Consider the following 144,179-nt stretch of genomic DNA (forward strand, 5'->3'; position numbering starts at 1 on the left):
AAAAGAGACCCACATAAACCAAGTTGCTGTTTGCTGCCAACACCAGAGGTAGCAAAAGCTCACCAGGGCACAAGCACTGAAGCTTTCAGCAGGAGAGGTGGTCAGAGGAGGACATGGAAACTGCAGGTGCAGGGATGGAGCATACAGGAGCAGCCCCTGTACAGGCACTCAGCACTATCCTGGGAAGTGCAATCATCACATTAGTCACCAGAATACTCATATGCATAGCCGTAAAAATTGAAAAAATAAACATTTTTTTATAGAAGTGGCTTTTAGCTGCTAAGGACTGGAGCATGGGACATAGTCAACAGGACAAGAGTACACATCAAATACAATACTCCGTCTATATTGCAACAGAACTTTTCACCTGTGTTCAGACTAGAATCCCTTTGCATATATAGATCTCTATATTTATAGAAGGTACTCAACATATTGAACACTATCCAGACTACTTTTCTTAAAGCTTCCCATCCTTCCTTTCTACACCTTCCCACTCTACTTTCATTTTCTGGATGAAAAACAAGCTTACCCAAAAAAAGGAATGTGTATTAACAGATTGGGTAGTACCACCTGCTGTTTTATTTAAAATGGTGTAAAGCCCTTAACTGTGTCATTCACCTGAAAGGCCCAGAAACAGCTGGCAAACACTCCACCCCCATAAAGCACCAAAACTACTTTCCACTTCTCTTACACTGAAGAGCAGAACAGGCCACAGCACCAAACCTCTACTTGATACGCACATTTTTTGGAGATGCTCAGACAGATGTGATACAGCGCTGATGTTAACGCCAGCAGGAAGGAAGGAGGAGTAACAAGAGTTACCTGAAGTAACCCAATTCAGCATCCCTGGGACTCATGGGGTGCAGAACAGCATCACCAGAAACACAGAGGCTATCCACTGAGCTATTGGTGTCTCTTTCCTAGAGGCTCAAAGGGTAACCTTAACACAAAAGGAGAACACCATGTACGTTTTGAGTAAAGTGCTGGTTTAAAGTCTAGTTTGAAAGTAGATGAGCAACAAGAATAGAAGAAACCCCAAACTACATACTTGATATACACGTTGAGCATGCGTTTTCCACTTGGGGAAAAGGCATCTCATTGCCAATTTAAACTACTTCAGGAAAAGACTCCTCAGGTTTGACTTGCATCTCATTTTGCTGGAGATGCACTGGTAACCATTAAAAATAAGGTAATGCACATTTTGGAAAGAGTTCTCTTACTTGCAGACTAAAAATGATTTAGTTCCCCAGGAAAGTACTCCTGCATCTCACTGTGACAGTTTGATCTCCCTGCACACAATCTGCACCTCCAATGCCTACACTTGTTCAAAGCTTCTGAACATAAACAGGTTTTAAGCTGCAGTTCCCTTAAAATCCCTTGATGCACAAGGAGCATCCTTTGCTCTAATGATCATGCTCAAAATTTCATGGCTTACAAGCAAAATATTTTAGCTGACCATTTCCATAACTCAAAATACTTGAATAAAACACCCACACAGTGACAAGAATGAGACTTTAATCAGTTTTAAGTGGAGTTTTAACACTAAGAGATAAAGGGTTGTTAAACACAATAACAAATGGACATCTGATTTGTATGAGGCATTATCCTGTACATGTCATACTTGGTTTTTGTGTATTCTCAGTGCATAGCATTACACACAGAGCCACTGTTGCACAGCACAATAGTATTTGAAGAGGCTGAATCAGAGTAAGGCTGCTTAACAGACTGATTTTTTTTTTCTTTTAGTATCTATATATATATATATGCTATATGAAAACAGACTGAAAATTTGAACCAGCAGAGAAAGGCAGCTCTGCCAAACACCGCAGTTGGAGCCCCTTTTAGTGCACAGTTCCACCCCATCCACCTGCATGCATGACACTTTCTAACAGTATTTAAAAGGTAAACGAGGCACTTGGTGGCAACCACAGGCATCGTTAACATATTGCACACATTTGCTATGACTAAACATGGAACTTGCACACTAGCATCTTTTTTTTTTTTTTTTGAAAGCTGAAAACATTTGATGCTGCATGTAAACTCCACTTCAGTTTACAATGTGCGCCACAGGAACAAATCCGGATGCTATTTATACAACTGCCCTTTAATAGCTGTGGCAAATATTTTGAGTGGGGCTACCAATGACTAGGGGATGCTTCAGGGCCTAACAGTAAGCTCTTACTGAAGTGATGCCTTCAAGTAGTTTCAGACATGTAAGCTGTTGCACATCCAAAAAGGCTTAAGCATACAGTCCAGAAACTCAAGGAAAGATTACCTACAGAATGCAGTTCAAGCTAATTATGAATACTGTCATAAATAAAGTTTTAATAAGGACTCAAAAACCTTTCAGTCATAGTAATTCTTGTCAACTTCTATGGGGGTGGTAACTGAAATAAAGTATAGGAGAGTATGTATAATATATATTTATATATATAATATATATATAATGCCATTTTTCCATTTCCAATGACTACACCATAAAATGTAAGCAAGGCTTCTCAAAGACATTGAAACATTCAAAAAAAAAATCAAACCCTCATTCCAACCTTCACATTCCAAAGGAAAAATAACAGTGCAAAAGCCCATCACGTCATGATTTCCAATCCAGCCCTCAGCGTTACATACCGGAACCACACCAATCCAATTTTTATTATCCAAAGTGGGGCATGCAGCAGTGTCAACATCCGAATACTTTTAAAGCATGAACATTTTTGTTTATTAGCCAACACAACTTTCAACTGTTAAAAAACAGACAAGGTGAAACATGATTTGAAGGGTAAGAGTTAAACATCACATCCCAAGGTAACCACCTCCAGCTCATCAATAACAGTGGGAATAATGAGCACTGGAACCAGCAATCTTGATCCATTAAGCTATTAAAGTCTAATTAAACCTATTAAAAAATATTTATCAGCTTTGTTAGAAGTTAGAATCATGAATCTGATGAGCAAAATTGACCAACAGATGCTGGGAAAAAAAAAAAAAGAAAAGCACTTTATACCTTTGTTTACCAATAGTAATTACTGGAAGTCCTGCCTTGTCTCATTCAAATTCTTACCATTAATGCTGTTGTACAGGGCCCTTACAGATTCCATACACAGTTGTTATCTAGGCGAGAACACAGCTAATGAACTTCAATGTCAGCACCAGTAAGTTAATTAAAATGGGGGGGTGTATTATATCCTAAAAAAAAAGTGTCAATTTGGGGACAGCTATTCATGGCATACTTTAGAGAAAACAAGTTTGTCAGCTACTTCACATTTGTATGCAACAGTAGTTGCACTCTTAAGTCATCTGCAGTCTGGGCATGTCAATTATATACCAAAAGTGAATCTCAAGCCCTACTCCTGGCTATATCCCTACGAACAAATAATACAACACTGCCAGTTTATAAATCTAATTTGTTGGGTGGTTGGGGTTTTTTTTGTTTTAATAGCAAACAATGTATTTGGGACGAGCTCTGCTCTTTAAAAGTACACATCTTCATATACACCCAAGGTTGAGAATTTACTGCAACACTGGTTTCCTCTATATTATGTGTAATGTCTGTTTTTAAAACATCGTAGGTACTGAGTATTCAAGTAAAATTCCCTAACAGTTAATGACGTTTTTTTAAAAAGTGTGCAAAACTGCAAAACTCATTGTAATAGAATGTGTAAGGTCAAAGGGGTGGAACAGCTGACAGAGGTTTGATTGAATAAATGCATCATAAATCCTCAAAACAAACACTACCTGAAGAATCTCCAATTTAAATTTCCTGTGCACCATTACAAAATATTTTTATATTAATGAGAAAAAAGCTTGCAAGGCAGCACATGAAGTATTCACAGCAGGAATATGATTGAAAAACTAGTAATACAAATGTAAGATGTTGACTGATGTATGCACTAATAGCATCTGACTTTTAGCACTGGCCTTGATTACACAGGAGATGGAGCAGCCATTACAATTCAGAAAAAAACAATTAATAAGTCATTGTCAAATTTTATAACAATTTGTTTCAAGCCCATATTTTAGTTGATAGCCTCCACATTTGTATGGTTAAGTCATTGTTGCTGTGTTTCCTTTCTGTGACCCCAATAATTTTTCTCCCTTCATTTGTGGGTCTTTAGGATGTTGTGAAGGTTCATTCCTGTACCCCTATACAGAATCACTCCCTCTAGCTGCCTTTTCTAGCACCATTACACTTAAAAAAAATAAAATGCACAAACAACAAGCAGTGACAGCGGCGACTCTTCAACTGTCCAGGATGAATTATGGTAGCATGCTAAAGAAAGGTGCATGTAAATAGCCGGATATGGTACACAGGCCAAGCTCCAGCAGACTATATTCCTTTCTGAGCATTACTTTCCATCCCCCATCCAAAATACATGCATTAGAATGTAGTAAAACCCTCTAGAAACATCTCTTAGCCAACTGCAGACTCTTCTGTTGCCACACAAGTGCAAAAAAAGGGGCAGGATGTGAACCTGTGTATTTTCAAAACTTCGTTTGGTGACAGAACACAAAAGGAAAAATTCCTACGTATACATATTAGATCTGTCTCCACTTTTATAAAACTGGAATAAAATGGGAAAGTGCCATGTTTATAGTTCCTAATTGAAGTTTTAATGTCCTTTTGACACAAAAAGGTATATACATACGAGAGCTATGTAACTTTTTTTTTCCCCCAACTGGACAAGTGTCAAACCCTGTAGATTTATAGGGCAAAACAAGATTGGTCAGGAAAGAATTCTTCCTATAATTGGTAATCTGACACTATGTCCTTTTGCCATTTAAAAAGGTCCTTTTTTCAGTTTATTCAAGTTTGTCACTCTTCATGGTTGTTTTTTGTGTGTGTGGTTTTTTTTATCTCCGATAAAAAAAATATTCAGACTTTTGTAATCTGTGTATGCTGATCTTCATCAAAAGGTTCATTCTCTGGATCAGAGTCAGTGGTGTCAGAGTATCTATAATGATCAGGTTCATTGTCACTAACATCTGGTGTTACAGAAGTTGAACTGCTAGCCTCTGGATTTGATGGCTCTTCTACTGTTTTTGTGAAAAATAGCTTCACCTGGGAAAGGAAAAAACAACATTTAAAAAGGGAACCTGGACTTTAACCGAGCACAGGTAACAATGTAATTTTTAACAGCATGGTTCCTTTCGCTACACTGAATCACAGCAGTGCTCCTCTCTCTACTCTGGAAAGAAGGAAACAAAGAAAGAGCTCTTCTGAGGTTAGCCAGCCTCTCACTACCACCCCTGACAAAATAAAGAACTGGCAAAGCAGCAGGTTTTTCAAGCCCAGCTGAAGGAGTTCTGCATATCTGCACCAACCACTGGTACTCAAGTTATAGCAGCACAACATACCACTGCGGCAGGCCATGCCACACTAAGCTTTTCAACCATCCTACCTTCTAGACCTCTGTGAGCACAAAAGAAGATTGTAGTAAGAGTGCACAGGAATGAACAAAACACCCTATAATTGGTGACGTGTGTGTGTGTGTTAAAAGTCTGATCCAAGCAATATTCCAACAAGCAACTATGACCATTACCTTCAAATGAGCACTGCTGGGGTCTAACTGGTATTTTATGGGCAAGTTAAAAAAACGCTAAAATTCTTAAAAATGCCTTTTTCATTTTTAAAAACAGTGCTGGCAATGGCTTATATTCCTCAAAGCTAAACTCATGGGTTAAGGCATTCCCATGAAGCAGGCACCTCTGCAAATCAACTCAGGAATTACTGTGTAAAGCTCAGAGCTCATGGCAATGCAGCTGGTACAGGAAAGATGCTACCAGGTCTCTGGGTCTCCCACTACTCGTCTCCAATGGCTCTGACAAATACCTGAAACAGCCCAAAGCCTTCACTCCCAGTCTCAACATCTATCGACTTCCCAAAAAGCAGATAAACTTACAAAGCTAGAAGCTTTGCTAAGTGGTGGCAATACTAATACATTAATTAAATTTCTACATAGACAGCAGTTTCAAATGGTTCCTCCATAAGGCAAGACAAACAAATCTGGTAACGTCAAGCAGCTTTTCAGCTTTGTTTACACATAATATATACTGACCTTGAAGTTTGGAGAGAAATATCTGTTGGCTTTGTCCTTATTTGCTTTGTCTAGATCGTTTTTTGTTAATGTAAGGATTAAATATTCCTTATCATTATCTGAGCGCTCTGTACTGAAAATACCATCAAGTTCCTGATCTGAAACTAGACTTCCATTTTCTACTTTGTCTGAATTTTCATCCAGTCCTATGAAGAATGTATTTACCCAAAAGTGAAACATTTTGTCCTGGGGAGGAAGAACACAAAGAACAAGCTTGCTTTAGTATTCGCTAGTGGCACATTAATTAGACTAATATCAGCTGGTCAAAAACAAATAGGTAATATCAGATGTAACTTGTTTGGACAACAGTACATCATTGGTTACACTGCATGCAAAGACATTTTCACCAATTCTCCTAGACAATACGCAAAACTCTGCATTAATCAAACTCAATTTTAACCAATTAAGCTTTCAGAAGTCACTCCTTATCGAAAGTTGTTTTTTAAACAATCTAGCATACCTACAAAAAAAGCAGATGACAATAAATTAAACAAGTGTTGAACTTGTAATCACAAGGCATAAAGAGATTTTTTTTTGCTCATACCTTGCCAAGCAGTAGCCAAACCCAACAGACCACCTGTGCAAACCAGCTTAGGTGAGTAGTATTTATCAACAGAGAACATCCTCCCCTATAGCTTCCCACATAACAAAACGCTTTTATTTTTATACAGAAATAGCTGTAATTGAGCAAAAACACCCTACAAATACAGAACTCCTATTATAGTGGATTCATTGCTGCTTTACGGAGATGGTTTCTACCACTCAGATGTTTGCTGACCAGTACTAAGAGAAAGTCAGACTCTGGAAGTGTCTGCTGTCCTTCTACTCAACAGGAAGTTTTTAATGAGAAGATGAGGCACTGACAGTTTAGGTATATTCAACTTGAGCAGAACTTGACAGATGACCATCAACAGCTGGAAAGGTAAAAGTTAGATTATCCACTATAACACTGCAACAGGTATACCTGTACAAAGAGACAAAATATAAATGTATCGGTGATTTTTAAAAGTCACTGGAGAACTACCTGGTATCAGCCAGTATATTACATGCTTATCATTATGACTAGCATTATGACTAGCTTATCATTATGACTAGTTGTGAGTGTCTATCTCCATATGTGCTACTGAACAAGCAGCAATGTTTTGCTCTTGGCTAGACAGTCTCTGAAGATGATATGCCCAGGAACTTCACCTTTAAGCTTTCAGCTAAATAGCTCCGTAGGATGCATTGAATGCTCTTGTTTTAGTTCTCCATCACTTGCCATACTTTTGTCAGTCAAGAGTCGATATTGCCAAGATCAACTACTATTAGCAGGTTGATCCTGACTAGCACATTAAGCACTTCTCCATCTGAAACTGAGCTACACTTACTTCCTCTTTACAAAGGAAACCTTCTGTTTTACTCTGATTTGAGTTTTCAGGCAAAAGATCCAAAATGCAAATGGCTAGCCTTCCCACAATAGTCAGTATTTCTGCATTTCTGTTAAAGCTGCAAGGGTGACAAAGCTAGCACTTTGTCACCAGCTAGCACTAGCACCATACCAGAATCTAACATTCCTTGATATTATACAGGATCAGAACACAAAACAACTCCTTCTGAGCGGATTTACACATTTTGGTTTACCAGAGAGATTTAATTCCAATTTCTTATGGGAAAATCCAGGTCCTGCCCCATCTTCCTAGCTATTCACTTCTGCTGGTAAGCAGAGGGGGGGAATCAAGAGGTGGAACAGAAGTGGTTCTAGTGTGTATCATATCAGCATGCCTCCCTGCTGAAAGCCATCTGGCACCAGCAAAATATCACAACATTTTCCTCGGCCAATGAGAAGGGGGCAGGGAAGAGCTGGACTACTAAACTTATGTTGTTGTTGTTCTTCACAAATTAATAAAAACATGTAAGCACACAAATACTGGGAATTCAGAAGTGTCTGATGAAACAACTTCTACCTGCCTTCTCTACCAAAGGTCAGTAGACCCATTTTCAGTATTTTAGGTAAAGCATACAAAAACACTTTCACCTTGTGTGCATTTCTGTAAGCACCTAAGAGACCCCTAAACCTGTAAGGAAGTGCAACGGCAAAGACAAAAGTTAAATAATTCAGTCAGAAACACTTCTGGTAGTTAAGAAGTTATCCACTTCAATGCATGCCTCTTCAGTACCTTTGGGAATCAAGTTAATCTACCAAATTAACATGCTGTAATTACAGTTGTCTTGGGAGACTAACAGGCATTTGCCACTGCCACCAAGTCCCTTCAAGCCATCACATCTATGAAGAAGCCTTGTTGGAGCCCATCCACGCAAGGCAGCAGTCAGTAGGTTCTTGCCAGGCCCAAACTGCTCATACACTTAGCACTCTCCTCTTCTTCACTAATGCTACCTCAGAAACAGTCTTAAAATCCTGGAGTCCACTCCAGGATTTGTAAGTAGAGGATGAACATCCTGGGCAAGAGAGTTTATTCTTCTGTAATGTTCCAATGAGTCATCAGCCCGCCTGCTGAGGTCTCATGAAGAAAGTGGCAGTAGGCAAAATCCCCTTGAAGACGTCTTCAGGGTAACCTGGTCCAGGCTCCTCCTATGCCCAGGTAAGTCCCTCAAAAGATCCTCTAAAAGTCCTCCAAGGAGATGAGATGGCTACTCCTGCTCAAATCAAAAGACCAGTTCAGGTCAAAACAGAAACAATGAATGGCATCAGCTTTCCAGCTACAGAGCAGGAGGGATATGGAGTCCAGGTGATGTCCGCAATAAACAGCAGAAAAAGGCAAGCCTGAGCTGATGTTTCCAGCACCCAACAGCTCTGTAAACAGGTGGATATACTACCTGCAGTCTCACCACTGGTGAGAGGCCATCCTTCCAGTAAGGATTTAGAGAAGAAAGTGCACTTCCACACCATGACCACAGTTAAGGGAGATCCCACCTCTTGTAGCTTGGGTGATGGTACTACTATGTTTCATCCTTCTTCAGGACCACAATGCAGAAGCAGCAATGCACTTTGGTGCTGGTCCTCAGTGCCACCTATGACACCTCCAGTAAGGTCAGCAGAGGAGAGGACAAAGCTGATGAACAAGCTGCAGCAGATAGATGGGAAATGGCTTATACCAATAGTGCTGAAACATCTTTGGAGGAAAGCAGTGCCAAAGCAAACAAGGCCACTGGATGTAAACCAATGCCAGCTGAAGCAGAATGCACAGTCTTGTCATGCCTCACCTTAAACTTCATCAGGTGGAGCAGAACCAGGAAGGATTTACTGGGCACTTAAGGGCCTGCCTGAACAAGCAACTGCGGGGACTCAGCTTTACTGATAGAGTCTGGAGAAGACAAGACAGTCTACAAACTTCTCATTAGACATCTTTTAATCTGTTTTCCTTGGGATAAATTTGCAGAGGTCTTCAGGGACTCAAACTAAACAATACAACTTGGCTGAGCTGGTCATTTATCCTTCAATCTCCCTCCAGCTTTTTAAAGCATCAAGTTATTTTCTTTCCTTTCCCACTACACTAACTTAATTAGCTTAATAAACTAAGTTCATGGGTACTGGGGCATGGCACAGCCACTCAAATTGAGGGAAGACTTGGTCATGTTTTTTGGAATTAGCTCTTAAGGCTGATAACTGTGTGTCTGCTTTCACTGAAAAACAAAACTCATTATTCAAAGTGAGGATTCAGCCAGCTTCAGCTAAAGCATCAGGCTCTAAGATATTTCATGGGAGACAACAAAGAAAGTTGATGTAACATGGGCCAAAGATGGGAATTTTAAAAATCAAGGCATGAACTGAACTTGGGCTTTACATAGTAAACCAGAACACCAGATCAAGTTCTCACAGGAACACAATTTAATGAATAGGCTTCTGAAAACAAGTATTAGCTAGAGGCTTTTTTTTTTTAATGTGTTTTGCTTCACTTCCAGTTACATCACAGGCATCTGCCTTAAAAAAAAGTCGCAGATATATTTCTTCCCATAACCAAATCTGTATCATAAAATCTACAGTGCAGTATCAGACACTTGAGACAGAAGCTGATTTAATCACACTATTTTGACATACAATACCTATCCCCACCTTGTGCAGTTTTTCAGTTCTCAGACTGACAAAAATATACCTCACTCTAGAGCCAATACCTGCCTCTAACTGCACACTGAGGTCCAAATCCAAGATCCATTTAAACCATCAGCTAGGAGTTGCCATATCATCCTGAGAGTTTAATTTTGCAAAGAGATCTACAGGCACTTATAATCACTTTGCAGCACCAGCTAAGGGTTTTGGAGATGCTGTCCAGCAATCCGAAGATGGAGATCATGTTTCAAACTGTTCCATGCTGGCCTCACAGCCTTCCTGTAGTCATGGCTGATAGAAATTCTTGTATCATTTTCAGATCAACAGTTAAAGTCTTCTGACATTTTCAGAGTTCATTCTTCAGTGTTTGCTAAATAGCAATCACCCAAAGTCCTCTTGAACTGTGTAGCAGAACTTCTCATTTATGCAGACTCAAGAGATGAAATGGCATACCCAACAGCTCAAACAATGATGTCAGCGCTGGCTACGCTAGAGTCTGGGTATAAAACAGCAGTGACTTTGAAAAAAAACCCACACCAATGTTTCCCTCTCATCTATACTGGGACGACTCCTGAAAAAGGTCTCTTTTACTCCCAAGGCTCTGCAGGCAGGAAGATTACAAGATCTTCTGTACTGTTTTTAAACAGACTTTCACTGAACCAAGTGATATAAGAATACTCTGAAATACTTAAGATTATCATGTCAACATCAATAACTGGAATAAAAAGGCTTCACAAAGATACATGGAAGCAAACCTAGAGAGACTACAGCAGCAGTCGGAGATGGAAGAATAGCCAAGCTACAAGTCAGAGAAACAAAAAAACCATGCTCAAAAAAACCCCAAATTACTAACTTCTATCCATCAGAAATTCATACATAATAACTGTACTGAAGCCTCAAGCCGTTTTGTTCTCATATGAGCATGCATTTCATTCTTGAAAGGAAGTAGCTACATCATACTGAAGAAATGGTCCAAGAATAAAGTAAACAACTTTATTAGACAAGAAAAGACCAAAAGTTGTGGACTTACTAACTGATGCCAGGTGGCACAGATTATGGAAGAACTGAAACAGGGTAACTTTTTCAAAGCAGTCACCCTCTTACCAACATCATCTCACCAGCACCAATAATCCTTTGGCTGAGGTCAGCTCTTGCTAGCCACTGAATTTGCTTAAAATAAGTTTTGCCATTAAAAAACCAGGACACTTGACTGCTTTAAATTTCACATTGACACTGCGACACTACATGCTTAAAGTCACTTGGTCATTCAAGTTTGTTTTGTTTCATGCATAATAATTTTTCCAATAAGAGCTTGATCAAAGTTTAGGAGGAACCTCCATACTAGAGAGCTCTACAGATAATACTACTGTTCTTCAGAGGATTAAGAAATTTGAAAGCAAGTACAGGTGAGTGAATCTGGAGCACTTCAGCTGAGATCAGTGGTATCAAACACCAAACCAGACACAGCAGGAAGACACAGAAGTTTCCTTTATCTACAGAGATGAGACATAGCCACTCTCCAACCTGAGGCTCAGAATGGATCACAAATTACACTTTTAATTAATGTTATTAGGGTTTTTTATTAGGTTTCTTATGGAAAGTTAAAATGCAGACTGGTAGATATGTGATGCCTTTAAGTCTGTGCAAGAAAACTTGTTTAGCAGCTACCTATAAATCTGCTAACAGAAAACCCTAGAAGAGCAAGAACCAGTGACGGGCAACAGACCTGTAATTCCAGCTTTCATAAGCACGTGTGAATAAACCAGAATCTCTGAAAGATAAGATCCTGTGACTCCTAATTATGCTGTTCCTCATTAATTAGGTGATCACTGCATAGAGGTGATCTTCTCCAAAATGTGAGAAGTATCCACAGTGGAAGGCCCTCTCTTTTGGGGTTTTGAGTAAAAAAACTGCGTAGAGTCAGTTTATCTAGAAAAGGAACAGGCACAGATGTGAAACACTTGTACAGAGAAACGTGTTCAACCTTGTGCCAAGGTAGGTTTTCTGCCACAAATATTCACCTTTGCCCTATTCCCATCTTCATCACTTTATGTAACAAGTTGTCAAAAGAACCATGTGGAAGGATCTCCTCTAGTGCCAAAGCATGTGTCAGAGATAGAATATTTCACTAATTCTCAGTATGAAGACCTCAGCAGTGGTTTCATAAAGAACAGACTAACACGCTTATAATCCCAGAGGATCCATGGACCCAGTCCCAGATGCCCTCAATTCGTGTCTACATTTACAGTAGACCTAACAGAGGTGGTCTTACCAGAGCTGTGTAACACCATATACCAACTTTCTTTTGGCCTCCATTCTTACACAGGGTTGAGGACAATTAGACACTAGATTCAACAGATCTTTGAGGCAGACTATCAAGGCAGTTTCTTTACAAAAGACTTCTGTCTGGTGAAGGGATAGTTTCTATCTCTCAGAAAAGCTTGCAGATGTGGAAAGAAGAGCTTTCACCATCTCAGCATTTTGTAGCCCTAGCAGTCCAAAAACACTGAGAAAAGGAGCACCTCTGTACTATCTGTAATCCACAGAACCTGAATAGTTAGGGTACTTGATAAGAATAGACAAAAAGAAAAAAAAATCAACAAGCTACTCAAACTACAAAGAGATCCTTAAGAAATGAAACCATGGCTGATATGACACTCTGAAATGAAACTACAGCATAGTAACACGCTTGCTGCGTTTCTGCAGACAATTTTACACACTCTTGAAGAACGAATTTATACTACAGAAATTGTATGTGATAACGAGGAGCTCTAGTTCATGCTGTCACTAGATCTCAGTGCTCTCTATAGAGGCAGAACAAATACAGGAGTTCGTTCCTGGTGCTTACAGAGCCAAGATCCAGCATCTGAGCTGCGCACTGGTATTCTGGGGGCTTACTTGGGGAGAGGCTTCCTACAAAGTCCATTAGCAATCCATGTGTTACTGAAGATGGTAAAGAAATGACAAATTCACAGTTAAGATAGGACAGAGACCAGATAAAACAGGACCTGGTCTCAGATGTTTGGGTTTTGTTTCATCTCCTCCCTGCATCCTTCATTTCTAGCCCACAGTACTAATCTGAGTGCTCCTTTAAAAGTCCATTCTCAAAATTGGCTCCTGTGCATTGCAGTTTTAAATGTCAATAATTTTAAATGTTGAGTTAAAGTAGAATTTCTGCTTTTAAAATGCTTTAGTTTACAGTTCTCTGTATTGCATATAGCCACATTGACCAACTAAAACATCTCATTAAACAGGCATAAGAATATATTCCCATTACAAAACTGTTTAAAAACTTTTGCAGACATCAGTGCATAGCAAACAACAGAACATGACATTTCCAGCTAGTGAAATTACACCATTAAACTAGTACACAATACCTTGTAACTGAACAAGCCCACAAAATAGTGTGCACGTGTATTTACACAAACATCTAGCAGGTACAACCTGAGTTCACAATTACAAGACTCTGTTATCTCACTCATGTTTGTGTCTCAATCCACTCTAGTATTTTCTTATTTTTATGCTTTGCCTGTACACAGGATTCGCTCAATGAATGCTCTTAAGTTTTATAACATCCATTAAATAGTGAACAATTATTCATAAAGAATTTAAAGTAGTAAATACAAAGGTAGCCTTTAATCAACATGGTCTCATCCTCACCTTTCACTCTGGTAGATGTAAACTAGCTCCACAAGCACCAGAATTAATGAAGCCCAGTGATGAGGCATTCATCTTTAAGAACTCGCTGACTTTGGGGTGTCAAAATAAGTTCTAGATTAATTTTTTCTGCAATTGAGACACTGATAAAATTCTCAGTTCTGAGTGAATTCTCTAAATGTCTAATGTCAAGGCATTGCAGCTGGGAACCAAGAGATGGATGAACAGATTGCAGAGATACTTTTACAAAGTGCGTAGGAACTCCATTATCTCAGAAATTCAACCAAATTTGACAGATGGGTAGAAATCAGCCAACAGCACACAGACAGGATCTTCTGTGCTGCTCAAACCTTAGGAAAACTTAGTGAAGAAAACAGCTGGAGTTAACTTGCTCAGTATGCAAGTCTATTTTTAGAAAGAGAACGTTTCTTTCTCAATTAGATTACTCACGACTACCCAATACTGCAATACATATCCAGTATAATTTTTATCCAACCTTTGTACTTAATCTCACCAACTCTCAAAATATCCAGCTTTCATTTTGTGGTAGATTCTCTCCTTGGGAAAACTAGACATCAAAGAATTAACTACTGTGAATACACATCACTGAAGAATAACCAACGTCCCAGCCCTGCATCAGGATTGGCTCGACAACATTTTCCAGAAAAGCAAGAAAACCAACCTTTTTCAACATCTTGTTCTGTTTGTGGAAAAATTCCACTTTGATATCACCGCATACCGGCAAAGGTTGAGGGAATTCAAAGTACATATACTTGTCTTCACGTCTTGAGGGTCCTGAAGGGGAGGTGAATATCTTTACCTTTAGCTGGTACACCACAAACTGAGGATCTGCATGGCAAAACAGAGTGTCACTTCGTAAGAAATGTCTTGAAGTGTCAAAAAGCACAATATTAGTATCAGAATCACAATCATGAGCTACGATATTTTGAAAGTTAAATAAATATCTATTCAGAGTTAAGCACCGCAGGGCATCAAGCTTTGCTAGATGTTACTGGAAAACCTAACTGAATTCTGTCCTTTGTAGCAATACTCTCAGGCAACCATAGGGTTCTGATAAAGTTGCTGTTTCTTTTTAATATAATAAGAAATTACTATATGAAGTGACAACTTCTTGACTTTTCCTTGCATATTACCTCTCATCTCTATATCATATGGTCGTAACTGAGGGGTTTTATTCTCATCTCTTTTTCAAATTGCAGAGTGGGCACTCACATCAGCACAAACTGATTTCTACTCTTACACAGACTGTTATACAAACAAAAACAAGGACAAAATTTAACATCAATACACAAATCAACCAGCACCAACAGACTATACAGACACAGACCATAAGTCTGTCCTGTAAATCATCATCACCAAAACAGTGCCAGCCATAGCATAACTTTGCAAATTAAATCTGCAGGGGTAACAGCGGAAATTATGAGGGTTTTTTGGTGCAGCCTAAGCAGATTTTCTTTGGAAACTGCCAGACACCAGCATGAAAGCCAGAAATATTAAACAAAACTTATTCAAAGAAGTCTTTCTGCATTTGCTCCCCGACTTCTTTGTTAGTATCAGATGTAGACTGCTCTCTAGACAATACACACTGAACCATACCCTACCATAGAGCACACAGCCACCCTGAAAGCACCCCTGCAGAGCTGTGGCAGTCCCTACCAAGCATACCCACCCTATCTTGCTGAACAGCCTAGCTATAAAACTGCTACTTATCTCCCTCAAATCCTCAAAGCCATAAAACCCTGTCACCCTTTCATTTTGCCCAAGAGGCACGACTTTGCTCGGTCAGTGACTTTAAAACAGAAGGAAGATAGCGAGGAAGTCAGATTTAAAGTTATCATGTGTTGGTAAAATTACTACCATCGCAGCAGATAACACGACTAAAGAACTAACACAGACCGTTGGTTTCACATTCTGAAAAATCACTGAAAACTCCACAGAAATGTAAAATATTGTAGGACACAAGATGCTGAAGTTGATAGTTACTCTGTCTTCTCAGGTGCTTAGCAAATCTTCTGTTTATCCCAACATCATACTGTGAAAATAGTATGCTAACAGCCTGGTACAGACAAACAAGTTAATGCTCACGTGAGCAATTCATACTTGTAGCTTGATTTTGCAAGTATAGCACAGTTTATCCAAAACATTAAATAAGTGGTAATTGGAGGAATGAATCTGTAACCTCCACACCTCTACCCTACAGACAGAGGTTTTTTGGCAGAGGCTCCTCCCTTCCTCCTCCTCCTGTAAATACAGCTAGCCTGACAAGTTGCTTGATTGTTTCTTACGTGAGTTACACGTTCGGGTACTGTCTTACAATATTAATAGTGCAATTTTAATCAAAGCCACAGGAGGCACTGGAATTAATTACACATTGCAGTAATCCCCATAGCAAAACCATTAGAAAGACTTTTTCCGCTAACAAAAAGTGAACACGCAACACTAGGCAGTTACTGCCCTATAACGCAGCCCACAGAAGGGCAGAAGTGAATTCTTCAGAGTTTCAAGGAATCTGCTGTTCCTTACACAGTGTGTTAGTATCAGCAAACCAGATTAATCTATTATAGGTGTATTAATACTTTATAAGCCTCCATATAAAGAAAAGTTTATTCCAGAGTTAATTAGATATTTACCCAGTTGAACCAATTTTTTTTTAAACATCATGGGAAAAATAATGTTGCTGCATTTGAAGCAAACACACCATTAAGCAAATGTTTTTAGCAATTCATGTTTCCCAAGAGTTGCTATATTAAAAAAAAAGCTTTCTATAAAAGTAAGGAGCAAATATCCAAATATATATATGTCACTTATCTTCAAACCATTAAATACTTCCCAGTTTAAAACTGTAGTGAAACAACCATAGAATTCCTTCACAGACTTCAACTTACTACACCCAGGAGGATGCTAGCAGACAGACCACACTAACCCAGCAGATTTTGGAACGTGAAGTGTTTAAGTATGATCTTCTCCTCCATCAAGATGTGCAGCTCTTCATGTCACATAACAGAATGGTAACCGTCACATAACCAAACCAAGTTCAAAGGCCAATGCGTTTCCTTACGAGAGCTAATGGAGGTTAATGGGGTGCTGGGTACTTACTGCAAGTTCCACCACTGAACATGGGAATTGTTTCAAACATCATCTTGTGAAACAGCAGTGCCACTGGTCTGTAATCCAGGTGATTCTTTAACAGGTAGCTATAGTAGTACACATAGCGTCTCTGACTGGGAATTGTCACTCCCTAAACAGAGGGAAAACAAACATCAAAAACCATCAAGACCATTTATTAGCATCACTAACAGAGCTCCTGCCCATTACCTCAGACTATAACTAAAGGCAAATAAACCACGAATGAGAAAGTAGCTAAGGCACCTGGAATAAACTATCATGATTTACGCCGAGTATAGCTCTGCAGCAGCTACACTGGAGACCAGTACACAGAGTAAAGCATCTAAGCTGGCTGTACCTAGAAAGCAGGGGAGTGCTGCACTGCTTTCTAAACTGCACAGAAACCCAGCCATGCGGGTTTTTGGTACAGTAACTCGTGACAACCCTCAGCGATTTCTTCATTGTGGACCACCTTGGGCACCTTAAGGACTAGTGAAGATATAATCCACCTCCAAAGGGTTCCCAAAGACAGCCTCTGTACATGTACCTGTTTTCCTTACACAGGCGTCCACACCTCTTGTACTCGTCCTGCAGAGCATTTAAGAGGAAGCTGTTTGCACACATTATCTAACACCAGGCAACTAATTACCGACCAGTTCCCAGCATGGAACAAGCAGGACACTGGTCTTCCAGTTACTTTAGTACGTATCTCCAAAGATCCACCTCAAGCAATGAGGCAAAGAATGCAGATTTTTCCGTATCTTAAAAACAAACACCTCAGAGACCCTGACGGCCATATAAAAGATGGTTTTATGCTGCTGCTTTTTTTTGGGGTGGCGAGTATTGGACGTTAAGCAGGAGATGCCTTGAACATATGAATTTTTAAGCACCTATACAGGAATTACATTTCATCAGCAGTTTAAGTCAAAAGATTCTAATTTTGTTTGCTAATATCACTGTACTCAAGACTGATGCTACCTTCTATTAACAAAATGACCTCCTGAAATGTTTTCACAAAAGTCAAAAGTGTGAAGTTTCATTAATGTAGGCCCGATAGCTCAAACTGTTAAACGAAGGAATTCTCGGTTTAATTACAACTCTGAAGTAAACACTTGCTTTGAGAACATATAACCAAAGAATGTTTTAATTACTGATTTTAAATCAACTTAAACTAAGGGAATAGTTTTAAAGCTCTTATAGCTAATATTTTCAAGCAAAAATTATAAAGATTAAAAATAATTTAATTCCATAGAAAATGCATTACATGGTTTATAACAACCGATACTATATACTTGCAACAGCATCAGTAAGTTAACTTTCATATTCAATACAACTTTCATATTATTTCATATTTAATGTGAAATTGCAATAAACTGGAGATAAAAGATTTTCATATACGAGCCTACGAGCATTTTGGTCACAAAACCTAGAACACAGTAGTCTTACAAACTGTTAGTTCTAATACCTGCTTCACCTTACAACTGCCATAAGCTAAGAGTGGCCAGAGTACTTTCAATTTAGTAAGCATCTATCACTTCCTGCCTTTATTAGAAAAAAAGTTGATAATTATGTCTCCTTACCACTTCAGCTGCTTCTAAATTACACAAGAGACTTTATCCTACAGCACTTGTACAATGACCTTCTTAAGTAGCCTTCTACACCAACAATGTTTTTGGTTCAGATGTCATCTCAGTAGTTATCAGACCCACTTTTTAAGGGAGCTTTAAAGTTTACTTTCCTGGGATCTGAGCTTCACAACTGAGAAAATCCCAGCCTCAGAGAAAACCATCAGTAATTTGCCAATGCTGCCAACCAGAAGAAAGCCATGCAGGTAAGGAAAACGCATCCTTCTCTGCTTATGGGTTCTCCATGCCATAAAGGATGTGCCCCATGGAAAAACCCCAGCACACCTTATCAGGACAACCAGAGCTGGGATCAGAACAAAGGGAACACAGTCACTTACTTTCACAGCTGTATGAAGAGATAGGCGATCGCAAAGCAAAACCAGTTCTCAGCCAAGAAGGCAGTTTTATCTCTCCAGCCAGAGAATTTTACTCCCTGGAGACATAGCCTTTACCCTGAGATCCTAGTGGAAGTGGAACAGGAAGTTCTCCATTTTCCAAGGGTCTGATTTCAAAGCAGAACACTTTCATAACAAGCTAATATTCCGAGAGGTGCAATCAATCCCCGCTTACTTTTACTCAAGAAGAATAAAGAACAGGGAACCAGTTTAAGTATTTTCTCCTCAAGAAGCTTACATTTCCCATCTATCACCATCATCATTTTTAAAATGGATATTAGATAAGCTTCTCTAGTCCCTATGCCAGAGTTTCACAGGGCACTGCCAAGCTGTGTAGACATCAGAAAAATTGTCAGATGCTGCTCCTGGTTCTCCTCTCAATGTAGCACAGGCAGTATTACGAAGAACAAACATTTTTGGAAGTAATATTTCCACATTCACTTTAATAATGTGCCCTACTGTGAGAGTAAAGCTAAAGCTGCAGTCTCAGACTAGGCTTACGGCATCAGGTTTAGCAGAGGTTGTCACCTGAGTACGTCAAACAAACAGGCATCACAACTGATCGGCTCTGACACATCAGACATTGGATATCTACCCTGCTCAAAGAGTCATTCTGAGACTTCCTCGCACAAAATAATTGGTTTCCATTTCCTGTTCAGTTACACCACTATTAGGAGCTGTTCCTAAAAATACAACAGTATGACTGTCAAAGAATGCTCCTGAATGATAATCTCCAGCTCAAGCACCTGAATAGTTGTTCCCAGCTGATTCCTATCTGTTGAGTAGACACTTGCTTCCAAGACTAACCCTCACCATAAAACCTTCAAGGCAGAAGTGGGAATAAAGACCTTCTCCAGCTGTAGGAAGGTAAGTTGTCAGTCTTCAAAATCACAGTAGTATTTCAGTGTCCATCTTAAGGAAAAAACAAGTGATAAGCTCACCATTTCAAACAATGGAAGGAGCAGCTTTTTTAGAAGACTTTTTGGAGGGTTTACTTCTCCCCCACCTCTGAAAACAGGCTAGACAATTACAGTTCTTTATCCAATTTCAGAAAACAGTTTGTCTCCCTCGGTTCAAAGAGAAAACAGAAATCAGTCCTGTTCTGCTACAGTGGTGGTGACTGATAGACACAACCATTTACCCAATACTTTCTATTCTTCATCATTCCCTTCTTTTGAAAAAGGACACTCCCACTATGATGAGTTACAGAAGTCAAGAGGCAGCTTATAGAAAAAAAATCAAACTAAAAAAACCCCCAGGTTTTGGTCAAAGACAGACCTTTAGACTCAGTTCTGCAATGTCTTATTCCCCGTTACCTTTCCCAGGACGACAGTACATTAAGAGACTATCTAGGAACTGTCAGCCTCATCTGCAACAACTCTCACTTGATGTTGCAAAGGCCTCTGTGAAGCTTCTTCTCCCAGCAGACACTTGGGAAAAGCTTGCTATAGAAGTACTCGAGGCTGTTCTCTTGACCAATTAGTCATACATCCTCCCGCAACTAGACTCACACTTCTTGCCAGCATGGACTAAACCCTCTCAAGAATCACTATGCCATGCACATTAATGGCAACAGTGGTTTTAGCTATACTATTCTGATCAGCTATATACAAACTGTGCACCTTGTGCTTGCTTTAAATGAAGAAAATTTGGTACCTAATTAAATCTGTTTCTCCTCTATCATGCCTATGTTGGTCCAGCAACAAAAAAAGAAAAATGCATTTTCTTGTCCCTAGGTGCAAACAGCTCTGTTGTTGCCTCATTTACTTTGAGTTCAGGAAGTCAGTTATATAAAGGTGTGGTGAAGTGTCAAATCAGAGAGCAGCACCTGACATATAACACTGAAATAGGGGCCACAAAAGCTCCCAGAACCTACCTGCACTGGAATACCTGTTTATAAACACTGCCTTAAGGATTATGTGATTCACATGCTGCCCACTGTCCACATAAAGATAACCACACTCAAGAGGAGATTGGGGGGGGGGGAGGGGGGGGGAAGAATCAACTCTTCCAGTAGAGACATTGAAACCAAAACAAAGTTGCTGGTTACAGACAATATTTACAGTGAAGCTAAACAAGGCTCTCACTATTCCTGTTTAGTAAGTTCTCCGTTACCTCAAACATGCCAGAAGTACCACTGGGGTACTGATGAACACCTAACTGACCTTACCCTCAACACACTAACGCACAGAAATACTACCCCCTTTTTACAAAAGGGAAACTGAGGTACAACATGCTTCACCATGTATTTAAGTTTGGTAGTTTTCATGATATTTTATCCAGCTCTTTAGATAATCTTTATCAGCAGGAGTCATCTACACTGTTTATTCATCACACAGCTCATTCCTATCCCCTATTATGCGCCCTTACCAAAAGCCACAAAGTTTTGATGGGAAACCTTGACACTGTCTTCTATTATTACACCACAACTATCTTCTCAGCAGTACATGGAATAACAGCTCCATCTTGTAAAGAGAGCAAACTAAGAAGTTATTTGCTCCTTCCAATGAATTAACAGCCAAATTCTAAAATTCCTTATGTGACACTTATGCTCTCAAGAGCCTTCAAACATGAAGCTCCTGCTTATTAGAGGTCTACACACTGTCAGATTAATACTTTATGCAAATATTACAGGAACACAGAGAGCTCTGTACTTGAGTAGGCTGAAACTAGCCTGCCAGGATGATCCCCCTGGGCTGCTGTACCAACATACACAAGGAAATCATGGAAGATGAGCAGGGAAGCTTGCTGAAGTGACCTTGCAAGGCACACCTTATTATATTTGGAGAAGATTTTAAATAAGGAGGTTAAATTCCCATTAATGAGGCACAACCATGCCAGAAAGGTCCAACATACAGTTACTGCTACGTCTGTCTGTGCCACTGACAAGGTCTTACAAGAAAGCTCTCGTAGCCATGAACATAATTTCTCCGAAATGCGATCCTCCCATTTCTCCTCAGGAGAAGCACAAGAAAGTAAATGGCGGCAGCTCTTGAAGCAGGCTCTGAGGCCACCAACGTCTGGGCTTAACTACCCTTTTATAAAAAAGGGGCATCCAACAACAGACTGATATACTCTTCCAGTAGGGATATTCAACTGTAACACACACTGTAACAACTACGCATCTCCAAACACCACCACAGAAGCCAAGAGAACCTGAGGAGCTGAACAGCTCATCCATTCAGGCAAAACAAGCTAGAATAATCCTCTTATTTGGGCTGAAAATGCTGAATGAGAAAGTTCACTTGTCAGCTGCCCATTTGATGCAACACACAGCAGAATGCTATTTAAAAGGCTATTTTAAATAAACTGTCCAGATCTTCTTGAACAGGAGACAGAAAAAACAGGCTGTTTTAGTGTTGTGACTAATTGCTACTGCTGCTTAGGAAAGCCTTTTAATTTAGAACTGCACTGATCCAATAACATTAAAGCTAAATCAAACCAGATATCACAACTAATGGAAAGTATTTCTTAAAGGGCTTGACTATTCAAATTGACCTCAAGTAGGAAAAGCATAAAGATACAGGTAGGAGAACAGAAAATAGCTCACCTTCTTGTCTCTGGTCCTTACTTCCCCATAGAAATCTAGGGCTTCTTGAGCCTTTAAAAACTTGCCTCGATGCAACAAATACGCACATATCATTACACCAGTTCGTCCCTTTCCAGCTTTACAGTGGATTGCTGCAACATGATTGTCATCTTCACTTAGCCATTGGTCAAGGTCTTCACAAAAAGGTTTGATAAGCTCTAGCTGTGGTGGGTTATGGTCTTCAAAAGGGTACTGTGCAACTGCAATGAGAAGTAGTAATTTATCAAAATCTCGAAAGGAAATTACAGCAAGCTCAACTAGACAGGTGAACTCTGTGACAAGCAGGCAAAAAATTAACTTATATCTATATGTAAATTTTTTTATTCCAGTATTATTCAGCAATGTACAGCATATTATATGCATTGCAGATATTTCTCTAGTAATACATAAGCAAGCATCCTGCTACATGAAGAGACTATTTCACACCACTACTGAAACGAGTGGCACAGACTATCTTACACCATGAATATTCTAGAATTTAAGAGTGCACTGGCACAAAGAATAACCTTGTGAAAACCCATTACTCTAGCAATAATTAGACTACCTGCTGAGAAGAAACAGGGACAGACCCCAGCCACTGATCAAACAATAGGAATTTTGCTGAAAAATTCTGAGCACAGTTGGGTGTATGTTGGGAACAAACTCAGAATTTGCTCAAAGGGGTTTTGAAACAAAGAACTGCAATTTTCATATTTAAAAAAATTGTAATCAAAAAAGATGTAAGTACCATATGTAAGGTACTTGCAATACTTACGGGTTTTAAAGTCAAACAACTGAACGAAGTTGTCCTTTTTCTTATATGGATATATACATGAACACAAACACTTTTTTCCATCTAAAGATGGAAAAAATTTCAAGCGAGCATGCAGGAAATGAAAGAAAACTCAAGAGAGCAAAAAATAAGCAATAAGCAGAGACAAGCACCCAAACCTCTAACACCTCAGATAAGATTACAAACAATGCCATGCTGACTGGCAGAATTACATAAGGCTGTACTAGTTTCGTCAGGAGAACAGCACTTTATAAAGTGCACCTCAATTCTCGATCAACAGACTTGGGGTCTTACAAATACAAATCTGGTTCATTTAAAAATTCTCAGCTAGAAACAGCATTTCCTTTTCTGGTCTAAAAATGAATTTCATTTTTTGGCAAGTGTTTGTATTTGTTTCATAAGTACTACTCTCGTCACACACGCACGGCTCCTTTTGATGAATCCCCAAGGAATTAAAGAGCAGAAGTGAGGGATGAAGTTATGGAACTGCTAAATTACTGCAGCACAAGTCTGAAGCCTTTTGGAGAGATCCACAAGGACAGTTTATTCACTCACAGAACAGACTGCCCACTTAATCTCCCAGAAGACCAAATAGGGAAGCCCAATAAAGTGAGTAATCTTTGCTAAAGAGGCAGCAAAGGTTAATTAATACGAACATACACTAATAAGTTCTTCCACATGGAAGATCCAAAGACTCCCCGAATTATAGTTTTATGTGAACTTACAAAGATGCTACTTTTTGCAGCAGATGCAAACGAAAGTATGAATTTATTTAGAAACCCCATAGAAAAGAAGCTGTTAGGAAATGCTATGAATTTGTCTGTACAACTTTGAGTCTATCTTAACTACATCCAACAAGGTTCCCTTGAAAAGGAGAGACAAACTAGTCCTGAAAGAACAGCCGGAAAAATCCCAAATAGTAACAGCATGCTGAAGGTGCTCTCCAAAATTTGGGATCACAGGCAAACCTTGCAGTTATTTTCTTCAAAGATGGAATGAGGAGCAGATTAAATGGATGCCCTGTGATGCTGCAGAGGGATTAAGAGCCAAAAGCAACCTCAGGAAACATTAAGCTGCACAATCTTGAGCTTAGAGGGTGCAGGTCCTCCATGGATTTTGGTTCCTAACACTGGAGCACACAGCATGGAGAACTGTTCCGATTACTCTCTCCAAGCTCCTAGATGTTGCAAGAAAAATCCCATAGCACATAAAGGGGTGCAAAAAATAAAAAGGAAAGTCTGTCGCAAAGCAGAAGGGAGTTTCCAGAAATGGAAGTACTACACAAACTGCAAAAACCCTAGACAGAAAGCTAGCATCCAAAGAAGAGCAGCAGCTTTCAACATTTGGTTTTGAATGTCACGCAAGAGCATCCAAGTTGAATACTGAACTACTATGGTGTATCATGCTATGTGTACAAATGAGAAGTTCCCTTTGAAATTAATTCACTTCAGAAGATTTTACTGTTGTTTCTCTGCTAAAGGAAGTCCTGAGTCACCAATTTGGTTATCTAAGGTAACTAATTCAGGGATGAAAAGAAAAAAATGCAACATGTAGCTCCCTACAACAGTGTTGTCTTATGCAGAGGAGCTGTGAAAGGTGCTGTCACAAACAATATTTTGGGCTAGGATTGACAGTGAAGGGATCTGAACACTCCTGTAACAGAAAGCATAAATTAAAGCCAGCATATGTTCTGGACACATTAGAAGCATGTCCTTTTCATTTATGCCTTTTCTCCTCTTACCCAAAGTATTGCTCAAGCAGATCTTAAAATATTTTTTTCTGGCTTGTATGTATTGAGTGAGGTTTCAGGACACTGTCATTCAACATGGTACGAGCAAATCAGAAGCGAAGACGGCTTCAAAATGAAAATGTCAGTCCTTCTATATTCAGACATTAAAGCAGCCAATTACATTTTGGTCATGATCTAAACACCCTCTTTGCAACTAGAGGGATGGTTTAAAATAATAATAATAATAAAAGTTGAGCCCTTGCTACGATGTAGTACTAGCCAGTAAGGCCAAAATCTATTCATCTCCTATAATTACATCCAGACAAGTACTCCTTATCTACCCAGCCATTCTGAAGCATTGCATGAAGAGGAACTATAAGCTCTACTACTGTGCACAAAGATGTTCCTCTGCACAAAGAATAAAGGTAAATCTGTATGTATTTATTTATTACCTGGGGAGTTAATAATGACAAAACAGGTACATCAGTTTCCACTCACCAAGGGTCTGATCAAAAGGAGCCCCTAAAAGTTTCCCCACTGGTTCTGGTAACTCTGCGAAGTGTCTAAGAACCAACTCATCTCAAAGAGGCATCACATGGGAATTAAATTTTCTATTTTTTTTTAAAGCAACTGAAGGTTTGTTCCTCCAGTTAACAGTGGCTTAAGTGTTATCCATTTTTATTCTAAGTGATGCTTCTGCATAAAAACCAGACTTCTCTAAGTTTCACATCTAAATTTTACAGTAAGTTTGCACACTGAATTGAACAGAAACTTCTATATAACCCCTTCTGCAAAAATTTTTGCAACAGTATACTTCTGATTACCATATTAGATCTTGAGCTAGTTAACTGTCAGGAACATACTTTTTTGAAAGCATCAAGCATATAGCAAGTTTCTCCAATGACTCAAAGCAATCCAACATCATTCCTTGTGCCCAAATCTCCATTACTATTCATCAGCTCCTCCTTTATACCTTCATCCAGAAATACTGAAGTTTAACGAGAAGAACACATACTAGACATTAAAAACGTACCTCTGCAGTTAAATTTGGCGGTGTCATAATGTCTTTCAGCACATCTAAAAAGGAAAAATAGACGAGAGTTCAAGACAGGTATCCGAGGCATTCCCAACAACTGTCACACCTTCAAACATACAGATCAACGTATGGAAAAATCATGTATATCCACACCTTTATGATTTAAAACTATAGCTAGAGGTTACATACAGAAAAACTGTTTTGTTGTAGATGTATAAAGTTGCTCACTAAAATAGCAGTTATTTTACTGAAAAACAGTTAGTTACCCTATGGTAATTGTGGTCCATCAGTATGTTTTAGTCAGTGTGACTCTCAATTGAGACATTCATGCAAGTGATACAACACACTATTACTTTTTAACACTGTAGTATTAACAGCTCCAGCCGCTCAAGCAGCTTTAAGCTCCCACACAAACACATAAAGAGTAGATGGCTATGACCTTTGTCCAATTGACTCTGAACTCAAAACACATGTCAAGATGCCTCAACAATAACATGGGTGCTAGGGGTCATGGGGATCACAAGGACATTTCAAAGACGCTCGGCTAGCGCAACCTAAACAAGCATTCTTCCTTCAATTACAGGAATGCAACAAGGCCACCACAGGCAACTGAAAGCACCACTGAATATTATAACGGACATCATTTGTATCAAGCAGAGATTGTGATACTGCACTCCAACTTGGCATTTCTTCTTGAAATTAGGTGAACTCAAAAAAACCAAAAGGCCAGTGAGACAGTTTTCCCCTCACAGACCCTGGAAAATGGCACTTTTCTGAAGACTTTAGAGTTGCATCAATGTTTATCTTGCCACTCTGTAAAAGACCCACTCTAGCTAGCTGGTAGCACAGCAAATCATACTGTATTAGTCTTGCAGGATGACTTGCCTAGGGACGAACATCACTAAGCAGATATGAACAATCCAATCAGTAGGGCTCTAATACAGCCAAAATGGTATGCTGTAAGGGAAAAAGCTAGATCAGATCTTGGGGGTAAGGGGAAAGAAGGCAAGAAGTGGATGCCCTCTGTAATTTTCCATGGAGTTGCTCTCTGCAGGCAAAGTAATGCTCCCCTACATGATACAAGTGAAAATGCAGTTCAGAAAGGAAAATGAGAACAATCCTGCCTCGAAACAACAGGAATCCAGGTTGAAACACAATGATTTGATGCCCTTTATCATTACAGTAGACAAAACACATCTAGATCTTCTGTTCTGATTATAACCCGTACTCTTCATAGGGTTCAAATACCCACACCAGTTTCAGGACTGGTATGAACTTATTCTTCCTTAGTAGGAATGTTACAACTGCAGCCTTTGGAGCCATATGGAACTTACTTGACACTTTCAGACATGCCAGCTTTTAGGCTCCTACTTGTATGACTGTTGCATGTAACTGGAGCCTCACATGTGCTGCATTGAGCTTTGTCCACAAGACTCATGCACCAGGGACAGAGGCAGATCTGCTGAGGTTGCACATGCACTCAGCACTTCCCTTTCTCTGTATTCCAGAGCCTTCTTGACTCTAGCCTCTGCTAGCGATAAGTCTGGCAGTTTTTACGGCTCTGATCACATCGCTGACACTTTCTCTGGGTCAGAAGTGATATGGCACAGGTTGAGCTGGCAGATGGGACTCAAAAAAACATTATCAGCACTCGAACCTTTGAGAAGAAAGGTTAGACGCAGTATGTACACCCAAGATGGAGTCACCACACCTGGAGCAGCCATCAGCTGTGCTGGGCAAAGCCTGTTGCAAGCTAGTCAGCATCTGAACTTTGGAAGTTGAGCCTGCTAGGAAGCAAAGCAGTTAACACAAAGCATCTTATCCAAGAAAGTGTCCTCCTTCCTTTTAAAGAAACACCCAGTTCAAAGGGGTAGTAAGAGATAAAAGTCTTCCAAACATTTTAAAAAATCCACATACGGGCAAAAAAGCCTTCAAATTTTGAAGTTTGAAAGAGCAGTAAGTAGAATACCATAAGGGATAAAAAATACTTCTGTTGACACTAAGGACAGAAACTGACCACAGAACATAGCCATGTCACTCTTTATGCCCTCTTATGGGAGCTGTACACAACACAGGGCAAATGCGGAGCTCCAGACACAGCTGTACAAAATATACTCCTGTTTCATTACGCAAAACATGTATTTGCAGCAGAGATCCCACTGACACACACTGTGGGGGATGCTTCCATTGCTTAGCATTTCAAATGCATTTTGTTTTAAACACTATTAGACCTGTAATACAGTCAGATCTCCAGATGAAATCTGAACATTTTTTTTTTTTTGGTGGGGAGGAGTGGGTTGTCATAGTTCTTGTAATCCTCCTTATGATTAAAGCAAGTTTAAAGCAACCCAGATCCTAAGTGCTGCCAGACAGGCACCTTTCTGATCATAACCATGATCCCATTGATGACAGGAACCCACTGATGACCAGATGGCAGCCTATGCCAAAGCCCCACCCCATGTACACAGAGATACAGAAAGTATGCACATAAAATCCACATTGTTCATTACAGCTCCTTCCTTTAACTATCTGCCTGTAGGACAGTTAAAAGAAATATACTGGAGAAGATGGAGATTATTACAATAGGGGACGTAACAATTTGGCAATATGTGAAGTTAGGAGATGAAAGTGGAAGAACATGTTAAAATAAAATATACTGAAGAAATAGCAAAGGGTTAAAGAAACAGGAGAAAAACCAACTCAAACAAGAAACAAAATAAAATTGATTGCTCAAACATTCACTGGAAAGTTAAAAGCCAAGATGTGAGGATGAGGCATAACTGATATAATTTAAGCATCAGTTCAGAAAAATCTCTCTAAATCCTTTTAAATAAAACTGCTCAATACACACATTATTATCAATTTTATGTAACAGCTACCTTAATGGAACTCAAACCCCATGACAGTGTTTGAAATAATTCTGAATATAATACACATAGCTCCTCTGAACTCCCACCTCCTTCTTTTAAACACAAACAATAGGTTGATTATTTACAAAGGATCAGCTAATATAAAGAGATGCTGTTCTCCAAAATACCTGAAGGCTGCAATTTCTTCCCATCTCATGACCAAACATTGCAACAATTCACCTAATGGCATTTATGTACTTAACATGTATAAATTTTGCCTGCCTAAAGAGATAACCTGGCCTCTCTAGCCAGGGATACACAGTTTAAAAGCTATGCTTTCCAAGCTGTGCAGTAATCACTTGAATCTTCACCTGCAACTGATCCATGTTTTGTGGAGAAAGAAAACCCACACACTTTAGAAGGACGTTTTCTCCTGCAAAGGTTTTCATCTGAGGGTGAACACAGTAATTTTAGGAAGTTTCACTTGTGATTGTTTTAAAGTTAGCAACAAGAAAAATCCATGAGGGGTTCTTGCACCAAAAACTGAAAGCTGAAGTTTTTATATCAAGAACTTGAAGACAAAAAACTTTTGGCACACCTGGACAAGTTCTTTGCACTGTTGAAAATACATGTATCCGCAATGTAAGCGTCAAAAGCATTTGCCTCATCACAGCTCTTCTCACTTAAAAACTTTAAAGTTATCCCTGTGTAGGGTTAGTGGATTGGTTTTTACCTTTTTCTGAAGTAAAATGAGGTTGCTAGCATACAGCAAAGTAGAAACTTTTCAAGCACCACCTCCCTGAGGAGCTACTTGCTAAGATGCACAGAAGTTTTACTAAACTCTTACTTTCTGACCAAGCCTAGAAGTTAACACACACCAACCTATTGTTTTACTTGTCACCTCTCAAGCCAATTCGAAACAAGCTCAGTATCAAGCGGTTCAGCAAACCCTAATCTTGTAAGTGATACCAGAGACACACCTCACAGAAGCTGACAGCTGAACTCAGACCCAAGAAGCAGGAAGAAATTAAGTTATATCTGTTCTGCTTTGCTCCCCAAACCAAGCAGAAGCTCTCAGGAGGCTTCGGGGGGGGGTGTCTAATAAAACCATGGTAGTTAGATTTTACACGATACTGCTCTCTAGCGCTGAGCTCCAGAAGACTTCAAAGGAAGATATCCAGAAAGTTACCTCTTTAGAGAGCTGCACCTACACACAGAAGGAGCTATCAGCTATTCCAGGAAGCACTGTCCTTTCCACCCCTAAGTGCCACCAAGGTAGCATTTATTAAAAGGCTAACATTCTGGAGAGCTTCTAAGCTATAGAAAATAATTCTGTTACTGAACTGTATGATATGTGTCCAGTTAGTTTATTTTAATGCATATTTTATTTACATATCTTTGTCTGTCCCATCCTACCCCAGGCTTTACAGACAACTTCAATCACCAGTATACAATTTCTCAGCTTCTAGTATCACTTAGCTCCAACATCAGGAAACACAGTTGCTTAGTTGCTTGATGCATACTCCTTCAACTAATTTAGAAGCATACTTCAATACTTATTTTTAATCACTGGCAGGTTACAATGTAATGCATTGCCTGGATTTCCATACTACTGTAATTTTTCCATTAATTGCAGATATTTAGAAACATATTCATTTTTAAAAAATAAATAAATCAATTAAAAAAATCAATAAATGTTTAACTTAGATTTCTGGGATAAAATGAGGGGTAAGAAAACCAGGACCTACTTTTCAACATCAGCTGACATCACCAAATCATTTATGCAAATGAAATTAGCCTAAGCTAACATGTAAAGATGATCAAAGAACAACAACAACAAAAATCCCTTCTATAACAAGGACAGCTTTCTGCATAACTAAATTTTCAGATGAAAACATTACACTTACAAAAGTGAGAAACCATCACATTACCAATTGCTGCAATAGCTTTTTCAAGGTAATAAACAGGGACAGTCAAGAACAGTGAGGAAGCAAACAGAACCTGGGTACCAATACAGTTTGATACAAAAAAAAAAAAAAAGAAAAACAGGAAAATATTAATTTGGCAATTTCTTTACTGCAGACATTAATACATTAACAGAAAGCCTGCTGTGAATTACTTTTCACTTTTTAATCACATGGTACAAGCTCCAGATGGGCTAGATGCCAAGTCATTTAAAAGCGTTCAAGTAATATGAATACACACCAGCATTTCATTTAACCTCACTCAGCTCTACTAAATGTAGTAACAGTGCTCTCAATCAGGCTTAATTGTTTTAAGAAATGTGCAAAACCTCTCTAGCTCTGCTTCAGTACAGCAACAAGCCACTTTCACTCATAAGCTATTTTTAGAACTCATTATTTTGGAAAATACATCTATAAGAGCATACTTACAGATTGTATATCTTGTAATGGTTTTTATGCTTTGAATCCAAAAACCTTAAATAGAAAAAAGGCATGTATTAATATACATTGCAATAATGGTGACCTTAATTTGCAGCATCATTAAAGCACCATTCAGCAGGTGCAGTTCTGCATTCCAAGTCCCAGCTGGCCCTGCGGTATTCTCAATGTCAAGGAGGCAGCATGTTGCAAACCTCACTCATACAAACAATCCAGTAGCATGAATAAGACTACTCATGCAACTGAGGAGACCAAGATCTGACCTGCAACTGAAATATTTATTGTATGGACCAATCTGCACTGATTTCTAAGACACCTGCACATCAATATATTAAGCTGAGCAAGGGTTGTTTATTTTTAAAGCAGAAAGCACCGATTACAACACAATGTATCTGTAAACACTCCCAATTTAATAATCTATGCAAAATACTTTGCCACAGTGGTATTTCCAATGAAAAAAAGCAGTTAAAATAACTTTTGTATTCCAGTTAGAACAGACAGAATAATTTGTTTTAATAGCAGGTTTTTAAAATGGCCATAATTTGCCACTGAAGTCTGAGGACAGTGCCCGATGATATTCTGGGTTCAGAAAGGAGGAGGAAGACCACTGTACTTTTTCACACTCACACTCATTTCATTTTCATGGTCACTTTGCAAGAAAAACTTCCCATACAAGCCTCAGAGAACCAAACTGCAAACATGATTCATCAAAATTGCCATGATTATATATGATGTGTCACCTGGCAATGTTCAAGAAGAAATAACATACAAATGTTTACACTTAACATCATCAACAGTGTGTATCTGCACATCAGCCAGAAGGAATTTAATTAGCCATAACAGAACATGCTGTTCAAATTGAAAAGAAACACTAGCTGCTAAAATCCTGGAAAGCTCAAGCAAAAACAAGCTCTGGTCATCAGTCATAATATTCCAGAAGAACCTAGAAGAACTCTGTGGTTAAACCGATGCATTAAAATAAGAACAGATGTGAACGCTCCTTGTGCAGCATTGAATATGAGATTCCAATTTCATCAGCAAAAATATTTCATGACTCCCGCTGGCGCCCCTGTTGGCAGACTTCGAGAGATTAAGGAAAATGGTGGACATGGCGATTTGTTTCAGATGTCCCCACTTGTTTAAAACACACTGGGGAGCAAGGAGAGCTGACTCCGCTTCTGCCAGTGATATCCAAAGCTGAGTATAAGCTTTCATGCAAGTATTTTTCTAAGCACAAAATTCCATCCAAAACCTCTCAAAGTATCAGTCACAGGAGATGGCCAGCAGTCCAGGTCATACTTCTCATACAGTATTAGCATCAAATTTGTCATTATACCAGCTATTCAGAAAAAGCCCACTGGCATATCCTGGCTCAATACCAATTGCTCCAAAGCTCAAACACATTGAACTTCTGCATTAAAAGCTCTTGGAAAAAAATTCCACAATAAAAAGATGACAGAAGCAGATGAGGACCTGCTGACTGCACATGCAGAATGCTGCATGATCACATTTTGTGCATAATTCTCGTTTAAAAATAGGGGGCAACAAACATAACACTACTTCAGCATCCAGTTCCCTACAGCCACTTAATTTACATCTCTCCATATCTTAATTTGATTGATTACACTTATAGGTGATCACTACTCCTTTTGATCAGAATGTTTATGGACAACTTTATAATTATATAGTCATTCCCTTTCAAAAGTCTTATTTACACATGTCCACATACTTAACCAATAAAATATATTTTCCTTCATACAGAAGCAACTGAAATCAATGCTGTGACTGGAAGAGGGCCTTGAAAGTCTACTGCCTGTTATTATTTATTTGGATTATTCCCATGTCATTTATTCCAAGTCCAGCCTTTGCCCTTATCCTACAATTTCCAAAGGTGGAGTCCCCATCAGGGATGACATATTTCACATAGCAGATGCAATGCCCACATCAACTTAATGAAAAGGTGGCTTTGACTGCTGGTAAAGAAAGATGGCTGGTTTGAGTTTGTGGGACAGCCCTTAAATGCCCCAAAAGGGCAGCAAAAGTTTTTCTTGTGTGCAAGCTGTGTGCAGTGATACAATTCAAAAACACAACTTCACACCTTTGTTAACTATTCTAGCAGAGACATACACACTCTGCAAGAGTATTTACAGATTGCTATGCTGAACCTCACTGATATGATGAGCTCTGGAGAAGTGACTTCTCCTCACTACTGCGTGACAGAACAAGGTCACTTCTGCAAGTCTGGTCAAATCCAGCCTCTGACATTTTCACTACTATTCACGGACAGCAAGCTTCATCACTACAGCTAAATATGTCAAAATGAAAGCCCCTCAAACTCATCTGAAGCTAACTGCAGCTGTGCAGGGAAGTTACTGCCTCCAGACGACTGATTCTCAGTTGAGGGTTACAATTCCTCCCAATGTTGGAGCCGAGGAGCCGCCTCAACTTATTTCTGTACAAACCTGGATGCAAACAATTACCAGTGAAATTCAAGCAGCACTAATTCTGCCTGCCAACAATTATGAGAAACATTCTGTGGCATCTCAAACCTGGGAGCAGCACCTTCTTTCACAGATACATCTACTTCTAACTTCACTGCATAACCAAGCTTCTTACTGCATTATCCCTCCGTCCCCAAACAGGGAGTCTCTTTGAGAGCTACTGAACTTGTGATCTCAGATGCCCAAGATCTCAAAAGCATCATGCATGACTTAAAAAAAAATCAGAACTTAGGATCCTAAAAACACTAACATCTGGCAGCTTCTGCCAAGTATTTAGTTTTTAGTGCAACCTCTCACACTACATTCTCCAGGTAGGGTGTTGACTAAACATATTACAACAATGCTCCTACAACACTAGGTACACCTTCCACAGTTGTATCCAGCAGTTCAGAGTATGTAACTTTATTTGATGTTAAAAATGACAACCTGTGGGTTTTTTCACAAAATGTGCTTTAAAGCATCACCAGCAATAATAAATTTTAGCTGATTTTTCTCCTTATCCACAATTACTTAACACAGCCAGATGTAAAAACCTTTATCTAAAGTCACCTATATTTACTACTTTAAATCAAAATTAACTTATCAAGCACTTCATTTATCGATTGAAGAAAGGATATGGGCAAACATATTCTGAAATGCCATTAGCTGAGGAAACTCTCAACACTGCGAACAGAGGCATGGACTGACATCTTTCTAAAAGCAAAGAACCACCTTTTACTCCAACACAATTTACTGAAGTCAATTTTTCATAATAAAAAGCAGATTACATGCATTTGAGATCAACCCAGAACAGCAGCCTGGCCTAAAATTCTTGATAATATCATTTTCGTTGTTTCCAACATTTTTCAGGAAAGCTAATAAAGCAACATCTAAGAGATGCAAAAATCTTGCCATTTTTACGAGTCAGAACACACATCCTTTCCTCAGCAGAACATAAATTAGTGCAGAAAAGGATACTTAAGATTTACAAGAATAAGTTAAGAAAAATAAAGCCTTACCTTACTACATCATCAATGTTGTTCCGGTATACTCCTTCAAGCCTCTCTGCAGGAAAACCCATAGCAATTATGTTTGGATAAATATCTGAGTATGCAAGTTATGGAAACATTTGTAAAGCATGTGAAATATCTATAATAGCATTAAATGGACATTAATCAAATGTTTAACTGTATCAAAGTCAGAGCAACAACTCTGACCAACTCCCATAGGTGAACAATTCAGCTTTATATATGCAGTAATATGGGATCTTTTCCCAAAAAAGTGGGGGGGGGGGAGGGAGGCAGGGAAATCAGGAGGGAAACTTTTGAAAACACAGTACTTTCACCACAGCCACTATAACAGAAATTTCCTTACATCTCAAACAGATAATTTACTAGAAGTGTATGTTATTGGGCAGCTAATGGTTAACATCCATTAGGAAGGCAATTCACTAGAAAAGCAGAGTCAAGTAATCCACTTTATCATACATCATCTCACTAGAATCACATAGATGCTACATACTGGTCTTTCTCTACAGTTTGAGTGGCATATTAAATCCAATGGGAAACTATTAAAATAGTCTTGTGTGACTAAATTGCAAGATGTTCCAAATTAAAACCCATGTTCAAGTCCCCAGTGATCCCAAAATAGGTATACCACACAAAACAGCAAAACAAAAAAAAGTGCATTTCAGGCACGCAAGCCCTGGCAAGGCTAAATAAACACTAATGTTTTTATCACTTTCCATTATTTCTACATAACAGATCACTATAGTAGCTGCTAAGGTAGCTCTGAATGTCTAAATGCAAGATATTGCAATAGATGGGAATGTATAGATCTGAAAAGGATTATATATCTTGTTTATTAAAAAAACAATTCCCTGCTTCTGGAAAAAAATTCCAGTTTCTTATTCTGAACTACCTGTAATTCACCTGCCAAAAGCAACCTGAGATAAAGAACTTAGGAAAAGTACCTCTTAGCAAAAACAAATTAGTGCTAAGGAAAAAGGCCAAATTCGAAAATTTTAAGTTTACATCTAGAGCCAATGAAGTAAAAAAATTCACAACAAATTGTTAGAAAATTACTGGTATTTCTTTTCTTGGTGGTATAATGATATATGGGGGTTTTTTGTTGTTTGGGTTGTTGTTTTTTTTTTTTTAAACAGAACTCAAGAAAAGAAAGTACTCCCAAGTTTTAAACGTTATTAGAAATGATAATGTAGTGAAGAAGCTTCACTGAAAAGCAGAACAGAAATGAAACTAGCAGCTAGAAAACAGACCATACCCTACAGCATTAATATACTCCTCCTCAAACTAATCTTAGAAGGAGTAAGAACAAAGATATGTTTGAAGTTGGCCCTGCTTTAAACAAGGGGGCTGAAACAGGTGATTCCAGAGGTCCCTTTCAACCTAAATTATTCCACAATTGTAAGAATCGTTTTTATTTTTATGGTTAAAATATAACAAAGCTCCAAAGAGTAATCATCAGAATGGAAGACATTGCAGCAGCTTCCAAGATATTAATATTACAGTTACTTGTACACAAAGAAAAGCCTGAAGTAGGATACAAACCACTTTACTCCATCCTTGCAGAATTCCCCCAAGCCTAAGTACTCACAGGGAAGCAGCATGGACCAAGTTCTGCATTTACACAGTTAACTAGAACACTTAAGTAAAACATTAAGAACTGAATACACAAAAAATAATGTTTTCTACTCTCAAAAAAAGAATTAGCATTTACAGTGTAATTGAAGTATTAATAGACATTGGTATGCTTGGACTATTCAAAAGATGATTTATGCAGACAATAAGAAAAATATGAAAGCTTTTGAGAAATCCAAATAAATATCTGTAGCTGCTTTAAATACAGACACTGAAAGGGCTTCACGTCTGGTTTCCAATTTATTCTGTACTTGCCCAAACCCTAAAAAAAGCTTATCTTGGGGAAAAAAACAACAACAAAAAACCATTAAGTTGCTTAACTTTCAGAGCTTGTGGTAACTTCCGATACTATGAAATCACATAAATCTTAAACTTGAACTTCACTCTGAATGTATTTTACTGTGCAAGCAGTTCACACTTTGTTAAATTAACAAAAGGCACTACATAATTAGCAATGTATTTACTATTTTATCAGTTACTACTTGCCATAAACAGCAGAAACTGGTTATAAATCATGTGCACCTGCTCTATACCTATTAACAGTGAATTACCTGACTTTCAGCTAGCACACCCCATCACTCCCTCCTTGTTCCCGATTTCAACACAATTTCTACCTGCTGCCAGTTCTAGCATTTATACTCAAAAGCATCTCCTTTTGCATCCTGCTCTGAGCAACAGGGCTATATAAATTACCACAGCAAAACAATCCAGTATATTAGCCTGTTTTCCACAGCACTTCTCCGTAGAAGACAAGCATTCATGCTAGCAACAGGGGTAAAATAAATTCATTTTGACATACCACATCAAAACAAAACTCAGTTTCAACTATAGTATCACCCATGAGACAGATGCCCAAACTTCACCAAATTACCATGTAACTTACTCAAATTTCTATTCACAATCATGAGCTTTACTACACAATTTTTTCACGCGTTTCAGCCTGCAGTTTATGTTCAGATGCTTTTCTTCTGCTGTTGGCTTTTCCTCTCAGAGAGGCTAAGAAACAAGATACTTTCCAGGATTCCCAGCTGGTGCAAGATGGAAGCAAAGCAGATAGACACCCCAAGCAAAAGGAACAGAACATCTTAACAGCAGCGTCTCCACTTTGCAGGCTCATAGACTTGTCCAAACACTAAAGCCTCAAAACACGCAGGCAAAGAGACATTAAAAGTTCCAAAATAACCGGGGCGGTCTCACACTTTTGGAAAGCGCGATCCCCTTTTGGCTCCCACATCTCATGTAACCCCTCTCCCCGCCTCGCTCCTCAAGGGCGATGCACGAGCAGTACATGCACAGATTGCATGCATTTCTTCTTTTAAACAGGAGCAAGTCAGCAGAATTGAATGCTTAAGCTTCACTGTGCATTATTACAGGTGCATTTTTAAACCCAGAGCTGGTATTGCAAAAGGTGTTCCACAACATGCCAGCAAGAAAATGGAAAAAGACTTCAAATGGAGGGCGGGAGAGTATGAATCAATTTACTGATGCTGATTCAATAGAAGTGTTGTACGCTCTGAGGTTTTGCAACCTGACAGCACAAAAACTGAAGTGCTGCTGAAAAACAAATATCCAACAGTGAGCCGGGGGCAGGGGGGGGGCCTGTTTTTAGAAAAACATGATTGGTTTTTAAACAGGCAAGCCAATTTCTCCCCCAACTAAATACAAGCATCCTGAAGTACCTTACTTACTATCTCCAAGTATTAGACTGGAATGCAATTCACACACCACTGCTGACTCACTCTTCTGTCTGCAACAGATCTGGTGTTAAAGGACACCCGCTGCAGCGAGCAAATGACACCCTTCCACAGCACGCATGCGAGGCTGCAGGCTTCATCTGCCCCAAACGAAAGCAAGTGACAACTATGACAAGTGCATTCGTATTGCTGGTGAAGATCATTTTATGTCTTTTTAATATATGCTTCCAACAAGCATGCTGAAGAAGCACATTGCTTTGAAACTCTTTTGTTGGTTCAAGCAACTGAAGAATGCCTTTTGCTTTAAGGAGCAACATAAGATGGAAGAACAGAGTGGAAGTGCTGTTGCTGTTTGCACAGACGATATAAATCTCTGAGCAGAAATAGCTGTTTCATCACTTAACTGAAAAAGCTGCCATAAAAACCAAGCTCTTCCACCCTTTCCTCTCCTGTGAAAAGATGCCCCAAAATCTGCAGCAAGTGAAGGGGATGGTTGTTACTGCATTGGTACTAGCTTGCTCTTTTTCCTGATGCTGAGGAACAAAATAGCCCTCCTCAGGGACAGCCTGTGATCAGTGCATGGAAGGGTACGGAGCCAAGCCAGTTATGGTAGCAACCGTCCACTGAGCATCATCTTCAGCAAGTTCTTCTACCACCAGCCATGCTCAATGGTTCAGAGACACTGCTTTTCACACCTCAGTTAATTTAGTATTGATTTCCAAAGCTGAAATTAATATATTCACTACCAAGACAAGATTTCTTACAAAGGAGCTTGGTAGTTGGGCTTACATTCAAAGCAAGAATTCTGAGTCATCATGAAATTGGTAATGATACTGATAATTTTAGAAATCTGGAAGAACTGATGATTTAAAACATGCAAAAAGTTCATTATGAATTCCAAGCTTTTTTTTGACAGACAAATGAAAACGGAAAAAGCCTCAGCCATTTATTGAGGCAGTTCTACAATGCATGCAAAACAAAGTTAACCAAACTGTTGTAACTACCAAAACGTGAAATGGGCTTTCTAAAGAACATAAACCCTGCCACATTTTGCCACAGTAGCTCTTTCCTAAGAAACCCATTCCCAGAAATGGTTTTCAACAGTTTTTAAAGCACTCATTCCTTTCTCAATCTTGTAAACACAGAGGCTGGGATTTTAGTTAGCGATCATAATAAAAAAATACATGAGACAGACTCATTATACACAACAGCAAACACTAAAATGCCATCTTCTACTCAAGTTCATACTTCTTACTAACTATAAAACTTAAGCTTTCAAATGAAGATGACACTACGCTATACCCAAGGAACCTTAAAATGAAAGCACCCAAGAATTTGCTAAGTTACCAAATGCCACAACAAAAAAGCGATGCTTCATCAATATTGAAGACATACCAAAGCAAACTTATATGCCACTTCAGAAACACCTTTGCTCTAATGCTGTTCGTAGATTTAACAGAACACTGTTCTTAAAGCCTGAAATCATTCCCACATGCTAAAGATGATAGTCTTTCCAGTTGCTATGAGAAAAATCCTGTATCATTATGCAAATCAGCAGTTATAATAACTTTCAAAAATAGCTGTCTATATATTCACATTATGCCAAGATCAAATTAAAGAATATGAAATATACGCTTTAAATTTTACATACATATACATATAGGTATAAAAGCAAATTACTCGTGTTGATCCTATAACTGATTCTGCTCACAAATTCAACTTTTTTCCTAATAATGGAAGGTGGCCAAAAAAGCATACCAAAATATTTACAATTCTTAAGTTCTTAAATAGCCACAAGAAAGTTGCAAAAAAATAGACAGCTATAGCCTTTCCTGCAATGATCAACATTCTCAATATCTAGAACGTGAGTCATTAGAATTTTTAAGTAATTTTATGAAGTCCTATTTCAAACTAAGTATTTAATCCCTTATCCTCACTCCACTCATCCAGGCAGCTATAACAGAAAAACAGAAAGCAAATGACCTAATCTTCCTATTTCATAAGCATGCTAGAGCACGCAGTACTTAAGAATTTACATATAGCTTTACTTTTCAAACTCAACACTAATGATAGATTTTAAATCAAAATGCAAATAAAAAACAACTTAAAAACTATTAGCCCTTTACAATCAAAGGCTTCAGGAAGACCTACCAGGCATTAGACTTCATCTTTCTTTAAAAAGGAAATTTAAAACAAGCTGAGCATTCCTGAAGCTGTGAATGATGGTCACTGTTCAAGTCATGCTTTGGAGCTAAAAACTTACTGCAAAACCTGAACCTGACACCTGCAAAAAAAAGGACAACAGTCCATTTTTCCCAACCCTCAGTTTCCAGCTTCCAAAGATGAATCTTATTTAACAAAGAACAGCTTTAAATTGGTGAATCTATGGCCTGAAAAAAGCTTCACAACTGCCAGGAATGCAAATTTTCACTTCCAGTTCAGGCAAGCAAGGCATGTACTTGCTTTGATCCACTCCTAAACAGCCCACTCCTCATTTGGGTGCAAGCTGCTGTCAGTTTTGCTCCACTATGCATCACCCATCACCCTCCTGGCTGTGGAGAGCCACAGTGCAAAGGAAACCAGTCTCTAGCATGATGTGGCCAAGCTGTCAACTGGTAAGTCCCATTTGATAACGACACCGAAGAGCAGAGGAACAACATGACTTTGAAGTCTCCAAAAGTTGCTTTGTTGTCTCAATGTGCCTGCAATTTTCAGGAACTCTGACTTCAGTAACCATGCAATACAGTCTAGCAGTGCGTCTGGCCTTACCAGCTATGAAACGTTAGTGTGCTAACCTCAAGCCCTTTAACTCCAGCTAAAGCAAGTCCATATAGCAACAGCAAGAGAAAAAGAATTGTTCTTGCTGTTCAACAGCTTGACAGCCTGAAGCTACAGGGGGAGTTTTAGGAGAAGTGTCCACACTCTATCCTCAAACAGATTTAAGAGTCCTGACAAATGGCCAAGCTCTTATTAGTGCCATTTTCTTGACAGCATCCCTAAAAAAAAAAAAAAAAGAAGACGACATAGGAAAATATACCCAGCCAAATCTAGAAAAGTTTCCTAGCATACATACTATTTAGCCTGTACACATGCATACCTTTTGGGTTGTTTTTTTTTTTTTTTAAATAGACAGCATTTCCATTAGCCAGCATGAAATGCAAAATAAGTTTACTATTTTTCTGAGAGTCTGGATAATCAGGAAGTATAGAGGAAATGAACAGGAAGAAAGTTCTTCAGAGCAAAGGAGGATTCCTTGTAGCCAGCCAGCTGCACTTGCCAACTGTACCATCTGTGCCTTAAAGAACAAGAAAGGAGACCAACTCAGATGTGGCTGAGAGAAACATTTGATGATTTGGAAGAAATGCATTTAACCCCTTAATGCTCAATATTTCAACTACAACCCTTTTTTTTCTTCTTTCTTTTTTTTTTTTAAATTTCTTAATCTTTCAGCTTGTAATTTACATGCAGCAACCTAGACAAGGAACAATAAAACTGCAGCTCCTTTGTATCCAGGAGGCAAACCTGTCCAGATGAGGTCATGGCGCTGACAACAGATCTGGATGGGAACTCAAATTCCCACAGCACGAAGAAGTAAATCATAAGATGCTTGAAAATGATACTGCCAGGTTGTCTCAGGAACCAGCTACATCCTCAACTCACTTCCACCCCATAGCAGGGCTTTTGGACCTGCTTACTATATTGCATTTGGGAAGTAGTCCCAGAGCAAGAGTCTCTCCCTTCATCTGTGAGGTGTATGAAATGTATCCTGGAGCTCTCAGCCATATGGAGGCTTTGCTGAACAGCTAATAGGATCAAGAAGATTGGAAAAACCTGCACAATCTACATAATAAGCAGGCACCTTTTTTTTTTTGCAAAAGACAGTATCAACTTCATAAACCTCACAGCATACATACAAAAAATGGTAACAGAGATGCATGAAAGAAGGCGATGTCTACTCTACAGAAGAGCTTGCTCTGACAAAGACTAAGAAAAAGATGCCTTGAACTCTCATTTCAACATGGTTTGGAATCACAAATAAAAATACAAAAGCATGCAGATAGTGAAGGAAACATGAGCTTGTTGAAGAGCTGCAAATTCCTCTAAAATAGCTGACGATATTAGAGGACAGAAAAAAGCTACCCTTCCCATTAAGAAAAAGCCAAGAGCAAACAGGAGCATACCAAATGGTGCAACAGCACGCTCTATTATTCTTATGAAATTTGACAGAAAGAACTTTCCAGCTGGGGAGTCAAAGACTGGGCCTCAATTCCTTACTCAACTTCAAGTCAAGGTCTACAGCACTGAACAAACCCTACGATCCCAACAAGTTTCTAGAGGTGAAAACATGCAGACGTCCAGTTAAGAAGGCTTTTTGTCTCTGCTGACACTTTACAAGAAGCCACATCCCATCTTATCATACCTACCCTGGCATCCCAACTAGCTGCAGCAACACGCAGCAGCTGGAGGCCAAGAGCTGCGCCAGTGGCAAAGGACAGCTATACGTGCAAGGCTGAGCAGCTGTCCTCAAGGTAACACATCTGCTGAGTGGATCTTCTCAGCAGAAGACAATGCATATGAGAAGCTTGACTGTTGCATCTCAGTTTGAGATTTCCAAAGTGACAAATTTACCTATTTTAACCCAGGAACCAGCTTCAACATGAACTCTTTCAAGGCAGAGTACGGGACCTCCCTGGTACATGTTCTCAGCATACCACCACACTTTGCAGGATCTCCTTTAAAGAAGCACCGATGTGTACTTAAGCATTTCCTAACCTCAAACACCCAAAGAAAAACACAAGAATTTTATTCAGTAAAAAGAAGTCAGCAAAAGAGTCACTACTTTGATATTTACTGACAGGAAGTGGAAAATGGTTCAGTCTCAACTTTTTGCAAGTCTGAAAGGACATCCAAAACTTTCAGAGACAAGGGAATTTAAAACAGTTATCAGGCTGGAGGACAAATATGTCACACTAAAAAGCTTTATAAAACATAAGCTACAAAAACTAGGATTTGCATGAATTTATCAAACCTTAATTTGGGGGGGGGGGGGGGGGGGTGTGGGGGGGTGTGGTATTCCAAGAGAAAATAAAGGCAAGCAGCAAAACAAGACATAAGGCCATCCTAATAAACCCTCTCAACCAACAAGGCTCAAATAGATAATATTAATTTTATTCTAATGAGATCTAGTGTTTTCCTCCTCTAAATGTTAGTACAAAAAAGGACATTTATTCTCTAACTTACCCACACAAGAAATTAAAGAATACAAAATACACAACTACTTCAATTCTAGCCCAATATACACCCAGACAATGCAATGAATTAAGCAGAGGCCTCTAAGAAAATTAATCATGCAATTAAAAGCTATTATTCTACAGCTTCACAAAGGCAGAATTAAGTTTATAAAGACATTTCTTAAGCACTTCACTACAAAAAAATTGGATATTAAGCAGTTTTAATGCACTGCTGCACGTTGGGGCTGTGAAGCTGGGACTTCATCTGTAAAGGGAACAATGTCAGCTTTTGCAATAGTCATCATCCCAAACACAGAGCAGTTGAGTTTAATTTTTTAGCTGCACAGTCAATTACCATTTGAATCACAGAGCCCACTACTTTAGCTATGTTGCCTAAAAATCGTTATTAAGATAACCTAGATTTACGCAGCATGATACATAGCCTAATAGCACGATTATTTACTTACATTCTACAAAATTTGTTTTTTTCAGGGCTGTATAGGCAAGACAGTAAATGAGGCAGATGATGACAGGAACAAAGAGGATGCTAGCTTGAATTAGAAACTGGAACAAGGATTTCTTTACATCTGAAATATCAATCTAGGATTAAGATACATTAAAAAACTAACAGCAATCTCTGAACCCAAAGTAGAGTCAAACACCCACAAAGCATATGAATGTTCCTATATTTTCGATTAAATTCCCTTCTTACAGTCTGGAAATCACCATCGCAATAACACACAAGAATGCACAAACATGCACAGGTTTAATCCCAAAAACCTTCACAGAAGTGCCAAATCAAAGGAGCCCACAACTACTCTAGTACGTAAGATGAAGCATCAGGCATATCCAGCAATCACTACTCACAACTCCAGGCTATATCCCATTTACCCCCCTGAAAAAGCTATGCAATAATTAACCTTCAATATCGACCCTACATTAGGCACAGTAAATGAATACAAATCACATGGAGCTCCAAGTTCCCAATTACTCACCGGGTACTCACACTAGAAAGGAGGTGGGCTTTAAAAGGGAGTTAGTTATGACTAATGACAGCAACTTTGGTCTGTAACGTACTTAAGGGATTTGACAGCTCAAACTGCCTATTCCCTCCCTTTACTTCCAGTTTGTCCGAACACAACTATTGTCCCTTAAATCATTATACCAGAACCATTTTCTTGTTTAAACATGTTGTAAGGGAAGACTCTAGGCTAAGGTACCAGGGGTATAATTTGTCAGCTTATGCACTATTAAGTGTGGCAACAACATTAATCCATTAAAAATATAATTTCATATAAGAAACTATTCAGAGATTCACAACTGGCAAAAGCAACTCGGTAGACAGAAACCTCATATAGAAAATTTCAACTTCACAGTTACTACATTCTGAAGTTTAGTTTGGGCATGGCTTTACGTTTTTTAGCACAGGAGGTTTTAACATAATGTGTTAATAAAACACATTATTTCAGTCATATTATTACTGTACAAATTATATCAATTGCTTCCACAACAAAGAGGATTTAGGTGTCCAAATCATCCAAGGAAGAAGACAGAAAATACAGTCACTTCTCTTAGGGAAGAAAATTAGAAAATTCTCTACTCCTCTACACAGTGTTTTAACACATCATTTAGCAAATACTAGCTTCCTCTACAGCAGTCACTGTACTTTAAAACCTTTTGGTAATAAAAAAAAGTTCTTAAATGAGATGTATTAAGTGTAGCACTGGAAAGCACAGGAAAAACACATTTTTGTCCCCAAGAAATCTGCTGATCACCAGCCTAGCAGTCATCAAGAGCCAACTAATCTTTCCGCATGTATTATACTGTGGCAATAATAGCCATTTCAAGTGTTGCATAAGCTCCACGCTCAAGGCTATATCCTTTCCCTAAATACACCATAACCATCTCATGAAGTCAGTGGAAGTCACGTGTAATTATCTTGAGGGCAGAAAGGCCTTCCTGACTAGCACAAGTTCCTAGAAAGATGCACTTTCAAAATTCATCAACCTTCTTCAAGACTCAAGTTGGACCCACTGTTGACACATGGCAAATCAATTACACCAAGCGCTAAACCAAGAGCTTAACTGGTGGGATTTTCAGAAGTCCTCAACACTGACCTAAGCATCCTCACCAAAATCACTGACCAGCCTCAACAAAGATAATTTCTCAAGGGCCTCAAGTGCCAACACCTCATCAGTCTTATTGTAAGAGATAATGAAGATGAACTTAGATTTTTCCTTAAAAAAAAAAAAAATGCTCAAAACAAGTACCAGTCCTAGTAAAGCTTGCACTTTATTCAGTATTACCCTCTTAATGTTTAATGTCAAAGTTTTGGATGTTCTGAAAATTACACACACTTAACTAAGCTTACAAACAGATTTCAATGAAGATTAGCTTCAGTTGTGGTTTTTTTCTAAAAGGTCGCCGTATAAGAAAATTTTATGAAGTGTCCACATTAGCCATACTCGTTTCTTCCCCCACCTTGAAAAGAACCTATAGCCATCACTTCAACAACAGAGCTACGCGAAACCAAGAATCAGTTTGCAGCTTTTGTCAATTTAAAAGTATGCACAGGCAGTTATTTTTTAACTTCATGTTTAGCTTGTGCAAACAGTCTCCAGCAATGCTGCATATTGATTAAAAATTTCTGATGATGCAACATCAAGTAGTTCATTAGGAAGCCTGCACTACATCTAAGCAAGTGCAAAGAGATGAGCTGTAACTTGTCAAGCATCTTTTAAGTCCCTTTCTGAGCAACTGCAGTCAAAAAAGCAGGGCAGAAAGGGGTTGGGGTTACTTTGAATGGATGCAGGGAGGGTTACAAAACCAAGTGCTTGCTCGAGTGGTCGGGGTTTTGCGCATAGGCTTCAGCTGTCAAACAACGCTATCCACAAATATGCACATACTATGGCAATTATGGCAGTATGTCAAAGGGGGTTTTTTTAGGTTGTGAGGAAAAGTAAGTGATCTAGCACATCTCTAACCCCAGAAGAGAGAATGTATGAACACACTTGCACCTATCACCACCTTGCTTTCTCCATCTGGACAATTCAAAAATCTTTATCCCCAGTAAGTGCCGAAAGACCAATATTTCCAGGATCAAATACATCCTACAGCAAACAGGTAACTGAATCAAACTCTGAGAAGTCCCCAGCCAGCAGCATTTTACTGCTGACTATTCAAACAGACTTAGATTAATTCAGAGAAAAACTGGCACTAATCTTCTTGTCCAAAACCCAAGATTGTCCCAGGCTCCAGAAGCAAAATGAGTCTGTTGGGCTCTTAACACTGCTAAGTAACATGGTTTACTCCAGAAAAAAGAAATACTTTTCCACCAATAAAATGCATTGCCAGTTAGTTTCTTCTAGTTTCTTCTAAACCCTTACCAGCCCTTACTGTGCTTGTGTGCAAGAAAAACTTGTTACAAAACATCTAACAAACTTCAATTTTAAAATGAAGCCAAATATTTTAAATGAATGGCATTTCCAACTTGGGCTCTCTTTTTAAACGCAGTATGTACCTCATGCCACTAATTCATTTTTTTCCTGGAAGCTGAGCCATTTTGAGTGAAGTCACATAATTTAAAATTTCATTAAAAAAGCAAAGAGCTTCAGGACTGCAAATAGCATAAAGCAGTGTGATATTCTAAGAAGCTTCCACTCACAACTTTAGCATTCTCTACCTTTCATTATATGAGACAAACTACACGAGACTTGTAAATAAACTGCACCCAACATTTAATCTTTACTGAATATTGCTGCAGTTTATATGACTATGTAGGACACGAGCTACACATGCTTCAATTAAGCATCAGGGTAGGCATGCTCTACCCTATGCTCAGGCTAGATGGCCATTTTCATGCATAACAGAAGGCATGGAAATACGAGAAAGTTTTACCAAAGCTATAATGGGCACAAGAAGCAGTTACACAATTTTTTCCACTTTAGTCTCAAATAGTTTCCCTCAAAACACTTGCTAAACTCGGTTATGCATGGACCTCTTAAGACACAGGCAATCAATGCACGTGCAAGACTTGCACACGAGCATTCTCTCTTCATTGTTCCCTGCAGTAAAACGGTCAACAACCAAGCTGCACAATTTCAGAAAAAACAAAGATTACAGTGCCTCAGAAAATATGCTGGTCATTGCGTCAAAGAAATGCAGCCATCTTAGAAGAAAGCCATTAATCCAAATTTTCCTTCTCACCCATTTGCACCAAAAGGTATCCAGTATTACAGAAATGAAATAGAAACCCAAAGAAATCAGGAATAAATACAATATCTCAAATAAATTATTAAAAAGCTGATTTAATATCTCCACCTTTAAAACCCTTTCCTCTTCTAATTTCAAAATATTTTTTTCCAAGAGGTCCACAAAAAGGCTGTTCAGAGAGAAAAGAACATTTGACCAGATGAAAAGTAATGTCAATGTGTTTTTTAAATATGCTTGTTTTGTAATTAGCACATAGGACTATTTTCATATTGTGTATGTAAAGCTACTGATTTTGAGAAGTCACTATTTCCCTTTCCTAAAATCCTACATCATCCACACAAGAAGAATTCCTAACCAACTCATCAGGAACTGAGAGTCCCAAGCATGATGTACTGTATCACACATACATCAGCGCCAGTTTTAAAAGGATTTGACACAGCCCACCAGAGGGAAAAAAGAGGTCCTCAAAGGAGACTTTGGCACTCTAGCGCCTAACCCATCCTGCCTTTTGGCACTCCGGTGTTCCCTGCAATGCCTCGGGAGAATCAGCCATGACCGAAATATAAAGACTGCAAGTCTTTGTCCACCTGGGACACCAAGACATAAACCCTCTCTCAAAGAGGGGTAGAAGAAAAGACAGACCACAAAATATAGGCTGGAGATCAGGCACCTCACCTGGATTCGCTGTAGATTCATTTTATTCTCCACCTCCCAAAGCCCAGGTAGTAATCACCAGCTACTGAGTATTTTGGAGCCACCACTACTGAACTACTCGTACAGAAATATTTATTGCAGGAGGAATTCACACCTCCATTTCCCATATTCCAGCTAAATTCCCAAATCACTGGGCTATCCAACTCGTGTCTTTCTCTTTTAGCTTGACAGAAGCAGCTGCCCTGAAACAACCAGTAAGCTGTAACAGAGGACACTCCTACAGATATGGGCGCATGGGGAAGCAAAGCTAACCAACAGCAGAAATGCAGGTGGTAGCTTGGTTTGGTGTCAAAATTTTAAGCTCCAGCACGCAGTGAGAAGTACCTTTAAGAACTTAAACCCCAGTCCTCCTACCACGCACTACACGCCTTTCCAAACAGCTCACTTAGGTTTCAAGTTTTCTCTTTCTTCATCTAATATCACATGGTTGGAGAGCTAACTCCCAGCCCAGTCCTCTGTCTACGAGTATAAGAAATAAATAGGTTATTTTCCAGCTACCAGGTATGATGAGCAACAATGCCATCAAAGCCCTGCAAAAAGAACATTGCCAAGAAGCCTGTACAAAGTGATAAAAAATTAAACTTTCACTTCTGCAACAATGTCAGCCTTCAAGCAAAGCCATTATACTGTACAGGCAACAGTCTTCACTTCTACCAAAAAAAAAAAAAAAGGATTGCGAGTATAAGCTTCTTCCAAAGATATTTTTGCAATCATGAAAAAGAAAACCAACATTTTTTCTATAAATTTCATTACAGAATTGCAGCCAGCTACCTCTTTCAGAAAAATTAGCCTAAGCCCAGTGTTCAGTGGTCTACCTCTAATGCGAAATTCTAATAATAAAATTAACTAGACAAAAAAGTAAAAAATAAGCAATAAACTCTACTTCGTATATCATTAGCAACCTTGAGCAGAAAATCCAGGTTCAGCATTGATCAACTTTCTTGCTGGGAGCAGATCACTAGTTAAAGAGATCTGTTTAGGTCAAAAAAGTCTCTCCCTACCAATGGCACATCTGGGCAAAGATACCTGAAACACCAAACTCTCCAACTGTGAAGCCAAAACCTCACCATTTTGCCACCACTTAATTATTTTCATAACCCCGAAGTTCCCAGCAAACTCATCACTCAGAGAATCAAAAACTCTCAGACTTCTGCTGTTAAGTCAGCAGCCAAGTGCTGCGCTGGCCTACGTCAGCATTACAGCTGCCCTAGTCATAGGCCAACAAAACAACCAAAGGTTTAAAAATGCAAGCCTAGAATTATATTTTATCAGTACCACGAACAGAACGCAGGAATTACATACTAGAGCTGCTGCTTTTTAACTAAAAGCTCTGCAGCCACCTGCTAAAGTCAAGAACCTTTCAGGCTGTTTTAAAGCCACCAAAATTTTATGCCAAGGCTCAATGCAACAGCATGAGCTCTGCACTACTTAACAGCTGTTACCAGTTTTGATCCTGCCCAAGAACTGGATGTGTTTGTAGCACTTGCTATCACAAGAGTGTAACTGCTCCAAAACCCAATAAATTTCACCCTGATCCTGTTGCAGAACAGGAAGTGCTCTCTCTATAGGTATCAGTCTAGCTCTGAATACCACTGTTAATATTCTTTTTTCCGAGAACAGTTCAAACTTTTAAGTCACGTTCTTGCTCCAAAACCTCTCAAACACAGTAATGATCTTTCTTTACCATGGAGAAAGACCATGCCCACAGCACAGCCCCTACATACCATTAACTCTGCAAGGCATTCAAAGCTAAACATCTGCCTGCCACGGCTACAGCACATCTGTTTGAAAGGCCACCAAAACTATACACTAGCAATGCTTCTCTTGGTTTGACTTACTAGTCATAACTGCATACTAATTACATATTCCAGAATTACACTCCTTACAATCCTCCTCGAGGAGACCCAATGTGCTCTCATTTGTAACACATCCTCATGTTACTGTATCTGAGATTATGCCAAAGCGCAGTTCACGCATCGCGTTAGGAGAAGAGGTGTTTTTTTAATCTGGAAGAAGCGATTGCCACCTCTTGTCATCGAGAACCCTGCTGCACCATACTGCAACCAAGCACAAGCTCTGCCTTACTGAATGTATGAAAATCAGGGCAGAGTACACAGGCTTCACCTCTCCTGCCGTGCAGACTGAAGCAACCCCAGTAAAGCGACAGGCCTGCCACGATTATATTTGCAATTCAAGACGAGTTACTAGATCAAAAATAAAAAGTGCTCTGGACGTGAGTCACGGCAGGACAGGCGTATTTGCTACGTGAGCCGAAAAATCAACACAGCCAGAGATAAGCTGCAGACCCGCGCTGCTCCGGAGCCGGCAGGGGCTCCCCGGGCCTGGGGTGGAACAGCACCTCCGCGACACGGGGGTGGCAGCAGGCAGGCCGGCTGCAATCGCCAAGGAGAGCTAACGTTAATCCTCGCCATCACTGAGCTCCCGTTAATCTGCCCGGCTGCCGGGCCCCGGCTCGGCGGCCGTCCGGACAAAAGGAGGCCGAGACGGCGGCGGGAGAAGGCGCGGCGGCCCGGGCGAGCCCCGGCGGAGCGGCACCGGGAAGCGCGTTAGGTAACCGCCGCGCAGGTCTGATGCAATAGCTGTACGTGCAGCGCCCGGTGCCGGGCCCCGTCCCCGCCGGGAGGATACAGGTCAGATCCAGGTCGAAGCCATCCTCCTGGTATCGCCTTTTGTTCCTGCTGACGATCTCTTTGATGATGGCGGTCATGTCTGGCAGCCGAGGGCCGCTCCGGGACAACGCGCAGGGGCCGGGCGGCGGGGCGCGGGGCCGGGAGGCGGCGGCGGGCCGACGGCCGCCGGGCGGCCCCGGGCGCGGGGCCTGCTGCGCCGGCGGCTCAGCCCCAGGCGGGCCCGCCTCCCCCCGCGGCAGCGGCGGCGGCTCCCGGCGGCGGCGGCTGCCCCCTCCTCCTCCTGCCGCCGCTGCGCCGAGCGGGGCGGGAGCAGCGGCGGCGGCGGCCGAGCAGGGAGGGGCCGGAGCCGGGCCGAGTCCCTGAGGGTGCCGCCGCCGCCGCCGTCTTTGAGGAGAGCGAGGCGGAGGCGGAGAGAACAGCTCTCCGGCGCTCCGGGCCCCAGCAATGGTGACAGCGGCGCGGGGCGCCCCCCCGGCCCGGCCCCGCTCCGCCCCGCTCCGCTCCCCGCCGGGACGGCGGCGGTAGCGGCAGCGGGCCCGGAGCCGCGCGGTGGGGCCGCGCCGCCGGGCGGGCGGGCGGGCGTTCCGCGACGGGGCGACAGCAGCGGCGGCGGCGGATCCTCAGGGCGTGCGGGCCGGCGGCGCGGCCTGGCTCATCCCCCCCGGCCTGCTCCGCGCCCAACAGCGCCGCGCCAGCGTTAGACTCCCATCATGGCTGCAGCTTCCGAGAGGGGAGGCAGCCCCGCCCCCTCCGCCGCCTCCGCCGCCCCGAGAAAGTAGTCCCTCACGAACCTGCGAGCCGCTTACCCGCCCCGCCGCCGCGCCGCCCCCCTCGCCCCATCCCGCCGTCCCGCCCGCCCCTCGCCGCCCCGCAGCCCGGGTCCCGCTGCCACGAGGGGCGAGGAGGCAGCGGGCGGAGGGATACGGGCGGCGCGGTGACACGCCACCGTGCCGAGCGGCGGTGCTGCCTATGGTCACGTGGGCATCCCGCTGTGCTCGCGGCGGCCCCTTCCCCCGCGGGCGGAAGTGGTCGGGTCGGGGTGGGCCGGGCCGGGCCGGGCCGGGCTGGGCTGGGCTGAGAGGTGAGGTGAGGAGAGGAGCAGAGCAGAGCAGAGCAGAGCAGAGCAGAGCAGAGCAGGGCTGGGCCGGGCCGGGCTGGGCTGGGCTGAGAGGTGAGGTGAGGAGAGGAGCAGAGCAGAGCAGGGCTGGGCCGGGCCGGGCCGGGCCCGCTGGTGAGTGGGAAAGGCAGGGCCCGGCCCGCGAGAGCCAGCCCGCACCGCTCGAGCTGTGAGGGGAGCGGGAGGCGGGCCCCTTCCTGCCCTTTGCGCTCCCGCGGCCTGCCGGCGCTTGGGGCCTGAGGCGGGCGAGAGGACGGGGCTCTCTCCCCCGCCCCCCCCTTCCCAGTCAGGTCGTCCCGTGGCGCTGGTAGGTGCCACAGCGGCTGCGTCCGCCCCGGCGAGGTGCCCGGGCCGGGTGGGGGGCCTGCGCTTATGTAACCGGCGCGGGGGGCGTAACGGACATGGTGCGGCCACGAGCCCCGCGGGCGGGGGGTCACAGTCGCCAGGGGCCTCGACCTCCCCCCTGCCCCCGGGCCTCTGTTCTGCGGTTTAGCGTAAGGCTGAGCGACCCGGACTGGCTCGGAGCCGCTGCCCTCCCTCCGCTCGCTGCTGTACGTGAGCACCTACTGCCCCCTGCAGCCGCCCAGGCCTCGGGGGAGGTGGTGGGGGGGTGACCCCCCTGCTGCCCTCGGTGCCTGCCGGAGCCGCCGGCAGCCGAGCACGGGGGTAGGGTAGTAGGGGCGTGAAAGTGCCCCCTGGGTCACGCCAGCTGGCTCACCGGTTGTGGCCATGCTGTTTTCGTGGAGCTTTCTGTCCCCCTCCTCCGCCCTTCCCGCATTGATCACAATTATCCTGACAGGGAGAAAAGCACTGTCTCTAAATCTCCAAATCAGCCTTTAAATTCCTTTAAAACTTCAGCAAATAAATCCCATTGTACAAGGCTCTTCACACTCTATGCTGAAAACTCCTGTAAGTCTTTGGGAATTGCCGGTGTTAATGATTTGTGGGAAAATTACCATCAGGTAGCCTCTTGCAGCCTGAGCTTCTGAATATGAATGCTGGCTGCAGTCTCCGTTATCAGTTCCCATCTTTGTCATAGTTTGGTAGGGCATGTTTTGGAGGAGAGGTTTGTGTGATTTTTTTCCTTTTGTGTGCAGACAGGTGAAATACTAGCCCATTGAGGTAATACAAACCAAAATTTTAAGGCAGCTTGGAATGTATGACTTCTGTAAAGTGTCAGGAATGGAATCTGCTGGAGATCAGCATCTGCCCCAACTGCTAAGGGATCAGGAGAGCACTTACCAGATAATACATTTGAAGAAACAGGGTTACTAGGCAAATAAATTTGTATATTTGCCTTCCTCAGAAATACTATCTTCATGTCATTCTCTTGTTGGGCAGTAAGTAATGTGAGGGATATCCCATGGAGGTCAAAGATAACATACCTTCGAATGAAGCCTATTTAAAGGGAGCAAGAAGGCACTTGTTTGTTTTATAAAGAGGTGATGGACATCTCCAAGCATCGTCAAGGAACAGAAACAAAAGGAAAATGAAACCGCTGCCTATACAACTAGAAAAGAGACACCATGGAAAGGACCAGCCTGATGGGAAGAGGAGAACCCATGCACCCTTTTTCCCTTCTCTCCATGAAAAGCAGATTACATAAACCAGGCAGGTATCTCCCTAAAGAACAGATCCTGGGTTTAATTCATAAGTCCACCTCAAATGTTTTTGAGGCTGGCAGGGAAAGACACCTTGCTGAAGAGACTTTGTATCTTGCTAGACCCATCAGACCACAGCGAAAACAGCCCTCGCAGGAACACGAGCGGGAAATCCCTCCATGTTTTGCTTAGTAATTGCATTATCTGGGGAATGGCTATCCAACACATTTGAGCAGGGCAGCTTGGAGGAAAATAGCACTCACTTGCATATTGGTTGGATGCTATGGGAAATTGGTTAATAAGCAGGTCTGGCAAGCAGGAAAAATTGGCTAAAATGTAGTACTCCATGTGTAGGAGAAGATTTATTAAATATCAATTTTTTGCATATATAAATTAGGCAGTACTTTACAAAACTTTCCTTTTCCTTTCTGAGGAACAGCAAAAAGGAATTCAAAAGTGCAAGATAAATTCAGTGTCTTGTTTGATCTTTAAACAGATTTTAAGAGAGGTGCTGAAGTCCAGCTGCAGATGGCTGGAGCAGGGAGAGGAATGGGAGAGTAAAAAGCTACGCTTTGCTTTTAAGGGCTCAAAATAAACTGGAGCATAAGGTGGAGGGTTTTCCTGGATTGCTGCAGCCTTCAGCCTTTGCAAATGCTATATTATATAATTCCTTTCATAAATGTATCAAGTTTCATCTTAAGATCTTTTGCCACCATTATTCCCACTGGGAAGCTGTTCCAAGAACCTTCTTCTGATTTTCATACTAAATATATTTGTGACTGGTTTGTATCCATTTATTCCTGTGCCGGCATTGGCCTTAAATAGCTCCTACTCCATAGCATTTACCCTTTTTACCCTTTGTGCACTTACAGGCAGAAATGTCCCTGTTAGCTGTCATCTGACTACACTAAGCTAGCTGAGCTCCCCTAACTTTCCACTCTCCCTCATCTCAGCAGCGACTTTCTGCTCCAGTTTCATTATGATTTATTTCTCTTCAATATAGATGAACAGAATGGCATGCAGAGTTCCCGAGAGTATCTTGCCAGCGCCAAGGACAATGGTATTAATCCTTTCCAAACTCTGCTAGGAACATTGCTCCTAAGACCTCTCAGGGCCTTGTTTTCATGATCATATTGGCAGCTCATAGTTATTTTGGGATCAACTTGTGTGTGTGCAGTGAGATCATACTGTTCCTTTCCCAAACTTCAAATGTATGAAATGAACCCATGAAACCTACTTTTAGGTCTGGACTTGGAGGTTATCCTAGACAAATACAGATGTGGCTAGCAAATCAAGACCATCTTTGAAAACATTTCTGAAAGTCCTTCAAGTCCTAAGACTGCCCCTCTCTTTCTAACATCTGAAAGTCCTTTTGCTAGATTCCCGATTCCAAGTCAGACCAAGACTAAAGAGCAGTCTGAGCAGTAGATGTCTGTCAGTGACCATTGTGTCAGCAAGGCCTGCAACAGATTTTCATCACACCATGCAGCGATGATCTTTGTAACAACAACCACTGCTGAAATCTCATGATCCAACTTGTGGGACTATGCCAGCAATTGGAAGGATAGGGAAAGAGAACATAATTATGCCATCTTTAATATTCATGCTCTGCCTCCATCTTCAACTCTGCATACAGTTGAGGTCCCACTGTAAAAAGTTAGCTAGAGGTCTATAAAATCTTAAGTTACTGGACAAGGATGGCTTGCTTTGCCCTTTCTTCAATATAAAATGTAGGGGTTCCAGATGAAAATAGCTGGTGACAGGTTCAAAACAATACAGGTAGTTAGTTTCGTGGCGTGAAGTTAAATTGTGGGACTTGGCTACAAAATGCTGCAGATGCCCGAAGTTTTTGAGGAAAAAGTAGATAAATTCATGAAAAAAATTGGCAATAAAATACAACACATCCTCTGACTCAGAAAGTCTTTGATCTGCTAGTTGGTGAAGCACAGAAGAGTCTTCTGGGGAAAAACAACTACATGCTTTTGCCCAATTATGAAGCTGTTCCTAGACATCCCCTTTTCACCGGCTTGTTCTTTACCTTCCGATCTCTCATTTTGTTCTTTCCATACACTTTGCCTTGCTTTCTATTTATCTCATTTCATCCCTATTCCATCTCTGTGTTTTGTTGTTCCCTGTGTCTTGCAAACCCCCTTCCTACCTCCAACCACCACAGATCCTTCTGATTTTAATATACCACTCCTTTCCCATCTTGTTCCTGTTCAGGTCACTGGCAAACCTCGGGTCAGCCTGCACTGACTGGAGAACGAAGTTCACCAAAAATAACATGTTTCATAGCAAAGCAGCCAGCAGTCAAAAGCAAAACGGTATGTACACCGGTGTGGCCTTTGTCTTACCCTTCTCCAAGGAGTTTTCCAACTACACTAGGTCCTTCCGGTGACCTTCTAGTCCTGTGTTCAAGAGCTACAATCTCCTAGAGTCCAGCCAAGTCATCCGTACATTTGATTTGAAATTTTTCAATTTTGGGGGAAATTTGCAATCTCATTTTTCAATATCAATCAAAACCCCCAAATGTTTTCTTCTGCCACAGCTGCAAAACCAAAATTGATAAAAAAGTATGTTGAATGAGTTTCAACTTACATTACCGCTTTCTAGATCTGTCCTTACGTAGGAAGCATACTCCATGACCCAAAGTAGCCAAGGCATGCCAAGCTTGGGGACAGCAGCTGCCACAAAGACCTTTTTTTCTCCAGTATAAACCCATGATTTCCAGTACATTTCTCTTTCAGACAGATACTTTTACTAGAAGATATAAATTGAAAACTAAGGCCCAATTCACGTTAACACCAGAAAGGAACAGTCAGTCAGCAGTAGGCTGGTGGTCTCTCCTGGCTTCTGCAGCTCCTAATCAACCTGGTGCATGGACAGCACAAGCGATGGCAAAGTAACACCTTGTCATGGCCAGGTCTGTGCAAACAGGGGAAGCTCCAGCAGTACCAGAGGGACGGAGACTTCATGGAGACCTCTGTAGGATCAGCTTCTAGAATGAGTTAAGTCCTACATCAAGCCTTCAGCAATGTTTTAAGGCTCTGTATTTAGGAAAGTGGGATGAATTTGGTGTTTCTCACCTTTTTAAAGAAATATTTGTTCAAGAAATTATAATCTCCCAGTATTTTGAGAAATTAGGACCCAATCTAATTTACGCATTCTGCATCAGCCTCACTTTCAGCCTGACCCTGGTCAGCTTCTGAAAAATTGCATCTCTCAATTTTTTTCAGTATTTTTCAGCAGAGGATTTATTTCAAAGCTTACCACCACAGCTGTCAAGAGCAGTGACAAAATGTAGGTTTCGAGCTTTTATTACTTGTGTGTGTGTTTGCATTTCTCCTTAACTGCAGCAAAACAGATGTCACTTTTTTAAGAGTGGGAGAAAAACCAGAAGGGTCCTAACTATTTTCCTATGGTAATAGGAAATGGTAATGGTAATTAGAATGCAATAGCGTTTTCCTAGTGCATGAAACGCAGGCAGTGAAATGATTGATTATCCTTTTTCTATTCAAAAGGGGTGATTACAAGAACAAGTATAGGCCTCCAATTAATAGCAAAAGCTGTCAGCATCACTGATTATATCTAGTTCATTTTTAAAACATCAAAGGGAAACTGTTCACGTATTCCACATAGATTGAAAAAAAAATTCTCTAGAAGATTATAATCTTATTTACCATCAAAGACTGGAGGAGCAGCAGGAAAGGAAGGCCTTCTGTAAATCAATAGGTGCATTTAGACATTGATACATTTATTTTCTCATTAAATACACTTTTTATTTGGAAGAGCTATAGCACACAATGAAAGGGAAATATGGATTTGTCAATACGGATGAAGAAGCAAAAGTTGTTTCAAAACTTTTTTAATTTTGGGGGAGTTTTGGTGTATATTAATCCAATAAATGGAACCAAACCAAAACTGCTGGAACAGTACTTTGGTAAAATCACAATCACTTTGAGAACATGAGTATTTTTTTGCATGTGGATTTAATGATGGAAACACCACGCACCGCTGATGCAGTGACAGATGGATACTGGTGGGGTGGATGACATCCCACTCGGGTCACTGAAGAGTGTGCCTGGATTTCGGCACGAGCCAGACCCGCTATGGGAAGGAAATTTGGTGTCACAGTCTCTACCTGAGGTGGTGGTGGTGGAGCAGGTACAGTGGAGAAATCACAGAGCAGAAGCAGCGGGTCTGCTCCACAGGTCCTGGTGTGTGACAGCCACCGGGAGCTTCAGTAGACTTGTCGGTGGGTGAAGCATCTCCTGCGTGCGTGTACAAGGGATGACTTCTAAAAATGGCCTATAATAAAATCAGTGTTGTATAAAAAGCTAACTGCTCTTGACAAACAAATTACAATCCCCAGTGAGCAGGTTGAAGTTTTTTAGGAAGCCCCTGGACAATATATGAATTACAGGTAAGAAAACAAAGTGATAAGGCTTTCTCTCGGGAGCAAAGCTGGGTCTGAAAGACTTCAAAACTTCAGCAGCATTGACACAAGAGCAGAAGAGTTGAAGACAAGTTGCCAAAACTTTGGATTAATTACACTTATTACAGAGATCCCCTTATTTTAACCTTTTTCTGGACATTTTTCTCTTACTATATATAGTTTGAAGTTACTGTTTTTATTACATGTTGAAATTGGGAAACTATTATCTCAATATCTCTTAGTAAACTACTGATGAATTGTTAAATTTCGATGATTTTCATTCTGGCAGATCCCTGTAGCATCCCAAATCTGCCAAATACATCTGAAATGTCGCCGCTCCCGAAGGGGGAGGGAGTGTGTTTATTAGGAGGCGGGTGTCAGGGCAGGCTCGACCCCAGGCAGGCCTACGCCCTCTGCTGGCGGGGAGCGGCCCGCGGAGCCCAGGCAGCGGGGGCTCCGTTCCGGACGGGCTGAGGGCCGGACCGGCAGGCGGGCGGAACCTTCGTGCGGGGCGGCGGGAGCCGGCCGGAGGGGGGAAGCACGGGACGTGCCACCGCCGAGCCAGGGCCCACGCTGCCGCCTCCGCCAGTGCGGCCGCCGCCGCACCGCGACCCGCCAGCCGCGTGTCCGAGAGACTGGCCCCGAAGGGTGAGTGACTCGGCGAGGGAGAGAGAGAGCGGTCGCCCGCCACCGCTTACCCGCCGCGCCGGCACTTGCCGGGCGGCGGGAAGGTCACGGGCGGCCGGTCCGTCCGGCCCTCACCGGTGCCGCCTTCGCCTCACCCCGCCCCCATGGCCGGATCCCGGGCGGCCGCTGCCGCGTCCTCGGCGGGGCCGGGGGCTCTCCGAGGCCTGCTGCTGCCCTCGCTGGGGCCTAGCGGGCGGCCCGGGAGGCCAAGCGGGGCGGCCCCGCCCTGCTGCCGGCACGGCTCGGCTCGGCAGAGCGGCACTGCCCCTTCCCTCCTGTCAGCTCCGGCCCCACCAGACCGCCGGTGAGGCGGTCGGTCTCCGGTGCCTGGCCAGGAACCGGCCCCCTCCTCTGCGCCGCTCCGCGATCGGGGGGGCGTGGGGGTAAAGCCGAGTCCTTGAAGGGGAAGCGGTTGCTTTTGCCTGGGGGTTCGGGGAGAGGCGAGAGATTCCTGCCAGTGACTGAGCTTTCCCTCTAGCCGCGCTGTGGGAGCAGAACAGGAACCAGCGCCGCTTGTCCTTTTGGTTTCTTTTTAGTATTTGAAGTGTTGGCATGCAGACAGGCAGAACTAAAATAAAATGCGTAGCCTTACTGACCTAGAGTTTGCTGTTCAATTAACTGTCCTTCTCATTATCTCAGCTATCTGCCTAGAAAATAAATGCTAACATTCATGCAGGGTAAGCAGAACTTCGTTTAGAAAGGTTACACTTAAAATTCTCTTCTATTAAAGCTTTTTCTTACAATTGCTGTTCAGGGCAAGGATTGCATAAGAAGTGGCTTTTCTCATTGGTTTTTGGGGCTTCCTTTCCTAAAAAAGAAAGATTTTTTTCCTTTTTCAGTGAGTATGTAGCCCTTTTATTTTAGTAAATCAAGCTTAAGAGAACATGCAGAATCTTGTAGCTCTGTATTACTTGCTTAGATGCCTAAGCAGGCAAATTTTATTTGATTTCGAATCAGGTATGCATAGCAACAGCCTTGATTTTTACATTTCTAAACAGCGAATGAAGAGTTAAAAAAACCAAAACTGTTTTAGTGAGCCACACTGGAATATAGTAGAAAGCTGTTGATATCTTTTGGTAGACATAACGCAGTTGTTCTCCTAATTCCAGTTTGCCGAATCCTTGTAAATTGAATCTATGGTATGGCATCGCTTTGAGTTGAATACAGGGTCGACATAATGTGCTAGCTAGGCAAGGGGGAATTCAAGGATATCTTGGCTGTAGGTAGTTCGGCTTTTCCCTGGCTGAAGCTCAGTCTGGAGACCAGCCAGGGAGCGTTGGAAGCTGCCAAAGGAATTGCCACTGATTTTGCCCTTGCAGTGGGAAAATTGGGCAGTGAACAAGGAGAGTGTTGGGGATTCTCAAGCAGAAACCCCACCAGTTGAAGAGAAAGTAGATTGGGGAAAGAGTACCCCGATTTAATAAGTCATTTTTTGGTGTTTTAGGAAGAGATTTTTCCTCTCTGCAGCACGCTCCCTTAACTTGAAGGTGCTGTACTTTCTGGGTTTGGCTTGTACAGCAGCCAGCCTTTTCCCTTGATAGCTGTGTGCCACATCCAGCATTTTCAGTTTTCCAGGGATATTAATAACTCAAAATATATTCTGCTAGGTGCAGGCTCCAGCTCTTAACCTCATTTTATTCAAATACAAGTTGTCGATCACTCCTTAATGTGGCAGTTGGGTGCCTTTCCTTTAAACTTCCTCTTAGGCCAAAGAACTCCCTGCTTAAATAATGTAGTTATCTCTCTCTCCATGACTTAGCATTCTTGGGTCAATAACAGTCACAAAATGTCAATCTTAATGGGAGTGTAAACTTGGCACTGGAATAAAGTAATCTTTATTACTTTATTAGGGTATTGTATAGCTGAAAGGAATGCAGATTTCTTGAGGAAAGAGTGAAATCAGGACCTTTTTGCATGTAGTCAATCAAGTAAAGCCTCAAATTGTTGCTGCCATTTCTTCTCTGCTTACTGAAAGTGGAACTGAAACCATAGTTAGCGCTGTGTGTTTTAATCTTATGCAGTTTTATATGTTGGGGTTGTGCTGTTGTTGAGATATTTCATTATAACTTCATGGTAAGCTTTATGCCCACTGTGTGCATGGGATATAGTTTATATGAAATGGTGTTTAAATATAAGGCAGATGTTTTCTCAGCTTTAATTTTCTTTCTTTCTGTCCCTCCCTGCGCTTTTTTACATTTAGTGTTGAGAGACAAAATGGTCCATGCCGAAGCATTTTCACGTCCCCTGAGCCGGAATGAAGTGGTTGGATTAATTTTTCGTTTAACTATATTTGGTGCTGTAACATATTTTACCATTAAATGGATGGTCGATGCCATTGATCCGACCAGAAAGCAGAAAGTAGAAGCTCAGAAACAGGTAGGATTTTATTCATAAATATTTCTGTGAAATGCTCTCTCGTTCATTACTGTTCATACAGAGAAATCTGCTAACTGAAAAGGATATGCAATAACCAACAAAGTGATTGACAAAAGTATGTGGAATAATCCAAAAAAATAGAATTATTTTTTAGTACATCTCAGGATCTAGGCTGTTAGCGTTTTCAGTGCTTACATTTTATAACAAGTTAAAATTTCTAGCTTGAAGTGGTGGAAAAACTGTTGAACTGTAGCATAATGTTGTCTCTAATTATCTGCAAGTGTGTGGTCTCAGTGCAGTTTCTGCTTCTGACAATTTTGCTAAGCAGCAGTCGCATTAAATAATGCTCTCATCAGTTTCTTGGTTGCTTTTTAAAACCTTGAGCAGAAATAACTTAATTCTGTGCTGCTTTTTGGCAACTTAATGGCAGAGGCAGGGACTGTAGTTACTCATGACAAAGAGGAACACTGCTGTCCAAATGCCTTCTTACGAATAGCTTGCACTTTGTCCCTCTCTCTCCCCCCACCTCCAGTAGCAGTCAAAATGCCCTGGAAAGGGGAGGAAAAAATGTGAAAAGCCTCATTCCTTATGTTGAACTACAATGATTCATGGGAGTTAATGCTCTGGGAAAAGATTTAGGAGCATTTCAGAACCAAAGTTAAATGTTTCATTTGGAAAGTATTGAAGGAAACGTTGCAACTTTCTTTTGTTTTGTGGCTGACACAAATTTCACAGATTCAAACAGCAGTTTTGAGCAACCTAATTCTGTTTTGGGTGGTTTTTCTTTTTTAATGAAATCTTTAGTTAAAAAATTGGCTCCACTTTAAAAATCAGCTTTCACAATCTGTGCTAGTGCCAGCTATTATATAAGAGGTTGCAATATCCCAAAAGCATGTCAGACTTAACCGCAAGTTTGAGTATAAAGAGAAACTGAATTATGAAAGCATGTTGACACAACAAATACTTTTCCTTTTAAACTGGGAAAAAGAAAACATTTAATACATAGAAAAAATTGACTGGCTTCTGCGAATTATCTTTTTTTTTCTTAAAAATATATTAATCTCCCCTTGATACAGTGCTGTGGAAGTTTGGGGAGTGGGCATGCTTTTTATAACACAATTATATCTCACATTAAAGTGCGTGTGTATTATTTGCAGGGTTGTGAATGAAGATAATTAATCACATGAAAGAACTCTAGAGTTCTATTTAATAACAAGTTTCAGGGTTTTCATCTGAATCCTGTACAAAGTTTGTAAGGAATAATGGGCTTTTTTTAAGTGTAACATACCTGTGTCAGCTTTGGAAACTCCTGTAGAGATTATGGAAATGATTTTGTACTGAGATTACCTGTGTGTCTGCAAACCTGTTCTGAACAGCAAACTCTGTGTTTCAATGTTTATTTTGGTTGCTTTTCAGGTCACAATGTATGACTTGTGGATTTGGAGGTGGGAGGGCTGGTATGACACTTACTTGATGGGAACTGAGACATATGACTTAGTTTCACTCAAATGACAACAAGTCATTAGGAAATAGCAGAACCTTCTACTTCAGAAAGATTTAACCTCTTTTCAGATGTGACTTATGGGGAAGCTTTTCAGACTCCAAATAGCAGTTCTTTAAAAACTAATTTTTGAATCAAGCATTTGATTTCTTTCTCACATTTTCTTGGTGTTTTATTTCCCCCAGGCTGAAAAACTAATGAAGCAAATTGGAGTTAAAAATGTCAAGCTTACTGAATACGAAATGAGTATTGCTGCACATCTCGTAGACCCACTTAGCATGCATGTAAGAAACCGTTTTCCGTGTTACTCCGATGAAAGCACTTCAGACATGGAAGATCTTGATTTTGACGTTGGATTACATTATTTGTCGTATATATGTATCTATGGAAATACATAGAAAATATTTCTGTAATTTAAAAGTAAAATTGCATCATTGAGAGCGGAGTTTTTTTAATCACGTGTCTTTTTATTTTTGAGGCTTTGCACTACTTTTAAGCTTGTGGACATTTTTTGTTGGCAGGGACTATGATGATCATTTCTAATACTGTTTTTCTGTATTAGGTAACCTGGAATGATATTGCAGGCTTAGATGATGTTATTACAGATTTGAAAGACACTGTCATTTTGCCCATCAAGAAGAAATATTTGTTTGAGAATTCCAGGCTTTTACAGCCACCAAAAGGTAGGAAGGAAATGTTATGGATTTATATGTTGATATTAAAAAAAAAAAAAAAGTTACAATTACTCAGAAAGGAAAGAGGAAGCAGGTTGCCAGTCCAAAGTGCAACTATTAGGACTGATGCCAGGGAAAAGCCTCGGGTTTTTCCTCTTCTCTTGTCGTGAAATCAAGTTCTACTGAATAAGTTTCATCTTAGTAATGAAGGGATAATTGCTTTTCAGTTATTGATGTGTTACATTTTGGTGCACTAATCTATGTAGCCTGCATTTTTAACTGCCTAAATTGTCGGATTTTGTTTTTTCTTCTTATACCCCATCTTGTCCTTTGGGAGAGGTGAGCTATAACTCTGCTGTACAGCTTTGTACACTTGGTTAATATTTCTACGGTGTCATAGAAATGTAAGCCATAAACATGAGACGTCAATGTAAGCTAATCTTGCAGACATCTCTCTCTTCTAGTCCTAGAAATTCCAGTCATTCAAAGAGACAGAGATCCCATTTTTATTCTGAAGATCACTTGATTTTCTTTGGAGTTGAGTTGCACAGTATTGAGGCAGTAAGGAAACCGTCGAGTGACAAATTAACAGTAAAACAGAAGTTGGACACTCTCTGCTGGAATGCTTACAGCCATATTTGCTTTACGTTACTGCAAACAAGCAGAATTTAAACTTTGGCATTTTGTCCAATATTTCAGGTTCATCTTTACTGCTCTGATCCCTGGAATATTGTCTTCTGAAAATTCTCTGAAAACTATTAATTACCACCTATATCTGTGACTGTCTCAGTTTTGTGTCCTAAGTGATGGAAAATTAAGCACTTTTGTAACTGGTTTAGTTTTTCCATGCCACTTTCTGTTTAAGTCACAAATTAAAGTTGTCTGGAAAATTACTTTAATGTCATGATCTAATAAGCTGAAGGAAAAAAATGTTTTTTATTTATCTTTTTAAAGCAGACTTTCCATATAGGGCAAGCTCCGCAGTTTTATTAGTGGCTTGCACTGTGTGTTAATGGGAAGTCATTGCTTCAGAGTAATTATGTTTGTGGTCATCAGTCACATAAACAGAAAAAAACTCCTAATGGTTCTCTGTGTTTCAGGCGTGTTTAATTTAATTTTTTTTTCTTTAAATTGTTTTCTTTGCAACTATGTTAGAAAAACACTACTGTGAATTCTTTCACTATGACAAGTTTAAAAATAATATGAGATGTCATATTTAATTGTGGGTAATTTGTTTAAAATGTTTGTGGGGTCTTTTTTTTCTTTTCCTCCCTCCTCTGCTAAGTTTTATTAGCAAGGCTGAAACTGGCTATAAACAAGGCCTGTCAAATGCTTACAGGAAATAAATAGGCTTTTAGTTTTACATAACCTTTATAGTCACAGTAATAAACCAGTCGTCTTTCAGGCATATGTCTCCCTTCAGTTTCACCATACCTGTTTTTAGATGTTCTTAGCTTTAATTTTATAATAAGGATATCTTAAATAACTCTGTATTTGATTTGATGGAACACGACGTAACTTGGTTTCTTACCTTTTAAAACCTGAATAAAATACAAGCCTGGACACTATCAGGTCTGTCATGCCAAAGCATGTTTTCTGTACAGCGACCAGAGAGCATTAACACCGTTACTTTTTCAGGAGTACTTCTCTATGGCCCTCCTGGTTGTGGCAAAACGCTGATTGCCAAAGCTACAGCAAAGGAAGCAGGTTGTCGATTTATTAATCTCCAGCCTTCAACACTGACGGACAAATGGTATGGAGAGTCTCAAAAACTAGCTGCTGCTGTCTTCTCCCTTGCTATAAAGCTCCAACCATCCATCATCTTTATTGACGAAATAGGTAAAAATTTATCTTTTTTTGTAAGTAACTATAGCAGAGTGACATTAAACTGTAGGTTCAAGTTGATGGGTATATTGATCTACTGTCATCTTTTCCTTAAGAGTGATAATGGAACGAGGTTTAGTAATATAAATAGTATTGTAAAGTAATGGTGACAAATTAGGAAAAACAGTGTATTTCTTCCTTGTGTTAGTGGAGGAAATTACAAGTAGAACAAGTTGCTGCTTATTTTTGGTTGGGCTCAGGTGGTTCATGAGGAAAGCTTTTATTCTGTCAAGGGAACTACTTATTCAGGAAACCCATCACCAAATACACTTCAATGCTTCTGCTGTGAGGGCACATAATGTAAGATAAAATACAGGTTTAGGAGAGCTCAGGAATAATAGTTTAATAAAGCTGAAGAAGTAGGAGGGGAAGTTCAGCTAAGTGCCAGTTGTTCAGTGCATTTGGACTTGTCACATTAGTGTTTTAAGTTCTTGTGAACTTGAGCAGTTCGGTTAAAATTGCTCGTTGTCTTGTAGCACTGGCAATTCTTAGAGCAAGTTGTACTGTTTGCAGAAGCAGAGCCTGACAAAGCTTTTACCCTTTCCATAGTTTAGGTTTATGAAGGGGCTACATTCTTAAGATGTGTTTTATCCTTTTGTAGAGGTGTGAAAAATGTGTTTTTCTAACTGTTGGAAATTCTTTAGGCAACCACTAGCAGAGTTAGAGCTCTGCATAACAAAGTGTATAGCTGACTTTACGTCAGTCTTGCAGCTTGCTGTTCTTCTGTGCTTTAGTGCCTTCTAGCTTGCCAGACTCTGAATGCTTCCATCTCTGCATGAGAAATTAATGTGAAAGTTACACTTTCCGTGAATTCAGAAATTCAGGAAAATTTGGAGCACAAGATTTGGGACAGTCTCATGTGATAGATACGTACTCGTGTAAAGTAATTTAAAAGACGTGCTTAAAAATATGGTGAGATTCCACTTTCCTATTCTTCATCGTAAGAAATATTTTTCATTTGTTGACAATGTTTATTAAAAAAAGTATTTATAAGATAGAGAATAGCACAAGTCTGCACATGAGAAATCAAACAGCATACTTTCTATGGCAGGATTGAAAGTAAACTGCTTTACTGAATCCTTCAATACAGATTCCTTCTTACGAAGTCGATCGAGTTCTGACCATGAAGCTACAGCTATGATGAAAGCTCAGTTCATGAGTCTGTGGGATGGACTGGACACTGATTATAACTGCCAAGTAAGTACAAAGGATGATGAGAAAAGTAATGTGATTTTTCCCTCTCAGTTATTGTGATTGAGCCATTTGAGAAGAGTAGCAGATTGCATGTAGTAATAATTGCCAAAACAGTTTCTTTACTTGTCAGTAGTAGTGATTGCCAGAGTATTATGGGAATGAGATTAGTTATATTGATAGATCATTTTTCTTCTTGAGAAGGCTGTGTTTGTAGGTATTTTGGTTTTAATTAAGAGGTGTTATTTTCAGAAGTGTCTTAAGTCTCAATAATATAGCTGTATAGTTTGAGCTGCCAAAATTGGGAATTTTTAAACTGTTTTGAAAAACATTTTGTCAACAATATTTTCTTCAGGCAAAGTGAATCTTTGATTTCAGGAAAGGTATTGAAAGATCTGAGTATTCATCCCAGTTGCAGATTGGTTGGTTTGTTTCCAGAAAAGTGTTAGACTGACATTAGGCAAGCACTAGACTCTGGAGTTAATCTGAAAGGGTAGAGAAGTTGTTATCAAAAGACAAATTCTATTAAATGGAGCCATGCTTCCATCCCATTATTCCTGTATGCTTCCATCCCCTTCCCATAATCTCAACAGAAGTATTGTATTTTGGAGAGAAAAAAAAATACAAAAGCTGCTGGTGCTGTAAAAACAAACAAACAAAAAAGCATTTATGAAACAGAGGATTTGAATGTAGCATAGAGGAAAGCCTGCTTGGTATGTTTCTGAACTGTCACCTGGAGCAATCTTTTTAAGGCCTTTAAAAAGGATGTTTATTCTCCGATTTTAAAATTTTCAGCCTTTTCAATCTGTATCTTTCTGTGAATAGGTTCCAATGCTTTGACCTCCATTAGTTCTTTCTTTGTAAAATCTGCTTTTCCTTCTCTCTCAAGCTTGTGCTAAAGATTTTTTTTCAGTTGATTTTTTTAAAAACTGATTAGAACACAGTGAATATATATACTTAGGAGCTTTAAAGCAGAGTGTTTAGTTACCATTAGTAAGACACCAATGGTATGAACACTTAACTGGAAGCTAATATGATCTTGGAAGCACACATTTCTTCTGGTGTTTGAATGTATTATCTTTTTTCCCAATATACTGACAACTTCCTGGAGCAAGTCAAATTGTTTGTTTGCTGCAGTAAGACAATATGTGGTCTTACCCATCTCTCAAGTTCAGCATGCAGACCCTGAACAAGTCACTCTTGTCCTTTACTCGTATGCCTCTGCAGGTTAGGGGGCCACCAAAGTAAAATGCAGTGCAAACAATCGGCTGGAGACACTGCAGGGGTTGGTTAAGGTTTCTGGGGAGTTCTTCAGCAGGAGTGTTTTGTTTCAATACTGTATTTCTGGCTCTTCCCCAAGACGTCATTGCAATTCAGGAAGTGTTCTTTAAGTGATGGTTTTGACACTTGCATTGTCTGTTTTTGACAGCCAGTTCGCTGGGCTCTTTCGTTAATTACAAATGTTTACTTGGGAGCTTTGGGTTGCTTGTCTGATTCTCGCCAAACGAATTTGCTTTGAATAAGGATTAAATTTGTCTTTTGTTATGGTAACAAAAATTCCAAATGCTAGGAGGAAATTGTAAATAAGTGTTGTGATGAATGTTATTTGTTCCTGTGTTGATTGCACCTGAAAAGCATGTTCGGCTTTGGGCTAAACCTGCCAAGGATATAGTCTTGAGCAGGGCAGGAACTTGGGGCACAGTGCCTGGAAAAAAGCTGTGCTGCTTGAAGTGACAGTTAAAGTCTGGAAGCCCCGTACAGCTGCATTTGTGCCCTGGGTGGGTCCCATGTTCGCAGATAAAGCTGATTTTGGGAAGGCTCCTCAGCTCCGGTAGCACAGAGGGAGTAACACTTTGGGTCCAACAATGGACCTTGATGCAGACCCTGGGGAAGCATAGCATGGGTACAGTGATGCCTCTTTGCAAGAGGCAGCTCAGCCAAACATTAGCATGTGTTCAGCACGCCAGCAAGCGCCAAGTGCTTGCTTGAATAATGCTTTCTAGAAGGTGAAGACTGCCGGAGCCCTGGCGAAAAATGTGTCTTTTGGCTTTGTGCATAGCAATTTACCACCGTATAATTAAGCCTCTAGGTGGCAGGGTGACTCTGCTCCGGGACAAGTAACCTAGCCTAGCCAGGGGCTGCTAGAGCTGCCAGGCATGGCTGCGGAACAGTGACCCCAGACAAAAGACGAGGAGCATGACAGGAAACTGTATTGATAAGAGATTAATTTCCCTGACATTTTTCACTTTCATGACTGGGTATTTACAATGTACATAACTTACAATAACAAATGAGAAAATAAGGCTGATGTGAACGGGAAGTAAACTTGTTCTTAAACTAATAACCGGAACGTGGTCAAATGAGGTAAATACTCTCCTTGTATTGAACTTGGCTTGTACACATCTAATGCGCTGCTGTTACAGTATACTAGTGCATATAGGTTCTTACTGACTTTTAATGCATTTTTTTTTTAATGCTTAAAAAAAAGAAACAACATTTTAGTGCATGTGAAAGCTGCCAGTTTGGTCATCCTGGTGAACTGATTGCCTTTCTTTTTTTCAACACAGCACAAAAATGCCACATTTCTTAATACCTTATCAAAACGTCTCAAGTTGCTTCCAGACCACCAGGAGCTACAGAGACATCACCAAGACTTATAAGCAGAAGTTTTGGGTTACTGCTTAGAGTTTGAACTTTCAAATTGGGCTCGGAAGGCTTCAGACCAATGTAAAAATCTCCACCCAGATGATACTCTGTGGTACCAATGCTCTCTTAAGCTGCCTGTTTAAATCCAGTTGCTGAAATCGGTACCAAGAAACCTTATGTACCTTCTTTAAATGTCGATGTTCTTGATAAAGTGTGGAAGAGTCACACGTTTGGTTTTGAAACTCCAATATGGCGATATTTTCAAAAGCTGGTTTCAGGCTGACTGTTTTTTTCTCTTGGTGTATACAGGTAATAGTGATGGGAGCCACCAACCGTCCTCAGGATCTTGACTCTGCAATCATGAGAAGAATGCCGACCCGATTTCACATCAACCAACCTGTAAGTCATGGCAGGTTTGCCTGAACAGTGTGCCTAGTGGCTGAGCTACAGGCAAGTGCCTTATCAGCCAGGAAATGCATGTCTCTGGTTGTTTTTTTTGTTGGTTCCGCCCCCCCCCCCCCCCCAATAAATACTGCATTATTTTGATCTGGTTTTAGTTTTTTAGAAGCACATATATATCTTTGCTTTTTAAGGTGAAGTTTCTCACAGAAATCTTGATTCCTTGGGTCTTTTATCTGAAACAACTCCATGTGCTCCAAGAGCTTCCCACCCATTTTCTTCACCTGTAAGAATGGAGTGGCTTAGATGCTGCACTCTGGAAAGAGCTTAGTTTTAACTTGAAAACAATCACAAAAAGCACAAAAGTGACTGCACACAGTTGCCTGCGGGGAGAGTGGCACCCAGGTCAGATAGCGTCAAGAAGAAAGTACATACTGACTACCATTTATACCTTCTTGATGCACAGTATTTCGTTTTCAAGGAGAGAAGAAGGCATGAAATCTGCATACCAAAGCCTACATTCTTCTCAAGCCTTTTCACAGTCAGGCACAGTAAGCAATCTGGAAAACTTTTTATTCCACTTATGATTTATGCCAAGCAGGCAGCAATTAAGGTCTTTATCAATTATGCCAGCCATCACAAGGTTACCCTTACTATAAATTTTGCTATTGCCATCCTTTTCAAGGTATTTTAGTTGCCTTCAAACACTTAGCAATATCACAAGACATTTTTGTATCAATATTATAAAGAGTTCAGTCGTGGTTGTCAGTATTCCCTTCTGGCTACAGAAATACCCTTCATCATTCATTTTTTTTTTGAAACTTGGAGACAAGACTAGAGGAGTAAAAACTCTTATTGATTGTCCAAGGGAGTAGTCACGTTCCCAGACCCATCCTGTTTGAACTGGCTTTCACTCCTTGTGGACGGGTACTTTTCAAAACAAAGCATTTATAACCTAGTAACTGCTTTTCTGTGATGCCTGCTCATAGGGTTTCATACACCTTATTCATGCTCAAGTTTTCCTTGAATTAGTAAGGGGCAAGGATGTGTATTTTAGTACTTTATCATGCCTTTCTATCAAGGACCGCTGTTAGAAGGGTGAATAATCTGCAGGTAGCAGTGCCTCAGGATATTACAGGGGCTGGCTCCCTCTCCCAGGATCAGAATTACAACAGGAGGTGTCACTTAGGGCATAGGCACGTAACTTTCCTTACCCTGCTACAGCCATCTCATGAACTTACCACTTGTCTCTCGTTCTTGTCTGTGGTGCTTTGTGATACAACCAAGACTGGTTACAACTCTTATTGAGGGCCAAGATAATTTATGTGCTGTGGATTGGAAGTGTGCACAGGTAGTATCGCTGTAGAGTAGCTAAAGCCTTGCAGATTTTATAACTGAGTTTGAGATGAAAATTCCCAAAATTACTCATAAGAAATTACCTGCAAGGCAGAGGGAAATGGAAGTATTTTTTGGGACAGAGTATCAGCTGTTCAGCTGCCAGCGTATCTATAGGGTAGTTTTTTCCCTTTTTAACAATGAAGGTGAATTTGGGACAAGTTTGGTTTTGGGAGGCACAAAAAAGAGTCTCTTTGCTGCCTGTGTTTTACCTTGCTGTTAAGGATATGCTCAATACCTAACTGTTTATTTCGGTAACCTCATCACAGTATGTGCTTTATATTGCTTAAAATTTCCCAAGCATCATCTGTAGAATTGAATTTATTATTATTGTTTTTTTAAGCAGAACAGTTTATCCTCTTCATCTGATTTAGCAAAGTATTGAAAGCATCCCCTAGATCTAGAGAGTCTGCCCTCTGTTAAAGATGATGGGAAATCTTTGGAGATGGGTGCTTTCACTTAGGGCAAAGTAAGACTAAATGTCAGTGCATTTTCCCTTTCTCTGTAGTTAGTGTAAATGTATATGCTCAAATGCTTAGTTTCATGTGCTCCTGGAGTTAGAGTACCCTAGATCTCATTTTGCTGAGTGATTTGCCATCAGATAAGTTTCCTTAGTGTGTGTATCACATCTCCTGTTTGAGGGATCAGCTTGTGTCACTGAATTGTGACTGAAAGCCCACGCCATGTAAATTGAGATAGATGTTACATATATTTATTTTTGTACTCTAGTAACTTTAATCTCTTTTGTTTAAGGCTCTGAAACAAAGAGAAGCAATCTTGAAGCTAATTTTGAAAAATGAAAATGTAAGTAGACTTAATGGTTAATTTGCTGTATTACTGTTTTCATGAGTGCAAGGTCTGGAGTTGTAGAAAACATGTTTTATAATTGACTGTCTTGGAGTAAGGTAGAGATTATCTACCAGGGTATTTCTGATTATAACTTAGGAATCTTTTTTGGTTTTAGTTGTGGCGTTAAATTAAAGCAGTAGGGTTGCCTACTGGTTTAAGCATGAGCCTCAGTCAGAGCAGCAGTCTTGGATTTTGTGGTGAATCACCATCTCCAAGGAAAATTACTCTGTCTTCATTTTATTGTTATATAACAAGATAATATATTTATATCTCTAAAGATGCTGAAGGTGAATAATGTTTGGAAATCACTTTGATCAGTGAAAGAAATTTCAAGACGAAGCAGGGAGAAGAGATACTGAATTTTTTTTAACTCTGTACAGTGTATTGGCTCAAGTCAAGAAAGGAGGAATGACATTTTTTGACAGTGCTGCTTTTTGCACTTTGATCCATAGTTCATATTTCCTTTAGAGGAAAACTACTATAGATGTTGTTGCATGGTGTTCATGTTGCCATCTGCATCCCAAGGTGAGGGGAAGGGGTAGGTGTGAGCACATCTGGTAATGTCTGTTGGCAGGATATGGGACCTATGTTATTGGAGGTTCCTGCCAAATTTAGCCTGCAGCACTAATTGTCTTGAAGTTAATGTTGCAAAGTGTCTCTTGGTTGAGGTCTATCCTAAAAAATATAAGTTGGTTTTACTAATGAATGATATTTATTAAGAGGCCTAAAAATCACAGCTCATCATTGCGAATGGCTGAGATATTGGGGAGGTTGCTTTGCAAATGGTCATTTTGGATTGTTTGTATTCACAAAATACTAGACATGGATTTGACAACAGAACTGCTACAAAATGCCAAAGGAGTTGTGGAGGAAGAGCTGACCTATTTGCAGAAAGCCTCAAACAAAGATGTCTTTTGCAAATGGTGATTTCAGACTCAAATTTCTCTTCAAGAGCTGTTAGGGAGGTATGCCAAATAATGGACTTTATACAGGCTCCCTGAATATCTGCAGCCACCCAGCCCTTGCACGCAAGTGGACTCTGTGGCTCCTTTGCCTCGGCAGCTGGGCCTGGGAGTTGCAGCACTTCAGCAAAGGCCTTCAGCAAAAAACCTATAGGCCTTCAGCAAAAAACCTATATCGGCTCCTGAATATGAACCTGAAAGAATGCAAGGTGTATCAAGCATCTGGCAGTGAATCACAGCCACACAAATAACTTTTTTGTGGGGGGTGGTGGAAATCAGCCTGTATTGGTTATCCCATAGGAGGAAGAATCGGATCTCTCAAGCCCAGCTTATTTTCAGCCAGGGCGACAAACTTCCTGGCAGTCCTTCACATGACAGATGACAGGTGTAGTCATGCCCTCCATTTTCCCTGCCTGTCTTAAAATCTTGTTTCTTCTTTCTCACTCAAAGGGAAATCCTTGTTAACGCCTGCTACACAACATGCCCATTGTCTATTTATTCTTAGCCAGCTGCACTGCTCCATTCAATTCTTGGTGGCCTTCAGCCCCACATTGAGCAAATACATTGCAGATCCACAGATGACTATTACTGGCTTTGGTATTCATATGCAGGATCATGCTTTAAAGCAAAGCACTTCAAGACAGCCAGGCTATAATGTCTGTAGGAGGCACTTCAGGATAAGCCAGCTGCCACTTTTGCCTTAATTTCCATGCCTGGGGAGCCAGATGGCTCACTCCAGACCCAAACCAGAGCCCTGCATGCTGAGTTGTAGGTCAGGGAGCTGGGCCTCAAGTACAAGCTCAAGATATGAGACAACAGGACAGTATCAGTGTAACCCTTGTCCTTCAAGAAAAGCGGGAGGAATGGTGGGGAATTGGAAGGGTGCTCAGTGGATGTTGGCAGGTTCTCGGGTTATCCTGGGGAGTGTATGGGTTGAAGGGGTAGCTGGAAGTAGCGAAGAGTACACCTGGGGCTTTGCCTTCATCACCACAGAATAGTTTCCGTCTTAGAAGAAGTCACCCCTTAACTTCAGCCTTTTATTAGACTAGTTTGGCTTTAACTTTTTGAAAATAAAATACTGATGCATTGGAAAATGTGCCAGAAGGGGCTGTTATCAGAGGTTCTGTAAATGGACTGAATAAATATGAGGTCCTGGCTGGAATGAGTTTCAGCCTCTGATCCAGTGCATGGAGTTAGACACATTATTTTGCCTCAGAGTTCCCCATTTCATGGTTGTATAAAGTAGGAGCAGTTGTTCAGTAACTTGGCAAACAACTGAGTTGCTGAGATAACGAACAACTGCTTTTGAAGTTCTTATTCTGCAGTGAAAGGTGGCAACAACAAAATGTAAATGTGACAGGAACTTTTTCCAGCCTTGCTGTGTTACTGGTCAAAAGAAGTGTTTATGAAAACAAAATGCACTTTTCCAAATAATGTATTAAAAAAGGGCAGTGGCTGTGAAAGGAGACCCGTTGGGTAGTGTTCATTGTCTACAGATAAAAAGATGCATGTAGGATCTGATCAAGTCCTTTACCAAAATAAGCAGTGCTGTTGCAGGAAACTTGTGTGGGCATTTGGGAAAATGGGTCATTATTTCTGTGATCCAGTTTTTGCCATCCAGTAGCCTTCCAAAACCACACAGGAGCTGTGTCAGTAACAGAATATACTAATACGGTGGTTCACTTTTGATTGCCTGTTTTTTCTTTTTTATCAGCTACAGAGTTTTATGAGATGAAGCATCAGTTTAATTTAATGAGATTAACTACTTGGAGGGTTCAAACTGTAAATTAATAAAATAATTTGCTTTTAACTCTCAAAAAAAGTCAAGACTGAAAAAATCTTCTTAGGGCAGGTAACAATACTTGGAGGTGACTGTTTCTTGTCCTTGGTGAACAAAGTAAATGACTTCAGAGTTTTCATGCTCTGACCTTTTGTTTTCTGACAGGTGGACAAGCATGTAGATCTCCTAGAAGTTGCTAAAGAGACTGATGGCTTCTCAGGCAGTGATCTGAAAGAAATGTGCCGGGATGCAGCACTCCTCTGTGTCAGGGAATATGTTAATTCTGCCTGTGAAGAAGAGAAGTATGTGTCTTTATTCCGTCTATTATGATAGCCAAACACCAATTGTGAATGCTCCTGGTGCTACACACTGTCCAATTATTAGTTTGTATTTTCTGATTTGAATTGCAAATTCATAGAGATCTAAAAAGCCTTGCTATGTTTCACAGAAAGCAGGAGGTTCTCTTTTTCTTGACAAATTGCCATTATACAACAAAAAAACCCAACAAGTACGTTACCTTTATTCATTTTGACTATGAAAATAAGACTGTTTGTCAAGCTTGAGGTGGCATGAACCAACAAGTGATGTTACTGCACTATATCACCAGGCTTAAATGCTGGTAACACTCTTGCACGCACGTAACTCCACTTGCTGTGATGTTCCTCTAATTATCTCCCATACTTGCAGGTAATACGTGCATGGACAGGGGCATGTTTCCAGTATAATGCTGGATCCATGTCAGAGCTGCTGTTTTCAATGATTACTTCTCATTGTTTGAATAACTGTTACACAGCACCTGAATCATTATCTTGCTTTTTGTCTTTCTTTTAAAGCCATGATGAAGATGAAATTCGGCCTGTGCAGCAGCAGGATCTCCACAGGGCAATTGAGAAGATGAGAAAATCGAAGGATGCCACACTGCAGAATGTTTTGATGCACGTTAGTTTAGATTAGGACAAAAGAGTGTGTTTGCAGTTTCTGATGTAATTTAGTTTGACTTCTGTAATCAGCAAAAACAATGTCAGGGGGTGGGAGTGGGGTTGTTCCTTGAATAAGGGAGTTCTGTTTCTGGAATTGTTTTTATACAACAAATTCTAAGTTATTGAAATTTCATCAAGCACAACTAGAAGTGTAACAATAGACCATGAAGTGGAACAATTATAGCCCAGACCAAGAGCAACCACCTGTGTCTTGTCCCATAATCAATACACTGTGTAGCCTTAAAGCAGGTTCTAACATCGTGCATGGGTTCAGCGGGTCACCGGTGTGAAGGGGAGACAATCCATTACCAGTTTGTGTATATATGTATGAGCATGTGTGTATGTATTAAATGTATATATTCACACATTTTTTTATATATAGACATAATCTGTAGATAACTTGAGTATGGAAAATCTTTTCTACTTACTGAATCAAACCAAATCAGAAGATGTATAGATTAAAGATTCATCGATACTCAATTCACATTTACTTCTTCCTTTTAGCAGCAAATATGAAGATATAAATTCTGCTTCTAGAATAACTTTCAGGCAAAATTTGAAATGTTACTGATTTTTCTTTCACATGACCACTTGAAATCTGGTGCCATTTAAAGAGAGTAAACTACTGTAAAAATGTTTGAATACTTTTCATTTTGTATGAATTCTGCTTTTTTGAGGCTTTTTAAATGAATGCTGGTTTTATTTTTCCCTTGATGTGAGTAATTAGAGTAGAATCTTAACTGGTCTTTCATAAAGCCCCACATATTATAAGCTCTCTGAAAGTGTGGCTTTCTGATCTATTATGCATTGTAATGAGGGCTTGCTGCTATTCTAATCTCCTCTGGAAGACCCACTGCTGCACTGTGGCATTGTACCATGACATGTCATATGCATAGCTCTGAGGTGCGGGGGGATGTTTTGCTCTGTCACATGCTCTGATCTGCAAAATTGAAGAGAAGAGAATGGGTTTTAGGTTTATAAATGTGATTTAGCAATGTTCTGCTGTACTTGCTGTTAACAGTTTTAGTAAGTTCATGTAACGTTATGTAGTGATAAAGGCAAAGGGCTAAAAATATAAGTGGTAAAAGTGTTTTGGTAAAGTTATTGTCAGTAGGCTTTCAATAACTTGTTTTTTCTTCTTATAATATTACGAATTGTGCAGTAATTGAACAAAAATATGTAATTGGAATTGTTCAAACCCCTGGGGTGGTATGCTGTGTCACAGCTCTGCTACCTATCAAGGGAAGATAAGCATTGAAAGCAAGATAATGATGTAAACTGAAATGCACTTGCAAAGTAAAATAAAGACAGCTGGAGCCACCCATCGTACAGTATCAGGTGCTGATGACAATTTTCATTAAGCACAGCTTTCTCACTGGTGTCCTTTTGTCTGGCACACTGGTTGTGTGATGCACCAGCTGCCCTAGGTCTTAGTTTGACCCTATCTAATCTCCTTGGGTACTGAACATGGGGGGGGGGGGGGGGGGGTGTTTAATAATTTAATAATTACTTTGCTTTTTGATACGGGGGAAAAAGGTCTATGGTAAATGCAGATTGCTCTAACACAAGGACATAGGAAATCAGGCACACCAGAAAATACTGGACTATGGAAATGTAAAAGTCTGGGATATGGAATGCTAATCCCGCAAGTCACATTAGTGACAGGGCAGAAAGCAGTGACGTAAGTCAGTGCCAGCTCTGGGAGAGCCCCAGTTCAAGGGCTAGCCTTAAAATTAAACATGCAAGTAGTGCTACTTACTGGAAACCTCTCAGGAGGTTTAAATTATGCATGTGCCAGATGAAGTTCTCCAGCTATTCAGTTTTTCAGTTCCTACTCTGACTCTGACCCCTCTCAGTAGTTGTTAACACCTGAGAACTGTGAGGCTGGTGCGGTAATGCAGCTCGGCCTGTGTCTCCTTCCTTTTTTCAGGGTGCTTCCTACTTGGTAAGGATCTAGTGCAGGCAGCTGAAGAATACAGTCTTAATTGGTTTTAATAGAGTGAGTGTAAAGTGTGTCCTCAAGCGAGTTTAAATGTCAAACTGAGCGCATGAGAATAGGAACAAACCCTTGACTGTTTGCAGATGCTGAGGGCATCCTCTAGTCACCAGCTGAGCTCTGATCTCCTTTGTGCACGTTTCCCCCAAAACCTGGCTGTTTGCATGCTGGCTGGATCTTGCCTTCACCTTACGCCTATAATGCATCGCTGCAGGCTTAAGGGACTGATTTGAAGAGGTGCAAGGAGTTATTTGTAATTGCCCCTGAGGACAGTTCCTGCAGCTGGACATTCCCAGCAGGCAAATTTGTTTAGGCCCTGTTCAGCCATAGCAGTCATGGGTAGACAGTGTGTACAGTACAGACCGTACCTAAATTGTCCCCAGGCTGTAAAGCAGCTAATCTTGCCAGTCTGATACTGCAGTGCAAACAGAAACCATTGGAGTAGAGTTATGGAACAGGTAAATAAATGTGGTGTTTGTTTACTCTGTTTTTGTTGATCTGTGTTCTGTAACCTCCACCAGTGTGCATGTGTTTGAATTCTGTAAATAAAGCGCTTTTTTTTTTTTTTTTTTTTTTTTTTGAGACTGGCTTGGGCATAGGCATCTTTTCCCTGGCTGGTGCTTGGGAACCCTGGAATGCAGCAGTCAGGCAGCCAAGGGTGAAGCCTGGGATGCTGCAGGGGATGGCTCTGGATGAGTGGGGTGCTGGGAAGCCTGGCAGGGTGAGCCAAGGGCACAGCCTGCACTCCCACAGCCTGGGGCAGGCACAGGCCAGCAGTGAAGGGCCTGCATCCCCATCAAACAGAAGTTGGCAGGGCTCACAAGCTCTCCCTTTGTCTCTCCCTAAGCTGGGAAGCACAGGCTGCGGTGCTCTGAGCCCCACAGCATATTTACAGCAGGTCCATTGGGAAGAGACCAAGCAATGCAGTACCATCCCCTATTTCTGCAGGGTTTTAACAGCTAGAAAGTGCTTAAGTGCTGGTTGAACAGCACAGAAATGCAGGACAGCAGAAGACAGTGCAGTTAGTTACTATACTTGTTAAATGTGACTTGTTCAACACTACACAGCCCAGACAGCAAAAAGGCAAATTAATTGAAGTTTCCAAAAGGAAACAGGCTCCATGGTCAGCCTCGCTGCTGGCTGGTCCAGCCATCACCCTACCCAAGGCACTGAGCACGCAATGGCATGGAGGCGGTCCTACTGCTACAGCCCTGTCACAGCCCCAGATGAACCATGTGGTTGTATTTTCCCTGAAAAAATTACAAAGTGAGAGTTAGTTACACATATAAATATTTATTTGTACTAAAAGTGAGTGTTTTGTAGCAGAGTATCAAGTTCAGAATATATTAAATCATGAGATGCATCAGTTGAGGTACAAATTCCAGTCTCATGTCTTTAATAAATACACTATTAAAAAAAACAAACCTAGTCCACATACTCTATTTTAATCAGAGGTAATCAGTACACTACACTATTTTAAAAGGGCAATACAACATTTGTGTTTTGCTGTAACCATTTGGGTTTACTGCGGGGTTTTTTTGGTTTTTTTTTGTTGTTTGTTTGGTTTTTTTAAGATGAGTGGCAACAGCACTATTTCGCTACTTTAAAATGACAAATATTGCAATCATAAATGGGAGTATTGCTTTTGTCTTCCAGGTCCCTGCCAGAGGGCCTGAGTGTAAAAGGCACTGGTGCTAGCGTACTTTCAGCTGCTAACATGGGTGTTGCAGCATTTTTCTTGAGGTATAATACAGCTTTGGGCTCTTTGCTTGGAATACTTAAAAAAAATTACAGGAAAAAAAAAAGCAGTTGACAGAAAAAACCTTTTTGCAAAAATATTCCCAGTTGCATACGTAGTCTCAGACCCTGTACCATGGCCACAGCAAAACAGATTTTAGCTTGCAATGTAGCTCACTATCCTAAGTTACAAGCAGAAGCGTGATTGTTTTTATGGAGCGTAGATCAATTTATAACTAAGACTGAAGAACAAGAAGAGCAGAATGCTATTTCCATTTCATTTGAAATACATTCTGACTGGTCCTGGGGCATCTACTAAAAAAGGATGACTACAAGAAAACATAAATCCAGGTGGTTGTTGCAATAACTACCAAGTGCATAGCTGTCTTCCCCCCTTAAAAGCCTCACACCTGAGCATGGCGGCCAAGGAGGCGGCAGGCTGCTCGCCGCCAGCACAGCGGGGCTGCAGGATCAGCCCTTTCCCCGGGAAAGCCTCCATTGACTGCAGGCAGGACACCGAGGCACAGGCAGGGGCAGGCAGGCAGCTGAGGGGCTCCCAGCCGTGCAGGACGTTGCATTCAAACCTCAACCACCACTGAGCCACACGCTGGTCCCAGTGGGATGTGCTCGGGGTGAGACGCAGACAGGGCCAGGTAAAGCTTCAGCATTGAGTCATGCTGCTCAGCAGCACCACCAGCACCATCACCCCTCACACAGCAGCACCCCACGCAGCTCAGGGAGACCCAAGGACTCTTCTGCTGTCCTCTGGCTGTCCCCCATCCCGCAGATACAATCAGGTCACCTGTACCCACATGGGGCTACAGGTACGGATGAGGGCAAGCACTCTCACCTGGTTTACCAGGTACAGCCACTCGGACCCACCTTGCACTGTGATTTTGCTGTTTTGCCTTTAATTCGCCTTTCGGATGGGAGGAGTGCAGGCAGAGGAAAGCGGGATCTGGTCCTGCCAGGTGGGAGGATACCCATGAAAGCATGTGAGCAGCATCCCCAATTTTTGCTTGCTGCCCTGAGCTTTCTCAGAGATCTCCCGGGCTTCACGGTGCCTCCCAGGACAGCTTCCCTGCCCATGGGCCCACCAGACTGTGAGCACAGGGATGGCCAGGGCAGAGTCCCCACGGTAAGCTGAACTTGGAGCACCCAGTAACACTCAGTCCAGGCTTTGTTTTGACCGGAGAGGTTAAGCAGAAGGAAGCAAGGAAGAACAGTGAGCAATCAGCTTGGCCACAAGGAACAGGTGATGGTCAAGGCTGATTTTAAAAAATCCTTTTAAAAAAAGGGCATTAAAAAAATCCCAGTTTGTTAGCAAAAATTGTCTAACGCACAACCTGGAGGGCAGCAACTGGATCCGAGCATCAAGTGCTTGTTTCCCTCCCACCCTGGCAGCAGCAACCGCTCCTCACTTCAGCGGCTGCTCCTGCCTCTTTGGGCAGCACTGAGCGAGGGGTAGCAGAAAGGCACTTCTTCATTTCTGCTCCACACAGGGGACAGACACATTTTTATCCCAGTGCTGAGGTCCCAGCTCTGCACCAGGGGCCAGTGCACAGCTCTGGCGGCACCAAAACAATCTGGATGGCCCTCTGGACAGAGGCCATGCTGGGCTTCCTGCAGCCACACTCAGCTGGGAACAAAGGGCCTGCTGCCCTCGCCTTCCAGCTCCATGGGGACACTCCCAGCAGCTTCAAGGGGAGAAGGACCAGGCTCAAAGTATTTCTGATTAGTAAAAAACACTCTGACCCAGGTAGGAAAATCCTACAGTCAGAGCACTGGAAATGCCAAGTAACTGATCTGTGTCATAGGGAATCAATCAATCATTGCTCACTCTTAATACAAGTATTTCTAGGGAGGAGGAGTAATGTTAATTCTTTTTTTCCAGTGACTGGTAGTACTCAGTTAGGACTTTCCAAGCTTTGGGGGCCATGAAGCCGTCCGGTGGGTTTTCACCTTCGCGAGCAAGCTTCCTCATTCGTGTTCCCGAGATGAAGTCAAAATCGTCATGCCTGCAGCAAAACAGAGACAGGTGAAATCAGCACAACCAGCCTGAGTCATCCCCAACACAGCAATTCCACCGTGCCAAGCGTGCAGTCGGAAACCTCCCAGCACTGGCAGCACCCGTCTGCTGCTTCACACCTGGGTTTACAATCGGCATCAATAGGGTTGCTCTTTTGAGAGGAGCTGGAGTTGTATGTAACACACTCCTCCAGCTGTGAGAGGCTGTATTTCTTCTGCCACTTAGTCCCCAAAATGTGTTTCTTATCCTCCCTGGTGGCTACAAAGGCGCATCTTTAGTTTCATGCAACCCATCCTTGACCTGGTGTCAACTCTTGGAGGGGAAAGTGGGTGGCTTTCACAGGTTCTTCCCCCATTCCTCTCCTTAAGAGGAACAACGACTGCTTTTGCCTCTCCCCTGGCAAACTGCAAGCCAGACGCAATTGCAACCTGCACACACTGTGCAGGCTGAAGAAACAGTGACGCTGAGGCCTGCATTACCTTTTTGGGTCATAAAAATCCATGGCCCTTTTCAATTTATTGTAAGCAGCCACCCGGAAGGGGATGATTTCCACCGAGGTCAGGCCCGGCGCCATGCTGAGGACCTTCCCTCCCTGCGTGGGCTCGTAGAGGTCCTTCTTGGTCTCGGGGTGAGGCATGCCTGCAGGGTCGCGTCCCACTATGTAGAAATTGGCCCCGGCAATCATACGAGCTCGGCAGTGCCACTGCACCTGCAAAGGAGAGACACAAGGAGCACTGGCTGAGGGCTGAGCAGCAACTGAGCCACCTGCCCTGTGCTGCAACAGAGATCCTGCTGATCCACACCCAGGAAGGAAGGAAGGAAGGAAGGAGACGCATCAGCAGCCTTGCTGCAGTTTCTCATAGCGATCAGCTGCTAAGACTTGTCTTCCACTGCTTGGACCTGTTGCAACATCACAGTTCTCCTAAGGACATGTATTTCAAGGGAAACACCAGGGATGGGCACTGGTCTTGTTCCGATTTGGCAGCAAATGGAGGTAGCAGTTTGCTTTTTGAACTTGCAAAGACAGTGCCCACCAGCCCTTGAGCCCCACACAGGCAAAGGCTGCCCACGCATCCCTCTTCTTCCTCCTTCAGGGGAGGTTCAGTGTCTACCGCTTTCATCCCACTGATTTAGCAACAGAAGGGAAACCACTGGGAGAAAACAAATGAGCGTCCCTGCCTGACAGAGAGAAAGGTCACAGTGGTAAAGTCTGTTTTTAGCCTCCTTCTCCCGAGCTCTCCACACAGCTTGTGAAAGTGCAGGAGCCCACAGAGCCGAACCCTGCTAGGAGATGGCTGCTGCAGCAAGCTGCAGGTGAACCATCGAGGGAGCTAATAGCAAGGCAACGGCTACCGGCTCCCTGCCCTGTGGCTTTCTGGAGCTGTGTGGGCGGCCTGGCAGCTGGCATCTCCATGGACAGGCTTCACGCCTTGTCGCAGTGAGTAGCCAACGGCTACGTTACCTCCGTGGGGCCAGCGTAGAGCATGGGAGAGGGGAAGATGGCAACGATGGTCGACTTGGGGTCCAGGACTTGCTCCTCCAGCACTGCTGCATGCTGCTTCATCCGCCACTCCAGCGGGACATCATCATCTTTGGTCCATCCTCCCAGGGGGTGCAGGAGAAGCACGGGGTTTTTGTAACCCCTCTCCAAAAGCTGGCGCCGCGTGTCCTGCATGAGCAGGGCATGCCCATTGTGGACAGGGTTGCGCAGCTGAAATGCAAAGACAGCATCTAAAAGGGAAAGATTCAGAGGGTAACACACTTGCACTGACCATCAGACCCTGCAGCTTCATTTACACACTATACGACACAGTCATAAGATATGTACGTCATAAGATGTACGTGTCCTATCTTCACGAGTGAGACCTTAAATACCTTAGATGAGTATTTCATACAAGTACAGTGCCTCTTCATTGCTCCACCAAGTTTATTTTCATTGCACATCCTTCCTTTGGGACTGATTTCAGACCGATCAGCTCTCCTACAATGTTTTTAGACGCTATTGGACACCTCCACTGAGTTCCCTGACTTCTTAAGTGACCTGCCACGTCTCCAAGCTCAATGGCACTTTCAGGAAGGCCAACGCCCTCTCCCCAAAGTGAGGGTAGGTGTCTGACGCCTGCCAGCCTGCTGGGATAGACACCTGGGAGAAGACACCTGAGCTGTCCCCCATGCGTGAAGGCCAAGCAGGGCTTTAAATGCCCAGCGTGCAGAAAGAGAGGCTCTGACCTGCCAGGAAGGACATGAGCAGGATGATTGATGCTTTCCAGTCCCGTGCTCGGAGAGGCCCACTGAGGACGCAGCCCATCACAAGCACCATCCTTAACAAAGGAGACCCCACGCCACTTTTTCTGCCGTGCCTTGCATCCCTCTTACCGCTCACCCCACCCGAATAATCCTATTTGGGGAGCATACAGAAGCAATTTGGCAAGTGCTGTGAGCTTGAGAGCAAGTAATCACAGATCACACAAATCTCCTGGTGTCAGGTAGGGCAAGAAGAGTCGTGTCGCTGGTGCTAACCCAGGGCACTCACCAGCATTCATTTCTCTGAACTTCTGCTTGAGAGTGAGTGGGGTCAGGCGGTACTGGTCCAGCCCATCATTCCATTTGATCTTCTCCAGCACAAGGAGGTCTCCACCAACCAGCCAGTCTCCACTCTCCAGCACCATCTGTAAATTACGCATACATGCATTATGGAAGGAACAGCAAAATATCTCCTTTTCCCTTTCCCAGTCTCCTTTGAAAAGTGTTAGGCTTGACTCCACTTGTAGGGTGATCTTTCCTTCTCGTTCAGCACATTGTAGGCAGAAAACATTTGTACAGTGACCACGTGAACTGAACGTCATGAGCAGCGCAACCCCGTAAAGCAAGGCATCAGCCACCGAGTCCCTACCGCTGCACCCAGCTGGGTGTTGGACTCCTCTTTGGCAGCCAGGGGTCTACAAGGTATGGCACAAGACCTCCCTCCACCTCACTCTTTGCTCTTTCCTTCTGGGAATATGCAGGAGGAATAAGCCTGTTGCAAGGTGAGCAACTGCTGCTGAATAATTAAAAGAGTTATTTTAAGGTAGGAGAAAAGAATTAACATGGCTTCAGTCTTGTTAAGCGGGCAGCTCAAGTCACTCAATGTAACCTGGAGCTCCCCCTTTCTAAGGGATTATGTTCTTTTTACTGCCAGAGAGTAAGTGGGAAGAAATAAGCTGTAAAAATATAACACCGTTGTTGGCTGCCTGTATGAAAAACAGCCAAATTGAGGAGTAAAATGTAGCTAAAAGGAGCATGAGTCTGAAATCTCCAGCATTAATGTTTGGCAGCATCACTGAGATCGTCACACCCCAAGCACAGGAAAACTTTGGGGGCTAAGATGGTGGTTGTGCTAAAAACATTTGGATGTAGGCACACCGGTGAACATGAGTGAATGAAAGGAGCAGCTCCTCAGCAGCATGCTCGTTTTCCCTTTCACCTTGCGCTTGTTATCTGATGCTCTTGTTAAGCAGCAAGCACAGCGTTGACTTGCGAGCCTAAAAATTCAGTCCTGCCTGCTTGGGACACGATGGTTCCCAGTGAGGAGCTGGACTTGGAGAAAAGGCAGGATACCCACGGCCCTCAAAACCTTGGAAAGGTTTGGTTCCCCAGCCCCTGCCCACATTTTCCATCCTGGCCAGGTCTCCCTGAGCAGCAAGGAGACAAACCTACTTTGACGTGCGGGTGCTTCGCGCAAGTAGTGCCCCAGACGCGGGCGCAGCGCTCCTCCTTCCTGTGCTCGAAGTACTCGGGGCTCTTCAGGACTGCCACCCTCTGCCCCGCATAGCTGAGTGCCAGCGCCTCGCAGCCCTCCAGCCGCTCCTTGTCCTCCGTGGAGATCGGCAGCACAATGGGGATGCTCAGGTTGACAACACCGTCTGGCAAGAGAGGGGGAGGATTTTAACGTCCTCCAGCCTCAGGCACTGGTCTTGGGCACCAAGTAAACAGAGGTTTTCAGAGGCACACATTCTCCCTTTGGACAGCCAAATTTTCCAGGATTAGCTCGGGGATTCACCACCAGTCATGTAAATTTATTCACTGCCCCATTTTTTTCTGCACCACTAACAAATAGTGAAGTTAGTGGAATATGAAAGCTCCATATCTTTGGGCCAGAGATGTCTTAAAGACACCTGGAGCATTTAATTACCTTCTGCACTCTCTCTCTCCCTGGAAAGATTGGTTCTTCTCCAGATAGCTTGTTGTAAAGTCTCTTTGAAAAATTTAAATGTACTTGGAAAATGCAATCTTGGATATAACCTCTACCTCCTCTGCCAGGACAACAATCTCTATTAAGATGGCTCTGGCTTGGTGTTACCCAGGGCATCTCATTCCCTGCACACCTCCTGAACTGCCTCTTCCAAGAGGGAAAACACGGTCACGCTTTGCTTTGTTTTTTTCTGGATATCTCTGTACTGTTACTCCTCTTCCTTTCTGTATCTCTGTAGAGTCCATTTTTAATCTATTTTCTGTGTGTATACAGCGAATCTACATTTGCATGTGTAGTTTCTAATTTCAGTGTTGTCCCTAAATACCTCAAAGTCATGTTGGTTTTATCCCCACTCCCCCAATTTCCCAGTTCTCCACTAAGGTCCTCCCATTTCTCCTTAGATATCCCAGTATTAACATAGAAGAATCAGCCTCTCCCATGGGTTTCCATTCACAAACAAGAACGAACAAATCACTGATTCAATTTGTTCTGATCTGACTGAAATCATTTGGGACCCTTGAGAGTCTTAATTTGAGGATTTTGACTATGATGCAGCTGTTTAAAAAATCTTTATTAAAATGTTTGCATTTACTTTTAATTCACAACTAGGTATCATTCGTTTGCCAGAGAGCAATTTTCAAGCACCTTCATGAATAATCATAACTATAGTCACACGGGAGCCAATCAATATCCACTTCATACATTTCAATTATATTAACCAGTGATCAGTCAATAAAGTCAGCATGGAAAAAGCTGAATTATGAAACCAACAAATGATGCTGACGCTGAGGATCTCCACGCTCCATTTCCAAATGCAAGATGCAGAGTTAAAAAAAAAAAATAAATCACTCCAGCGAAGGTAATTACAAAATTTCACGACTGGGATTTTTGTGAAGACCGGTCAGTAGGACACGGGGTGTTGTCATGCCACTTCGTAACCGGCTGAATCATAAACAGGCCATGGTTGTGTCTAGTCTTAATTATTTTCTTTTTTTTTTTGTAAATCTCAAAAAATTACTTTATAGCCAAAAAATCTAAATCAAAGTAATTTCTGTACAATCTAAGAACAGTGATATACATACCAGCTACAGAGCGATTCCTTCCTGGGAGAATACAAACACAATTAAGATAATTAACACTCATGGGCACCAGTTACAGTAGCCGTTTCAAGAACCAAAGCCGCTCACTCAAAACCTCCAGCAAGCACCGCCTAACTGCAGGCAGGGTGTCTGCTGGGGCAGCCGCAGTCCTCCATGGTGCTGTCCCAGCCGTCTCCGGCGCTCACCCATCCAACAAAGGTCACACTGGCCAGGAGCGATGTACACCACCTACGCTTTTGCTGTCACCCAGTCCCAATAGAGGCACGCGTCACTGGTGTGGAGGGCAGAGAGAGCACTGGAGACTCTGCGGCACTCCTGCTGCCCTATGACGTGTAGATCCACCTTTCTTCCTGGTGGCCATCATGCCCCTACACAGAACACCTCATCCACGCTACTGTTGGTAGTATCAAGGTGGGATTTACTGCTCAAAGTCTGAGCAAGAGGAGCACTAACTTACACAAGTCCACCAAAACGATCGCAGCCCTTCCAGGCACAGCTGGAGCTGCCAAAAACATCACCCACGCCCCAGGGCAAAAGGGCTGGACCAATGACTCCGAAAGACCAGCTTCAAACCCCTCTTTGGCAATGCCGCACCCCAGCCTCAGCATCATGAGATGGAAACCCTCCCCTGTTTCCTAAAGCTCATCCAAGCAAACCAGGGATGTTCTCCTTCCTGCCCAGATGTCAGCCTGTGGGGCCTGACCATGCAGATGTTGAGTATGGAGACCTCTGTGGAGACAAGGTGGGCTGAGGACTGATGTTGATACACTCTACTACAAAGAACTTGCCCTGGAGAGTTCATCCCCTCCAAAAGCAGGTGTCCTGGGCTTTGTCTCTGACCCCGCGGAGCTCTACAAGTCCTGACCATATGCCTGCGGACCCCGGAGGAGCTGTGCTCAGTGATGCCGACAGGTCTGGGGGAGTGCCCAAAACCAGATGCTCGCTGAGACGAGCATCTGGTGCAAAGTGCGGAGCTCCGGAGCAACATGGTCATTATGGGGTGCCTCTGTGACCTCATCAGGCACAACAGGCAGCTCAAAGACCACAGATTGGGGTCTAATAACAAGGACATGTGCTTTTGAACACTGTTTGCACACTAGGCGGGAGGTAAAAGGCTACGACATGTCTGAAAGCAGAAGCCCCTACACAGGCACTCCTCCAGTCCAGTCCTGAGCTTTGCATCTGCTGCATGGTGCCCAAATCCTAATAACAGCAGCAAATCACTGCCCCACACAACCATGGGATCCTCTAGAAGGAGGGCAAGACTCAAAGGGACTCGTTCACCAAGATCCCAAATCCCCAAGGCCAGAGATCGCTATCAGGTCTACAAAACCCAAAGTGAGTGCCCTGCGTGCATGTGCAATCACAGTGACAGCATCTACAGCTGAGAAATGGGACAGAAATATCTACTGCCCCAGTCTCAGCTGTTGATGATCACTGCCTGAATACCCTGCCTTTTCCAGGGATGAAGCACCTCTAATATGTTGCTAATGGATAGGTAAATCTGATTTATTTCAAGTTACAGTAATGGATAAGAAGGAAAACAGGGCAAAAAAAAGTGATATCAGGCTCTGCTCCTGTTTCTAAGGAGCAGCTGCCTTCTCCTCCCACCTCAAATTCAGCCTGGCCCCCTCCTTGCTTACTTGGATTTGGGTTTGCATCTTTATTTACCCAGGTATGATCAAGCATGGAAAGAGCTACACAATGGCTGCTGAAATGTTTGATCAGCACCATGCAAGATGTCAAAGCCATGAGCTGGGGTCCTGGCCACAGTAGGGTGAACTTTGTCACCTTTCGTACCCTTTGGTGCATTTTGGAGCACGGCTTCCTGGCCCCTGCAGTCATGCCCTCGCATTTAACATGCGAGAAGAAAGAAGGAGGACAACATGGCCGAGCATTGAGCTTTTCCATATGGCTGCCTGCCGAGACACTGCGGGGTAAGCATCACGTCCCGCAGCAGCTTGCTGGCCAGCGTTAATGCAAAGCGTGGGGATTCGTACCATTCAGCAGGGTGCCAAAATGGATCACTTGCAAGTACTCCGCCTCGCGCATGAAGCCGGTCAGCGGAGTGGCCCAGCCTTCACTCAGCACCTGCACCCACTGCAGATCCAGCTGCAAAACAAACCCAAATGGCACTCGTGTCACCAAGTCACACTCAGAGGTTGCTTTTCCTCCCCTTCTGCTGCAACAGAGCTCTCAATTGTTTTGCTTCAAATATAGGACATTCATAAAGGGGGAGAAAGCCATGGGGGGGTTGGTTGGGGGCTTCTTTAAGCTAGACTCATGTACTTTCATAGCACAACTGCTTGCGGGGCTGTACTAACACAACGAAGGAGCCTAACAGCCCTGGCTTGCTACAGCACAGGGTGGAGACACAGCAGAAAATGGCTGAGGATCAGGACCACACTTCAGTTTGCCATAAACCACAGCCACAAAAGGACACAGTTAGAGGAACAGAGCCCCCTCTAGCAACATCCCCGTCAAAGCTTCTACCCTTTGAACAGCTACAGAGTCAGTGAATCACAGCACAGCATCCACACATGACGATACCTTAGTGATCTCTACAGATGGCAGCATCTCTGCTTCAGCTCGGACACTGTTGAGTTTATTTTCAGGTACAAACAGCTCAAGAACATCCTTAATTGAGCCATGGGGCACGATGTTCTGAAAGAGAGCGACAGATAGCAATTGTGAGTAACATGCTGTTTTCTAAATGCACACCAAAAAGTCAGTATCCAACAGCAGGTTTACAAGCTGCCAGCAGCAGTGGCATAAAAATGACCTACTTGTGCTTGCAGGAGCTCCACAACCTGCTGAATACATTCAGACACTGATGCAACATTTGTTTTCAACACTAGTTCAGGAAATTCGGGCTTCTCATACTCTGAGTCAATCCCTGTGAATCCTGCGGACAATTAAACCCAAACTAAATTCATGTAATGTAATACTCGGTGCCCTAGAGCCAACACCACTTTACAAACAACCAGCGAGCATTCAACCATACTGGGTACTACAAGTGACACTTGTGACAGCAAGATTAGGGAAACAGGATACTCTTGTGCACTACAAATAGCATTTAGTAACCCACCTCTATGTGCAGAGCCACAACGACATGCTATCCAATGCTTTGGAAAGCAAAAGGCAAAATAAGAGCTCGCTCTTCCATACCTTTGATCTCTCCAGCTCTTGCCTTTTTGTACAGGCCCTTGACATCTCTGCTTTCACAAATATTTAGAGGAGCATCTACAAAGATTTCAAAGAAAGGAAGTCCAGCTGCCTCATGAATTTTCCGTGCATTTTGACGATCCTATTAGAAGAAAGATGGGAAAATCATATGTGTCTGAACTGCAGCAAGCGCTTTCCTACTACATGACATGTCCTGGAATTCGACATAGGTAAATTTGTCTCTGGTATAGATTTATTAAATTTACACTAATTCTAATAAGAGTTTTTCATCTCCCTTCCTCCCTTTTCTTTAAAGATACTTAAAAAAAAAAAATCTACAACTTTGATCTGTTTTCAGCTTTTTCCATCTGAAACATCAAGATGATCTCTTCGTTAAGCAGGACAGCAGAACTTTAGAATGTGGATAATTATCTGCCCTGTGTCAAAAAAAGGAACTGCTTGCATTGGCTTGATAATGGCAGCTACTTGGTATTCTCAAGAAGCATAAAATCACAGTCAGTACTTCTTCAAACAGAGTAGTGATAGCACTATGACAGGCTATTGTTTCTATGCCTCTTTTTTGCTTCCTAATGAGTTAATAGTAGGAGCCTCTGTAGGGAGATTTTAAACTTCTCTTAGCTTTTAATCAGTTTGTAACATTGAATATATTCAAAGAGATTATGTCAAACTGCCCTCCAGAAGTTTTTACTGATTGTGTGTAGTTCTGTGTATCGGTGGTGTTTTACGAAATAGAAAAGAAGTTAAAAGGAGCATCTGACGGCATATATAGGAAGTCCTCTATGTAAATCTCTCTTCCCTAAGAACAATCATGAGATCAAGGCTGCCCGGAAAAGAGCAGAATATGATGCAGCGAGTTTACCTTTGCAAAAGGAGAAATGAAACTTGTTATGCAGACGAGCCCAGCATCAGCAAACAGCCTGGCCACCTCTGCGATGCGACGGATGTTCTCCTCGCGGTCCCCAGCTGAGAAGCCCAGGTTTTTATTCAAGCCATGACGAACATTATCACCATCCAGGGAATAGCAAGGGATGCCATGAGAGACCAAGTACTCTTCCAGAGCAAAGCTAATGGTTGTCTTGCCAGCTCCAGAAAGGCCTGTTGGAGACAGAAAAGTGAGGTCAGGTTTGAGGTCAAAAGAGTGAAAAAGACAGTGTAACGCAGTATCTCCTGGGACAATGGCAACAAAACTCCTTCTGTCTGAAGTTGCTTTAAGGAAGGAATGAGGTAGGGAAGTTGGACTCATCTTTTTAGCACACAGTTACCACCACAGAGCCCTGGCCAACCCATCTTATTGAAGGGATGGCATTACTGCCATGAGAAAAGCTGCTATATCCCAACTTCTGGAGGGGTCCAACCCAGCAGTGTTGCAAAAGTACCTCTTGCTGGGCCATGGTGGGACAAATAGGTACCAGTAAGTAGGGGAAGCTTGAAAGGATGCTGTTGCCTGTAAGTCTCTCAGCATCTTCCTCTTCCTCCTCCTGTTCCCCCTATGAACAGTCAACTGCTCTCCCAGACTGAACCCAAGGAGAGGTTCTTGCCACAACTGCATGGGGTGGAACAGGCTCCAGCAGCAATTGCCCCTCTGCATCCACGGACTTCTCCTTCTGCAGGAGCAACACCCACAGATCTGTGCAAGCAGGAGCAGGATGGCTGTGTAGACAAGCAGCACATCTTCAGCTGCCTACATCTCCTGGAGTCATCAGCCAGAAAGACAACAATTCTAAACGAGGTGGCTGCTTCCCATCCCAGCTCCATCCACTTGCACAAAAAGCACTTGCTACCAGCTGTGTCAGAAAGAGGCAAGTGCACCTGGAGCACCAAACTCCTCCTTTCCCTTGGGTGGCAATCCATGTGTTGAAAACTCCTTGAGATGGAAGAGGACCTTGACTTAGGAGAGATAACACCTCCAAACACCACACCTGTCTCAGGAAACACTTAGCCTTGGAGAATCTCCTCTGGAGACAGCATCATCTGCTCACCTGTTTTTATACCCTTTGCATGACACCTACGACTGACCAATCATGGAGACAAGACCCTGGGCGAGGTGGACTTTTGGTCTGATTCAGAACAGCCATGTTTGTGCTGGAGAGGAAACCTGGCTGGGCAGAGATGAATGCTGCTGGCTGTGCCTCTGGTTTTTCTAGTACAACAGACTAACTGATAGCTCTCCTAAGCTGCCAATGTAGGGCATTCAAATGCCCTTCCATTTAATCCATATAGTCCATGCAATGAAATGTCTTTCCATATAGTCTCTTAAAATTAAATTGATAGAAAGTTAGGAGACCACTGTCTATTTCAAAGAATAATCACCAGCCACAGAAGCTCAAACCTTTCAGATGCAAGATTTTTGAGTGATATTTGAAAAAGAAGGAAATTGCCTTGGATAGGTTTTTTGGCTTCAGAAATTACATTAAAGCAGGTTAGGTGTTGGCCTTCTTTTCAAAATTAAAGAGGAGAACAACACAGAAATGTGTTTTAATCCAACATCTAGCATGTAAGCTGATATGAAGGCAAATCAGAATGGCTTAACAAACCCTTCCAAGTATGTCTTTCAACATGTTCCAGCAGTCAAAGAAAATACCAATATTTAACAAGCAAAGAAACAACTGGACAAGCAGCAAAAGACAGAGTTGTGTAAATATTAGCAGAGCAAAATAAATGCAGTTGTCATTTCTAGCAGCCCCTAATCCCCAAACAATGAGTTTATCTTTCAAAGCAGAAGAGAAGGGCAACACATCAGAAGGCGTACAAAATGAGAAATAATGTAAGACACCCGCAATGGCTGCGCAAGGAATCGCTTCCAGTGCGACTTGCTGTCTGGGAGTATTTATTCTTCAGGCAACACGACTGCCTTGTTGTGCTGCTCATGAGGTCACTTTAAACACAGTAAACCTAGGTGTCCCAATAAACTTCCCACCAACCCAGAATGAAAACATCCGCATGCTGTTTTGGACAACCCTGGGCACATTTCACTGCCAAGGACTGGCTGGATTTGAGCCAAGGCTTCCTCAGCCACACACTTGGGAACAAGTGTGACCCTTAGGGCTTCTGATGTGTTCAAAGGAGCCTGATAACAGGTGTGAAATTCATAAAAACATTAGTTATGGGCAGCAGCTGCCAGCGAGAATATCTTGCTGTGCCAGCACTGTGTCAGTGTTTCCCACGTGTAAATGTTTTGCAATTCCCAGTTCACAAGGAATGCTGATGTTTCCTGAGAATCCCAAATCCCACCTCCAAGCCATACTCATGTATGCAAGTGGGTTTCACACGTGAAGCCAAGCTTTCACGCCCAGAAGAAAATACCTGTTAGCCAAACAGTGCAGCCTCGAAATCCACCCCTGGTACCGACGACTTGTCCTCTCTTATTCCTGCTGACGTGATGGGCTTGGTAAACCACATTGGTTGATCCCTGATGAAAACAAAGCAAAACAAATTTTGTTACCTCATTGCCCTCCGTACAAAAGAAAATCTCAGCTGGGACTAATATAAGAGAGAGAAACACAAATTCATTAAAAATCTGCATGAGCCATTGCAGTGAACTCCAGCAATTTCCTACAAAAGGGAAAACGGCAAAGAAAATAGTTGCCTTTGGTGTAAGTTGGATTTCTGTATGAACAGTGCAGACTAATTTTTTTTAAGACAATATTTGCCTCTGCTCAGAGCACCTCTGGTGGCAATGCCTTCGCGTCCGTCGCTGCCGGCAGCGGTACAAGGAGACTTGCTTTGCTGCAGGAGTGCTGCCAGGTGACTGATACACCCACAGGAAGGCAGGAGAGGACACAGAGTCCACGCACAGATACAGGCAGCACACTCCCTGCCTCTTCAGCATTTTAAAATACAGGCAGACTCATCTATTATTTTAATTATGCTTGCAAAACAAAAGCAACTTAAGGTGCTAATTTACTTGCCATGTTTAACATAACATGGCTGCTAATAATTGCAGCTGGGGCAAGAAACGGCAACATAGCAGGGCTGAGCTGAGCAAGACTGGGACCCAGCCAGGGAAGACAGTGGGATGGGAGGGAGAGAAAACAACACCTAATGCGTATGTGTGCACTTCCCAGTGCAAACAAGGGACTGGCACAATGCTGAGCCAGAGGCCTGAATTTTGGTGCTTCTTAACATTGATCTGCTGCAGGCAGAGCAGCCCCAGCCTCTCCACTGGGATGCAGACTAAACAGCCTGTCTGTGCTGTGCAGCTCCGGCAACAGTACTTTGACAAATACTTCTTGCACATAAAATATCTACAAGACCTTATTAATTGTGAGGATTACGTTTCCAACCAAGGCAGCCAAACGAAAAGTCTCAAGAGGGAGAGAGAATATAAATATTTTCTCCACAGCCAGATTCTTCACGAATGCAGATTTATCCATTTCATATCATCAGTACAAGAGCAGGCCTGGGCTTTCCCATGATTTATATCTCGCTATATAAATATTTCTTTGTCTGAAGTCACAGCAGGGAAAGTGATCATCTTTCATTTGTCCGAGAAAAAAATTTTGGCAAGAATTAAAAATGGAGGAATGGGAGAGACAATAAAGTTAAAGGTCACTTTTAAATGTGTTAGCAAAATAGCTTGATTTCTTTTTTTTCCTCTGCTTGCTGGGCCATTAACACTTTAACATGATTCAGCAAATGCATAAGTATTCATTGGAGACTTGGTATTTTGTATGCAACAGAGGGCTCTGCCTGCACAGAAATCTGGGTGAAAATTATTCCGTAACAGAAGAGAAAAAATACCCTCCTCTCCTCACCTGTTTTTATTATTATCTTTGAGAGGCCAGCATTCCAGCAGAGACCAACCTCCCACCACAGCGATTTACAACTATACTCAGAATTTCATGCCCACTTGCAATTCAATTTTAGTGAAAGGCTCCAAAATTAGCCTCTTTACGCCTGCAAATTTGCCATCTGCAATTGCTTGCGGGCACACTGAACAGCTATCCCACTCCAGAACACCTTAATGTACTGGTAAGAATAGCTGTGCCCAAAATAATCACAATAATGGTCATAAATCTTGCCTCCAAGGTTAACTGAGCAAGCCTCAACTGCGGCGCCATGATTGTGAGATTGCATTGGAAGAAGCTCTGGGAGGGAGAAGCAATTCCTCCAAAGCTGGCCCAAGGTGACCAATTCCCACCCCGTGCCACCACCGTACGACTTGATGGGAAGTCCAGGGCTAAAAAGGTTTTCAGGGCTGTTGTCTCAATCACCTCCAGCGATGCATCTTCTCGCTCCAAGACTCTCACTTCCCATTTTTGCTGCCGCAGCCACCAGAACAGGTCTCTGACATCACTTCCGCCTTCCGCAGTTATTTCAAAGGATAAAATAAATTATTTGGGGGTTGGAGTGTAAGGGATGGATGAGTTGCTGTCTGAAACGCAGAGCCCAGGTAACACAGCAAAACAAAAAACAAAACCCAAAACCTCTCTAGACCTGACCCTGAAAAAGTGACTGAGCCCAACACATCCCAGTGACTCAGAAAATAAAAGGTCAGTAGCTCAAGATTTGGTTTTTGTGTTTTGTTCTGTTTTGTTTTTTTTGCAGGGGGTTGTCAAAGTCTGTTTGAACATTTTGAGCTTACAAAGGTGAGACAGCACTACTGTGGTTTAATTTTCACCTGTCCCCAGGGGTTCAGGCTTCATCAGCGAGACTAAATGAGCGCATGCAGAAGACCCAGCAGCCAAAAATAATCCCTTCTCCCAAGACGCGCGGGTGTGTTTCTGCTGTGTTTACTCCTGGTTGAGCTCTGGCACTGCTCTGAAATTATGTGTCGCCTGGCCAAGGACCCTCAGCAAAGCACAAGTGCCCAAACTCGCCTTCCCAACAGCTTGCCACCACTCAGCCCTGCAGTGAAACCTCCCCTGCTGCAGCGTAACGCCTACCCAGTGATTACACACTCCTCAAGCGCAGCACTCCAAAAAACATAAAGCAGGTATTTTGCAATTTGTTTGCAAACCACAACAGAGGATACTGATATTTCTGTGTGGAGAAATGAACCTGCACGCTTCAAATCTCTCTTTCACACCCCCTGCACCAGAAGGAACTCCAGTTACACACTTGCTTTTGCAAAATGTTGATCTGCTGGATCTGTCCTGCAAGAGATGAACTACGATAAGATCTGTGCCTTGGGAAGATGGAGGAACTAACACATTCCTACGTGGCTGACGTAATGAGATTCTTATGTTAAAAGTACACATTGCTGTGCCATAAATCTGCACTGTGCGTGCATCTCAGAGCTTTTATTTTGCATGCTGGCATCTTTTGGAGCTTGGGAAAGCATCACTGAGAGCATTTTTGCAATTCAGCAACACTGTCAGACCTCTCCTACCTGCTGGGAGCTCCAAACAGTACCAAATCCCTCTGATTTTTCTGCTATGTCAATAATCTTGCAGGTAAACTCTTCCTAACCCTGCAAAACCACCTGCCACACGCCAACTCAAATTCTTGTCGCCAGCTACACTGAAAGTAAAAAAAGGCAGAGAGAAATGTGAGCGCATGGCGGATGGCTGAGCTGGCAGCTCGCTTGGCTGGGAACGGACTGTTCAGCAGGAAACACCAACTTCCCAACTAATCATCCACCAGTTGGGACATGGCTTGGGAAGCCAGAGCTGAAGCACGATCAAATGGAGCAAAGGCACCACCAAATATAAGCATCAGTGGCCCGAGAGCAAACCCTGGAGAGATTTCATCTAGAAAGAGCATATACTACGAGACCATTGGGAGGCAGAGATAAGTGGTGGACTGGGTTTAATCAGATGCGGGGCTGTCCTACTGATTTTATTCTCATGGTTTTAACCTTGTCATTGTAAACCAAACATATTTAAAAGAGGCAATCCAATCATCATCGCAACACCCTCATGCCTGAATGTTGGGCCCCACAGCGGGGACAATTTAGGGACACTAGTAAGCATTTCTTGCAATAGTCTAGATCAAAGAAGTGAGGTTTGGGAGAGGAACTTCTTACCTACAATTCAGCCCCAAACAAGGCTCCAAGCAAGGCAATAAATGAGCTGGCACCATCTCCAAAGAAGAGCCGTGCAGCCTCTGCCAGCCAGATGGTTAAGAAGGATGCTGCCAGGCTCTCTACTTTCCTTGGAAATCTGCTGTTTGGCCTCATCTGCATGATCTCAGTGCTCAACCTACCCTGGCTTACCTCATCCAGGAAATGAGAAAAAAATAAAGACATGGCTCCAAACCTTGTGCCAAGGCTGCAGCGGACCAAGAAGCCAAATCCTAGCTCTGCTTTTGGCCTTCCCTCCTACTGAACCTTTCCATGAGGCTGACAAACTGGGAGACACCAAGATCTCAGGTGTCTTTAAGATCAGGCTTGACTGAGCCACCTGCCAAGTGTCTCCTGGCCCGGCTTCCGAAATAAGTTTTTTCAGCCACTGCCCTGGTGGGACAAGATGCTCCCCTGCTTTGTGAAAGCAGGCTGCAGGCAGAGGCAGGAGGCTTTTCTTTAGTGTTCCTCCTGAATGAAGAGATGGGACCTCTGAGATAAGAGTTCACCGTAGCACAAACCTGTTGGAAATCAGGAACCATCAGTGTCCTCTGCTCTGAGTGCTACTGCTTTGAGAAGCATAGCATCTGAAAAAGTAGCCTCAGCTCTTTCTTAAGTATTTGGCCCTGAAAGGGAGCAGCTGTGCTTGCCCACATAAATTGAACACCCCCAGGAGAGGCGTTATCAGGGAGCATCTTCTCCTCTTACCTGAGAGCTAAATGCACCATATCTGGGGGGACTCTCCCAACCATGGCTGACATTTGTTAGGAGCAGAACCACTGCACGATTAATAGAAAATGCACTAGATAAACAACAGTTAGGGTTGTTGCAACGAATTACACGGATGATTTGCCATCTTCCACTAGAAATTCAAGTATGTGTAAACTCTGGACGTTAGGACACAAGGCAGCATCTCCTCCTGCCCCCACCTACCCATTTCTTTAGCCAACACCTGCACGGCTGCATAACAAACAGGACCAGGGCAAGAACCAAATGCAAGTGCCACGTGCCACAGCCAACAGGTGGAAATGAAGGACAAGAGACGGGAGCTGAGCAGGACATTCAAGAGATGCCCTAAGCGCATGCGACATCGTCAGACCAACCCTTGCTCAGCCATCCACAGAAGGCAGAGCTCTCCGATGTTGCAGGAGGAAAGATTTGTCATTAGAAAGCGGTGCTGGTCATCGTGAAGGCTGATAAGGTCTAAACCAATGTCCTTATCATGCCCTTAATTCCCCTCTGCTGCTGCAGGAGTACCTCTGCCTGCTGTAGCTGGCACAGGCAGGGTGCTGGAAGCAGTCCAAGAGCCACAGCTCGTGGCAGGCTGCAGCAACATCCCGCTCCGGAGGGGGACTCCCTCCTGAAAACACAGCACAGATCAGCCCAAGAACAACGCCAGCAGAGAAATGCTCTTGTAGTGCAGTGCACGTTAGTCACATGTCTGGCTCACTAGCAGAAGGGCCAGCCTCATACAAACATGGTTAGCATTCAACTGGCAGCTGGCAGCTCTTGCAGCCCCAGGGAAACCCTGACCCAACAGTGAGGGTAGGGTCAGGACTCCCCCAGCTCCATTTTTATTTATAGGGCTATCTCACATCATTAGGAATACGATTCCTTTTTTTCCAGTCAAGCACTTAATACACACCCTATTTTGGTACTACAGCCTGGACATCTCTCCAGGAGAAAAACAAAAAAAAGAAAAAAAGAAGAAAAAAAAGAAAATGAGAGGCTTTCAAAATGTTTTCAGCTGATCATATTGGCAAATGGTAAAACAGACTTTTAAAATGATAAAATGATAAAGCAAGCTTTCAAGTTTGAAGTCAAACATTTGTTTAAGCCTCTGGAGACTTATCTAACTCATTGTTTAAAATCACCTCCCAAATCCTGCCATCTTACTAAAAAAAGTCTTTTGTCCTATCAGTTGAATTTGATGCATAAAAATTAAGTTTATGGGACATTTCCTTAAGAAATTATTTTCTTCTACCAGGGCAATTCCCACAGCTGCTCTTGCAAATTGGGCGAGCTGACATCATCGAGAAGATAGTGTCCATCACCAAAACGGGGGAAAAACCTTCTGTAAAAGAGTCATTTGCTGCAGAAAAGCAAAACTATGATACTCAAAAGAAAGGAGGAAGAGAGGGAAGAGGGGGGTTTTGCTTGTGGCAGCAAAGATTTGCTTACGATCGTATTGAAGAACAATGGAGAAACCTCAGAGTCTCTGAAGTCCAGACTTAGCTCTTGTAACCCTAAACCTATAGACTTTTCCCAAACTTGAGTTTGATTCATTGAATGGACTAAGGTGGTAAATGCTTCAAAATCAGTTCCACTCTTTCCCAGGGAAAAACCCCACCAAGATGGAGTCACCCTGGAAATTTTGCCCATTTCACCTCCCAGGATCCCACCATCATGATGCAGAGCCTAGCTCGCAGGTCCAGAGCGGGAAGTGGGACTTCTTTAGCACCCGACGTGTTACCGTATCACCCACCTTCCTGCTTCCCGTGCTGTTGTCCCCCCTCTTTCCTGCATGCAGGACTCGTCTCCTCTCCCACCACCCGTATGTGTGCAGAAATAATGTTGTGTTTTCTTTTTAGACTTAGCTGAGTAATACAGTGATGTTGTCACCAAATACCCTGCAGAGGTTTTGGGGCTGGGGTTGCCAGCATTCCCTCACACCAGGCAGGATGCTGAACTGCACTCCCTTTCTTCCTTCAGTGCTCTGAATAAACCACAGCAGACCTCTTGCTCCTTGGCACCCTCTGCCTTTGACGCTTGTTCCTTTTGGCATTGCTACCTCGGCCCCTGTCCCCTGCCAGGAATGTAACACAGAAGATCTTAAGGAGAGCAGCAGAGACATCCCAGTTACCCAAAACAAGCAGTCTTTCAGCTTGGAGACAGATGGTTGGAGATGCCAAACATCACTAACACACAAGGTTTTCAAGGTGGTGTTAGCTAAAGTATTTTTTCTTAACCCACAGGAATTTTAATAAAATAGCAAGACCTTATTTCTGATCACAGCTAAAATATTTTTCTCTTGGTATAAATTTGCATGTTTTGGGTTGCCACAATCAAGTTTTATACAACCCCGGCAAAAAAAATCCCAACAAAACCAGGCTCATGTTCCAGTCACCTTGCAAATCAGATGCTGATTTCTAGACTGTGTGACTTCAAACCAGCAGGTTGGACGTTAAAATCTGCCCCTCTGAAGGCACCCAGATCAGGCATTTCTTTATCTCTGAATTAGATGTCACTACTCTAATTTCCTTGGCACAGGAAAACTACTGAGTCATCCTGCGCTCCTACATTTTTGGGATTAATTTGCAAGGCCAGGACAGGTGTTATAAAAAAATCTTCCCGTCTTCATTCCAGGAATCAAAAGGGACAGCTGCACAGACAACAAGTACTTGACAAACAAAGCATCTTGTCGGCTGCTGACAAAAATAACAATTTAAACAATAAATCCTTGCATGGTTGCCCTATTTTTTATATTCAGAGCAGTTCTGCTAAATTACCTCCTCTAAATGAACCCGTTTCAGCAGTTTGGCTTATGCTCATTTTGCAAGCAATAGGTTTGACATTGCAAAAGGAGAACTGCTTTGCTTTGATGCCTGGGGTCTGTTACAAGGCTGCTTGGATCATGCCAAGACGCGGGACCACCAACAATCCAAAAACCAGTTATCTTGCAAAAAGAGGGAACATAAAGGATGTTCTCACTGCAGTACTGATAAGTTTGGGGATTGAACACCCATAGAAAGTGATCAAGCACCTCTATTTAACCTCCGAGAAAACCAAAAAGAAGGGAAATACGCGACCAGAAGGTACGTGACTAGTTAAAAAACACAGAGATGGTGTAGCCCGGTGACCTCTGCCGGCAAATCCAGTGCCTGGCGGTGCACAGAGCCATGACTGACAGCCAGCTGAGCTGCTTTGCACTGTGCAATAGCATCTGCGTGAGAAATGCTGCATGAAAACAGAGCAGCACAACACCACTCCCCTACCAGGAAAAACTAGCCTGCATCTTCTTTTGGAGAAAAGTATCAGGTTACGGAAATAGTAAACTGAGTATCAGTCCCTCAGATTTCAGGGACAAGAGGAAAGGAGAACAAGGGTACATATTTTGACTACACATTAACTTCAGTATCAAAAAAATTTCCAGGGAGGAATTGTATTTACATGTAATCATATCTTTTCTTGAATATGAGATTTAGGAATTTAATTAATGGGTTGTGGCGCTCTATGATAAATAAGCCACTGTACATATCCTGTCTCTTACCGTGGCAAGGCAGGCACCCTATCCCTTAAAACAAGCAAGACAGACAGACAGGACTCCTGCATCAAATACCATGCAAAGAAAAACTTGCAGTACAGTGTCAGGAGATTGTCAGCTGAGCTAAATTTTGTTCAGTTATAAGATGCAATCAAAAACACAAGCTCTGCTGTTCAGAGATACCACGTGGGACCGGCTTACCCAGAGGGTCCTCCAGCAAACGCCAGGAAAGCGATATCCCGTTTCATCAAAACCATTCCCTTTGAGCTCCAAAAATTAGTTCAACAAACGAGGACTGTCGTTAACTTACCTTTAAAAGCTGAACTGGCGTGGTGGCACTGCTCTACCACAAAACACAGCAAGCCACATTCAGCAGTTTTGTGTTCCTATTAACTCAGTTTGCAATAGATTTTCAAACTTGGAGGCCAACATCTAACCATGGCTATGAGCAGGCAGGTGGGAGACCAGCTCCATCTTCTGCTAAGTAAGAAAGCAGAATCTCCTTCCACCCTCCAAGCTAGCACAGGCTGGACTGAGCCCATCTCGGCTCTAAACGATATGGGGACAAGATACCTGTTTTTAACGTGCCCTTCACATCCCTCTCAGGAAAGAAATCCTGTACCTTTTGAGAAGCTCTAGCAATTTCATAAGCAGTGAGAGCTACAAAGGATCTGCATTTCAAGCAGCTTCATCAGGTTCTAAAATATATATATTTCTGTCAAAGAACGAATCCTCTTGCGTCACTTCTCCTCTACAGAATATCGTGGCAGCCTGCTGAAAGAATAAAGCTGGACACAAGCCCAGGCTGGTGGGCGCTTGGCATCACAGCCACACGCTGCCTTTCGCTGCCTCATTCAGTGTCCATGATGGACACGCAGTCTTGAACCCCATGCGCTTGACTTTGCAATGGTCAATGGTCGCCAGCAGGCAACAGGAGATCTCTCTCCACCTCAGTGATTTTTTTACAGTTTGCAAAGTGCAAAAGCACAGCAGGAAAGACTGCAGAGAAACTCAGCCAGAACCACCACACAGAACATGGTTAAATGGGGGAACTCCACTGGGCAGACCAAAAGTTCACTTGGCCGGAGAAAATCATTAAGATGAATTCATGGAAGGAAAGTTCATCAAGGACTATCAGGAAGAAAAGCACGGACTCTGGTATCTCAAGTCGTAAATCAATGGAAGCTGGAACTATGCACTGTGGCATCCCAGCCATAAACTCTTCCCTAGGCCCCACTCTCTGCTGCTGCTGGAAACTACAGACGGGGCCAAACAGACCTCAGTTACCTCCTCAGTCCCCTCAGTATTTCTGTTGGCTGAAGGTGGGCTTATTTTCACTGTAATACCATTGAATGTGCCACTCTACACAACAAGCTGCATGAGCCAAGTCCAAGTTGAGGACTCAAGTTCGGAGACACCAGGATGAAGGTTTCCTGCCCCATCTACCTGTGCATCTGACCCATACAAGCTGCAAGACAGACTTTTAATTACATGAGCACACATGGGATTACCTAGACCCTTACCTAAGTCAGCACCAAGAACGTTGTACTCTTCTTGAACAAGTGGCTATTCAGCATTTCCCTCACCCCTCCCTAAACCAGGTGTAGGCACAGGTCTTAGTCATTACACACTGCTCAAAGGCTGGTTGAAGAACAGTTACACATTTTCCTTGGCGATTATTGTTACTTGGTCCCTCAAAAGTTCATGCAAACTCCCAGTGTCTCTCTGAGGGCGGCATCATCCCCAATTTTACAGCCACAGAAGAGTAGCAGAGAGTGAGGCAAACAGCAGATGAAGACTTGAGCTCCTGCTATTAAGCCCTATAAAAATGGCACGTTTGAAGAGCAGCTCCCCCGGACTTCAAGCTGCACCTCCACGAGCTCGACGCTCCTCACATCCATCCCCATGGTCTCAGACCAGCTTTGCCAAGACGGGAGCAGATGCAATGAGCTGCCCCAGCCACGGCTGAGGTGACTCCGTCCAGCATCATGCCCAGGGTCCCTGGCAGAGGCAAACACACAACTCAGCTCCCTGCAGCAGCAGTCACCTCCTCTAAAATGAGGGATTTTTTTCCCTCTTCCCACACCTGCTGGCAACACAAACAAATGACCTTCCAATCAGAAGGGCTGGGCAGGCCTAAAAAAATGACCTCCTGCCCGACACACTTTTTTGCACCACAATGGAAAGCTGAAAAACGGTTTGGTATCGAAGAACACATTTTGTTCTGCCAGAGAGGCTGCGAAGACCTCAAGGTCAGAAAGCCTTGGAAATGTAGGTACAAATGGTCGTTTTCCAAAGATGCACAAAAAAGCTCACCTCAACAAACCCAAAGTGCTGCATTTAAAGAGAAGCCACGTTAAAAAAAATAATAAAATGTATGCAAACCAGCACCTTTCTCAAGCTCTGCTCTCCAAACAGGCCAACACATTTTAGCACCCATTCAGTAGATAAAACTTTTGACACACATAGTTGTAACTGAGCCAAGCTGTAAGTAAACGAAAAAGGACTGCTCTGTGAGGGACACGAGGCAGCACTAGCAATGAGCTACGAGTCCTACAGGCAAAATCCTAACTTCTCAGCATCCCATTTCGTGACATACATCCATGCCGAATGCCTTGACCAGGCTTTTTTGCATCCCTCCTTTTGTTAATGATATACTCCAAGTAAATTTTCACTTAGAAATGATTAAGCTGTGAGACCATTAAGGAACTATTTCTCACTTCCCACAGCTGTGATTCAGAGCTAAATCAGAAATAATCATTAGTCACCCCGCTCAAGATAATAGTAAAATAATAAACAGTAACCTGAATTACATGGCGTTTCTCTTCATGGACTTTTAAGATACCAAAGTGTATAAGCACTGTGACCAAAGTACAAGTTCAAGGCAGGGCATACCATTAGAAGCATTAATACAGGCCCCACATGCCACTTATCTTTTGTGGGCATGTACAGCTGCAAGTTTATCTAAAACACCTGGTTTCAGATAGATGAGGTATTTTCATTTTTAAAGACTAATTAAAGACACCCTCCAGGATCAACAGCCCAGTAAAAAAAAAAAATGCAAGTATGCCAGCACTTCTCTTGAAAACCCTCCAGAAAAACAAAACCCCCGTGGCCTAAATCTAAGCTGCAGCTGCAGTGCACATGTCTGGGTAGCGTGGGGTCTTCAAAACCATTTGCTGTCTTGCCTAAAACCACTTGTAGGGGCTGCCCAAGGAGAGCATGGATGGAAACCTATGCCTGAGTTACACGGTTTGGTAGAGAATTGTAACTGGCCGTGACTTAATTGGTGCAACCTGAAAACCAGACAAGGCTGGAGTCTGTTTATCCAGGAGTCCAGCAGCAGGACAGGAAACAACATGCTGACTCAAAGTGCTTCAACTCAGAGCTGGAGAAATTACCATAGGGTTTAGGTGCCCCAGCCACCACCCCAGATGGCACCCACCATACTGACCACCACCAGCAGCAGTGGTGCTCAGCTGTGCTCCTCCAAACGAGGCCCCTGGGAGATGAGGAGATATCCTGCAAAGCCACTAGTCCTGTTGGGAAAGCAAAAGACTAACCTCTGAGCACACCCATAGGGATCAGGCCTGACCTACCTGCCCCCCCGCCTTGGAGGGAAGGGGTGTTCAGGCAGGAACCACCCACCCCAGCAGAAAAACCTTTCCACTTTTCCGCGTGCATGCCCTACTACAGCTCCAGGAGATGGTCTGTCCGTGCAGCCTCCTGGAAAACATACCCTGCTGCTCCTGCTGCCATGGCACTACCAGGGAACACCAGACAAGCCTTCCTGCACTTGGAGAAGGTCCACCAAGGTCCCCAGCTTGCAGCTTCTGAGGCTGGACCACACCAAGCTGATTATTTTGTTTCCCATGCCCTGGAGGGCTCAGCCTCCCTGAACCATGGAAAGAAACAGGCATTCATATTTAGGAGCCTGCAACTTTTTCTGGCTTTTCTTCCCTGAAGTTCCCCAAATTGAACATCCATGTTCTTACAGAGCATGGTTAATAAACACGGGTCTGGCACACTGGCAGCCCTGCAAAACAGCAAGTGAATGAAACAGCAAGGTGGGGGCAACAGACTAGAAAGGTAACTTCTTAATAGGAAAGGACTTCAAAAGAAATAGGGAGAAAAGGGGAAAGAGCTATAGGAAACAACAGAAGTCAAAATAACAGCATATTGAGATAGCTAATCTGCTGACCTTTCTGTGATCTCTGAAGAAAAGAGATGTAAAGCAAAAAAAGTGATAGAAAATAAAACAAGAAATGCTAAGCATGCGACGAGCAACTAGAAAACAATCACCTTTTACTGTCACGGTGCAATGAGTTAGGCACCGTGTTTCACAAAATAAATCATGGCTGTAAACCCAAGACTTTTGAATCGCTAGATAAAACATCAGAAACACTGTCTTGAGTAATTCAACCCAGACCAAGCCACGCTAATTCCCTTAAATCAGGGCTCTGCTGCCTGCTGCACTGTTGCCTGTGCAAGTGTCACTGTAATAAGCTACCCAGAACTGCTTTGAACATAAACAACCTTAAAGATGTTTTGGTCTTTATGTTCAAGGCAATAGTAAAGAATAAGCATGCGAGGAGACGAATGCATGGTTTGGGTTTTTTTAATAAACTTTTTATTTTACATTGCATTGCAATTAAACTGATGAAGCTGTACATACGTTACTGCACAGCCTGTGATATCACTCAGTCCATCTGAACTCTGCCCTGTGGCTGCAGTTTTTTCAACATGAGAATAGTTTTTAAGCAAAGAAACTAAGCCTCTTCATATTTCCTCAGGGTTGTCATCTGATCTTGTGGGCTTTTTCCTTCTCTTTAAACAAATCTAAAGAAAACAATCTAAATTATTTTTACATGTTAATTTATCTTTAAATAAGACCACATAATTTGCAGCTGTGCATGTAAGCCCTACACAAGCAAAACTCAACTATCATAAGTTACAGCTTTGTGATCCACTGGGCTACGGAAACAGCATCCCGGTGAATGCAAGGGTTGTCTCATGCCATGCCATTCAGCTTCCTGGAGACACTGTTAGAAGACCAGACAGATGACAAAGCTGTAACACCCTGAAAAAGGCAGTTTCAGTACTGGGCTTTCATTCTCCCCTAAGCACTTGTAAGGACATCCAAAGAGAAACTCACTGAAAGCAGCCAGCAAGGATGACACCTGCCTGCTGCCAGGGGCAGGACTCTGGCAGACAGCTCTGAGCACCTTTATCTTATGACCTATGTTGAGCTGCATTTTTCATGCACCCACAGGGACATGCAAGCCACACAGCCACTCACCCCGGCGAGGGGCCAGCCTTTCCAGGGCAGGGCCATGCCCATGCCCATGAGCGCGGGCTCTGTGGCAAGCTCTTTCCCTGGAGCACACTGCACCATCTGTATCCTCCTGCTTGTTACGAAAATGCTGCTCAGTGGGGAGAGGTAACAAGCTGCGGAAATACCAGCGACACCGCAGGTGTAGGGAGAACAAGCTGCTATTTCGACGGGGCTAAAAGAACTGCTCAGCCCTGAATGCCACGCTGTGCAAGAGCCCACACAATAAACAAGGGCAGTCCCACAGCTCCATGCTACTCACTTACTGCTGAGAGCAGGATTTCACCACTGGGGCACACAGGAGGCCTGTGAAAGGAACATTAAGTCTTTAAGGTCATCATTAAAGACTGTTCTTCTCCCCCAAAAGTCAGTCCTGAAACTGGCCACAAATAAATGCTTTATTTTAATGAGGTCTGTGAACGGAAGGACACTGCCCGGCATGTAGAGGACTTCATGCCTCTTGCAATGTCATAAATAGAAATGAAGAGAGCATTTCCATACCAAGCAAAGAGAGATTCCTGCACACCGAGCCTTGGGTCTTCAGCAGAATTAAGATGCCTTGTTCATTTTTAAGGACAACACGTACAGAAGTAAAAAATTTTAAGTTTTCTTCTTTGTACCTTACCATAAGCTTCTATTAATAAATGGGTGTGCAATTAAAACATCCTCAAACTAGCCTCAAACTCCAGAGAGCACTCAGGCTGAATTTAGGTTTTAAATCCTGGGCTTATAATTATTCAATTTCCAAAACAAGGAGCACAGTCAAGGAACACAGCGAGTCCGTCTTGCAACATCTAGCACTACTGCACCTTTCAAAAGCTCACAGCTAATCAACATCACCTGTGAAACCCATTTTTGACATATTCTTGGACAGTGAATAATGCTGGAAACGTCCAACCTCACAAAACCTTGTCTGTGAGAGAAAGATTAACACATCACCCACACTATGAAGAAGTGGTAAAAGCTGAGATTTTGTTAGCAATAAGGATTTTTATGAGTCATAATGATTCATGGTACTGGGAGAATGAAAAACGAGGATTAAGTAAGGGGCAACAGAAGGACGAGCTGCCATACTAATAGAGATCTCAGTAGGGCAAATTATTCTGTGCATCCCATCTTCATTTTCTAATGGAACCGTCTTGGCTGTTGCAGCTACAAAAGGTGTCATGAAAAATTCACCACCATATTAAAACTCCTCTGAGCTACAACATTTAGGCTGCTAGTTGTGGGAGCACATTGTGCTGTTGCCTGCTCCTTCATCAGGCAAAATCTCTGATCCATTGCCAATGCCTCAACCTTCCTGAACCACACTATGTAATTGCACTGAGACTGAACGCAATCGTCCATGTGCATATGCCAATAATTGTGCTGATCAAGGGACCCCTATCAAAGTGAAATGCCTTATCCCGTACCTCTGATATCAACTTGAGATTGTTGAAACTGAGAAGCCGCTGAGACCGTGTCAGGAGTGAGAACTTCCTCTACTGCAACGCATCTCCCTGGCGACAGACCAGGAAGATCGCTAATGGGGTATCATCGCTGTTTCACCATCATTACCAAAAACCTCTTGTAATTAGTGAAATCATGCCTTTTCTCATTCTATCACATACCTAGCAGATAAGTACATGAAAATACGCCTACAACTGTTAACCAGATAGTATCTGTTTTGACAGTCACCGTACGAAGGTCAGCCACAATCCTGCTTGTAAAGATCATTTTTCCAGCCCAGGGTGGAGGCAAAGGAGAGAGATTATTCTGGAAGTTCAGTAATGCCTCTCTCCTGTCACAGCAATAAACAAAACTCCCATACACGGCTCATGTCTTGGACCTCCCCTCCCTGAAGTAATCCCTAAACCACAGGTTTTTGCATTTCCAAGAACACCTTGCCACACAGGCGCGCTTTGTTACGCGTGGTTTTGGTTGCATTCCTATCTGGACAGATTACCAGTGTGTTCAAAATGCATTAAATCCATCTGAAAAATTTATGATGAGGTAAAAAAAAGAAAAATCAACCGGCAAAAGCAGCCCAAAAGACTTAACATCAAGATTTCTTACGGTTCTGATTTAAAACCTGGAAAACGTATGCACAGCCAGAGGGACCCAGACCTCACATCCCAAATCCAAGAAGTAAGGGAGGGCAGCTGGCAAGTGGAAAACGATTTCTGGCCGTGACTGCGATTTGCAATTTTAATTTCTAACTGAATCATGCTCCAGCTATTGTTATTTTTCTTTGCTGTGTGTTTTATTTTTTTTAAAAACTGGCTCTGCAGCAAAGCCGATCGGTGGTGGTGGCGGCTGTCTCGCCAGCTTCTCCCCCCGGGGGGGGGGACCCGGGCAGAGAAAACCCGAAAAGCCGTGAGTGAGGCAGTCGCTCAGCCTTCTCGCTGACTCAACCTTCGGCCTCGCCTGGGAGGCTGCCGGGGTGGCCGTTCTCTGTGAGGATCGGCGCGGAGAGCAGCCAAGTCGGCAGCCCTCGGAACGGCTGCGCGGGGCACGTGCGGGATAGCGTATTTGCCGAATGCCGGCGGAGGGATGTGTGACCAACCTGCGGGACAGCCGGGCCCTCGCCCAGGTGCTTGCAGGAAACGCACCTCGCCCACGCATTTGCACCAACGTGGACCAACTCGCGGCGAGAGCACTCATCCTCAGCACCCAGCACCGTAACGTTTTAATGTCCTTCTGCGAGGTGACGGGTGTTTTTCCAAAAGAAAAACTCTGGGTCTGGTCCCGGCGTTGAGCAGAAGGCGCCCACCAGCCGCCGATGTAACCCGCGGGGCTCGATCCCAAGCCAACGGAGCCCGGGGAGCCCACGTCTTCCCAGCGCTGCCAGCCTTGGTACGAGCCCCCACACCCGTGAGGAAAGCGGCGACGCCAGGGATTTAGGAAGACGGTTTCCTCAGCGAGCTGGACGCCCCTCACAGCCCCCTTAGCCTCAGGCAGCGCCGGCCCCCGCCCCGCCCGCCGGCCCCGCGGCGCGGCCCTACCGTCTGCTGTCGGCTCGACATGGTGACCGGCGACGGGGCCGGGCCGGGCCGTGCCGGGGCTATAAGGGCTCCCGCGACACGTAGCGCGTCCCTGGGCCGGCCCCTCTCGCCCTGCGCCCGCCCCCGCCTCCTCCTCCTCCGCCCCAGCTCGCGGCGAAGGGAGGCCGGCAACCCCGGGCGGGGAAGCGGGACCGGGGAGGGAGCAACGTCCCGCCCCAGCCCGGCAGGGGGGCTCTGAGGTAAGGGGCGCAGCGCCGGGGGAGCGTCATGGCGGTGCGGGGTCCGGCACCCCAAAGGACGAGTCACCACTCGCGACCGAGGGGACAACACGCAACGACCTCCCAGCATGCTGGCCTAACGATGCCAGTGTAGAATTCCCTTGAAATTAACTGACGAGTTTGGGCTCAGCTATGGCATCCTGCCTGCAGACATACAGCTGACAGGCAAGCTGGCTTCCCGCTGTCAGGGCATGGAGGGGAGAAAGGCCTGTTTCACCGCTGAAATAGGGGCATTTGGCCCAGCTGTACCTCTAGGGTAAAAGGCATCATCCAGGTAAGGATGAGTCCTGCTCCCGACTCAGACCACACATGCGTTCAAGGAGAAAGAGGAGGAACAGGATCCCACACAAAAGAAGTCAAAAAATCACCTCTAGAGGAAGATGATAATGTTTAAAACCAAGCAACACTGTAGGCTGGTCCCTGACCATTTGGCCAAAGTGCCAAGAAGGTTAGAAAGAAACACACAGGAGTCCCCTGACATATAAAGCAGGTGAGGGGAACAGAAGTCCATGCCTGACAGCTTTGTCAAAAATCCTTTGGAAAAGCTCAAATCCCAGAACATTGCTGAACTGAAGGACAGGCAACATCCTGGTGGAAGAAACCACACTACATCCTTGGGATGGCCCATGAGCCAGTGATGAAGGAAGAAACATTCCCTGTGGGTGTGTAATTCTGCACATCGTGTTATTTGTGTCCGTCTGGGGATACACAGCCTGATCCAGCATGGCACTTCCCCTCTGACCACTTCCTCTTGATCCCTACCCATCCATCCATGAATCCAGCCCAGGGCTATGAGGACAGCTATGCAAATAGCGCTGCCTCTCCTCTAGGAGGAGGTAACTCACTTCTCATCATGCCCAGAACAGCAAGCGCTCTCTCTAGGTCCAACATGAAGAGCCTGCTTTGGGCATGGGAGTTGTGAGCATCTCCTGGTACCTGTTCATCACACAACCACCAGGAGCCATGAATGTCCTTCACCATAAAAATACTCCCGTTTCATCTCTGCCCTTCATTCCAGTAGAGTTTAAAATGCTGGTGCCCTGCATGAAGACCCTCAATGGAAAAGGAAAAAGATGGGATTTTGCAAATCTCCCTGAGAAGTGTGAGAAGGACCCTTAAAACAGAAAATGGGAAACCCCAAGGGAAAGATGAAAGGAAAGATAGTGGAATAAATGGGGTTCCTCATTTATTAATAAATGAGGTTCCTCAAATGAGGGCTCACTGGAGGAAGAACAAGGCCCAGTGTGTGGAAGGAGGAGCAGGGATGATGTGGAGATGAAGGAATGGGACTGGGAGGCAGCAAGCAGCAGCTCTTCAACCAACTCCTGAAGCCAGGCAACTATTACAGTGCAATCAACTATCAGCTGAACTAATGCCCAGTGTAATTCCAGTTAAACCCATGGTATTACATTTGGGATTAACTCAGCTAAATAATACCGGGGTCACTTTCTAACATCTCTCATTTTGTGCCTTTCCTTACACTGGTTTTTCCATTGTCCAGCTGCAGATTAAGTTCCTGCCATAAAAACAATATAGCATGGTTGGAGGAACAGGCGAACAAGCTCGAACACATTAGCCATTGGAAAAGCACATCATGGTACAAGGAACCCTCCAGCAACCACTGCCTAGCCAGGACACAGGCTACATCTTGTCCCCTGGACGACATCAGGAGAAGGACACATTAAATGACTGAAAGTCTGGGGGTGCACAGCAAAATGGCATGAGCTGCTAAGCTTTCCCACAAGCATGGTGGCATCCAGCATTATCCAAGGCTGCTTAGTCTGTTTAGCTGCTGCTCAGAAGCAACTGTATGCCATGCCCAAATCAAAGCACCCAGAGTCAGCATCTCATCTTTTATTTGCACACGGATTTGAGCAAATTTGTTAACATGAGAGCTTCAGAACTGATCAAATCAATGTTGACCTGGCAGGAAAAGTATGTAAAATCTCAGGGAAAATACAGGTGATTACAGATTAACCATAGTTGTCATTGTATTTGTGGCTCTGCTCTACAGGAGCATAGAAGAGCCAGTTATTATCTCTGGTGAGTTAATTATGCATCTTAATTTCTGTAAGTATTATTTTTAGGTGGGGTTTTTTTTGTTTAGTCGGATAAAAACATTTAATATTCTCCTCTTGCAGGATGAATTTTAAATTCACATCTTTACACCCTTACCATGTTACCTTTCCTTTGTGTATCCTCTTGGAAAATGGGTTCAAAATGTGCCCAACAGACCAAAGCAAGTGGGGAAATACATTTACTGAATAAAGAGGTGCAGCAAGAAGGGGTCTGTGTAAAAGAAAAGGCAGAAAGAGGGGCTTCTGTAACCATAGACCACTATAAAACATTCTGGCCTGATATACAACTAGTTTCAGTGAGGACATTTTTGAAGGAAAAACAATTCTTTCTCATTAAAAATGAACAGTAGAAAGGTCAGTGGAAAGACAGAAAACTTGTGTTACCATGTAACAGAAAAAATAGCATTGAGAGCATGTAACACCTCCACGTTTCCCCTAGATATCTATCAGTGAGACAGAAAACAAGTCAACGTTATCTCCATTTGTTGCATCATTCTTCCTTTCTTTCTTCGTCAAAGCTATCTCCCTTCTAGGAATTAAACTGACTGCTCATAACCTGCCTGAGAATTTGTGCAAATAAGAAACATTTTGTGTATAAAAGATCAAGGCTTTTTTCTCCTCTATTTTCCCAAGCACAATGCAGAAAATGGTATGAACTTCTGTAACATTAACTTCTAATAATGAAATATATGTGGCTATTGCCTCAAGTTTTAATTTGTGTGTGCTTTTCAAGGAAGTAATTGATGAAACAGAATCAGAAATTAAGCAAAAAAAATCTAGTTGCTTACCTTGAGACATGCAAATTAGTGACAATTAATTTTCATTAAAGAACTTCTTGGGCTATTTAACAAGCTGTAAGAGCTTCAGCCTACTGTAGCTGGGGAAAGAAGCAGCACCACAGCAAAGCAGGCAGGGGGTCAAAATCTCTTCAGATGGGGAAAAAAAAGGGCACTTGAGCAGCCTCCCTGCTTGGTAAAAAGCAGCTTCAGGAATGATTTGGCAACTTTCGGGCCCTATTACATATGCTGAAGCATTACAGGGAATATTTTTATTTGTGGGTATTCTCACTCTGCTTACAGGATCAGAGGCTTTTGTTCCTCTCCTTACTGGGAGGGACAGAAGAAAGTTATGCCCCAGGTAACTGCCCTTCTGCACGCAGAACAGGGATTATTAAGCACTCCCTTCGAAATTCTGTATTGCCCTGATACCCAGATCTCAAAGAGACAAAAAATCTCCAGACAAAACGCTTTCTTAAGAGCCCATTGTGCAACCTACTGTTCCACTAACAGGACCCACAGAGAGCAAAATATATAACTCCACCAAATGGGCTTGTGAGGCATTTGCTACAGCCATCTTGCCAGTTCAAAATCCACTGCAGCATCCTCCTAATCAAAAATCCCACCCAAGCATAACCCAAGAAATTACCCCAAAGTGCCAAGACTCATGTGAACACTTGCAAGCCAGGCACAACCACTAGTTTCCTCAATATCCACCTCGACATGCCTAGTGTAACAAGTTCACCAACAACGAAATGTCACTCGCAGCCCCCTGCCCACATGCAAGGTGGCAGAGGTGGAAATTAAAACAGGCCACATCCTTTTTGCTGATAGGATAGTATCAACCCCAGAAGTACTGCAGCCTTTGGGCAAGTGTCATGGAAGAAGAGGGGTGTCCCTTGAAGTGTTCCCCCACATGAAAGATATAAAGGGGGAGGTCACCGTCCCTGATTTTGCACAACTATGTACTCTTAAATCCTTGCACAAATTCCCTTACCTTGCTGACATCTAGCTAGAAAAACATCACCCAAATTAACATTACAGCCTCAGGAGGAGCCCAAAGATCAGCTGCAATGTTATTAGTGACACCATTCCCTCCACAGCTCCCACCCGCTCTGCAGTGTAAGTTTGGCAAAGCAGGAACAAAGGGTGGAGGAAGCAGGAAGAATGGCCGAGCTTGAATCTGTGTGCCATGGAAGCCAAGCTCTCAGGTATGCCAGGGCTATGCTAGCCAGATAAGTGAGCCTCCCTGCACTCAAATTACTCCACTACTAGACTGTCTCTGCTCTGTTTTATTTCCTTTCCTAGCATCGGGGAACCTGCAGATGAAGGCTTCAGCTTCAGTGCCTTGCTTAGTTTTTCAAGTGATGGAGACAAAGTTGTCGTCTTCAGCACTATTTCTTCTCAGCTTCTCCAGCTTTGTTCAGATGATGTTTTCCTACATGATCAGCAAAGCGCTTGCACTTCCACGCTCCCCCAGTCCACAGCTGCCACAGCAGTACTCTGCCACCTGCAGACAGTGAGGAAGAGATCCTACAGAGGACAAAGCCTAAAGACAGCTCTCAGGAGGGAGCCCATGGGGGAAATAAGTGGAGAAACACCTAAGAAAGGCAGACCAGGGCTCAGCAGCTTTTGGTCCTATGCAGACAACAAAGTCCCAGGGGAGGCTGTCACCCCAGTTAACGGAGCATCCTTCAGTCACCAAGAGTCTAACAAATTCTACTCATCAAATACCGAATGCATTAAGATCAGTACCTTTGAAAATTAAATATTCCACAAATTAACATACATAATACCTTTGGTATCGGCCCGCAAAGATACTAACTCCGCTACTGAACTGCCCCAACAAGCAGTTCCAGCTTATCTACCTCACCTTTCACTCATGGCTTTTCACAAATAGTTTTGAATCCCGTGTATAAATCAAGTCTGGATCTGCAGCCCTAAAACCTCACTCATGAAACGTCAAATCAGGAAGTTTTACAAACTACAAAAGCAAAGCAAAGCACAGTATGTTGGAAGCATCAGAGATACAGGCTGGTAGGGCACTAGCTGCTGGCATAAGCAATTAGGCCTTTTAACGAGAGCAGGAAACATTATTTTTTCTCTCCTTGTTCTATAATTCAGACATGTGGGATCATCCACAACTTTTGGAATGCTGTTGGAGATAAACAAAAGCTCCAGAAGTGACAACAAATCAGCCACAGAAACCTCCAGCATTGGCAACACCCGCTGCTGTTGGGGACTGCTACAGCCAGCCAGAAAATGTAACTTCAAAACCAGTTTGCCAAGATTTCACAATGGGAGAATAGAGCCCAAGCCAGGAACAGGCTTTGCATGGACCCAGGTCTTTGCATCTTTAAAGCATCATCCAGAAGTCAGGAAAACAAAACACTGCTCTCATTTTAGAATAAAGAGAATTAGAGAAGACAAGAAGAATATCATAGTAATCAGTGCATTCCGATCACCGAGGCAGGAGATATATTAAAATTCAGCTTAAGCTCTCAAACATCTTTGAATCCTTCTGTAGAACTGCACCCTTGTGAAATCCTTCACAAGGGTGAAGAGAGAGCTTTTAACAAGCTGCTATCTTTGCAACTATCTCTGCCTCTAAGGACAATTTAACAGCCACCTTCATGCTCCACACAATTCCCATTGATGGGCACACGCGCTGCCCCCTATCCGCCCACCCACTTCTCATATTACTTCAGAGTTCATTTTAAACAACCCAGAATTGGGAATTCCAGGTGTTTTGTTTTTTAAATCACTGTGTCTCAGTGACACAACCACTAATGCTCACCATCAGGCTCTTACTTTCCTACACACCCTCTGGTCTGTAACTGACAGCTCTGAAGGTTCCCAGTGCAACTGGTCCAGCCATTGGGATGGCATGCCCACACAGCAAGCCCATATGTAGCAAATCCCCATAATCATTAGGGAAATGGTAATAATGAAAAATGTACAATCACACAGCCGCTTCTTTCACTCTCCTTTTTAGAGCAGGTACAAACATTTGCCCTATCCTTTGAGCACGACTCAACACCCAGATCTCTAAGTTCTGACAGGGGTCCTTGATTTTTCTCACTCACCTCTTTATTCTTATTTATCTTTTTTTCCTTATTCATCTCTCTCTTCTTTCCTCTGCCTGTCTTTAAAAACCTACAGTGCCTTAGAGATTTCTCTGCCAGCCCTGCAGAGGCCAGAGCAATCTCAGCTCCGTTTTGCAGACAGACCGCACGCTCTCCTTGCATTTGTATGCCACAGCTAAAGAGCAACAACCGGTAATGCAACCAGGACAGCAAAGGATTTCACTCCAAGGCGCAGGCAATTCAAAGTGCATTACAAACTCAAGCCATGACCCACAGCTGGGGCAGATGTGAGGCTCTAAACTACGATCTGAATGGCTCAATGTCTCAGTGCGGATGCTGGGCTGTACATGCAGCTTCACCTAGTGAGCTAGCACGGAGATGATCAAGCAATGGCTGCTTTCACAGCAGAGGAGCTGGTGTTCATCTCAGGACAGACATGCAGGTTGAGATTTTGAAGACACAATGCAGAGACAGGGCAGGTGATAGAGCAAAAAGCCATTGGGCAAATGCAGAATGAGAACTGAAAGGGCTTTTATTTGCCCGAAGGCTGCTGGCACTGCCTCATGTTGGATCTCAACAAGTATAAAAAATATCCCTACCGGGGCTTGGATGACATTCTACAAGCAAAGGAGTATTCGTCAGGAAAATGGCAGCAGAAATAGCCAGCAATTTCTGTCTGACTGACTTTCCACAGCTGGTCAGGGCAGCTTGTAGATCCAAACACAGAAGAGCTCAGCCAAGGCAGGTCTTTGACGCTGCAGTTTGCTCTACTGATAAAAGTGCACTGTTTTCTTTGCACTCACCTTGAATGATGAATTAGTAACATCAACTTTACAAATCTCTTTGGAAGCAAGGTAAGGGTTCATATCTTTTTGTGGTGTGTCATATTGCAGTAAAGATATTTCAGTAAAGATATTTATTTATTGTGTGTAATTTTCTGCTATAGATCCATTGCCTTTGCCCTATGTGATTTCTTGTCCCTATCACAGACTTTGGCCCGTATCCCTACCTTGTCCCCTTTACAACACTGGAATAAAGATCTCAGTTTCCAAAATTACCCCAAAGGCTCATTTTTACAGACCCACTTTTGCTACAGACTGCTGCAATCTGGCAACTCAGGTGAGAAGATTAAAAGCCACATATGTCTTCTTCCAAAAGCAGGTTAGCACAGAAAAAGGCATAAGATAGCCAGCCTGGTAGATAAAACTGTCACCAAAGCAGTCACGATCAAAGGAGAGTCAACAGAGGTTAAGGAAGGGACAAGAAAACCCAACCTTTCTACAGCCAGGTAGCATTACAGCTGGACAGGCACGGGCAGGTAGCAAAGTTGGCTCCTATCACAACATTTTGAAGTCTAAGTTCATCCTAATCCTCTTGCAAAGAAACCAGCACTGCATGAGAGCAGCTCCTACCAGTCACTCCCCTCTGTGTCCAGACTCCAGGCAGTTATGAAGACAAGCTCTCTCAAGCACCAAGCACTTTTTCAGCCAGCACAGTGAAGAACCCCACGGTGTTCACTGGCTTTGTTGTTCACCTGTTTTCATCTGTCTTTACACCTGTGCAAGGACAGATGATTTAGGATCTGCAATACACTACTGAATTTTAGCACTTTTTCTCCATGCCGTTTCCTAGTGTAATCAGTTATAGAGGCTACCAGGCAGGCTATCTAACCAAGACAGACGTATGCTGCCACCGACTAAGATAAATGACCATTCCTTCAGGAAACCACGTTAAGGAAAACTTTTGTGAGACTTCAGGTTTGGTGAACTTTGTCAAGTTTGCAATTTTTAGAATAATGTAGAGAAGTCTTTTTAACATTCTCCTAGAAAAGCCATCCTTAATTATAGGCAATAAGCTTTAAAAAAATCCGGGTGTCATTATTTACTAGTTGTGAAACGTGTTGGGTGCTTTATCCAATCACACCAATTTTCTCCTTATGTAGTGTCTTTGAAAATGCATATTGCATACAAGGAAATACCAGAAAATAATAATGTTTCTTTTCTTCTTAGCTGTTTCCTTCAAGTCACTAAAAGTGCCCAAGCCCACGCTGACAGTGTGCCAGGAGTCAGTTACAGCAAGTGACAGCAGTCAGTAACAGCAAGTGATACCTCCTCCCATGAACCTCAAACATCAACTGAATCCCTGGAACAAAGGGGGAACAGGCAAAGAACGATGAGAACAAGCATATCTTCGGCACTTGCAACCCAATGAAGTTCACCAAACAACCGTGTTGCTCCTGGCAGCTGTCATGAGGGAGAAGAGACATACTGAACATCTTATTTTGTAGTGGCTGGGCCCAGCAGAACCAACATTCTACCAGGACATTTCATAAAGGGCTGTAGCTATGTCTTGACACACAATTGTCAGTTAGCTCACCTCACATCCAGCCGGAAGGCAGATGAGACTAGCAGTTCGGTGGTTCACATCAGCTCAATTCCCTAAACAGAGCATACTTGGGTGGTGGAGGGCCCTGCATTTATAAGTCTTGGATGGCATTAGATTGAGCATGTACCTCCTCAAGGCATGCTTCAGCGATCTGCTCTCCCTCCCTCACAGTCCACCTTTAAAAAGCCATTAAAAGAATACAGTGCACTGAACCAAAGCAACAACTATGAGGCATGTTCTGCTTGCTGAAAAGAAACCAAGAGACTTGATTGAACAGCAGCTTTCCCACTCAGAGTTCAGTTCTATTCAGGCTTCAGCAGAGCACCTCACCTGGTGTTACACTGCTGACCCAGCCACTCAATCCCTGTTGTCACTATAAAAAAGGGAGATGGAGAAAGATGATAATTTTGTTTATTTGTTCACCCTGCTTTGTTGCAATAGTGTGATCTATACCGCTTCCCTTGTCTTTCCAGCGGGGTTTCCACAGGCATCTGTGCACATGTTGGCTCAGACCTCAGCCCATCTCCATCCGAGGCAACGCGAAGTAGTGCAGACCACAGTGGACACTTCCATTCTCCTCCTACGCAAAGGCCACCCTCCGCTCAGTTTTTATGAAGCATCTACATCCATTTAGCCATCCACCCATTATGCTTCCCTGACTTGAAGGAAAACCTTCTTTCCCAGCCCCCCCAGTAACCTTCTCTCACCCCAAGTCCAACATCACACACAGCCACTGGACTTCCACAGCAAGCCAGCTGAGGTCTTTTTGTGCAAGCCTTGAGCTACTGTTTTATGTCATCGTCAGAGAAAACTGAGTTTGGGGAACTGGGAGCACCTGGCAGCAAACAGGTAACCTGGTCGGTCAGACTGAACTGCTTGGGAAGAACTTCAGGATGTAAAGAAAAGCCTCTCAAAATGGGTTAACAGCCCTTTAACTTTCAGCAGGATCAAATGTCAGTTGACATTCATGCTACAGCAAACTAAGTAGCCCCAATAACATGATACAGTTAAAAACAACCTGAAAGCTCTCCATTCTCATAGAATCATAGAATGCTTTGGATTGGAAGGGACCTTTACAGGTCATCTAGTCCAACCCCCCTGCAAGAGCAGGGACATCTTTAACTAGATCAGGTTGCTCAGAGCCCCATCCAGCCTGACCTTGAATGTTTCCAGGGATGGGGCCTCCACTACCTCTCTGGGCAACCTGTCCAGTGCCTCACCACCCTCATTGTAAAAAATGTCTTTCTTAAATCCAGTCTAAATCTGCCTTCCCTTAGTTTAAAACCATTGCTCCTTGTCCTGTCACAACAGGCCTTGCTAAAAAGTCTCTCCCCATCTTTCCTATAGGCCCCCTTTAAGTACTGGAAGGCTGCTATAAGGTCTCCCCACAGCCTTCTCTTCTCCAGGCTGAACAACCCCAACTCTCTCAGCCTGTCCTCGCAGGAGAGGTGCTCCAGCCCTCAGGTCATTTTCATGTCCCTCCTCTGGACCCGCTCCAACAGCTCCATGTCCTTCTTGTGCTGAGGGCTCCAGAGCTGGACATAGTACTCCAGGTGAGGCCTCACCAGAGCAGAGTAGAGGGGCAGAATCACTTCCCTCGACCTGTTGGCCATGCTTCTTTTGATGCAGCCCAGGATATGGTTGGCCTTCTGGGCTGCGAGCGCACATTGTTGGCTCGTGTCCAGCTTTTCGTCCATCAGTACCCTCAAGTCCTTTTCCGCAGGGCTGCTCTCGATCACATCATCCTCCAGCCTGTATTGAAACCGAGGATTGCCCCGACCCAGGTGTAGGACCCTGCACTTGGCCTTGTTGAACCTCATGAGGTTCACACAGGCCCACTTCTCCAGCTTGTCCAGGTCCCTCTGGATGACATCCCGTCCTTCTGGCGTGTCAACTGCACCGCTCAGCTTGGTGTCATCCGCAAACTTGCTGAGGGTGCACTTGATCTCGCTGTCAATGTCATTGATGAAAATATTGAACAGCACTGGTCCCAGTACGGACCCCTGAGGGACACCACTTGTCACTGATCTCCACCTGGACATTGAGCCATTGACTGCTACCCTCTGGATGCGACCATCCAACCAATTCCTTATCCACTGAACAGTCCACCCATCGAGTCTGTATCTCTCCAGTTTAGAGAGAAGGACGGAATGGGATGGAAACAATTTCTCATTTATCGTGAAAGCTGTCTCCTCCTGTTTAGTTTTCCGATCTGAAGGCTGCACATGAGAGCTTAAGAAGTAGGTCACATAAGCCTCTGCAGTTAATTTTGTCTTGCCTCATTCAGCTGGAAGCCTGCAACTCAAAGCACCACCTCCAGATTTGGCTTTTACACCTATCTCAAGCCCCATGCCGAAAGCTGGTTTGAGTCAGCAAATGCAGCACCTTCTGGAAAAAAACAAAAAAGGACTTTAACTTATCAAGAACCCATTTGATTTACCACCCCACCTCTTTCCTGTCTGACCAGGGACATAGGGCACATGGGTGCAGGACAGTCAGGCCATGTCACACTGGGAGCAGCATTCACTACCAATTTTGCACGGCAAGGTTTTACAAGCAGGAAGCACAGAAACAGAGAAAGGGGAGATCTGCTGCAGGGCAACACAGGAGTATCCATCTCACCTGACCTCAGCCCTAAAAGAAGAAAGGCAAAGGGGGAACCTTCTGATATTAGCTGTTGAGGTGCTGGATAATCAATCCCTCCAGGGAGCTTAGCTATAAACCTAAACATCTAGGCTGGTGGATTCAGGGCAGAGCCTGCATTCCCTACAGAGGGAAGACACGCCATTCTTTGCCACACAAAGGCCTATGAGGGCTGAAGAACAGCCCTATAATTCTGGGTTATGTGAAATGAAATCTGAACCCCAAAGGCTTTCCTGCAAAGCCAAGCCACAGCAGGACTTTGCATATGGTTCATGCTTGAGAGGGCTGGAAGCACAAGGCCCCAGGCACTGGGTTTTATACAGCAGTACTGGATCTTAAGAGCAGCGGACGTGCAGGCAAATAGAGAAATGCAGAATATAATTTGTAACACTTTATATTATAAACAAATTTGTTATACACCAATCCATGCACAAGAAATGACCTGTGACACCTGGTGAAAATGTTCTGTAGCAGAACATGGGAGCCAGAGCACAAAACCTCCTCCACAGTGCCACAGAAAACAGCCCTCCACCAGCCAAATAAATAAAAACCTCACTTGCATAATGATTAACCTTCCCAAGAGGGAAGGTAGGGGAAATCTCACTGCCAGCAAGTGAGACATTTTGTAAGACCTCATCTGGAAAACCGAGTACAATTGTGGTAATTTATGGTCAAAAGAACTGAAGTGAAACAAGAGCCAGTACACAGAAGAAATAAGTCAGGTGAGGAGGAGAGTCAGGAGGAGAGATTAAGAGGGATCAACTTATCAGATCTGTCAAAGCAAAGACTGAAATGAGATGCAAGTGGCGTCTCCAAAGGTACCAGGCAGGTCAATAAGCATACGTTGGAAGACAGAATTGGGACACAAAGGCCAAGTATAAAGTTACAGGCTGGAAATCCAAAGAGAAAGGTTTTCAAATCTCTCTTTTGGCAGATATACCAGGAAATGGCAGCTTAGGGTGGGTTTTTTTTGTTGTGGTTTTTTTTTTTTTAATCAATAGATGGATATGGTTGCGAAAGACATTCTGCAAAACGATGGCTGCAGAAGACACGTGACAGCCTACGGTATCTCCTCTCCTGCAACACCAGGACAATTGCAGGGTGTCCCTTAGAACAGTGCGTTGTCCATTTAAGAGCCATCATTCGTTTCTGTAAGCTGAGCAGTAATGCTTCACATGCATTAAATGAAATGCACCTAATTAAAAGCATTAAAATAAATAAGCACAAGAGAATGGTCAGAGAGGATTAGCAGCCATTTCCCTGTGCTTTGGCCAGAACTATCTGGCCAAACTATACTATCTCCTCTGTAAGAGGAGACAGTGATTACAGATACACTGCTTGACTTCAATTTCCAGCAAAATACCAGAACAATGATCAAACTCTTTGTATGCATGAAGCCAGCACTGAGATGAGCAATAGCTTGCAACGGCTGCCCAATGCCAATCACACTGCAAACAAGCCAGTTTTGCCCTATAGCAGAAAAGAAACCTGGGGATGCCAGACTACAACAAGGGCTAGAAAAGCCTTGGGTTGCTGTTTCAGATGACATGGCCAGTGATGCCTACACCCATAAAAGGCAAAGAAAGCACAGATAGAGAACTTGGAAAATTAGACTTAAGAGGATAGTTCACTCTCCAGCTGGAAAACAGTATCCAGCAGAGTCCTACCAGGGTCAGATCTGAGTCCAGCACTGTTCAATATACAGGGAAAAGGGGGGGGGGGAGGAGGGAGAAGAAAGAAAAAAAAGTTGGTGCTTACTGAATTTGCAGCTGGCACTACGTAGCAGATGCGCTAAATGATAGATGAGAATAACAAATGCCCTTGACAAATTACCAGCAGGATAGAGGATGCCATAGAGGGCAGGGGGATGAAGTAGAGGACCTCTCAAAAACTTCTTTCTACCTTATTTTCCTATAATGCCATGCTTTGAAGGTGTGCAACTGATTGTTTAAAAATATTCCCTTTACCATTCACCTCTTGTAAATTTATTCTAATGAACCAGTTATTCATGAAAAGTTACAACAGTTAAAAATATAGGATATTGTAAATTCATAAACATTTGAATATAAAATTGTTCCAATTTTTACAGGTATTTTTACATAACCAAAATACTCAGAGAACAGTAAATAGCCTCTAATAGCAAGAAGAAAGAATACATTACACATGGAGGACAGCGTCTTCTTTGAGAAACAACCATAGAACATTGGTTGCTGATACTCTTAAATACTGCCCGGAGTGAGACAGAGGTACCAGTGAAGAGCTCCACACACATTGGCCTGATGCTCACTACCCACAAAGGAAAGAAATGGGATACTATTTGGTGTGGTGGTGGTGGGGGGTGTGAAATAAAAATCTAGAAAACTTAACAAGAATAATAATTTCACCCCTTTTCAAGTCAATGGTGCACCCTCATCTTGAATATTGTGTGCAAGTCTGGTCCAGTAAATATATTTATATGCACAGGGTAAAACCAAGCCAAAAATAGAAGTAGCAATGATAACAATTAGAAGAACAGAATTATTTCAGCACAAGGAACAAATAAGCAAGATAGGCCTCTCCCATCTGAAAAGAAAATAGAAGCCGTTAGTAGCATAGGCAGGACGAAAAGAGATCAAGTGTTTAACTCCTCTCCCAATAAAAATGCTCCAAGGAATCAGATGAACTGCTGGTGTTCAGGAAGACATAACACCGAAACACGATCTGTATCTTGAACTGCTCTAGAATACATGCCAAGCTTTAGCATTTGCATATGGTAAACTAACTCTGCTAATGGAGTATGTCAGAAAGCTATTACTGTTTTTAAAATCACAGCTCCTAGAAACGTGACTGAATTTCCAGTGTAGCAGGTGGCAGGCTCAAATGAAATGAAAGAAGCTGGACCTCCACAAAGCCTACAGCTGAGCTCTAGCATCCACCACATCCCATCACAAGGCAAATCTAAGTCTTTGGGTTCGGAAAGCAACAGGAGAGCTGTGTAGAAGAGAAATTGATTAAGAGCTATATATAAAGCTAAACGCAAACCCACTTGCCTTAACTCAAGAAAACCCGGTAGCCACAAATGGCCAGTAATTGGGAGTGTATGGGGAAATACTTGCTCTATCTGTACGTTTGCTTAGGCATCACGTCCTAACAAAAGCCAGAGGTCACCAGGCTAAAGGAACCCTCAGCCTGATCCAACCTGGCTCCTCTTTCTGGGGTGCATACTTTGCTTCCAAGGATCAGCTGGGCACCTTCTGTTTCTGAAAGGGGTTCAGGATTTGTTATCACACCCAGTGAAGCATTTGAGAGCTACATGTCACTAGCCTGGAAAAGTCTGCAGAGCTTTTCTGACCCCTAAATAATAATAATAATAATAATAGTAATCAGTAATTCAGCTAGCTCCTTCCATCCTAGTCTTTCAACAATAATCCCTTCCCTGAACACCAATTACTTGTTTTTGTTAATTAAACACAGTAAGAGGTTTGCTCAAACCTTTCAACAGAATGTCAGAAAAACAATGCTTGCTTTAAACCCTTTTTCAAAGGAATTGTTTAAAAAAAAAATCCACCACCATAAAGACCACATGCTGCCAGCCTGAACCTCCCTACCTCCTCTGTCTTGATTTTAAATAAAAATATCTCTTTAAAGTATTGAACTAAGTTGGAAAAAAAAGCCGTAAATGCAGGTTAATCTATATATAATCTTAATTTTCCACTTCTGGAAGCAAACAAGGGAGGGCAAAAAGGCTGTACGGCCTTTACAAACATCTACCTGTATCAGATCTGGAAGCAGAACCTAGCTCTGGCCTGGCATATATTTCACAGTCAATGAAAAGCCTCTTCAAAAACTTTATCAACATCAGAAACAAAGCAATTTAGAAATAGTTTTCTACTTACTGGACCACAAATCCTGAGAAATCAGGCAGAAAAACAGCACTCAAAAGCTGAACTGGATACACAGGAGTTGCTGAGTCTTCAAGATGGAGATGAATTTGAAGGTGGCAGCATATCAAAGACAAAGCACACCCACATACCCATCAGTCAAAGCAACACAAAAAACAGATGGGACTTTTAAAACAAAGAAACCCACTATACCATGCACAAAAGCAAAGCATGGCCTCACCATCACATGATGACACAGGTAAAGAAAGTGCAGCTAGCCTCAAGACAACAAATTCATAGGAGAAGGAAGGGTGGGGAAAAAAAATCTCCCCAGAAATCTTAAAGTTATGAGCTCTCCCTGGCTCACCCACTCCTGGCACCACACTTTCGTGGGCTTACCAATGTATACTGTTTGCATTTATATATAATAATTCTTCAGATGGTCCATAACTGACTACCCTTCGAACACTGTGGAGGACACAAGACACATTCGCTCCAGTCCAGTAAGATCAGTCCTTAGGATGGCCAGGTTTGAAATTACTCTGACAATCAGGAGAAATAGTCTATAACTTAAAGCCCAAGAAAGCAAGAATTTAACAATTCAAAGATAAACCATTATTTCTGCCATAGGAGCAACTGCAAACTAACATTTGATAATAGTAACTTCATTTTCAAAATTTAGACAACAAAATTACTATTTAATATATCATACATCTTAAAAAAAGGGGGGAGGGGGATGGTGGTGATTGTGTTTTTCCCCTAGAAGGTTATACGTGGTTTTGGTATCTTAATTTTAGACATATTTCACTCCTTTTCCTATGACTATACAGTTTGGGGTTTTTTTTGTTTGTTTTAAACAAAACAGCATCAATTGTTTTCTATTTCAAACTGTGTTACAGACTAATAGTTCTGAAAATGAAGAAACAGCCCTTGATCAAAGATTATGCCTTTCTAGTCACAGCACACTTAAACAAGCACTGCATCCTCAACACATGAACGCGCTGCAGGCAAAGCTTAGTTCTTACGTACCAGTAATCAGAGAATTAACAAACTAAGTAGCTAATGGATACTCAATACAAGGATCTATTGCTAATACCTAGAAGAAATGACAGGTTAGAAAGTATTGCATGATGTATGTTTCTAATTCTTTATCAAATCAACAGTGTCAATCTCTTATTGAGAGAGTGATCATGTTAGAAAAATAATACTGCAGCAGATTCTGGACTGCACAAAAACATGTGTGTAACCCTCACTCCACTGCAAAATGCAGGGCATTTCCAGACATTTTATATACTGTAGCAGTATCTGCAAAAACCTTGTCAGGAAACTATGGCTGTTTTTAAAACCAGGGCTCCTGGAAACATGAGTAAATTTTCACTCGCCTCAAAATATGAGAGTAAGAACCTAATTAAGGCATTTTATATTAATCATGAAGCAATTTGATGATTTAGAATAATCAGACACACCAATGCAAGTAATAGCAGCCTACCAAATGTATTTTGAAGCAGAACACAGCCATGATACTAAAGATCGTGTCATTATTAGTTTTATTTCACAGCACTAAAAATCCAAAGCAAGTTCTCAAAATTCATCGAGTTCGTACCATATTATTACAAATTCACATTGCGTCCAGCAGTTTGACAGCTCAATGCTAACCAGACTTACAGCAGCAGTACTTACTAGGAAGAAAAAATAAATTTGCCAGAAAGATTAGTTAAGCTTTAGACATTTAACAAAACACATTTCAAATGTATTTAAGGCCAACATCCAAGAACACTGTCAGTATTTTTCATCAATGAAAGCTTCCAGTTTGAGAAAGGTTGCAAACAAAGTCCTCACCGGATGACTGAGATGAGGTGTTTTGCCCAGAGCCACATGAAGGAAGAGAAACCATTATTTTTCTTGCAGGACTTTTTCAGGATGTGGTAATCTGCAATGCCATGAGATATGGCAGCCTGTTCAAACACTGCTCATTGAGCTAGTGCCCAACTTTATGGAAACATTTTGATCCATTTTCATTTTCCTTTTTAGTAAATAAAAAAAATTATATATTTACTAAATAAAAGGATCATACTGAAGTCACCTCCCTAATGGTAAGAATCAGTCACATGAACAAGTACCTAGAACATTTACACGTCCAAACACTTCTATTGCTACAACTGTGCAAAGTTTCCACGTTCAGCCTCTAATTCTGCCAAACGAGTGAGTCAGCGCATCCTTTAAATACAGATCAGAAACCAAATAGCACATTTTCCTTTTCAGTTAATTGCTGACAGCCACTGAAGACATATCTGTCATGCTGGAGGTATCATGGACCTGTACTCCAAGGAAAAATAGGAAACGGCCTCTGAAGGGTCATCCTTGAAGCCTTTTGCACAGAATTTAAGCATACAATCAACCTGGTAATGCAGAAGCAAATGGCACTTCACTGTAGAATGAATTTTTTAGTTCCTCCACCTTGTCTGGCACATGGTCAAAGAGGTAGTCAAGTGCAACTTATTCCTCCTCCATAAGGAAGAAGGACATATCTTTTAACAAACACGACGTCTTAAAATCAGTCTCACTGAACTGACAAACAGAAATCCTCAATTTATCTCCAATAGTCAGGCTCTCATCCCTTCTGTTCAAATCATGAATCATCACAGGATGACTGACTCACAGAAAAAATATTTGTTCAAAGGTGGATTTTCTCATCCTTGTATCTGCTGCTTACCAAACTTAACTGCCTTTAAACAAAGGTTCATTTCTTTGTAGCTTGCCTCAAATGTTGCAGTAAAGTTCATAACAGGCATCTCTCAGTAATTATGATCAGTTGACTTAGTCTCAAGGTTGGATCATGTAAAAAAGGAGACATGCAAAACTGATATAGCAGTAAGTGTCTTATGCTGGGGCTGACAGTTATCCTGACCTATATTCCTACATTTGTTTCAGCATCGATACTCCTCCCTAACCATTTCAACGGTTTCAGAAAAAGAGCTGAAGGCCTAACACAGGCAAGTATTTCACCAGGATGTTAATGCTGAAATATCCACCAGTTTTAATCAGTATCTTCAGTGATCGGAACCTTGGTCTCCACAGAAATTGCTTATACCAACCTTTCACCCCCTCCCCAGTAAACACAGCAAACTATGCCTTAGTTTAAAGGATGAGCTCTGGAACACTCATTATAGGGCTTGAGTATGCACTTCAAGAGCTACCAGCACCATAAATCCACACCCTCATTTGCTTTGGGGCAACTTGTTCACACAGCCATTCCCTTCTGAGCGATGAAGGAATTTTTATCTGACACTGCATTTCCAACATTTCTGGACAATTAGCTTCATTTTTCCTTTTTCTGCCACACTGCAGAGCTCTAAAATACTTTCCAACTTTCAGTAGCAAGTGAACCTACTTTAAGTGCAGCTGCTTTAAAAGATCACCAGTACTTGTATGCAAGTAGTTTCTTTAAAACCAGCTTCATTTCAAGAACAAGGTGGCACATCAAATGTATATGGCCTACATAAGTGACACCACGGTCGGTGCCTTAAAGCTAGCAGAAGTCAAGTCTCAGGCAGATACTTTTTACAGTCCAGAATCTGCCTGGATTTAGGGTTAGCAACAATCCCATTTCAAGCAGGAGGCAGGACTGGAGACCTCCAGAGGTCCCTTCCAATCAGACATGCTAGGAAAACTATCAGCACCTGGACAGGACCAAGACATTCATAGCCATAGCAGAGTCTAACCTGAATGCCCTAGCCCAAACATTTAATACAAGAAATTGATGGTGTCAAGTGAAAGGACACACCAGATTACTTAGAAAACAACTGCTGCATCTCCCAGAGAACCTTAAAGGAAGAGTGGCTACTTCCCACTCCCTCACTTTTGGTTTTTTTGGGGGTTTTGTTTTGTTTTCTGTTTGTTTGGTTGGGGTTTTTTTGCTTGTTTGGTTTTTGTTTGTTTGGGGTTTTTTTTTGTTTTTTTTACTTCCTCTTTTTAAAGATAATTTACTTACCCTAGAGGCTAACTTGCTATGTGGGATGGGTCAATGATGACTAAGACTTAACTCCTGGACCCTTTTCAGGCAGATAATGCATGCAGGAACACTGCAACTCCTCCTGCTTTAAATGCCCAAAAAAGATGTTCCCATGGTGCTGAACAGGCAGAAGTTGGGCAGCTGTGGAGAAGGATTATGTACCCTGTCCCTCCTAGAAGCTCAGGAAAAGGAGCAAAAAAGCTCACAGGTTTGAATTATTTCATGCCTGCCACAGGAAAACAGCAGGTAGCAAAACAAGCAGCGCAAAGCAATACTGAATCAGTCCAACTACCTTCAGCTCTGATAAAATGGAAGTTGCCGTAGCTCTTAAATTTATCTATGGCACATTCATAAGAGGAATGACCAATGAAATTACTTATGCGTACATATAAACATACTGATACGCTTCATCTTGCATCACGTATTTGTTACAAATGCTCAGCAACATCCCTGTTATAGCATTTGTTTTTATAATTCTGCTTATGTAATAAATAAACAGCGCATTGAGCTGAGACAAATTTGCAAGTTTAGAAAGTCAACACAGCAGCAGCAAATCATCAAAAATGCTTCTTCACAATGTCTGTTGAACAGAACTGAGATCAATTTACAGAACACCTGCTCCATTTCATTCCCTCAAAGTTCGTCAATAGCAGTAATATTAACTTTTGGTAATTCACACTCTTCTTTGAAGTGGCAGTTTTCCAGGATGTCCTTGTAATAGTCCTTGAGGTCCTCATAAGTAGAGATGGTTTCATTCGAGTGATGAAACAACATCAGTTTTTCATTCAACAGCATCTGCACTTGATACTCTTCTTTAGAGGTTTTCACTTGATCACAGTGGTAAAGCACAAATACCAGGTTGGCTGCATAAGGCACAATCTGGCCACTGCGAAATTTCCGACCTGTTTGTCTGATGTAATTGTTTGCCTTGAGAGGCTCATCATCTTTGAAGAAACCCATAAGGGCAAGCAGTGGCTGAAGTGTCTCTGCATGTCCAACTTGTACAATCAAAGGTGAAGAAATGGGTTTTGAACTAAAAGAGAAAAAAGCGCAAAGGATGAGCAAGAGCCTGTGCTTTAAAACAAACATACCAACATATTAGACAGCTGTCAGCAGCGAAGGCTTAAAGAAGCAGACTTTGAACTTGTGTTACTCCAATGCAGATAAAAACCTGTTTGGGAATTTCAGTATATTACAGACTTTTTTTAAAGCATACAAATTCCTAAATTTTGTCCCAATTTAAGGTATTGGCTCTTACATAAAAATGTAAGAATTTGTACTAAATGTAGTTAGGCTACAGCTAGAGCCTATTATAAATATGGTAAACAAAAGCAAGAAACAGATTAATGGTGTGCATCCATATACTCAGTAGATCTCTCCAACTCCCTATGTGAACCTAGTCACTTGTGCTCCTCCCAGGTATGGGAAGATCCAGTGACCATCCTACAGTTAATATACTGGTTTTGCATTAAATATAAGATTTTAAATAGCATTGCCTCTTCCCATCAGGAATTTGAGAGAAGGGCAGGAAATCACCAAGCCAGCTGCAAGGCTTTGTTAACACACAAAGCAAGACAAGCCTTTCATCAGATGTGACAGAGTCCCCTTCCACTGTCAGCATGTGGGAAGGCTCAAGGACATGGCAGTAACTCATTATTTATAAGACAAATCCATTGCAAATACATATAGCCAGTCCCCCATCATAGGCTGTGTTTGGAAGAACTCCCCAAGACTTTTTTTTTAAATCCAAATAAGATTTTTACTACAAGTTTCACAGATTTGCTTTAGTACAAACCTACGGCTAAAACATAACAGCTTTTCCCAGGATACTGAGCTATGTTTAATAGGATTGATTAGAGTAAGTAATTTTTGTTGTTGTTGTTCCCTGGCAGACACAAAAAGTACCTGAATGACAAAGCATAATGAACTATTAAGCGAGATCATCCAGGACACAATCCACTTCTCAAAGACCAATGATTTATTATTAAAACATACCCTTTTTCTTTAGCTATTCTACATACTTCAAGTGACACAGAATTTTTAATAAGCTTCTGCCTAAATTAATACAAGGTGCAGTAAAGAGAAGCCCCCACATTATCATCATTTTAGACCTGGAAAGTTTTAAAGTTTTCAGCATTAATTTTGCTAGATTTTTGGATCAAAAACTTTTCCAACTGCCGTAATAAAGGATCAGTGACAATTCAGTTTCAAGATGAAAATTAAGTCTAAGTACAAACTTATTGTCCCATTAAGAAACTACAGTAACCCCTTACTACCCTCTGACCTAACTAAAACTGTATGATTGCCTGCACAAGCAAACAAATTACTGATTTAACACAAACTGCTTCCCTCCCTGGCACACCACCACCAGTGCATGATTTTTAAGGAGTGTTTCTTGCCTACCTCTATGACCACCAATGCACTTAACTGCCTATCATGCTAGAACAAGAATCGTAATTTGACAGCAAAATACTGCCTTTTTTTTTTCTCCAGTTACAGTTCCAGCTAGGTATCTCCAGCTATATCTCCAAATACAGTTCAGCTGTTTGGAAGGTACATCAGCATTTACCAAAGTTTAGTCTGAAGACGGCAATCCAGGCATTGGAGGAAAACAGTTGTCTCTGCAATTTATCAGTCCAACTTATAACCACATATTACTTATAACTTATATACTGCTATTACTAATTCTTGAGAATACCAACTAGTCAAAAAGATTATACTCCCTCTGCACACAGGCTAGCAAATTAAGCCACTGATTCATACCACGAACAAAGACTAAAATGAAGACAGTTTTGTGCAACAAAAGGTTTACACATTGTTCAACCAAAGGAAAGATAAGAGCTGGCTTGCTGCATGAGGAAGCATCAGACAAGATGAAAATCTGCCCCTTGCTCCAGAGAAGGATGATGGCTTTTTGAGACCATCTCAAAGGGGCACTCAGAAGCCCACATCATTTGTTCTAGCACATGTAAATAGACATTTAGCTTTCATGAGACAGGAGGTGATGTTTGGCAACACTCCACCTGCCAGTAAAGTCCACCCACAGATAAGACACATCTTGATTGGCCTGAAAAGGAGGCATTTCCTTCGCTCCAACGTAAAGTCTGAAGCAACTGAAAAATGGTTAACTGGGGGACTTGTGCCTGTAGATTCGAACTTTCATCAGATAAGCAGGAATTCAGTACGGGCACAGGATGGGCTCTGTACTACCAGCTCGATATAGCCATGGTGTTTGTGCAGTCTGAAACACACCTTGCACAGTTCTGCTCACTGGTGAGCCTGCAACTCTTCTGACTATACTCCTTAGACATGTATACACATACATGTGCATACTCTGCCCTTAGGCAAAACATCACTTAAAAAAAATCAGAAACCTGCCTCTGTTTCCTGTTTAAAAGAAGCATTAAAACCACAGACAGGTTCTGTATGCAGTGTGTTACTTTTTTTTCCACCCATGCCTTTGCTGCACCAAAAGGTGTACATTTACTATAGCCCCTCTTGCAGCTCCTCCAAAATCAGTGGTTCTGCCTATGTTTCTCCCCTTGTTATTTATGACCCCTTCCCTCATTTTAAAACTGTAAAGCTTTTGGATCCTTCGACCCCTTTCTCCTCCCTTCCCCCTCCAGTCTTTGTTCCCTCCTCTTACTCGTTTGACTAGTTCATTTACATCCTCCTCCTCCACACACACCTTCAGGAAGTATTTTTAGGTTTTAGGACACATTCACATCCCTCCTGTCAGTAAACAAATCGGAACAGCACCAAAACACACATGCCTACCGAAGAAGACAGAAGGCTATTCCTTTGACCTCCTGCAATTTCCAGAGATCTCCTGGGCCAGATGTGGCTTCTATGTAATGCAGGACCTCTCAATGAATCTTTTCTTTGTCAAATCTCTCCTTAAATCCATGTACATTTCTAGCATGCACAACATCCTGCGACAAGGAGTTGCACAGCTTCACACACTGCTCTTAGTTTTTTCTATTTGTAGATTCTACATACCATTTAATCCTTTCTACTTACAATTTTGCAGTAATATTCTTTCCAAGTTGAGAAATTCTACCTTAGTCATTCCACAACTTTTCCAAATGAGCTATATTCTTTTATATCACAGTATTAGAAATGCACAATACTCAAGACAGTAAGCTACATCCAAGTCCATGCCGCACCCATGATGCTCTCTATTTTCTTAATTCACAACATCTAACACCTTTTCTAGTTAGATTACAGAAGTTCAAGATACTTCCAGACAACTATAACGACCTCAAAACTCAACTCCTGAGCAGTAAGTTATCCCAGATTCTCCCTGAAAGATGATAATAAGATCATTTTTACCATGTGGCTTACTTCACAAATTTGCAATTTTCAAGCCCAGTTAGTCTCATAAGGTTCTTTTACAATCCTACTAGTAGAAACAATTTATCTCATCTTGAATGAAAGTGCTGTGTTTGCAATGCCACTTAACTTCTCACCTCTTTTTCCCGGTTATTTACAACATGCTGAGCAGCCCAGATCCTTGCAGATCTATCTCCACTAGCAACCCGCCTCTGGGAGGAAGAGTCAATCAACTATCCCTACCCTCCATTTCTTGTATTTTTATTCATTTTTTAACCCATGTAAGGACCTTCCCCTTTAACTCTGGCTGCTTGATTTATTTTGATAAGGAAACCTATTGAAAGATGTTTGGAAATCATGACTGTCTCTCCCAGATCACCCTATTTGTATGCTTGCTGACCCTTCCCAAGAGCTCCAAGAGGTATGTTTTCCTTTCAAAGAGCCATACTGACACTACTCTGGTATACCATATTCATCAAGGTGCTTATCAATGCTAGTTTCAATCGTTATTTCTACTAGACTGGCTTGTAATTCTGATTCTCTCCTGGAGCTGCTTTTTCCATTTTACCTTTATTTAATTATTTGTTTTTAAATCATCACACCTGCCAGCCCCCACAAGCTTCTTGGCTGAAACCAACACACACTGGCTGTTATTTCAGCTATTTCATTCAAGTTCTTTTAGCACTCTTGGGGGAGTATCACCCAGCTGTAGCAACTTGGCACATTTTCATTTCGTCCCATCTGTACACCCTTATATACATGCCTGCTTCCAAACGTGGTGGTCTGTATTTTATAGTTTACTAAGCAAGCAAGCTAGTAATGTAAATATGCTGCTAAAGTCTCCAAAACAAGTGTTACATAGGTATTATTCACTCCACAGGGAGTGGATTTCACACACCCACCCCACCTCCGAAAAAAAGGTTTCAGAGCTGTGAAGAAAAAAAAAATTAACATTCTGATTATCAGCACTGGCTTTAAGCAAGGTTTGGCTTTACTTTCCAGCTGATGTTAGCAGGAATTTTGAAATGGAAGTAAATCACAAAAAATATGGTTAACTTCTTAGTTAAAAATAAACAGCAAGACATACAGTTCCAAAACAGGAAACAAATTATAGCATATACACATACACACAGAGAGAAGTTTTAAAGAACAGGGAAAGAAGATCTCATTAAGACAAGAGAAGGAATAAACAAGGCGCTCATTCTCACTGTAACTTGAGTTTTTATTTCACCTGCTTTAGTTTCATGAAATCCTCATGCTGACAGGCCAAACCACCTTGGGAGACAAAACAAACCTTTCCCACTCACAGCTATCCTACCGTATTATTTTAATGATTAGAACTGTTTCTTTATATGATACAATCCTGGGTTTTCAATAGCCTCTTTAACACAGTATACTTGGTTTCTCACTAGTGCTGGATACCTGATTTCTAGGACTACTCAAGCACTCCCTGTTCAGTTTCTGGGGTCATGACTCCAGTTCAGATGTGGTTTCATATCATCTAATAACAACAATAAAAATCACCATCAAGGTTAAAACAGCAACAGCAATATTTTTAATTATGGGGAAATCACGAAAGATTGCCTCTTCAGAGCATGTACACAGGCAAAGGTTACTGCTGCCTCTGCATTTCTGATAAGAGTAAAGACAGGAGCACAAAGCATAATCAACAAAACTGATAAATTCAAAACAGTAGCACAGGCTAATAAAATATTAAACAGAAGGCCTGAGATTTCCACACTTAATCTTCTTTATGATCAATTAATGACTCAGCATCACATGGAAGCATCAGACAAAATTATCAACATCATACTCTGGCAACTGCTAATAATATTTCAATTCACTTTTTTTCCTCCCTTTTATTTACTACTAAATGACTTGGGAAAGCACATTGATCAGTAGAAAAAAAAAATTAAATCTCATTTCCAACTTTAAAGGGAGATGAAGAGCCTGTGCATAAAACTTTGCAATAAAACATTAAGAGCTTGTCTGAAAGTGATTGCTGGTGATTAGTTTCATATTCATTTTATGAGGCACTTCCAAATGAGCAGAAGTGGCTGTCACTAGGCAGAACATGAGCAGGGTTCACTGAAGAGAAGTGTCAACTTCAGCTATTGAACTGCCCATGCCTTCTAAGTAAACCTGACTACAACTGAAAATTAAGAAGTTGCTGAACAATTCATCAGCACAACCCTAAAAGCTAAGTCTCATCATGGAAAAAAAGGCACCGTGGAGAAGCATGGACATGGGATTTATCATTCAGGCAAATTCTAGTTCTCCTTAATCTCAGCAGATTCGGGTTTAACCCTGAATCTTCTGCCTCAGCTTACCCATCCTCAACAGTAGATCATTCCTACTTTTCCTAGGACTACTGACACATCACTTCAGATATTGAAGTGAACTTTCTTTAATGATTATTTCCTAAGCACCAATGTGATTTTCAGCTAAAGATAACCCAAACCGCAGGAGATAGTGGTATAAGAAGAAATATTTCCTACAGCAAACCTTAACTGGCCAACCTTCAAACCTCATGTAAAAATCCCTCCAACAACTTCAAAGAAGGTAAGTTTTAACAACTGTTAAACAAGCAAGCTTAGACTACATTCTGTCCTTTTTCTCCCCAATACAAAAGCCAGGACAAAGGACACAAAAACCTCTATTTTCAGCTATAGGATGAATTCTCCATCTCTCCCACCTCCCCCTGTGATTTATTTCTGGAAAACACAGCTGGAGGAACCCTAAATCCACAAGGAAACAGCAGAGATCAGGGAATGCAGTGGCAGTGGTGGGACTCAGAGGGCAACAGAAATACTTAACAGTGGTATTGCTCAGAGTGTTATCACCAGTGGGAAGAAGGAAAGAAAAAAAAAATCTGTCAAACAGTATTAAGTCCTCATGTGTCAAGACTTCCACCTTAAATAGTGGAACAGAAGGCAGCTATGCTCATTCATTTCCAGAATCAGTACCAACACAACAAAATGCCACCACAAATACTGACAAGATAAAAATTCCCTTCTGTTCCAAAAAAGACATACATGAGTACACTCGTGGCAAAGGCAAACTTTAAAAGCTGACAAGACTATGCAAGACTCCTTTAAAACCCTGATTAAAAGGCAACAGCTCTTATCTAGTCCCGCAAGAGTTAATCACCCAAAGCTAACCAGGCTTCACTGCATTTCACTTCAGAGCTTCTGCAGTTTCAAAGGCTCTTTTCTGAATGATTCCACCTCTCACGTTCTTCTCTCACGTACCTCAGAGATTAAATGCATTATTGCAGCAGCATCGTGCTGATGCTAAATGCTGAATCATCATGATGAGCCAAAACCAAATCAAGAGGGTCATGCCTCTTGTCAAACCCTTCTTGCCCAAGGTGAACTCTGGTTAGATCAGTTAATTTGTGTGTTAGTTGCCTAGGTATTGTTTTGCTTCGTTTTTTAATTCCTTATATAAAAGGATATGACTCTATAACTGAAATCTTTGCAGAACAATCCTGAGCAAGCAAGTATTAGGTAATTAATGTGAGATTAAGTACATTCTGGGAGGTTTGAAAGGCACAACCGACACTTTAAATATCTAGTTCTAGGCAGATAGATGAAAAGACACATTCCCGGGGAGGTGCCCTGGACTGCCCAGGTATCTGAGACAAGTCAGCAGACAACACACACACACTTTCAGAAATGCAGACACAGTGATGCTGCTGAATGTGCTACAAGGACCTGTGGAGAATTTCATGTGTCTACCTGGTTCCCCCAAAAGCACACTTTAATCATGTCAGAAGCCCCACGTTTGAAAGATGGAGATATCAAAACCAACCATACAATATGATACAAAGCTGCTGTTTGAGATATTGGCATTTTATTAGCAAAAGTCATCCCATTTCTCTGATTTCCTGGAAATGAAGTCAAGACCTGAATATTTTTCAGGTGTACTAATGTAAACCATGTGGTCTATTGAACTGTACAGCTGGCACGTTGTTCTGTGAATATATGAACATCTTATTACAGGGCTCAGTTTACCACACACAACATCTGTTCTCCTCTCTGACAGATGTACTGAAGTCAAGCAATTTTTTTTTTTGTAAGTTATATATCACTATGTAATTCGCAGATGAGGTGACGAGCACCTAGTCCAGAAGCTTTCATTGCAGGCTCTCCCAGTACCCCAAAGAGCCAGGGGACACAGTGGGGACACCCCTGAAGTGGCCCCATACAAAGCCACATGGAGCCACCCATACCTCCACACCCTCTGAGAAAGGGACCCTCTGGGAAGCACAGTACCAATGCCTCTGACCTGGCTCTGCAAGAGCCACTTCATATCTCGAAGTAAGCCCATGTAGTATGCATCTGGCTACAGACTGCCCTGCACATAATGTAAACTACATGTCTATGTGACATAGCCCCAGTTCTCCTTTGGAGCTGCTCTGCTACTGGGTGGGTGATCACACACACTGGTTTACAACTCCCACCAAGGGACGCAGGACATCCTGAACCTTCTGATGCACCCAGAGTGCCAAGAACCTGCACTGTGCAAACATGGGATTGCAGCGGCAACCAGGAAGTTTTAATAAAATAAATGACTGAACCATTTGGATCTGAGCAAAAGGGTTTTTTTAACTCCAGTTATATAATTTCTACTGCATACGTGGAAGCTTTTTGCTCTGTTCCCTTTGCATGTACTATTAAAAGATAGTTTTCAACAGTTAATTGTTTTTAGATCATATATTGAGTTCTTTTGTACTGAGTCATAGTTTTGAAAGGAGCGATTAGGGCAGTTAAATGACTGCAGAAAGGTTATCAATTATGTTGCGAACTGACCTGCAAAGAGGAAGGCAAATTACATCGAACAATAAAAGCTACCAATAAATTGGCAAAATTAAGCTGTTTACCTTATGGCTTAGCCTGGTATAACTACAAAGATCACCTTCACTTGATCTTGAACTACGTCCAAATTCAAGTAAGTCTTTTTTTTTTTAAATACCTTGAACCTGCTTACTCTCAGAGGAAACCACCAAATGTTTTGCAATGTGTATGTGCAGCTAGGTTAGTATTTTCAATCATTAGCCACATACTTTAAATATTGAGATGGCTGCACAAAGCATACCTCCCAATTTCCAGAGCCTTATGTACTGTCCATTTGGACAGTACAAGTAATAACAGGTATTTCATACTCTCTTTCATGAGCAAGACAGACAGACTTGTTAAATATTTGAAGCTAGAAGAAAAAAGTATAAAACAGCTATAATGAATAGTTGATATCCTTGAAGTGTGCCACAACCAGTTTTCAAATTCACCCCTGCCCAAGTCTGTAGCTGTTAAGGCACTTTTTTTTTAAAAAAAAGATTAGCAGCTTCATATTGCATTAACTACCAAAATACACAGATTTCTCATCAACACACACAGTTCCTGTTGGCAAAACAGCACTCCCATATCACAGATGTAAGGCTCGCCTGGGCATCTCACAGAAACATGAAGCTGAAAAGGAATGCACATCTTTATCCCTTCTATGTACAGTTTTCCTACAGATCCATACCCTACACTGCAGCAACAGGGGCTACCTCCTGCAACCGTAGTGTTTCCCCTTTCTCCTCCCAAGCTCAGTGTGCCAAGTCTCCCAACAAGGCAAGAAGCCAGTGAGCAATGGGGTTGAGCTGGCAGTCCCAGCAGTCCCATGCAACACACAGACCAGATATGCCTCTTGAGGAGGCATGGGGGCCCATCAACTCTGAGGTTATTCCTACCATCAGCACTATGTTGCAGGGGGAGGGGGCAGAATCATAATAGGTTTTGGTCACTAGCTGTAGCACACATATGAGCCACAAAGAACTCAATGCTTCTTCTGAGGTAAGGTGATACTCATTGATTGCTCCTCTACATCCCAATGTTGAAGCATCTCTAAATACCACAGCTTTGGGAAATTGGACACTTTCTAACTGTTTAAACAAATGCTGACTGGTAAGAGCAGCCTTCCAAGGATTCTTCCATAGTAGCACAACTGCAAGTGAACACGAACGCACATATCACTACCTCGCAGTTTTTCCAATACGATGAAGTGCAGGGACACTTCCAGTAAGGCCTAAGCTCCAGTGGGGGGAAAACCCAACAGTTTAGTGAAGAGTATTTCCCCATTAGCTTCTTTGCCACATAGTTGCGTAGCCTGACTCTGTATTTTCTATCCATAGCAAGAAGACTTGGGAAAAACACAATGCTTATGTCTTCACAAAAATAAAGTGCTTTATGGACTAAGACAACTGCCCAAGTATGCCATTTCAGTACAACAAGTCACCTGGTTTAATTTTACATTCAATTCTTGTGATACAAGTTTTTTTGGGTAATTAAGAAAATTTGTATGGAAGAGAGAGTCATGGCCCCCAACCTCTCCCTAGAAATGTGACCATGACATTTCCTTACAGACTGGTAAGAAGGTATGGAGGAATGTGGTCCTGAAAGGCCCCCTGCAACTGTGGTAAGGTCTCAAGGAGCAGATGCTTTCTACTGAAGAATTAACCTTTACTTGACATTTATACTTTAATGCTACTGAGGGTGCAGAAGAATAGGGTCCATGCATGGGTGTGCTAACAGTAAATGGTCACTAATACAACTATTGATAAATTCAACATCAGACTCAAGTTCCTGAATAGATATTCCAACATCTTTCCACTGGCTGTCTGGATGGGGACAGTTGACAAGAGCAATTGTGTAGTGAAAATCCCTTTCACAGCCTTCAAAACCATCTTGCTGTACAGCAAGACCTACACAGAAGAGACTATTGCTAGTTTAAACCAAGAATTCTATTGGAATTCATATGATGAAAGATCCTAAAAATGTCTGAAACTTTTGCATTGCAAATTGAAGGTGGGACTAATTAGCAACAGGTATTTACTACCACCTTCATCATTTTCTTAAGGATAGAATCAGCAGAAGGTATTTTCCCCAGAAGAAAGAAGAGGTGAGCTTTAACAAAGCAACTAATAAGGCAACTAAGTCCACTGAGCAATCAGACTGCAAGGTCAAGAATCACTTCATGGAAGAAACAGAGATACAATAAAAGCAAGGTTTCTCTTTTTAATTCAGCTGTAACTGGGAATGAGAACAGGACAAAGCTATTGAATAGAAATACTTAAAAGTATGTTACAAAAATGCAGCATTACCAAGACTGTTCTCCACTGACAAGCCTAGAGCAGAACAGATAATCTAGATCCCTCAGCTTCTTGCTGGAACAAAAATGCTCCCCTTTCTACTTTTGGATAGCCCAGTCTAAGCTTTCCAGAAAGAAAGGAGAACTTGGAGCAAAGATAATGCTCTGGAAGTAAATTTGTTGTTCTTAAATTTTTAAAGCAAACAGCCAGTTACAAATAAACGTTAAACATCACTAAATTGAAACAACATTCTACTAAAAGATATTTCATCATCTCAAAGTTTCATTTTCTGAGTAATGAACTGCTGCAAAAGTATTTAACCTGTTGCCCTGAAGTTGCACAATACCATAAAAAAAAAAGAGGCACTCGTGCACACACATATGCACAACCAAACATTTTCTACTGCTGTTAACACAGGCATATTTTTTTATTTGTATGGTTTCTTGTTTTCATTTGTACTCTCATATTGCCACGGGATCCGGGATAAGTCTCTCTCCCTAGATGAAAAAGCATTAGCTGCACCACTGCTCTCTAGATCACAAGAGACACAAGCTGTTCCAATACATCGGCAGTGGCAGATTTCCACATATTCTTAAGTGCACTGGGTTACCTGATTCAGATTATACTAAAGTCTCCAGTGCATTAAGACTGCCACCTCACGTTGTGGGATGGAGTGACACGCTCGTTTTGTACAAGGCAATGCACTTCGGAAGCTTTCAGTTCCCATTTAGGATGATGCAGACTAAACAGACTGCTCACCCAGCTTTGAATTTTGCAACATTTTTAGGGTCCCGATCCTTTACACACACACATAAACATGCTATCTGCTTCCCTCTGTGGTGGCAGTGCAACACGAGAGCCCCAGAGATTGCAACCAAAAACTTCTGCAGCCAAAGCTGAAAGACAGGATGAAGTTTCTCGGTCCTTTAGTGCTCTGCCTCAGACACCTGCTCTTTGCCAAGGAGCCTGCTCCACCTTGTAATTTAGTGACTGTTGATCTAGTTCTCAATAAATCAGAAGTATACATATAGATTTTGTCAACTATGGCTTTTTTATTGTTATTATTACTACTATTAAACTTACATGGTTATCTTATACACAGTTGAGACACACAGCTACAACTAGTGCATATAATTTAAGGATTGAAAGGCTGTCACTGTTCAAAGAGTAAATTACATTGAAAGGAAACAAAATTGAGGACACTCCTTACATGAGTCAAGCTGCATTTAGAAGTTATATTTCAGAAGGACAGAGGGGTGTTCAGGCTCTTGCTTGTCTGTTTTTCTTTTAACCTGCACTTCTTTCTGATCTTCTCATTCCCAGTTCTTGCTTTCTCTGTTCGTAGGGACAGACAGGGCCCATAACAGAGGCAATCACAGCAGCGTGCTTGTCAGTCTGTTCACAGTTGGGTGTTAATGACCTGTGCCCTAATGTATTTTTCATTTAGCTCTGTAGTAGGCTGAAGAAAGGATGTAGTGAAGAAGTTTATTTAAAGGGTGATCTAGCATAACCACTGCTTTGGCTCCACCACTACCAAAATGAGAGGTATCACTGACTCCCACACAAGCCTTAAATTTCCAGATACCAGAGTGATCATTTGACAGCACAATTTCTTAAGCCAGCTTGGCTGGAAAGGGGTCACTATTACCAGCCACCTGCCTTTCATTCACAGCAACTCCTCCCCAAAGCCAAACCTATTTCACATTTACAACTGCCAAGTTTTAACCCATGGCAAAATGAACAGAGGTGTCTCCTTTGTGCTGGCTGGTGCACAGCACAGGTAAGATTCAGAAAGGCCCCTGACTGCCACTGCCATGCAATGCAGCAGAGTCCTGTACACTCCCATCCTCAGCTCTCATTTCCAACCCTGTATGGCCCCCCTTCCTGGGCTCACATAATCATTAGAGCAGGATCAAGCCACTAATCTGGATGCAAGTCTACATGTACATCTCAAAGGCAAATTTTCAATGCATTTACCTTCTTGCATACTAAGCCGATACTCTGTTAAAAACAGACACATAGGTCTGATTTTCCAGGTTAATCCCAAAAATAATTAAGATAAACAGTACCTGTACTGTTTACCTAATGATAACTCCACTTTAGATGAAAGAAACCATGTCATGTATTATATTAAACAAACTCAACATTCCTGTGTCACTCAGAGCTCCAGTGATGAATATAGGGTATCTCTCTGCATCCCACACTAAAGGACAGCAAAAAGCCAACTGACTCTTTGAGAATTATGCTTCAACTGACTTAACGCACAGTTTTTCTACCACTGTTAATATCCAACTTCGATACTCAGTCAGCAAACTTTTAAAGGAACAAAACTTCTTTGCTGTCTTCTCTGCTATAAAATGGTTATAATCAACTTTATGGATTGTTCCTCCAACCCAAAATGTGAATGCTACTTCTAATTTCAGTCTACCAACTAAAAGGCAAAAAACCCATGTCTTCGAACAGGTTATCATGTAAAAAATACATACAGCCAACTTCAAATATCCATGACTCATGCTTTTCTTTCTGAAATATCAAAGCCATTAATATCATTCTGCTGGGTGTTACATAGATCTATTTTAATATATTGACTATAGAAATAAAGTCCCAAGGATGCTAGGAATGCAAGAACATTCACCACGTGTAACTAACACCACCAAAGCTGAATTTGCTGGTTATAAGTTACAGTTATTTTCTAATTGGTTTCTATCAAGTACTTAACAGCACAATATTTATACAATCTTACAATCACATCCTTGATACTGTGTACTTTTGTAAGCATTTCCACACTTATCTGCTAAGGTATTAATTCATGTGACTGATCACCGAACGATGAATTTATAATTCCTCATTTTGCATGAGGAGCATGCACACAGATTGTAAATTAATTCTCATATGAATGCATTGCATTTAAGCCTAAAGTAGCTCTCAAAAAAATAGATGACCAGCACATGAAAGCAAATGCAGGCAATTCTGTGACACAAACATTCCAACCTGTAAGTGAAGCCTTTGTTTTCTCCATGCCACAACAGATGCCAGCTTCATTCCTATTTTACTTCTCCCCATCATACCAATTCACATTAGACAAGATCAACACCAAACAGATACTGAATCACAACTGCTGACTGATACCAGCTCATAGGAGTAAACAACTCTTGTGAGCACAGGCATCTCATCTCTAATTTTTAAGGAAGTACAGGGATGGTTATATCCTGACACTATAAAGGCAGTTTTGAGGATTGCACAACTCAGCGGATGGAGTACCACCGCTATTGTTCTTCCACTGACACAAAATTACTGTTGTCAAATCATGGCAACAGATGAAGACAAACCACTTTACTAGACCACCATCTTTTGAAGACACCTGGTTATTGTATCTTCAAGTCTACTAACAGTTACTTTTAAGGCCTAATATCTTCCTACAGCTACAGTGTTGTTCCCAAACTACAGCTTTGCTGTAAAAGAATAAGGATGGGAAACTAAATATCCTAGACAAAAGTTTTCGGACTGGCTGGCTGAACTACTGCTTTTGGATTCATGCAACAAATCAAGGCATTTACAATGACTTCAGGACAGAAGTGTCTTCCTCCTGCTCTTACAGGGCACCAGGTATACTGCCTAAAGTCTGCCCTTTCCTAGTTACAACGAAGTAGGTTTGTTACAACAAGGCTGGTTTGCTGTTACAGCTCTGGCCGCTTGGATCCTGCAACAGGTCGTTCTGGCCTACAGTCACCAAGCGTTTGGACTGATCTCTAATAATTATTTTTCCGTAATTACATTTCAACACCTTTAATCTGAAAAGAAAGCTTTAATAATGCAAGAGACTCAAATCAAACACACACAGAAAGATTTCCATGCTGAAGTGCTCAAGTAACCAGATAACAGAATGTATCATGGGGATGCTTTCAACCCACAATCTTCCATTTTCACCACAAATGATTTTTAGCAAGGGCATTTTAAACAAAAAGCTCATTGTTTTAACTCAATAAGCTCATCTCAAACTGTGCAGGAAGAGAACACCATTATCAGACACAGCAGCTGGCTGTCCCTTGAAGGCCTGTGTGGATCAGTAAGTTAAAAGATGGAAATGCGTTAGCTGGGCACAACAGCAGCAGTGGAAGAAAAAAAAAAAATACTCTTTACAGTAATACCATTCTATTAGAAATTTTATTCCCTTCATTAAAATTCTCCTAGCTCAAACTCTCCTAACAGTGTTATGTTTGGAAGCAAAGTACTTAACTTCTATTCACATTAAATCCAACTCAGGATTGGCCACAGAAAGCTTGTAGCCAAAGC

General features: G+C 42.3%; 4 protein-coding genes across 7 annotated transcripts in view; 1 reads left to right on the forward strand and 3 right to left on the reverse strand.

The window, feature by feature from the left end:
• Window positions 1–1,493: 1,493 nt before the first annotated feature.
• On the reverse strand, window positions 1,494–51,573 carry PTEN (phosphatase and tensin homolog). Its single transcript, XM_072870839.1, has 9 exons — window positions 50,961–51,573; window positions 34,820–34,904; window positions 31,312–31,356; window positions 26,067–26,110; window positions 22,494–22,732; window positions 16,915–17,056; window positions 14,480–14,646; window positions 6,054–6,278; window positions 1,494–5,056 (listed from the first exon to the last, which is right to left on the reverse strand). The coding sequence occupies exons 1-9, from the start codon at window positions 51,037–51,039 to the stop codon at window positions 4,871–4,873; spliced, it is 1,212 nt and encodes a 403-aa protein (XP_072726940.1). The 5' UTR covers window positions 51,040–51,573; the 3' UTR covers window positions 1,494–4,870.
• Window positions 50,648–76,773, forward strand: ATAD1 (ATPase family AAA domain containing 1). Of its 4 annotated transcripts, none has more exons than XM_072870842.1 (11): window positions 50,648–50,882; window positions 55,904–56,004; window positions 61,003–61,178; window positions 62,865–62,963; window positions 63,242–63,362; window positions 64,992–65,192; window positions 66,328–66,434; window positions 69,384–69,473; window positions 71,622–71,672; window positions 74,625–74,761; window positions 75,293–76,773. In XM_072870842.1, exons 2-11 carry the CDS (start codon window positions 55,965–55,967, stop codon window positions 75,411–75,413), a joined length of 1,143 nt encoding a protein of 380 aa, XP_072726943.1. In that variant the 5' UTR covers window positions 50,648–50,882; window positions 55,904–55,964; the 3' UTR covers window positions 75,414–76,773. The 4 variants fall into 4 exon arrangements, with proteins under 4 accessions (XP_072726943.1, XP_072726941.1, XP_072726942.1 ...); XM_072870840.1 differs by lacking the exon at window positions 50,648–50,882 and adding an exon at window positions 54,684–54,740; XM_072870841.1 differs by lacking the exon at window positions 50,648–50,882 and having other exon boundaries at window positions 54,894–56,004.
• A 1,940-nt stretch (window positions 76,774–78,713) lies between these two features.
• Window positions 78,714–109,391, reverse strand: PAPSS2 (3'-phosphoadenosine 5'-phosphosulfate synthase 2). Its single transcript, XM_072870357.1, has 12 exons — window positions 109,302–109,391; window positions 93,022–93,127; window positions 90,578–90,813; window positions 89,701–89,839; window positions 89,319–89,437; window positions 89,083–89,196; window positions 88,533–88,644; window positions 84,898–85,103; window positions 83,735–83,870; window positions 82,664–82,932; window positions 81,681–81,910; window positions 78,714–81,190 (listed from the first exon to the last, which is right to left on the reverse strand). Exons 1-12 carry the CDS (start codon window positions 109,320–109,322, stop codon window positions 81,049–81,051), a joined length of 1,830 nt encoding a protein of 609 aa, XP_072726458.1. The 5' UTR covers window positions 109,323–109,391; the 3' UTR covers window positions 78,714–81,048.
• Window positions 109,392–125,937: 16,546 nt separating this feature from the next.
• MINPP1 (multiple inositol-polyphosphate phosphatase 1) overlaps window positions 125,938–144,179 on the reverse strand; it is a 22,275-nt gene continuing 4,033 nt past the window's right edge. The window contains exon 5 of the mRNA XM_072870856.1: window positions 125,938–129,452. Within this exon, the coding sequence (XP_072726957.1) occupies window positions 129,053–129,452 (400 nt within the window). The 3' untranslated portion in view covers window positions 125,938–129,052. The remainder of the gene's footprint in view (window positions 129,453–144,179) is intronic.

This window comes from Ciconia boyciana, chromosome 8, assembly GCF_034638445.1.
Source record: "Ciconia boyciana chromosome 8, ASM3463844v1, whole genome shotgun sequence".
Classification (NCBI taxonomy): Eukaryota; Metazoa; Chordata; class Aves; order Ciconiiformes; family Ciconiidae; genus Ciconia; species Ciconia boyciana.

Bases quoted from the DNA above. Each gene is read 5' to 3' on its own strand.
- PAPSS2 (XM_072870357.1), bottom strand. From the start codon at position 109,322: ATGTCGAGCCGACAGCAGACG. The intron at 89,840-90,577 runs GTAAACTCGCTG...TTCTTCTAATAG, and splicing joins TCATTTCTCCTTTTGCAAAG to GATCGTCAAAATGCACGGAA. The intron at 88,645-89,082 runs GTATCGTCATGT...TTTGTTTTGCAG, and splicing joins CATCTGTAGAGATCACTAAG to CTGGATCTGCAGTGGGTGCA.
- ATAD1 (XM_072870842.1), top strand. From the start codon at position 55,965: ATGTTTCATAGCAAAGCAGCCAGCAGTCAAAAGCAAAACG. The intron at 56,005-61,002 runs GTATGTACACCG...TTTTACATTTAG, and splicing joins CAGCAGTCAAAAGCAAAACG to TGTTGAGAGACAAAATGGTC. The intron at 63,363-64,991 runs GTAGGAAGGAAA...TTACTTTTTCAG, and splicing joins GCTTTTACAGCCACCAAAAG to GAGTACTTCTCTATGGCCCT.
- PTEN (XM_072870839.1), bottom strand. From the start codon at position 51,039: ATGACCGCCATCATCAAAGAGATCGTCAGCAGGAACAAAAGGCGATAC. The intron at 34,905-50,960 runs GTATCCTCCCGG...TTGCATACTCAG, and splicing joins CTTCGACCTGGATCTGACCT to ATATTTATCCAAACATAATT. The intron at 5,057-6,053 runs GTCAGTATATAT...TTCCTTTCCCAG, and splicing joins ATTTCTCTCCAAACTTCAAG to GTGAAGCTATTTTTCACAAA.